A 127,462-nucleotide genomic window follows, 5' to 3' on the forward strand; every position below is an offset into this window, starting at 1 on the left:
TTTCATTCTATGCTTCAGTAACAGTCAAGCAAGTTTGGTACACAGCAAAACTCTCATCTGTGGTGAAAAGAAAACCAAAATTTGAAGATGGTTGAAAGTTGTTGCTGGGGGACCTGTAAACTGTTTCATCACAGGCAGGGGATTGTAAAGAAAGGACAACAGTATGAGAATTTATCCACAAAAAAATTGTTTTGCTTTTGTTTTTTTGCTAACATTGCTAACTTGAGATATGACTATATGTCACTATCACACATCTGCCAGCAACATCTTTTGATCATGTTCAAAATTTGGTTTTCTTTTCAACATAGACGAGCCTAGCACATAGTATATCTAAAGACAGGGAACAGGAAAGGAGAAAGTAGACTGAGGTTCTGCCGGGTATGAAGCTGCTCAACTGTTTCTGGAGCACAGAGCAAAAAGGAGCAAGATTTAAAAAGGGTCATTTCCCAAAACATTCAACTTGACTTCATTTACATAAATTATTTAAAATAAGACAGACAGTTAAGTCTCTGTAGCATCTCTGAGCAATAATTAATCTTTAACATTTAAGCTTTTACTCAGACAGCATCATTTAATATTCTTTTGATTTTAAAGGAATGACTAGAAAGACTGAAGTGGACAAAGAACCCATTGGGTATAATATATGCTGAAGGCTAGCATATTTGTGGTTTTGGGAAAAGAGTGGAAACTTAAACATGAGCCAGCATGATGAGAGACTTATTCCTTTTAACCCTTGACACTCTATATACAAACATGCAAGTTCTTACTCCATCAATAGCAGCATATTTCTGGACAACCTCCACCTCCAAACAGATTCTCCTACCACACGTGGGTAGGACTGGGCAGTGAGTATGGATGGGCAGCCAATGAACTACACTTTTAGTTTAGTTGACTCATTTAGTTTGTTTTTTCGGTGGCCTGGATAATCGCTGGTGCACACAGAACAAGTTGAGCTTTCCTTGCAATGATAAAAGACTGACCAGACACGTGGATGTGACCTGCAGGGGGAATGATGATCATGGTCTCAGACAGACGTGAAACAGACTTGACAAGTTCAGGGTGGATTGCTGGCCAAACAAAAGCCAAAAAAGGAGCCGAGTGCTGTCAATCACGTTCCACACACAAAGCTAAGCCAACTGTACAGCACAGAGAAGACAAGTGACCAGTCTTCAGTGTCCGCTTGCCTGGACAGAGAGGGAACGTCAAGTCTGACGAGCCTGGAGCTAGATAAGGAGAGCGGTGCCCCCTGGGAGTGTGCAAGGTGGGCCTGGGACAGTCGCTTAGAGAGGAGACATCACTTTTTTTATTTTTTACATCACTGCGACAGACCCCAGAGGAGCCCAGGGGTCCCTCTGTCTCCATTTTAGTGTCATCTTTTCATTTAAAAATGTGGAATGAGGCTCAAGTGCAGGCCATTATCGTACGGTCGTTTCAAGTCACAAAAAACAGCGCAGGTTTTAAGAGCAACATCGAGCACAATTCTGAACTGAACGAAAAGAAAGAAACATCTCAAACACCCTATTAAACATTTTTAAACTGATTTCTTGAACATCTTTTGAAACCTACACAAGTCCTGTGAATTCTGCAGGACAATCGCGACCACAGATGTGTGCAGCTCTTAAAGGCGTACAGTGTTGATTCGCAGCGGTTGCACGTTCTTGCCGTTGGCATGGCTCTGGCCCGGGCTGAAGTAGGGGAAGACCTTGGCGGGGAATTTCTCTCGGTAGGTGTAGAGCCAAGACATGTCGTCTGCGTTGTAGAAGATGAGCAGGCCTTTGGGGTAGTCCAGGTACACCCCCACCTTCTCCAGCTTGCTCTTTACGTTGAGGCGGGTCCAGGGCTCGGTGCAGGCGCTGTACTGGTTCCCATCGTGCATAACGATGCAGTAGAAGCCGCGGCTGGGCTGGATTTGGATGCTGCCCTTGCGGCTGACTGTCTCATTGGCGACGCCGATCATCCACTGGGTCTTCTCTGACACCATCACCTCCCAGTAATGGACGCCCGACACAAAGCCCTCAGCGCCCAGAACGGACACTTCTACATCAAAGCGGCGCGGGGAATCCTGCAGGGGTTGCGGATGGAGATTCCCATAGGCCACTATAGTACAGTCATCTGAGAGGATCAGTCTTTGGTGGGCTGTGATGGGGTCGAGGGTCAACGCTGCTGGAACTGAGGGGGAGAAGAAGACAAAGGGACAGTTTTAGCACGAGTCAGCATTTATTTCACTGTGAAGAGGAAACAGTCTGGATAAACCGGCCAGTCATGGATATAAGTAAATAGAAAGAAACAAAACAAACACATCAATATGTTATGACTCAGCTTGGCCAAACAGAACAGCGAGGACTGCAGTGTCATTCTCTGTGCCTCATTTTTCTCTATCATTGCAACTGCTGTGTGAACATTTTCACACTGAGGCAGTAAGTAAATATATCCAGCTGGTCCGGCACTTTACAGGAGAGGTGGTGTCAAGGTTATGAACCGATCTTTGAAATGCTCCCAGACACTGTCTGGTTGGAAAATATATACTCAGTCTGATGTTTTGACTGGGAGGTCACTGAAAATGATAAAAAAAAGATCTGGGGCTTTATATAACGTCTGCTTTCACTTTAAAGGGCAGACCACAAAGAAAGCATTCAACTCATGTCAAGTCAAGTAAGTTCTTTTCATAAAGCCCGACATCATAAATCACAAATTTGCCTCAAGAGGCTTTAGAATCTATGCACCATATAAACCCTCTATCCTCAGATCCTCGATTTGGAAATGGACAAACCTCACATTTCTCAGAGAACAGATACACTCACATTTGATGTATTTAATCAATACGCACTGACTATCGTGGGGAAGAAAATAAACAAATCAATAATAAAAATGATGGTGATTCCTCCTGTATACTCCTTGTGGAGTCCACCTGTTTTTGTCCGGTGAACTCTGCTGTCAGTCAGCTGTCTGGTCGTCTCTCAGCTGACAGGCCAAATGCAGGTAGTGTCAGTAGCACTTACATGCTGCTTGACTCTGGCTGTTAATGTGGAACCCCACTAACACAGCAAAGGTGAATTGTGGTGCTTTAGCATTTTTTTTTTTTTGCATTTTGTCTTTACCTGATAGTTTTGACATTTGAGACAGACAGGAGATGCTGGTAGAGAGTAAGGGGGATGACATGCAATGACAGTTTTCATCCAAGTACTTGAAACTTTTAGTCCTACTTTTCAAAGAACTAACACTGTTGTTTGCATTTCCGTCCATGGTCTAAAGGCTTCCAATAATTAAAAACAAATTACGGCTGTTTTTACATATCATTTTTGTGCACAACTATACAACAATGACAGTACTGGTCCATTTGTTGTATGCTTTCCTCTAAGACTCAATGCACAATGACAAACAAACTGAAAAGCAAACTGGTTCGCACATGCAGATTTTTAAGAGCGGTGACTGACATAAAATAGAGACAGATCACAATTAAGCCGTGCAGCCACTAGAGGGAAAACAGTTCATGACTCCATTAAAATGACTTTTATTATAATCTAATTATTAGCTTTGTATCTTTCCCTAAGCAGTGTCTAATCTGCTTCACTGTGGACAGCGTTCAATGGAAGATTATCTCTATCAAGGAAATATTCACTGTATTATCCAGTATAATGACACTGTTAATGAAAAGAAATGTTGCTGAGTTCCATATAAATTTAATTCAACTTAATTTGGAGTGGTGGCAGAAATGTCAACAGGTAGAACACATATATCTAAACCTGGACCAATAAAACCAGCTCCTCGAGGCTCAGATCTTAATGCCAAGATATGACCAGAGGTACACGAGCGAGAAAATAAGAGTGAACTGACCCTTTAAGACCAACTACCAGGTGGAGATATTACAGTACATATATCACCACAGCCAGAGGTAGAGGAGGTGATCAAAGCAGAGCCCTGTGGTAAAAGATGACTGATGGCTTGTTATTATATGGCGCACCCAACTGCTGCTCGAGTCTTATTTCAGAAAAATGAAACATGGAGCTGTGCAACGAGTGTGACTGCGTGTACACCGTGATACATTTTTTATACTCTGTTTTTTACCTTCATGCATAAAATACAGCCTTCAAAGTCAAGTGCTCGACAGAGTCTGATGGGGAAACTCAATTTGAGCAATATCAGACCACACGAAGAGTGCAAACAATATAGTGAGGCAGTAATTACAGCACAGGGAGGAGCTGCTCCAGCTCGCTCCACAGCTCTGGGCCAGTAGAAGGCTGTTTCTCTATGCAGTTCTGTGGTTTTAGGGAGGGAGAACCTGCACCCATGTCTTATTAGGGTACCATATCAGGCTGAACAATAAAGGCTTGTTCTCTTTGCTCTCTTTCACAAAAGGCAGATGCAGAAATGAGTGGAAAAAGGCATTTTTCCAGATCCTCAATATTTATATCGGCAGGAATAAAAGGAGATGTCTGGCACCCAGCCAGCGGACAGGACAATGTCTTCTCTGGTGAATGACATCTCCAGTGTTTGTTACAATCAAGTCATTAAAATTTCATAACCTGAGAGCCTCTTTGTGTCATAGAGAGCATACACACATCAGCGCAGAAACCATTTTTCCTGCCAAACATGAGAGGAAGAAAAAAAGGAGCACAGCGTCTGGTAGTTATTCCCACTAACCCACCAGTGACGGTGAGGGATGAGGGATGATGGGAGGAATGTCTTTATTTCGTCTCTGGCAACCGCTGGTGATGGATCGTAACCAATTGTTCCATTTGGCAGCCAGTCAAGGGAGGCCAAAAAAAGCAGCCTGGCCTCCCCACAGCCGGCAGTGGGTTGAAATGGGAGAATTGATTGAGGGAGTAAAAAATTCCTCAGCACATTATTTTAAATAATCTCCTGTGAGTGAGTGATGGCTGTAGGGCAGGGGGAGCAGAGCTCCTCTTGGCACCGTCAAACACAGAGGGGCATCACCGCCCTCCAGGTCCGACCACCATTTCTCATCCGAGGAGGAAAGAAAAGCTCAAAGCATCTCACAAAACCTAATGCAGGGCAGGATGAGTCCATGCACTCAGAGTCAAACATTCAGCTACTGAGGCAAATTTGGATTATTAAATTTTTTTTTTTTTAAGGAATAGTTACACTTTTGGAGAAGGCTTATTTCTTCTCTTGCAGAGAGTTAGAGCTGTATGGCTCTCTTCAAAGAAAACAAAATCCTCCTACCAGTATCTCTAAAGCTAGTGAATTAACACATTATATCTCACTTGTATGTAAACAACAATTATATAACAGAATAAACAAAGAGATATAACTTGTTAATTAGTAGGGCTGGGACAATATACTTATCACATTTCTCAGGTGCTGATTAAAATATGTATTGTGATTCTTAGGTATTGTGATTCAATATTACAATTTATTTCATTTTTTTTTTTTTTTTTTAACTCAAGACCACGGGACAAAGTTGAATCATACACTTCTAGAGACTCTATATCATGACTGACATTTCCAAAAACATATGCATATCACATGTCAGTCAGTCTTTCTGAGTTTTACTCAGCTATAGTGCTTATGAAAGGAGCAAATTTAAAGTAAACTAGCTTATGGAGCCCCTGAAAAGTGCACACAGCACAAATAGCCTTAAAATTAACATACTTGACATATGAAACTGAACTTTGAAATTGTTAAGTCTGAGTTTGAGTTCTGACTCTAGAGGTTGCTGTAGCCGGTCAGTGTGGAGTGTTTTAGTCAGAGAAATAGACTGAGTTAGTGCTATGAAGTCAGCAACTGTTAGTTTGTTTCTACAGAGCAGAAGAAATATATGTCTGAAAGTCTGAGCTCACATGTACTTTTATGTTAAGCACGTGAAGTAAAATGGATCTGTTTGTGAAGATAATATTACCATGACAACAATGCTAATTTCCATTAGCACGTCAATGGGAATTCCCATTATGTGTTAGCTTTGAGTTAATGGACTAAGCGCTACTTATTTATTTATGGGAAAAAATCCATTCAGGAGTCATTAGAAAAAAAGAATCACAATACTCGAGAGAATTGCTTTTTTTCTCCCAGCCCTATCAATTACTGAGCTTTAGAGGTGCTGGATTTTGTTTATTTGTGAAAAGAGTTCTGTCACCATGTTGTAATGCATTTAATTGCCCCACAGACACCGCCACCTACAATGCTGCCTCCGCTTTTACCTCTTTCTCGAGACTTATATTATTACAACCTCCTCCAGTGACGCCGTGTTTGTTGTCAGAAACTTTCGACTTTTCTTCTTTGGGGAAACGTTTGACTCTTAGCAGCGCCCTCTAGTGGATGTAAGGCTTAACATGTGTGCCAATGTGAAGGATGCTGACATATCTATTTTTGTACGTAAAAGGGACATAAATGAGTCTTAACCAGACTTTTGAATGTTCACTTCTGTCTGCTGTCGTGACTAACCGGGTCTGTGTGTGAAAGAGAGGCCGTGAGAACAGGCCCCACCCCTCACATACCACAGGATACACAAGGGTCTTTTGGATTGGGAATAGCGAAAATGCATCAATGACAAATGTCTTAATTTCGCCAATACTGACAGCATACTACAGTCTTTAATAATTTAGCCTTGGGTCCCGTAAATACCGGGCTTCAGTGCCCATTCTAAGGCATGAGAGTGGTGTCTATCTTTGAATTTAACTCTGAAAAAGCAGATTAATGTATTTGTTAAACCTTTCCTTTAACAACTCTAGCTGTGTATCTACTAACCAGCATGTTTAAGTTGTCTCATGTTCCAATCATGTTCACATACCTGGCGAGATGTCCTGAAACAGCAACTTCCATATTGTGTATTGTAAGGGCCCCATGTATTTGGATGTCGGGAAGTCTTCGTATGTCAGATTGGTCTCATGTATCTTCCCTTTAATCCTGCAACAGAAAAACAGATCAATAACCGTCTAAATCCAATTTGCTTTTTCCAAATGATCCTGCCTCTTGTTCAACCCACGACGTCGATGCTTCATGTTATTATTCTGCTTTGTGTCTTCGAAATGTGCCATTATTGACATTTAACAGCTGACAAACTGCTTCATGAATCTCCAGCAGCAGAGATGAATGTGTCAGTGAGAGGGAGGCGGCAGTGGGGGCAGTTCTGCTCCAACACCATCACAATATGATTCAATATGAACCTCCACATGAGTCACTCAGTGCACTCCTACATGTAGTGCAGAGTTCAGGCAAGACATTGAGTGGGCTGCTTACCACACTGAAATCCTGAAAATAACAGCTCAGTGTGATGAAAAAGGGACCTCACGCATTCGTGCAGAGGCATCAAGTTAGTTGTTGTGTATTCTCTGACGATAAGAAATGAAAATTATATAATGTGAAATGTTTCTGAAAGTACTATCCATGCGGTGTTCAAACATTTCTGAATGACAGAGTTCTTATGTAACAATTTTTTGTGTGTGACTCAAGGACAAACATACAAACCAAGTTTCTGTATTAATTGTTCAGTTAATCTTGTTGTTGTGGAATTTGCCTCACTTGCCTCACTAGCTCTTAGATTGTTCCCTGAGTCTCTCTTTATATGGGTGACAATGCAGTCGTGAAGGGTCCAGTCATAGGTCATCTAACCTGAACAGGCACACTAGTAGTTGGTCACTCTGCACAACTACAGTCCACAGCTGCACAAGTAGGAGAGTAGTGCATCCCCTAGATACTTTCTCCTGAGGTCCCAAGGTTATCGCTTATCGGGCAGACAGACTGTCTCCACATTCTCTAGCAGGGCACAATACATGAGCAAGGCCGACAGATACAGTGATTTAGAGCAAAGAGGTATGCATAGCTTCTTGTTTTGCACTTATGCCCAATAGCATTTGTGTACACATAGATACACACATCAGGCCCATACATGGTGGCGTGTCAAATTCCAGCGAATGTCAGGGGACAGTTAAATACCTTCACTCGAGAAGTAACCTTCAGAATTGGGTTGGCAGTCACAATATTCTCAGTGTATTGCTAATCTGAATTCTCCTCGATCGAGCTTCATTAAATACTCCTGTGTAAGTCATCTGGGACTCCCGAACTCTTCTTCAGTGTCCGAGTGAACCATTCTTCAGAATTTTCACTACACTTGTTATATATCAAATATACAGTAGATCAAAAAAGATCTTTTTAGTGTTCTTATAGCAAAATACCTCTACTGTCTCTTTGTGTAAAACATCTTGATGACTCGATTTGATTTGGGATCAACTAACTAGCCCCTCCCATCATTAGCTTGCGGGTTATAATAGCTAGCAGAGTGATACTCTGGAAAGTGGCCCCGCATTTTATAAGACATATACAGCGAATTGCTCTAGGGGCTGATGGGATTTCTAAAGTCTGTTTGGTCTTTATTGATATCCTCTTCGACAATCAACAGGATGCCATCAAACTGACACTGACTCATACCAAAGTATGAAGAAAATTTGTTTTAAAAAGTCAGCAAGTCTTTTAAGTATTATTAAGGTGTTGGGTTTCTCCTAAGTCTCATTTTTTTTTTCAAATTTGTGAACTCATATCCTTGTGTTTTTCTTTTTGTTTCCCAGAGCATCATACAGCAATAACAGGTCATTTCTTGCAGACACAGCTGGAACGTGCAATGCATGCTTGGTGCTACTGTTCACATAACATCATTCATGACTGTGGACACTCACATTCTTATTGATATATTTTTTGTTACAGTTATCCTTCTTGGTATGAACAGGCCTTAAGAATCTGACCAGGCACATGGTGTGTGACAGTGTTTGATATCTAAAACTGTAGATGCTATATTTCAAAACTTGAAGTGTTGTGAGTTAACACAAATCCATTCTTAACTCTTGGGACTGGTCTAGCTGAGTGGAATGTACATTAATTTTACCTGCTTATTCATCAAATCTACATTCACATTCTCCATTCTGACTTAAAAGACATTGTGGTATTTTGTAAAAGAGATGAAATCATGTTTGATTCTGTCACTCTCCCTCTCGCTCTACATTCAACCTCATTAATCTGCTTTAAGATATTAAACTGTTCAATTAAATCGTCCTCAAGTACCCCTCCTAGATTAAACATTGCAGCTGGTTTATTTCAGGCCTAATGCACCATCTGTTCAGGGATTAGCTGATGCTGTTGCTCAAATCTGTACTTTCTCCAAAATTTAAGCAACCTTACGTTTCGCACAAGTAGAACACACACGGCATGCTGTGATGTTTTTATCATTATAACAATTATGACAGTAAATATTTGACAGATAAAGTGTTGATACTTCAAGAGTTGATAAAAACCTGCTCCTTCTTGAGGCAAATGTGTTTACAACCACATTTCTGTTCTTATTGGACTGCAGTGACGATACTGGGACTGTTTTAGCAAACTCGGGGCAGGTGAAGCACCTCTCAGATGTGACGGCTACTCCCTCCAGGAAGTCGTGTCGTCCTGTCTCGTTGAGGCGCTCCTGAAGGATCTGGATGCCCTCCTTGACATCTCGCAGCTGCTGACTGTAGCGCTGGATCTTGTGCTCGATGTCGGCCAGTTTACGGGCCGTGTCCATCTCCAGCTCTTCCAGCATGCTCTTCTGACGCTCGCGCAGGAAGCGGTGAAGGCGCTCAAAGGCATCGCCAATGGTGCAGCGCAGGCTCTTGGCTGAGGACTGAAAAAGAGAGGCAACAGGGTTTTTACTTAAAAGAGTAATACTTGACACAGACAACAAGAATTTAAAATGGTACTGCAGGTTAAAACCTGGCCTCTCGGACATAGAACATATGGACTGAGGCTTGAGACACCAAAAAGATTCAATTATTAAAAGCGGGAACCCTGCCGTTGGTATACTAATATAGTGAAATGATAAGACTCCAACACATTAAAAATGTATCTTTGTCTTCCCAACTCAACAAGCCTCTTTATGCATATATATACACTCATGCAACTGTACACATTCACACACATTTCCTTTTTTTATGCTATTTATCTTTATTTTAATTATTTACCTTTGTGTTAATCTAACCATTACAATACCAGGTAGTTACCTATAAACCATATATATAACAAAACTGCAGGAAAAATTGTCAATATGATTGTACTAGTTGTTGAAACTGAAATAAAAACGCCCAATATTATAACCTATGAACCCATCAGTCGACACTGTATTAAAAAGCAAAATGATTGTATAAAGGATATTACTACATGTGCTCGGGAACACTTCAAAAAACTGTTGTTTATTAACACAGTTTGTCGCTGCTGTGGTCTGACAAGCTCACAGTTCAAATTTTGTTTTTGGATTGTCACCAGCACAAAGTTCAAAGCAGCTGTGATGGCATGGGGTCGCGCCAGTGCCCATGGCATCATGGGTAACTGTCACATCTGTGAAGGCTCCATTAATGCTGAAAGGTACATACAGGTTTTGGAGCAACTTAAATTCTGCACATTACAACAGCATGTCTTCAGAGAGTTCCTTCCTGCAATCCAGCACCGTCTCTTTTAAACTGTGGGGTGAATTAAAATACGACAACTGAGTCTGTTGAATACCAGAAGTTGTAAGCTACAGCAAGCAAGGATAGGAAAGAATTTCACTTTGAAAACTTCAATAGGTAGTGTCCACAGTTCCCAAATGCTTATTGAGTGCTAAAAGAAAAGGTGATGTAACACAGTGGTAAACATGCCCCTGCCCTGACTTTTTTAAAACAAGCTGCAGGCATCAAATTCAGAATGAGTGTATATAAAGTTAATCAGTTTGAACATTAAATATCTTGTCCTCGCACAAAGAACAACTTTTGTGGAGTCAGGTTTTGTTAAAAAAAAGTTTACTTTTTCAGTGATCTGATGTCATTTAGGACAATAAAGTTTATTGTCCTAAATATCTTTGTCACAAGAGTTTGCATAAGCACATTTGAGAGATCACTGCAATATCACCATATATCAGATTATTTTTTTTACTTCCAAATATCATTATCAGCACTAGTCGTAAAAATCCAGTATCAGTCACACAATACAAATCTTCCTCAGCTGCTATTTATAGTTGCTATTATGGGAGTGTGAAATAGACTTTGTACTGAAGTTAGTCGGGTTTGTTGAGTGTTTCAGTCACAATAGCCTGACTGTTAATTAGACACGGGTCAGTAATTCAAGAGCTTGCAAAGTGCTCTAAATTGTGTTAATATTACATTAACATTCATTCATTGATTCAGCTTGTACAAGTATTGATTTTAAGTGACTCGACAGTGTTCAGAACAGTGTGTGTGTACAACCTTTCACTGAGAAAATAAAGTAGCTTCTACGTTGTTTTAGTGAGGGGAGACAAACAAGAGGACACTGTCACAGAAAAAAACCCCAAAAAAGATGATTGAGGAGGGGACGGCAAAGGACATCCTGTGTGTGAAGAGACGTGGCTCATTACAGGGCCGGTGGACAGGCAGGGAAGGACTGGGGACAGCAGACAGGGAGCTGAAGAGCAGAAGAAACTGATTTGTAGCTGAAGAGGAAAAATGGGAAGCTGGTCATCAAAGAGAATGAATCATCTGAGTGTTAGCAGTCTGAGTGTCAGAGAGACAGAACAAAGGGGTGTGATGTGAAAAGCCTGTAAAAATCGCACAGAGAGGAGCAGGAGTCTTTCAATTTGGAGCTTCTGAGGAAGAGCAAAGACTGGGCTTCATTCAGACATTTTGTTGAAAGTTCCCCCGTCTGTCCTTGACAATCATCATTTTACTGGAAAAGTTGAACTTGTGTTTGTACACAGATTCAAAATAAATCAAAGCTCATCAAAGAGCAGCTCAGAACAAGAGAAAATTAATGATTACTGACTCAGAGCAAAATTGATCTAAACAAGAATTTCAGATGAAACTTGTTTATTTTCTCAGATGGGAATTCCAACCGCTCGTCTGATCTTTCTGGATTTAGGGACTGTGATCTGAGGTTTAATTACACAGCAGGCCTGCTCCTCTTGTTCTTTCACTAACCGGGGGGATGATATCCTCACTCTGCCCGTGGGAACCTTTTCAGATGACTATTTCAAGCAAGCGTGAGAGCTATGACATTAAGATGAGCTGTATCGCAGCCCTCCTACCTAGTTAGGAATTGAAAACTGATGGCACGGAGGAGGAGGAGGAGGACTGCAGCAGCCCACCTATCAGTCTCTCCATGACGTGTCTGCTGCTCGGGCCCAGCAGGCTGTGATGGCACTGAGAGGGTGTCTGCAGCCCTTGGAGACAGGAGGCTGGCTACCTCTCAGGGAGGCATGTGATTATCAAGCGAATCCCCGGTGGGCATGTGAATAGGACACAATGCCTATCCTTCAGACGGAGACACACGCGAGCCAAGGACTCAAATTGGAGTGCAAGGCAGGCACATTCAGTTAAGATGAGAGCTGGGCTGCTGCAGTGATTCCTTCTCTATCTTAATACAAGAGGAGGAGGAGGCAGAACAGGTCATCCATCAATCAGAACGTTGTGGTTCAATCCCCATCTCTTCCAGTATGCATGCTAGGCAAGATACTGAACCCCAAAATGCTCCCAATGGCTATGGAGAATTTTCATGCAAAATGTGAGAAAATGCTGTTTTTAGCCTCTAAAATATGGAGATTTCCTGTTTTCCTTTATTAATTATGACATTAATCAGATTAACTTTGAACTTTAGACTGATAAAATGAGACATTTAAAGACATGACCTTAGACTAATTTTTCTGTATAACATTTTATAGACATGGCAGCCTTAGATTAAACATAACAATTAACTTAAATCTTTATTGTTATTTGATAACTGCTAACATATAAAACACTTTACACAGGGGAAGGTAAAAATTTCTGCAAAGCAAAATACATTTTAAGGTTAAACCCTGTTGCTGATGATATCATGTTGACCTTTACATCACTAAAATTCAACTTGAATTCTTTGCCATCAGCTGCTTCCACATCATTGTATCATTTAGACCAACTTTTAAAGAAGAATGTGAAAAATGTAAATGACAGTCAGGGCATAAAACCAATGATTTGTTGATCTTTACAAATCAAGCATCGCCGTCAATGCTAAAAATTGAATAAAATCATGACTAAAAACTGCAGTCAAATTGAATCATGGATTTGGAAAATTGTGACACCTGTATTATAAACTGAAAGGGTTTGCTTTGTACAGCACAGTCACAGCACAGAATAGCAGGAGTCAAATTTCTAACGTTAAGGCTGAAGGCTAAACACAGCCTGACATGAGGTTGCTTGACAAGAAGATGAGGCTGTACAGACTGAAATCCACTGGAGGAACAAGTATACAGAGATTAAACATCAGCAAACAGTTGACTGATGATGTCATCGTCGTGAACAGAGCCCTCTACCATCTTAACATGTTGATTTAAAAATGCCTTTGAACTGATGAATATGTACTTTAAAGGAGTGTCAGTCAGAGAGTGCAAAAAAATGAGGGGTGTATTTATTGTAATAGCACCTTGCGTCTGATCTACTAAAAACAGCATGAAGTACTGTCTAATTTGTAATTAATACTCAACAGTGTTTCCTCTATCCTGGTCCTCAGAGCTCACTACCCTGCATGTTTTACATGTTTCCCTGCTTAAATACACCTGATTCAAATGATCAGTTTGTTATCAGGCTTCAGGCTGTCAGGCAGAGGCTTTATGACGACTTGATCATCTGAATCAGGTGTGTTTGAGCAGGGAAACACGTAAAACATGCAGGGCAGGGAGCGCTGAGGACCAGGATAGAGGAAACACTGCTCAGCAATATCAATGAAATCACTGTCCATTGTGATGTTTCACTATGGACATTGCCATATGCTAATATTGCCCAACACTAGAGTGTGCAGACATAAAAGTGATTATTTTGTTGTTCAATTCAATGTAACCATGAAGGTCTTAGCTGGTGCCAGTTTGATAAAACTAAAGCTAATGTGGCTAAACCAAGCTGGCCTTGTGAAGAAGCTAACATTACAACTGGCGTGTACTTAACATTAGCATTAGGCTCCTTTACAGCTTGTCTATGGTCATCAGCTACAGTTGTTGTCAGTGTGGGGAACGATTGATAAACGTGCAAAAACAAATCAACCTTCTAAGCATTTGTTTTGTTTGTTGTGAGGATCTATGGATCAAAGGTATGTTACAAATATTGAGTGTCATCACTCATAGCTTGTCATCGATAGTGACAAGGAAGAAGCATGCATGGAATAAAAAAGACATTAATTTGAATACTTTTTCTTAAAACTGTCCGTCACGAGTCTGAGAATGTTATGGGAGTGTAATGCAAAGTTGGTGGAGTACCCTTAACAAAAATACAGGAAAAATAAGAAGGAAGACAACTTCAGGCAACCTCAAATTTAGCAAGATGAAGAAATGTGGGGAGACGTTTCATTGTCAGCTACCTAAATGCATCAGAGATCAATGAAGTCACAGTGTGGCTCTCTTCCAGGCAGAGCACTCTGTGCAAATGGATGTAAATCTAATGAGATCAGCTCATTTCCAATGAGGAGTGGGGGCGGCTGAAAGGCTAAATCTAGCAGTCAGAGTGAGTCGATGGAGGGGCTGAAATGGACAGGGGCTGGGCTCTCTCTGGCAGCGGAGCATCCTGCGGTGCAGAACTCAGGGAGAAAGATGAGTGACACTGTGACATCGGACAGCAGGTAGAAAAACAGGACGAATGTGCTCCCTAAATGACAAATAATGCTGACGGCTGCGACATTGTCTCTGCCAGAGACCTTTCTCTGGTCAATAGCTTCAATGTCACCACAGGAGGGAGAAGAGATGTGTGTGTGCATCCATCCAAGATGGATGTGTGTGTGGTTGAGGGACTGATATATCGAGTGGATGCTCATGGTTCGCTGATTAAAACAAGGTGTCGAGATTAAACAGCCGCTCAATAAACCAATTTACCTGTCGGAATGTAACTGTCAATCCAAATCAGTTTGCAAGAAAAGACGGATAATCAGTGACCGAAAGACTGCACACGTTAAACAGACCCATCCTTTATTTCCTGACTTTTTTTTTTTTGTAACAACTCGATTTTCTAACTGAGCATTACTGTTGCTGCCATTTGCTGGCTGAAGATACAAACGAGGATGTCTTGTTCGTACAAATACTGTACGGCCCGTTACGACTCACTTCCCATCATGACATTTGTTGGTGTATATTTAATTACTTGTTAAATCAAAATGGAAATTGTAACATTTATTTTATTGTTTCTTGATTAATAGTTCCATCTGTAAAATGTCAGAAAAGTATGAATAATGGTCATCAAGCTCAGAGTGTCCCAAAATTGTTTGTTTGTGACTAAACCAAAGGTTAAAGCTGAAACGAACGAAAGTTAATTAAAATAATAATAATAATTTTTTTTTTTTATTATTATTATTTATCTTGTAAAGGCAGATTAAGTAGGATTTGTAAGTTGCTTTTTGAAAAAGCACCAGAAAGAGCTAATGGTTTCAGCTCTTGACATGAGTGCTGAAACATTTAGTCAAATAATTTAGCAATCATAAGCTGTTTATTCAGTAAAAATGCCTAATGAGTTTTGGTTCCAGCTCCACAAATGTAAATATTTGCTACTTCTCCCTCATATAACTAGTGCAGATTTTTTTAGTGGAATCAGATTTGCAGTGCAGTGCCCAACACTTAATTCCTATATGTGTCTACATGACTGTTTTATACCAGCAAACCTAGCGTTCCAAGGCTTTTCTTTGTCATCTATGATGAAAACATCAGATTGTCACACAGTCAGATGAAGTAAAAATGTGCATCCACCAATAATTCTGTCATAAGCCGCTGTCAGGTGTTACCTGTGCTCTGCGCTCATTCATGTGGTGAATTAAGAATCTATTTCCGCTAAACCAGAGTTGGTAACTGTTTGAACCGTTTGAATGAAGCTGACAATGATGTTTTACAGAAGGAGTCTGGGGACTTCTGTTGAGAACAATAAAAAAAAAGAGCTGCTTCTGGTTAAACAAGACATCTCACAAGGTCACGATCCTTTCTGTCAGGGTCCAAAAACAAGCATAAACAACAAGCTTCACCTGCCCGACGCTTCACCACTGCTGGTGTGCAATGGTTGATTTCTATCACTTGTCTCCACTTCCATCGCAGTTGGTTTTGTGTTTTGTGGTGATTCGGGTTTACAGCCCGTCATGCTGTTGCATTGCTCCGTATACAATAACACAGCTAAAAACAAGAGCTGAAACTTGTTTATAAAGCACTCGTTTCTCTCTCCATCACCATTAAACCACCAGAGTATGTTGTCACAGGGACTTTTTTTAATAAGTGCAAGAACTAAAGTAGACTAAACCATACATATGATTCCCTTCAATTCCTCATTGAAATGTTCTCCCTGTATGTTTTTGTAAGCTTCTATCTGTTTTAACCTCTAACTGTAATGTACACTGACTGACAAAAGGAAAAAAGACGGCTCGACTGGAAGAATCTCAGTCGACTGGGAGGTCTGCAATGAATGATCTGAAGTGTCGACTATCAGGGGGCAGCCCCATTTAAAATGTTAACTGAATATTTTTGCACTATTGGTGGGATAAAACACAACTCCACGTTAGAAAAAAATGGCCATCACAATTTCCCAGAGCCTATTTTTCTACCTTTTTATAAACTACATAGATAGTGAAAACTATATTTAGTTGTAGCTGTAGCACCTGCATGTTTGCTGTCGCTGCGGCTCTAAATATAAGAATTGCTCTTTTTTTAAAGGTGAAATAAAAAAGTTTGGCTCTTTGTTTGTTTTTTTTTTACTTTGATCCTGTATTTGAATGTGAGGTGTATATGTAGATATTATTTTTGTGTGATAATAATGATAAAAAAAAATACTGCATGAGAGAGATTTCAAAAATATGTGATGTTTCTTCACTTTTCCCATTAAAAAATAAATAAATAAATAAATAAGGTGAAATGTTACAGCACCTTGGTCTCAGTAAGTTGTCTTTGGAGGAGCTGCAGGGCCTCAGTGTGTCCTTTCTCACTGTCCTGCAGGGTGGCGAGCTGCTCCTTCATCTCCCTCTGCAACACAGCAAAACAAAAACAAACAACAGGTCAGTAATTAGTTATTGGAAGTCAATATACCACAATACTGTTTGGAGGATTACTTCATGACACTAAAAATTCTCCACTTGTTCTTTTCTCAAATAACGCCTCTGTCAGTTACTTAAAAATAAAGCTAATATATTTGGCTAGCAGATATTTTTGCACATCTAAATTATATTATATTTATTTAAATTGTATTATTTGTGTAACAGCTCTCTTTGCTTCGGGTATGAGGCAGAAAAGATTTAAGCCTCCGCTACAAAACAAGCGAGGCAGATGGAGAGCGAGATATGAAAGAGATAAAATGAAATCTCTGGAGATGTTGGGCTGTGTCAGAGAAAACTGGGTCTCATCTCTAGTCAGGCACATGCTGGCAGAACCTGCACCGCTCAGCCACCTCCAAGTCTCCCCAAGGCAGGAAAGAGGCTCTGCGGGAGCTGGCTGGGACGGCTGCTGTCACGAGTGGCACAGAGTTTTTATGCAGGTCCCATGTTGCCAACAACACCGACATCACGCTCAGATTTAGGTTTCAGGACAGAAGTGGTTCAGCAGACGTGCTCCCTTAAGTACAGACTTGTTTATACAAATGTGCCAAGAACGGTGGCTACAAGAGGACCTGAGGTACAGCTCTGCACTTTGTTAATCAGCATTCGGCCGATGTTTTCATACTGAGTAAATAACAAATGAGATGGGGGGGAAGTTTAAAATTCAGTGCCTCACTCAAAAACTTGAATGCACTGATGGGATTCATGTTGGCTCTTGTGAAAATTACTTTTGGGTTGAACCAAAGTCTTGCTTGAGTTTTCACTGGGGTACATGATGTTTTATAAAAACAAGATGGAATTTGACATTGTGTACTGAAACTAACGGAGTTCCCAATTGGAAATTTCAAATGGAATGCCCCCAGAAGTGGGATTTCCAACTCAAGCAAGTTGGAGGAACCTCACCTCAGCCTCAAAATCCTCTGTATATCAACAGCTGAAAAGGATGTGAAACAGGTGGAGTTGTGACATGAACAAGAGCGCCTCTTTGTCATGTCCTCGCACTCAAACCAAGAAACACACAAAAAAATATCTCAATATTATGGCCTCAGTTTACCATTTTATTCCTTATGCTGACACATTTTGGCAAACAAGCCTACAAAAGAGCTGTGCAAAAGTAATGTTATCCTACTTTTATAGAGAAAGAACAATCATCCCCAGCTATAGGGCTGGGTACCGAACATCGATACTATGATACCAAATTTCCATACCTAAGAAGTTATCAAATTATTACCAAAGCCAAGGTATCAGTACAGATATTTAAATTTTTTTAATGATACTCAGTCCTACCCAGATATGTCAGGAAGTAACTACAATGAACAATAACATAAAAGAGACACTGTTAATCGAAAGGATACAGATACATTGGATCATGGACCTGACTATTAAAGGCAGCCTTTCTGGTGGTAAAATAACATTCTGTAACTATAGAGTCTGAATTTTTCCTCTTTAATAAAGCTGGGAGTTGGCAAACATAAAACTGCACATCAGGGGAATCCTGACATTTCAATCAAATGTAAACAAACAAATGGATCTGAAGTACAAACAATTATACACAACACAGCAGTAAAAATGGCATCATTTCATTTGCTCTGAAAATTGTTATCAAAAGGAAACAACCTGGCACAAGTCTCATTTATTTCAAACCCTCCATCAAGCCACCTCTGCCGCTGGTCTCTGTGCTCATGTAACCTGTGCGTCACCTTCTCTGTGAACCACAAAGTGTCACCTCCTCTGAACGCCAACTGCAGCAAAAAACCCACCAAATGGAACTGTCAGCTTAGCGGGGCAGCGAAAGCAACCATCACTCAGCTGCTGGGCTGAAATAAATGCCAGACTACACCTCCACCGACAGAAAAATACAGAATAATTTAACCATCCAGTCTATAGGGGAAAAAGGTTAATGTACCAGCAGAGAGGAAAAAATAAACCATGCATCAATTTGTGCTACATTAGAAAATCCTTGACCTCGATCATTAGCTGCTAAATTAAAAAGGAGCAAATGTGGGCTGTTGAAGATGAAGCATGTTTCTTCTCAAGGACAGAAACAGTGGAAAAACAATGGCTGGTGCAGAGGGAGAGCGTGACTCTACATGCTAATGATAGGAGTGCGGCAGGCTCAGCGGGCTCTCCGCCTCATCGCTACACGCTTGTCTGCAGCAGGTCAAAGGCCACTCCCACACACAGAGACAGACCAACACTGACAGACTGGCAGAGAAAACATGCTCCTCCACTCTCCTGCTGCACACCGTCTGACTGATGGTCAGAGGAGGGCAACTTTAAGTGTTGCTGCCGCCGTCATGCCAACAGCTGGATATAACAACACGAATCTACACGCCTCTGAAAACCCCAATTAAAAAACAGTTCCTTTAATAAACAAAGTTTTAGCCTCACATTGTCTGGGACAGACAGGGTCTACAGAACTGGATATATAAATCCAGGACTTAAAGGGGCAATTCAGATTATTTGAGGTGGAGTTGTATGAGGTACTTATCCATAGTGTTTTTCCTACAGGAGATGCTGGTTGAGCGTATTTAACAATGAAGCAATCGTCTTTAGTCAAGCGACTGCACATTTTACGTCCTATAAATTCTTCACAATAAAAGTCCGACATTATTTTGTCATCTAAAATTATTATGAAGCATCACAATCAGGACATTTTGTGTTTTACTGAGCAGTAACTTAACACAAGTCATATCAGCTGACAGTGAACATGACATAGCGACACAAAAGACAAACTTCAAACCACAGACTCTGCTTAAGCTGCAAAAGTGCAAAGAGCTGAACACAAAGGCACTTTTAAAATCATCTTTCTCTCTGTTCTCTTGCACACACGAGTTCAGTGTCTGCTTTCCAATGCACATCAGACAAAAGGAAAAGGCAAGCAGGTCTACTGGCAGAGAGAAAATGGTCATTTGTCTATTTTTAGCCTGTTTACCCATGTTTAAAAACCCCACATAAACACGCCAATTTTGATGTAAAAATGGTATTAACTATCTGAATTCTAAATTACAATTTTGCCTTTTTTTCCTCTTTAAACATTAACTGATTAACAAAATAGTTGGTGATGAATTTAATAATCGATTCAACATCAATTAATCATTGTAGCTCTAACTGCTCCTTTCACTGGTACCTCATACAACCCTAAATCTGAACTATCTCTTTTACTTAAGTTGACTTTACATAGCCAAAGCCGCAAAAAAATCTAATAAAAAAAAAATCTACTTTGAAATCATCTTCACACAAACTTCAAGGCCTGAAAACCTCCTCCATAACATGCAATTGCATAACTATCTTTAATCTTCCTTCAAGCAAAAATCGTCCTTTGAGTATCCTACAGATGGAGATTTTCTGTGTTGACATTTCTAGCAGAAACAGAGAAAAAGCCACAGCTGTAGTGTTCCTTTATGACATATGGAGGAAGAAATAAGGATGTGATTCACTGGGAAACTAAAGGAAGAGTGTGCATGACGGCAAGCAAACCATTATTATCTGACAAAACAACAGAACAACAGAAAAATGCAGGTGATGCTGGTGTTGGCAGAGACTCTGACAGGGAAGTTTGTTTGAGCATGCAGTGTGTGCAAGTGTGTATGGAGGCATCTCTCTCCTGTCCGTCTCATCTGGCCAACACCAGTCTGACATGACATTTCCCCAGGACGTCAAGATGAAGGAAATGGGGGTCACGGCTGGGGGATTATAAATCTAAAACTCATTTCATCCTGCTGTCATCCCCTTCTCCCTCCTCCTCTCCTGTCTGGTTAGAAGCTCTGGTGGATATTTAGAAGGAAATAAATGAATAAAATTTTATATAATGTGCATCTTTCTTCAAAAAGGGGCTGAAAAATTCCTCAAACTTTCTTTACAGCTGCGAGCTTGATTACATTCAGCAGCTCGTCCAGGATTTAAGGAGCGTCACTGGCTTCAAACTGCCAGCTTCGATGAAGAGGCGAACAAAACAACATGCAGTGTCACAGCATGAATAATAAAAAGCCTACAGGGTGGAGAACTCTCACACACACAACTAGCTCTCAGTGATTTCACTCACATGCACCGATTATAAGTGAAAAAAAACAAACAGGGAAAACTTGCGACTCATCTCCTTTACGGAACTCAGAGCCAATGTGCTACTTAGACTTATAATTACAGTGCGAGCGCTTTCATCTGTTTATCATTAGACAGAGACAGCAATCCCCAGCAGAGCCCACAATAACTCAATGTAACACGAGTGATTTTCACAAGGACAGTCTGCCATAACCTTCGTCGAGCGGAGGGTGTAATTCTGTCAGGTAGCAGACAGGGTGGGTAAATAGGACGCCAGCCAATGTCAAAGCAGTGAGTACACTGCCGCCGTTACAGTCAGGCAGTAAGCTTTATGGGCTTGTTCTAATCTAACATGGACCGGGTCTGAAATATGTCATCCACACCCAGCTGACGTTTACACCCAGGTACAGAGTCACGGGGGCAGTGGCGTGCTGCAGGTTCAAGGTTATCGGCTGGAATTTAACAAGGGAAGCAGCACAGAAGTATGCACACATACACACAACTTGACCATTTTTCCTTACCACTGAGTATGTTTACACTAATGATGTGCAGACCTGAGATCATCTGAACCTGCATGTATGCATAAATCATCCACCCACCAAAAAAACATACTATTTTCTCCAATTTAGAGACCTGCACCTCTACCCCAAGCCTATAGACTATATTACCTTTCAAATTATGTCGAGCAGCACAATCTTTCCAGGTGATTTCTTTATTGTGTGTTGTATCGACACAAGTGTTTTCTTTAATTATTCGAGAGGCTGCTTTTCAGTTTTAGTAATGTCACTACAGCAAATACTGTCGGACACCCAAGCAGCAAAACTAAAAGCTGTGGTTATAACCTTGACAGGACAGAGGAAACTCTCTAGAGCAGTCATTCCCAAAGTTAAGGATGCCATGGCCAAAATGTGAGTTCTGAAAATCTTCTGGTGCCCACCCAGACGTTTAATTACAACTCAATTTTCATGGAAATTTGTCATTTCATAAACAGAAGTATCCGAGATTGATGTGGGCATACGCTAATGCAGTGCAAATTGATGATCCATCCACATCCACATAACAATTTGTAAACTTGCATATCTTTCCATTTTAACACTTGTCGTGCCCATGATGTATTCCATCAACTATGATTTCCTGCCATTGATACATATGTTTCAGTGTTAATGTTTTAATGCTAAGTTTGAAATTACCATAAAATATCTATAATTAGATATTTGCATTTAATCTGATCATTAATCTAAACTTTATTTTTAATGACCTGTAACGACCACTTTGGCCACCAGGGGGCCACGGCCCACACTTTGGGTATCTAGAATAAACAGAAGTAAAAAATCAATTAATTTGTGCTGCTGTGCCTTGTGCATAAATACACAAAGCATCTTTCTTAATGGTGTGATGCTTCACCCTTTTTCCCCACCCACAACCCATCTCTTACTCAGATTGTTAATTTTTGTGACCTGGCTCTCCTGATCCATAGATCAACCTCAGTGCCTGTGATTGTAACTGTTAACATTACTAATGTGGACCACTCACATTGGGATGCTGTCAAACCTAACCTGTTTGGTTCAGTTCAGTCAAAGTCTGGTGCATCCACCCATTTGATTTGGTTAGTTTGGGCTGGTGTGAAAGCATAATTCTGACTCTGTTGAGCTCTTAAAAAAATGGGCCAGTAGAAAGCGGATTCCAGTGCTGAACAGGCTGTCAATTTTGTGATGGTAGGTTTTAATTCTAGCACAAATTCAAAGGTAAACCACTATTAAATCTATCTGCTATTTGTTAACTTTTAACAGAGTTGCCACCATCTATTGGCGATAAGTGATCTGTAGCCTTCAAGGACCAGAGTGTAGGAGAACCTACAGGGGCAGCGAAAACAAAGTTTGAGTCCTGCCAAACAGTAACGATCCCTCCATTATGGTACGAAATGCCAGTTTCTACCTGTTTCTACCTGTTTTACATGCTCAAAATCATATGTCTTTATGAGCCATTTGTGGGACCAAAGAATAAAAGAAAATTTAAGGTTCAGTACAGTGCAGAATGACTTGCTGTCAATCAGAAGAATCTGATTTCCCCACACAGATCTATCCCATTGGTGTAGGATGACATCACTAAGTCACATGTCAGTCCATATGACTTCATGCTTACAGCTCTTGGTTTGTTTGTAATAACAGAGATGGTTCAGAAAGGACCTGCTGCTAGTCTCCTAAAGGGGCAAAACCCATGTGACACAGATACACAAAATGACTCTGAATGTATTTAAACCAATGAGAGACTTGACTGCGAGCACAAATTACGTCAGATTTTTTCGGCTCTTAGTCACTGAAGTAAATATTGGACCCATTTTTCACAAGCCTGACATCTTCTGAACATTATGACAATAAATATGGCATTTTTTCAAACAGACAAATCAGGAGAAAATTAACTTTGTTTGAAAACTGCCTCTGTCTCAGCGACACATTCTCGTGAGATGTGGCAACACAGGCATCTCTTCCAATGATGCTGTATAGCAATATGAAGCATATTAAGCTAGCAGATCTAAACAAGCAATAAAATAAGCTGTAAACATTAAATTTATACTGCACCTTTGTTATACTGTGCAGACATCACAAGCAATAGTCCATCAGTAATACTTTCATCCACGCACAACATTTACAACACTTCCAACGGCACCCACTTAGGAGACAGGAAGTGTATTCCATTTCATACTGTTAGTGTAGCTTGTAATGCATCATCTTGTCATAGAGCATCTGTTTTAATAAGTAATGGTAAAGATGAACAAAGTATCTTCCACTTTCTTGGTCTGAACTGAATGAACACCAGTGTATAATTTCCTAATATTTATATATATAACAATCTGTTAAATAATAGGGAATTACGTGATTCTTGCAAGAAGAAAACAAATTAGTTAAACGGCAAGAGGAAAGATGAAATGTCAACACTCATGTCATGACTAGACTCAGCTCAAAGTAAACACTGCACAAGCAGGTAGAAACAGAGAGAAACGAAACAGCAACCAAAGGAGAGAGCCAAGATAAGTAATCTGCTAGTGGACCAAAAGTAAGTGGAATTCTACAAAGTGCTGAGTCTCCTAATTAGGATGCAGAAGCCAGGAGTGAGTGAAAATACACAGATAAATCCAACAGTGCACCATGCAGGCCATCTCATCAGCAGGTTGTCCAGATGAAACATGATGACAAGCAACTGGCCTGTGCGTGGTCCTGTCCTCACAGTGTGAGGACCCTCTCACAGCACTCAATGCCAAACTGAGTGCAGCCTGAAGACAGTGACGCAGGCAACAGAGAGCGAGCTAAGAGCAGACCTCCATGAGAAAACAGCAGCTATAGATGTCACAACCACAGAAATACTGACTGTGATGTGAGCTTTCTGTTCTGAAAGTGCAAGATTTTCAAAATATTTTCTCACATCTCTGACGCATTGTTCTCACAAAAACAGCCGTTTAGTGAAAAAATAAAATGCAGACCTATGACCTCTGGGAAAACAGCACAATATGTAAGCACAGCCTTTCAGAATGTTTCTTTATGTGTTATAGAAGTCATCATTTTCATGGTCAAACAGAGGATTTATTTGAGTGAAGTTATGATAGACTGTGGACCAAACAACTTGAAGCCAATCATAAAAATGTTTCACCTGTCTGTCTGGTGTGATGGCCGTCCCCCTCTCCCCCATCTCTGGCCCCCGGGAGACAACCAAAACAAAAACTCGTGAAAAGAAACAAAAAGCAGAACAACAAAAGTGCTGTCTCAGGCTGCAAACTCTGGTGTATTTGTTCCAAGACATCAAATTGAGCTCAAGCTGCGCCTTACATCCTGCATCCTTGTTTCCTCTAGCATCAGCAGAGCCTGCAGCCTCTCCAGGGGGACGAATGCGTCCTTGCAGCCTGAGCTCAGCCAGCAGAACAGGCAGAGGCCAGCTGAGCTGACTGCGCAGGACTGGCTCAGAGAGCTGCAGGACAGAGACACACGATTCACCTCCAACATCTGTCCTAGTGAGACAGAGGCAGGCTGAGACAAGAACAGCCTGTACAGTACGTGGGGACGTTTGTCTCGACTACAGAGGACATGCTGAGGTGCTAAACTTAACTTTTTAAATAGCAAAGAGGTTTCCACTGTGTGCTTCTCGTATGCCAGACCTCCTGCAAAGTCCACTTCTCAGTTACAATGGACGCCTTGTTTGTTTTTTGTTTTTTTGTTTTTTTTTTATTATCTTGAAGCTATCTGTGTCTTTTAATTTAAAGTATATAAAGCTGAAGATGTAGACAGGAAAGGGGTAGATACAGGGAGGACAACATGCACGGAAGGACTAGAGATGCACCAATGCCTATTTTCTTGGCCGATTCAGACTTTGGATTTTTTTTTAAGCACCTGACCTTCTGATAATGATTTTAGCTGATTCCGATTCTCAGTCCAAGAACTATAATTGACAGCATTCACAAACATTTTTTCACAACTTTTCTTGTAAAATTAAATTGGATGTTCATAACAAAACACTGTCTATTAAATATTCATTAAATACTGTTTCACATATTCTCCAAAAGTCCTCCAGGTTACATCCAGGCCTTATTGTATTACCATATTAAGATTATGAACTAGAGGGAACATGATCTCAGCAGACCTCATGGAATCTCACAGGATTTTGCGGGACGCAATTTCAAGTGATCTCATGTGGAAGCAGATGTAAACAAACTGACTAAGACTGACACGGTGCAACAGTTCGCTGTAGTAAACCTTTGCAGTGAGAAAAACAGAATGAAAAGTTAAATGAGTCTGGATGAGAAAATGTTTGAGGAGACACATCAACACAGGTTGTTTATTCTTCAGCCAGAACAGGAGGTGAGATTTTAACTGTCCCTCTGCGAACAGCAGTCTACCAGTTTACGGCTGGTCTGTAACACTGTCAGTTGCTCAGCTGTGTGAGTGGCTGTTTAGTCTATAAAATGTCAGAAAATAATTAATTGATTAATTGACAAAATAACAAATTAATAGATAATAAAAACAAGTTGGTTTAAGCCATAAGTGAATTGTTTTTCAGGCTACAACAAGTTTAAAAGATATGCTGTACAGTCACAATTTCAGACACCAAGGTGATTTTTTTTGTTTTGTTTTGTTTGAAGAGTCCAAAATTGATATGAAGTGATATTAGGGCTAACCCCGACATTACTTAACTAAACCCTATGTTGGTGAGAAGCAGAAGTCAAATTTGTTTCAATTTATCCTTTAGTCCCAGACAAAAAAAAAAAAAATCTCAACTGGAACTGGAACCGAGGGAGCATTGGTGTTTGTTTATGCCGCTAGCAAAGGAGCTTTGGGTTGCCGGGAGGGGGAGATTTTCAGGCCCAGGGTGGTGGGTCCCAGTGGGGAATGCTGGTGGTGAGCACCTCTTAAAATAGGATCAGAACTGGACCGGGCAAACAGGCAAATGAATGAGCCAATTAAGTCACTGGTGCCCTGCTGCTAACTGTGCTGCCATTAGCTAGTAAACTCAGTTAGCGGTGCTATTAGATGGGGACACAGCCTCTGAGACCAACTGAGGTAAATTTGACAAACAAGAATACAACACTGGTGATTCACAGTGGCTCCAACCAGGCCTCTTAATCCGGGGATGATGAAGACAGGGCAGGTTTGGGCGCACTGAGGAGGTTGCAATGAGTAAATTTCTGAGCATACACCATCCATAGTGTTAAATTCTTGTTTTTTTTGTTTTGTTTTTGTGAAGCTGGAAGCTATTTATTCCCATGTTGAGAAAAACGAGACCTGCTTGAGGTGACGCTGTGTTGAAATAAATTCACAAAACGTTTGATCGTGCTCCTTGCTGGTTGTTCTGACACATCATTACACATTTGCTGTTAGCATTTACAGGCTGCTCACATCGTGCCCCAAAAATATATATTTAAATAATTAAATTATTATCATAAACGTGCAATGACTAACTGACTCTTGGCATGAACTAACAACTACAGGTATTTATTAAAGGTGCTGTAACAATAAAACTGAGTTGAGTTGAGTTGCCTGCCAACAAGGAAAATCATTAGTCACAGGAAACCCCGATACATAGTAAATTAGTAAAACTTAAGAAGAAAAGCAACAGATTCTCATATTGGATTAGCTGAAACCAGACAATGTTTTGCATTTTTGAATGACAAATAACTAATAAAGTAATCAATTTATTCAATGGTGATTTTCTGCTGATGGACTAAATGTTTCAGTATTACCTTTTATTTGTAACTGGTACCTTCTAAATTGGTAATTCCCATTTAAATAAACTTAGCTTTAATATGTTAATACAAAAGGATAAATCATCTTCTAGCCTCATTATTGAGAACTCTACTACTGCTGCTACAATTTCAGCACATTTATCCAATATTTGACAGAAATATAAGAACCATTTTTGTGACAGATGAAACAGGTCTGCTGTGACTGATCCTGCTGTGGCCCAGCCTGTGTCTGAACATCAGATCACAAATGACCCCCACGTCTACAACTTCTGTTTCACAGGAAACATTTGGTAAAAGCAGTGGGGATGGAGTAGAAGTGCTGATGCTGGCGGCCCCCTCCAGTCCTCTGAATATAGGGCACGTCATGTAAATGATGAATGCTCAGAGGCTGCTGCTCCACTTCCTGGAGCGAGGAAGGGCACAGAGTATGCAAATGTACTACCGCGAACATGAACAGCTAAGGAAAAACAACAACACAACACTGCATGTCAGTTTCAGTATCTTTTATCTTTAAAATGAAAAAGATTTATGATGTTTGAATTGCTGAAAAAGATCTTAAGTCTGCACACGAAGCGGAGGAAGAGTGTGTGGGGTCAGCAGGGCAGCAGAGCAGTCGGATGTCTGATGGTTTAAAGAAAGACAAACAAGTCTCAAAGCCATCGGTGTTAAGTTTGATCATCTATGTAGTGCAGGACAAGCTCTTTAAGAGGAACAGCGGGTTTGTCTTTGGCACAAGAGTGGAAATCTGAGAAGTGTTGAGTGATAAGAGCGAACCTGCTGCTTGTAAAAGAGTCACCCGCTTCGCAGAAACCGCTCGGTGCTTCACCATCCGTCCTGAGGCTGTTTTCTCCTGACTGCTGAGCAGAACTAGCTTCTGCAGAGCTATTCAAATAAGGAGTCCAAGATATATACACAATTTTCACAGCTGACATGGGAAATTTATTTGACAGACAGCCAGTTTAAACGCTTTGAGGGCTAATATGAATTTTCAGAATATTCTCACTACAGCACCAGTTTCAACCCATCTCTGAAGAGCTATCAATCAATCCTGTCAAGAGAAAGATGCTAATCTTGGAGAGGGCTATACATCATCTCAACAGGCAACTGATGAAAGGAGAAAAAACCCATTAACATCCAAAAATTTACTTCCTTTAGGCCTTTGAGGTTATATAAAATGCAAAACAAGCCAAAAGCTTCTCCCATAAATCACTGACTTCTATATTTAGTGGAAAACAGAGGAATCATTTGTGGAACTGGTTTGAGCAGCTATGTTTGGCAATGCCACCTGGTTTTGCAGCAACCAAACAGAACAAGAATGAAAAACGTCCTTCTGTTCAAGAAGCAGAGAAAACCTCCATTCCATTGACATTTGTAATAACAGACTGCGTTCCTCTCCATACAGCTAGATAAGGAGGCTCAATTAAAAAAAAAAAAAACAGAATATAATTATTCATTATTTCTGTTTTGGCAGTATTTAAAGGGATTTTTCTGACTTTTTGAAGTGGAAATAAATTAAGAACCTTTGTCACTGTATTATCTACAGTAGATGACGGTCTGAACACCCCAGTTTGGAGAGGCAGCAAGTAGGAAGAGTAAGAAGCAAAAGCAAAATATTTTAGCCACCTAAAATAAATAAATTAACATCAGTTTAAGTGTACACTATATTTAAAATATTTTTACCGCTTTGTCTTGTCAACAAACAGCCTTTTCTCATAAGAAACTGCTATTATATAAGCCAAATATCGCTCTCTCCAAACCAACCAAATATCATTGGAAAAAATCTCACAGGACACATGAGTTGCTCATCCATCTTTGCCTCAATAGAATAGTTTGTTTGTGTTATTGTGTGACTTTGTGTTTTCAAGGGTTAGCTCAAACTGGCCAGAGGTCACAAGATAACATTAAAAAACATTAATCTTCAAGGAAACACAGAGGAGCAACCCTGCCCTGCAAAGTAAAATGACTGTTTTTCTCAAAGGAGTCTGGTGACTTTCAAGAAAGAGATATTTGACTTATGTTCCAACTATAGCTTACATTTAAACTAATATTGATTTTTTAGGTGGCTAAAATATGTTTTCCTGCTGACTCTGCCACAGCAGTACATTGTTTAGCCTCTTTCATCCGTACTCTACCCGCTTCTCCAAACTGGGATCGTGTCTACCGCTATCTACTGCAGGCAATACACTGACTATGGAGAAGTATGTCATACAATTCCACTTCAAAAAATCCATACTTCTCTTCAAAGAACAGCATTTCCCATAAACCCTTGGCCATAATAGGTTAAAAGTCACAGCTCAACAGAAGAGGCGAGTCTATGCGTGAGTGTAGGGACTGTGTTGAGTTCAGACATGTCTGTAATAACAGCTGGACAGAGAGGAGCTAACGGTGTAGAACAGTGGTTCTCAAAGACCAAGGACCCTACACTGACACAATTAGCAAATAACCTGTGTACCTGTAACCTGTGGACCCCCATCTGATAAGATTTTTGCTTTTAGATGTTTTATTACAGAAAGTGTACAGTATTTCCTGTGTAATTTTAATATAGCTGCGTTGCTTTGGGCAATAATTCTAGTTTTGTCTCATATCTGTTGCTGTTCAAGTCTTAGTTATGCATAAAACTGAGGTGCTAATGTTAAAAACCTCATTAAATTATCATTACTTCTAAAGCATTTGGACTACACTTAGTTCAGTTGTAGATAACATTAAGGATAAACTACATATTGCAGTGGTGGTGATTTCCTTGCTGTGGTGCACTGCTGCTAAATACAAACAGAGGAAACACTGGTCTATGAAACCAGTGACCAAATACTCATCCATTCTGTCACTGTGTTTCTTATAGATGGAATTACAGTGAAAATAAATTATTCTCAGAACCCCCATTTGAGAACCACTGCTGTAGAAGCTTTTAGAGAGCAGAGTCGACAGGTAAAAAAAAATCAACAAATATTACAGCAGAAGAGAGTTGGTGAATTTTATGAATATGGATAAAACTGTAATGAAATATGATGCTTGTGGCAGCACTCTCTCTGTGTGCGTGGGTGTACCAGGTGCTCCGGTGTCCTCCCACAGTGTGAAGACTGGCAGGTTAGGTTAATTGTCGACTCTAACCTTTTCTAGTTTCCAAAAAGAAAAGGGTCAAAAGCCAGACTGCTACAAGCTCCACCTGGCTATGCAGAAACCAAACACACTCAAACCAAACTCTAATACAGCTCTGTGTTATTATCTCTTTGCTACTGCGCAGTGACTTCAGTCTGTGGTCACACTGGGTAAACACACCCTGAAAATGACCCTTGGATATGTTTGACTGCCAGCAGCTTTTCGCCACAACCAAACACAAGCTTGTGTCATCTTTTAGAAAAAGCTTCTTAGGATTAGTGAAACCTCTAATAGTCAGCATGTTGTTAATATAAAACCATGTCGTACGTGTCAGGCGCATAAATCACCTTGTGAAAAAACACGATGTGGTTGCATGCCAGCCAGCAGGACACGAACACGGCAGGGATAACAAACAGATTTGTTTGCCTCCACTTCGTCTTGGCGGCATGGGTGCAGCTGGAAGCCATTCTGTTGTAGCTGTTGTGTATGCATTACACAGGCAATGACGGCTACAGCTCACCAGCAGCTCTATCTGACCAAATAAAGTGTGCGCCTGGCTCTCTTTCACTCAGTCCCCCGACATCAAATAAATATTTGGGATGTGCGCCTCTTTTGTCAAGTCACACTGTAAAATAACAGTGTGTTTCTGCAGACACTGGCGGTACAGTTTCATGAATCTTAAGTATAGCCTTCAGTCAGGTCTGCATTTCATTAAATCCCCTGATGATTTCTAATAATCTACATATTGTAGCCTGGATCATTATATTAAAAATATAAATTTCAGGCTCAAGCACAAAACAGGAGGAAAAAAAAACTTGTTTACAGTGAATTCATGTTTTGTTTGTACAATATTGACAAGTTTCAACCCACACAGGGCTTCATCAGGCTTCTATAACTTTATATACTGAATATGATTAATATAGTCCTCCAGAACACACTATCTCTGCCTTACTAATTATAGGGAAGTCAAAGCCATAAACAAACAAAGCATTGTGTGCTCTGCAAACAAAATGAAGAAAATAAACCATACAGAGTAAATTATTAATCAATACACTAAAGTAACTGCCACAGTATAGAGAGCCAAAGTCATTCACTTTTTTAAAGTTAGTGTCTGTTTCACCTGCCTCAGCCAGACAATGAAATTTCCCATTGTGGATTATGTTTACTGGGCTCTCGAAAGAGATGCAGCAGCAGACACCAATTTAGCTTAGAATGCGGACAGAAACACAGCTTAGAAACGGACAGACGTACAGCTGCAACTAACCATTATTTTCATTATCAATCCGCTGACCATTATTATTTGGTTGATTAACTGTCAGAAAATTGTGAGAAATGTTACTCAGCATTTCCCAAAGCCCAAGGTGATGTTGACAAATGTCTTGTTTTCTCAAAAACCAGAAGCTATTCAATTTACTGTCACAGATGGATAAAGAAACCAGAAAATAATTACATTTGAGAAGCTGAAATCAGAGACATTTTTTAATCAAAAAAAGACTCAAAATGATAAACCAACTGTCAAAATAGCTGTATATTAATAAAATAAATGGTGATTAATTTAATAGTTAACTAATGTTGTTGCAGCTTTAAACAGAAGATAACCAGAGAGCAGGACAGGACTTACAACGTCTTGAGAAAACCCTCATCTTTTACCATAATAACATGGTTTTAAACTATGCCAGCACTGTGTCAACTAATTTATACGCAAAACACTGATTACGAGTGAAATCAATATTTTTCCGTAGCATCCAGGTTGTTTTTGTAAAGATTTCTGGCCAAATATTTACAGCTGAACAATGTAAAAGGAGCAAATTCTTTTCCACCCTTCAAACAATAAAAGTGGAGCAGACAGCCAAGTTGCTCAGCTCAGTCACCTTTGGTCAGTTTCCTCCTGATCACATATACTGTGTTGTAATGCAGCTGCATTCATGAGTTAGCCATTCTCATTTGCATATTTTTCTTTTGTCAGAGAACTAAACGGCATTGTGATTTGATAGCAGGTCATAAATCCTACTTATTAATCAGAAGAAACAGTAATTCATGTTCCTGTGATTCTGAGCAAATCAGTGTAATCACACAGTTGCCTCATGACAACACCTGTACTGTGCAATCACATAGATTGACATTTAAAATGAAAGTGGATTAGAGACAGCAGACAATTGTCTTCCCTAACTTTAGTGCCACAGAGTTCCCTAACAGGCCCATTTTATTCCCAAATCCACAATATTCTCATAACTATGTAACTTAGAGGACTAATTACATAATATTAAGCATATAAAAAATATTAGAAATCAGTTTCAATCAAAATTTGAAATACTGTCAAATAAGTTTTTCTAACTTTTTTTTTTCTGGTATTAGATTTGAATTGGGCGTACACTTACACTTGACATTTATAACCAAAGATATGCAATTAATACCATGAACCAATCATTAAAAAATCCACGTCAGCTGTCCCACTCAAACAGGTGCAAGAAATCTATGACACTCACACCCTAACCTGCCTTTGAATCGTTTTGATCAAAACATGTGTTGGTATTTGTGGTAAGGGTGCTTATTTCCTATGTATTCATTAATATAAGGGCTGTAAGTAATTAAAGACAGCAAGACTTGTCTAAGAAAGCTAATTGTATACAAGACCCTAAGCACTGTAAGCCAGACAATGTCATGTATTCTTCAAGGACTTCTATCACCAGCTTCTAAAAATGTGTTGTTTTTTCCACTAATAATGTCATATACAGTATACAGCCCAATCCTAACGCATACACAGTGTTGGTATGGATGGTATGAACAGAACAAAAGAATGTGCTGTTTTTTAACTAGGTTTTCAAATAGTTATGGATATTCATTTTCATTCAGATTTGTGCACATGCTTAAGGGGAAACTAAACTTTGATGTCATATATGCATTTTTACTATTTCAAGCCAAATTTCCAGAGGCGTTAATCACTCAAGAGAACATTTCCAAAATGCTGAGCTTTAAGGAGTCGATGGAGTGTGGACAAAAGGACAAAATTAATCATAAAAAGATGCCTTTTCTAATTTCTGAGAATTTCAATCAAGCAAACATCCCCAAACACTTCTGCCTCTTAAGGTGCATTAACAAAACAACACCAAGATGTGTTAGAAAAGGAAAGAAAATGAGCTTTTGATAGAACTTATAAAATAAAAATGAAATGACAGTGCATTTCCAAAGAGGAGTTTTCTTTGTCACTTCAATACATGAGAGTGCTGATCAGACCTCTCCCTGATTAAAACTGCAACACTTTTCACAGCCATTTAAACTGTCTGACATTTCTTACACTTTTAATGCTTGACAAATGCTCACTCGTTTTACAGCTGCACTTATTGTAAGTCACAGTGGAAAACAGATTCTGCTAAATGCCTGAACTGTAAACAGCTGCTGGAGCAGGAAACCTCTGTTAATGTGCAGACTCAGAGCGATGATGAGCAGAGGAACCAGGGTTGAGGACAGACAATACAGCTGGCTGCTTCCCCACTGATTAGCCTGACCTCAGATGCACGCTAAATGCATTATGGGAAATAAACAAGCTCTAAGGATACCTGGCCAGAGAAACTTGAACTGGCCATACATCACATTAACAAGAAATTTCAGAGTCATGGTGGTTGAAACAGCTAATGAGGACATCAATTATTTATACAAGCCAAAGCAGGGCAGTGATGCAAAACTTTCATTCACTTTTATGGAGTGTTCTATATTCGACACATAATCACCAAGTCTGATTACAGGGTTCATACAGCTTTGTAAGAGTAAACCTGAAGCACTTTTCTAGCACTTTTAAGGCACTTAGACCAAAAATCTCCAGACTCTCAAAGCCATATCATATCTAAATTTTTGCTAAAAATGCAACTGGGAGAAAAATATGTGAACAAATTTCCTTCATACTCACAGCAATGAATAGATATTGTCATTTTGTTTGTATTTAACAGCTGTTCATACTAGAGTTGTGATGACACCAGATTTTAAACTTCAGTACAATCAATAAATCTGCTGCAGAAAAAGTCACTGAACACTGATTTAGCTGTAAGCAAAAATCAGCTCATTATGTATGTTTTGTGCACCACTACTGCAGAGTTCATAGCTTCTCACAGTTTGGTTTGATCTGTCTTGTTAATCTATAAGTGACAGTAATTGTGCTGCATTTAATGGTTTTGTTTGACAGAGACATTTACTGAATAAGGACAGGTAGACAAGAGGTTCAAAAATAAATTTCCCATGATTGATGTCAAGCTACAACTGACCCTTCGTTAAACCCCACCTTCAAACAGCAACTGTCCAGTCATAGCTTAGCAACACAACTGGAGCTGTCAAGCTTTCCATTTCTCTACACGTTGAAGTCCGAGTCCCCTGTGCTTCCTTGTCTGATGTTAATGAGTGTATTTCAGTCATCTATCACGTAGACATACCTGCCATTTTTCACCATCTGACCAATGTTTGCTGAGATGTAAGCTAGCTTTAGCCTCAGTCTTGTAGCATTCATGTTATACCATGAATGCAGCTGTTCGGTAACTTTACATCAACACTTTCAGTGTCCTTGTTTTAAACCATGTCGGATAGAAACATTAAAATGTCAGCTGGAGATGGACTTCACGGCCGTCTCAAGGAGTTAGCATTAGCTTACATTAGCCAGCTTTTGAAATCTGCTTATGAGTCATTATTTTAGCCAACAAAATCCACCATCGTCAGCTCAAAATGAGAAGCAGCTTTTATTTATGTCTGTAATGATTCAAAGACCTCATGTTTCAACGATTACCCCCAATTTTCATGTTAAATCACTGCAGTAGAAAGAGTGTGGAAAGTGGAGAGTGGAAAGTTTGTGCTTAACAATGAATCAATTCTTTAAATAAAACTTTAACTGAGAAGGTGGCCAGGTAGAGCATGCACCCCTTGTACTGAGACTATGAGTCCTCTGCAGCAGCCGTGGGTTCGACACCTGCCTACGGCCCTTTGCTGCATGTCATCCACTCACTCTGTCCACCTTTCCTGTCACATCTTCAGCTGTCCTATCAATAAAGTCATGAAAAGGCCAAAAAAACTTAAAAGTGTGAAAAAGATGTGTATTTTGTATCTAAATAATGACTGACTGATTTATTAATCAATAATCAAAATTGATAGTTAACATATTCAACTATCGGTTAAAGCAGTGTTTCTCAATCCTGGTCCTCAGGGACCACTGCTCTGCATGTTTTAGATGTTTCCCTGCTCCAACACACCTGATTCAAACACCTGATTCATTGTTTTACAATGAATTAATGAGGGAATTAAACTTGTCTTTGGTAAAAGGGAGAAAATTGGAATCAGGAGTTGTACAGTTGTATCTTTCTGTTTATTTCTTGACACTTTGTAAGTCTGTTTTGTTTAGAAGGTGGGACAAATACAATGCCAATCCCAGGTTGATGACGATAACCAGTTGGAAAACTTAGATATATCACCAGCCCTAATTCCTAACTTTGAAAACACAAGTTAAAATTAAGCATTTTTCACTTTTTCATGGTTTTGTACAAACTTGCAATATTTAAAAGGCTTTTTTCATCTTGAATGATAATTACAGAAGTGTTTTGCCAAGGAGTGTTGTCGAATTTGATGCCATTTTTCAAATGCCACAGCTAAAACTGGACTGAGGATGTGAGAGCTTTCCCAGCACATGGCTGCCTATCAATCATCTACTGCCCCTCTACACCTGGACTGTGGGCGAGAACCACAGGTTTCTCGGTAAACAGAAATACAGCTAAACTCTCTCATTTCAGACAAACGAGGCAATTAGCAGGTAAACATCTTCAGGCTCCTTCCCAGTGACTAGTTAGCTCAGGGAGGGGGTCAGATCTGGTCGACTGGAGACTGTATGGTAAATGAGGACTCCGAGCAGCACGTCTAATTAAATCATTTGCAGCAAGTCACAGAGACAGGGCATTACAAGAGATTACAGCCCAGTCCGGCCCCGCATAGACCCCCGAGAACAATGGCCAATAATCTGTCTTAATTCCCCAGCTAATCAAGCAACGCAGGGATCAGAGTCTCAAGGCCACAGCGGTGCAGCAGTTCACATCCACCCAAATATCCAACTGACAAAACTAAAAGGCAGAGAAGCCTGAATAATAGCTGCTCTGCAATCGCACACCACTCATGGATTTTTAACATTTACCAAGATCTCAAATTGTCTCTGTCCAAAACCATCTTCCTCAAACTCTCATTTTACATTCACCACTTAAGAAATAGTTTTTTTTTTATCCACTAAAGAAGTTGGAGAATGAAATGGCAATGCCTTAGAGAAGATATCTTACATACTGAGAAATAGACAAAAAGTGTGGAAACTTTCATAACATTCCTTAAAAATTGAAGCATTAGAGATAGAAAACAAATAAATGTAAGAAAGCATCTTATATTTTCTTATAGAATGTCATATATGATAACAAAAACGACACTGGGAGTATTACCTAATAATTTCCACATAATTTCTTTTTTTTTTTGCATTTATTTTGGTGCTGTTGTATTGGAAAGTAGGGTGGAGAGAGGGGTGAATATTGTTTGTCTCTGTCATTCCTATTGATAAAAGAAAACTAATGAAAAACAAAAGAAATGGAGCTGGAGAAAAAGTAACCATTTATACAACATCTTCTTCTTCATTGAACAATACCTTCATAGTGGTGTCACTGGTGTGTTGGCTGCCCTTCCTGCTAATCTGCCTCACATTAGGGAGGCCAGGGCTCAGTATTAAGCCTCTAACTTTAAGCCGCAAAACTTTAAGGACAGCACTTCCCCTTTCATTCACTAAGATGACCAGTAAATCTCTCCACTCCAGCAATCCTTCCTCTCGCTCACTCTGGCTTGCAAGACCAGTTAAAGCATGCACTGCACTCCTGTCACTTCCAGGTTTAACTGGCAAGTCCAACCATTGATGTCAGACAACAGATACAATGCATTCATTTATAATGAATCACAGGGACGGCGTCATGTGTGGGAGTTTCTGCACTTCTATGAAAAACAAATTACACTTCCTGTAGAACACACCTCTTCAGAAGGAGCTATTTTTGAGGTTGTATAATTTATATTGTTGCTGAGCAAATTTGCACTCAGGTGCCAGTTTACTTAGTAGATTTCTAAAATTAATGCAGTTTAACACAACAACTCTGCCATAAAGTCTACCTCCATGAGAGTGCTAAAGCAATATCCATTGATGTGTTCATTCAACTTTATGGTCATTTCAGAAGCTGTAGTTTGGAGGTTGCATTACACTGAGAGGTTCATAATGGACGAAGGAAGCATTGCATGGTTCTGATGCCGATCCAACAATGAGACAGGTTAACTGTTGACTTCCTGATCTTGTTATCTTTTTATACCAAGAGGCTTTTAATATTCTGTCTAGCCCATTTATATGGGGTAAACTAGATATTTGAAACACCTCTCAGTATAATCCAACATAGCTCAATAGCACCACAAACTGTCTTCGAAACAAAAAATCCAAAATTATTTTTCCACTTTTCACAGTTCATATATTGTCTGTGTACAACTACTGTATAAGCGTGTGGCAAAACAACATAAGCACCATGAATAAAGACAACAAAAAAAGGAAAATTTAAAATGGAAGTGGAATTCCAGTCAGAAAAGATTAAAGTAATAATCTTGGAGCTTTTAATTTAGATAAATGTCTGATATGACACTTTGTATTGCTGAATGAAGTAACACAATGCTGACTGAGCCAGAAGCCCACTGATGAAGACCCCTGCATTTGCAGCATCGTGATCTGGATGCTGGTGGCAACATTCCTTTGTGAAATCACAACAAGAGATGCAACGTGCATAAAATGTTGAATAATTGTGAAAAATGCTCATTACAATTTCCCAGAGCCCAAAGAGACATCTTCGAGTTTCCTCTTTTGTCCAACCAACAGTCCAAAATCCAAAAGACTTTTCATCACGAAGGACAGAGAGAAGCAGCAGATTCTTACAATTACAAAGGTGGAACCAGCAAATGTTTACATTTTGTTTGAAAAATGAAAGGATTATCAACTTATCAATTATAAAAATAGTTGCAGATAAATTTTCTTCCAATCAACTGACTTCTTTTCATTTTCATGTGTCCTGGTGATGAGTGATGACCTTGACTTTTTTCTGGTGGTGTGGCCTGGTATACTGCCAACTGACTTCATGACATCACACAGGCGATGCTGTTTGGATCTCTTTGAAAGTGAGGTGCTGAAACACACCTGCACTTAGAGCTTATTGCCATAGGTGCCACCAAAGAGAACGAAACGGAGATGTTTGAGATGGTTACTTTCATGTATTAGACAGGATCATGATAACAACAAAAACTGTCAAAATCAATTGTTGTTTATCAAGTGATTATGATAACTTATAGATGTAACAATAAACAAACAAAAACAATTTCAGTAAAAGATGTAGTTCGATGTTCCTCCTTAGCCATCTATTAGCATGAAGAGAAGAACTCATTAGTATATGATTGTTTCTAAGAATAGCTTAAGTTACAATGGTTTTGGGAAACACCTGTTATGCTTAAGAAAGTTTGCAAAATTAATTTTACAATAATTTTAGCTTTGAGATACTTTTGAGAAACAGGGCTCTGGTCTCTTTGTAGCTGTAAAACGTGTTCCATGTTTCCTGGCCTCTCTTAAAATGTGCCGTTTTCTAGCATTTTTACTTGCTAGAAAACATATGGCAAATTACAAACAGACTCCTCTGTGCAGAAGGCCTACTTAAACAGTTCTAATGCACAACAGATGTACCGTCATCTGACTCACTTAACTTAAGCATGAGCCAAAGTAATCATCTAAACAAGACAAAATGTTCTGTGTGATGGACGTACGGCGCACCAGCTCTACTTTCTCCAATCAATGCAGCTGTTTATCTGCTAATCTAGCAACAGCATGAGCTGAAGTAAACATGCAGCCGCAGCTCTGTCCTGCCTCAAGCATCATCAGTGGTATCAGTGATAAGTGCAGTACAAGCCACTGCTTCTCTCTGGATGAGGATATTATGCCAGCACTCCTCTAATGGAACATGACTGTTCTGTCTTTCCCCATGGCTCCCTTTCCACATGAACGCAGCCTCTCTGCCACACCAAACTGACTGACCGCCAAGCTGGACAGTCTTGCTTGTTTGGGGGTGGTGGGAAATTAGCAGGGTGGGGGATTGGGAATGGTTACCAAACAGGATCAGTGGCATTTAATAAAGCCAAATACCTTAGAAACGAGGAGACTGAGAGAGAAGACGGCGCAGGAGGGGTGAAAAAAAAAAGGGACATAAAGAGAGAGATGGAGCTGCTAGAGGAAAGGAGAGCAGACTGAGGCGAGCCACAGGGGAGATGGCAGCCGTGGGTGCCCTTGAAATTGCCTGACTCATTACTGCAGCAGCACGGCCATGCGTGGTGATGGCAGACTCAGAGAGAGAGAGAGCTCTCGGCTGGGTTCTGACAGTCGGAGAGTGAAAGACAGCCTTGTTTTTAAACCACCAGAGGAACGCTTCAAAAGGATGGCGTGCTCATTCTGCATTTTCAAACACCACCCTGCGTTACAGCGAGGCAGACGACAAACATGCTGATACGATTTGGTAATTAACCCCAATGTTTGTGGCCTGATAAGGAAGAAATGACTGGTTATAAGAAAGGATTAATCAAGGTCAGCACACAGGTGCATCTGGACACTCTGAGTGACAGATCTGTGTGGGTGACTCAACACCACAGTAATCATTTAATTCTTGAGTTGCGTGGGCTTCAGTAAGACCAGCATCACTGCACAGCTGCCTGATGCTATACAATCTACAGTATCTATACTATAGATACTCAACAACAAGAAAAATACATCTTTTCACCTTTCATTTTCAACCAAAACCAAAAGTAGCTTAGATGAATGGCAAAGTTTTTTTCAGTGGCAGGGTGGAAACATCAATGATGCTGTGCTAGAAACAACATTTATTTTAAAAATATAAAATTCTAAGTTATTAAATCCTCCTCCGATATCATCCCTACATTTAACAAGCCCGTGCTTTTATTCTCCTCATTTTGAGACCGTAATCACTACAAAATGTAAATTTTGTGCAGCTCAAAAAATACATATTCTGAGTTTTACTGCACTGTACAACACAGCGCTGTTAAGCTTCCCTATTAAATTCTATTCAAACACAATAGACCTATTCACTCCAGAAAATGTTCCCCAACAGCTCAAACCTCTGTTTTAAATGTCAAATACACAAAGGTGCATTTCTCCATCTGTTCTGGTAATGTTATCAGGTACTTTGGTTAATTCTGTCAGTTAGTGGTAGTTAACGGTTCACATTGTCCAAAATATGGTTCAACAGATAAAACAAAGGAGACAATCTCTTTGATAAGGATACCAAATCTCTGTTAAGTATTCTTTTATTTTTGGCTAGACAGTGTATCTTTCCATGATGTTTGGCTCTACAGGTCACCAAGGATATCACAGAAATCTGCTCCTGCTCCCTCCTGCTCCCCCTGAAGAAGTGGACTAATGATCTCAATAATAAAGTGAACAGACTCTGGCAACTTTGAAAACCCCTTAACTTTTTCAGGAACTCTGACTCGCTTATGCCTGGAAGGCAATGACTGATTGCTTCATCTGTTGCTTTATTTTATACTGCACCTATTTGTTTAGGGCTGGAATTCTTTCTGGTTTTTTTTATAAATTCATTCATTTGTTTTCTGTAACCGCTGTATCCCTGCAAATGAGTACAATTACTGTTGAGCAGATTAAACATTAGTGTTTTGATTATGCTGAACCTTTCGTTGAGATGTAAATTTTTTTAAAATAAATTATAATACATTTAAATATTAGGTAATTTTACATATCATCAGCATTTATTTTTGGCCTGCAGTGCACCATCCAGATTAATTTTTGGCCCTTGGGCACCTGTGATCTACAGTATCTACAGTCTGCAACAAAAGTTAACTCCCTAAATATGTGTGGATAACAAGGAGCTGCAGTCTTATTTTCCCTTCTTATCTGGTCCTACACTGCTGTCAAGTAGAGCGGAAACACGTCCCCAGGGTGAGTAGACAGCAGGAATAGTCTGTCTAGCCCTGCAATACTGTGGTCACACACAGCCAACTGACAGTCTCGATCATCACAATTAAGGCGCAGTGGCTGCTGCGGCCCCCACTTCGTCCTCCGCAGGAGTTGACTGCCAACTTTAGGCCACAGTGGTGTGATAATAAGTGCACAGTTTCGTCCAGCTCCGATCAGGGCTACAGCGATCCAGCCAACCTCTATTTAAAATGGCGCCAGTGCTCCAAGTGTAGCATGACTGAAGGAGGGAACTGTAATCTCATCGCCAGCATTAACCACGTTGCCTAAATTAAAGGGCATTATTTCCCAGAACATAAAGCACATACTTTACAGAGTGAAAGATGTGGCTCAGTTGATAAGAATGTCTGGCTCTCTGGTTATAACCTCATTTAAAGATTTCAAAGTAAGACTGACAGGCCGAAAAAGAAAAATCACAACAAAACAACAGAGGAGATTTAAATGACATGAATCTGGAGATTTCTAGTGCTGATTGTGGCTCCATTTAATGTTTCAGTTCAACAAGTTTGAGATAATTTTGCATTAAGAGTGCTTTCTGCTCTTGTGCATTACATTTAAATTGTGTTTAATGCCGTCTAAAGTGATTGGTGGAATAAAACCCTTCCTAATCAGTATGCATTAGTTCCCTGTGAAATCTCCGCTCCCTGAAGCAAATGGCAGGGCTGCAGACAAATCCTCCTCGATCCTACCTTAATGTCCTTTATGTTGAGAAGAACGTGCGGGCAAGGCAAGCAATTATGTGTTGGGTGAATGTTTGCCAGATGCGTGTGCGTCACAAGGTCTGCATGGGTCGGGTGCTGCATGTGTTTGCGCATTACAGATCTGGCCGCAGGAGCGTTCACGTGGGGGTAAAGGATGCAAAGCAGCAGGAGGTAAAGCTCTCAGCAGAGCAGCAAGACTCACGGCCTGAGGTCAGCACAGTGACATGCCAGGCTAAGGAGATTACAGCCTGCCACAAACCAACCAAGGGCTGTCCTGTCACTGGGCAGCCAAACACACTGTCAACACAGAGTTAAGGCCGTGGCGCCATGACATAACACGAGCATGTTGTTTATCTGAACCCCTTTGGGAATCTAGTCTGTTTGGGAATATCCAACCAAAGGCTTTGAATACTGAATTGTGTTGTAACAGTGAATTAAAGCCATGAATGCAGACACATTGAGAACGTTTACAGTTCAAGTGCTCCAAATTACGTGTCACAAAAATTAGGGTTTATTATTTCAGCAGGTCTCATTAGCTGCATTTACATGGACCCTAATATTGCACAAGTAACCAAAATAACCGCCCAATCAGAATTAAATGCCCCATATAAGCACCTCAGTTGGAAGAGACTGGCCTGATCCTGCTGTATTGGAAGGATTTTTCAGTCGGGTTGAGATGGGTGGTGTAAATCTCTGATCATCTGTTCAATATGGAAATGATAACCATGTAAAGGCTAATTCTGATGATTTCCCTCTGGTCTTTCTTTGCATGTCTGCCTCAGGTGGAGGAACATGATGTCTCACAAGGACAGAAACACGATGGTGGCAAAACAGAAGGGGTCTGTAGTGGATACTACTGCTCTGCTGGAAAACTTAAAAGATTTAAAGACACTACAAATTACCCCCAGAATACAATGTGGGTCCATCTTGAAAACTGACAGAACCACTTCTACATCATGTCAAATGTACGTTATTATGTTAATTGCATTATGCAAAGCTGCATGTAAACTGGAGAAGAAACTATGAAAAGTTCATATCACAATTATAGTGACCAAAGTTATCATTTATCAGTATTATCATGGTACTATTATAATGTGCTGAAAATGTTCAAAAAGTACTGAACCACACACTAACATCAATTCACCAAGTTTCATACTGAAAACCCGTCAACAGTTTGAGATGGCATCACGTTTTTTGCTATGTCAATTTTTTAAATGACGCAAAAACATTTTGTGGTGGTTTATCATGAAACCACTGATCATTTCATTCCTGAGAAAGAACTCACAGAGCCATTCTGGTTGATGACAGGCTCTGTTTTTATGTTCATGAGTTTCATCATGTTGCCCACTGGGGTGGTTCAAGTGTCTGAGTCTCTGCTGTAGATGTTGAAATCTGGTTTTGTTTTGAAGCTCTGCTTGTGAAACACACCAACTGTCAATGTTCTCCTGACTGAAGACAGGTGGATTAACAACAAAAAGGTGAGGGAGGACATGTCTGTGTCATCCCACTCCTCTAGTGAGGGATGAGATGAGAGGATGACGTAATCTAAAAGCAAACACAGCCGGGAAAATGGACAGTAATACCGAGCCATTATTACTCAGACATGAGTAATGAGAAGAAACTCATGAGCCTTCACAGAATATTTGTCAATTCTAAACAGACTGAAAATGTTCTCCTCCCGTTTTGTAATTTCTTCTTTCTTACAGAGGAGTCACATTTCCACAGAACCACACAAATGATGATGAGGAGGAGGCCAAGGAGAGACAGAGCAGCAGAAAAATCCTCAAGGGATAGTTGTGATTATTTGAAGTTGGGTTGTCTGAGATGCTCATCGATAGTCAGTGTATTACTTTCAGTCAGCACACCCTCAGAGAAGCAGAGAGGAGAACCAGCACAGAAGCTAAGCAATGAACTACCATGGACAGAGTCAGCAGCAAAATTTACTTTTAGCTACTTGAAAGGGTCCATCTAAAAAAAAAAAAAAAAACAATATCATTTTCACTGCTTCACTTTGATGTCAGGGAGCCTTTCCTGATGGGGAACCACTGTTATACAATCCAAATATAGCTCTCTCCAAACAGAAGACAAGAGACAGACAAAAGCAAGGGAGCTGTCAACCATTGCTTCGATTTGTTTTGTTTGTTTGTGGTATTGTGTGATTTTGGTGATTCTGAACTATCCTTTAAAAATAACAAAGTCACACAATATCACAAACTAACTAACCTATCAATGCAACTGTAGATCAGTAACTCCCTGTTCTGTGAGGTAAAATTACTGACTTTCCCTGTGGATTTGGCTTGTATAATGGCAGTAAAGGCTGTCTGATGACAAAGTAAGGAGGTGAAAATATTGTAATTATAGTGACAATTTCAACCAAAAATAAAATTTTCTAGGTGGACCCTTTTTTTTAAGTGGCTATGAGCCTGTTTGTTGCTGACCCTCTCTCACTGTTGTGAGATACAGAAGCTCATTGCTCAGCTTTCATTCTAGCACTCCTCTCTGGTTCTCCAAAATGGGGGCGTGCCGTCTGCCATCTACTGTAGTTAACATGCTGATTATCAATAATTACGTCATACAACCCCATGTTAAATAATCCAAACTATCCCTTTAAGCCAATCCCAAATCGCATGTGCCAAAGTGTCAAACAATTCAAGACAAAAAGGCCAAGCTTTGGCTCTCGACCTACCAAATCCTTTCCCCCTCATCTACAAACTTTCCCACCCTACAAAAACTCTTAAGGATCATTTTAAAGGGGGCCACTGAGCTGGCATGGCATGTGCCCCTCTGGCCCAAATAGTCGAGACACTGGAGCTGATTGCGGCTGCACTCTAACACATCCTCACCATGTTGTTTTGGCACTTTAGTTAAGCATTGTTGAGCCTCATGCTAAAAGTGAAGTTTGTGCCTACAGGCACAGCTCTTGCACACACTTGTTTGTATCTGACACACAGCTACTTTCTGCTCAGTGGAGAGAAAAGAGACGTTACAAGTTGAATTAATATCAGCAGTACTTACACAGGACCTGTCCTACAACAAATTAATTCAAAGAATAAAGTTCACAGTGACAGAAGAGACATTCCTAATAAAATTCACTCTGATCTCAAACAAACCTGACACCATCTGCTGACTCGTCTTGATGTTTGTGTTTGTCTTGTAAGGATGGGACGTTAAGTAACAAACCATCCCTCTTGTAGACCTAAAAAGGCAAGCGTGTCAAGCTCATCATGGGACATGGTTTTCCGACGGGGCCTCTGTGTATTCATACTCTCTTTCAGTATTGTCGATCTGGGAAGCCTCCAAAGCTCCTGCCAGAATACAAAATGCCAGATCGCCACCATGAAAAGAGCTCCAAGCAGAGGGACAAGCTGGTATCCAAGAAAAGAGAAACATCTTGTGCTGGGCCTAATTACTTCTGCTCCAAGATTACACAGTTTTGACCTTTCTCAGGCTTCCAGCACAGAGCCTGATTGGAAATTAAGGAGGACAGCATTGATGTTCACAGCACTGTTAATTACATTTAATGCAGAACACAGAAGGCAAAACTGCAGCTCTATACTTCCCCACTAACTCACTATGTTTACATGTAATCTATTAATTGAATTCATTGTGCAGGTCTTTTGTTTCATGTTTTCATCCTTAATTCCCTCCTCACAGCCACTTCAAAGAAGTTAATTGGTTATTATCCAATTAAAACATTAAAACAAATAATATTTAAAAGCACGTGACATCAAGCTTTACAATGAGACTGGATTGGTGGTTTTGATTGGAAGAGGGTTTTTTTTCAGCTAGTACTTAAGAGATTTAAAATCAAAATCAGATTTTATTCACCAAGCACATGCACACAAGGAATCTGTTTTGGTGCAAGTGTCAGAACAGTAATTTAAAAAAAAAAAAAACGATAGCAAGAGAATACAAAATTCAATAAACAAAATTAGATAGCTGAAGATGATAATATACAAATACACAAAGCAATACATTAAAAAAAAGTCACTGTGTAATGTTTTGCTTGATGGGTCATACAGTTTTTACACAATGTGAAAAGATGATAGTAGCTGTGCCAGATAAGTCCAGTGCAATCAGCAATTTAGATAGAAAAGCGGGTAAACTGTTTGTCTTGCAACATAATTTGGCATACAGACAGATAACATCCCTATTACTAATCCAGTGTGCAAAGTTCTGATTGGGTTGGTGGGTTTTCCAGCAGCTGTCAATCAGCACAACATGAAACCTGCTTCAACCTCTGAAAAATCAGAGATGCTTACCAGGCCAGAAGATATCCTAAAATCTACTACACTTTAAAACTTGGGAACCTGTGTAAAACAGTACAAAGACAATATATTTGTTTTTTTTTACATCATCAGCTTAATTTTTGTAAATATATGCATATTCTGAATTTGATGGTTGTTCCAAAAAAGTTGTGGAAAGCTCAAAAAAACAGATGATAGTTTCATTATTGGGTATTAAAGAGACTTCCTCAAAAGGCTCAGTCTTTAACAAGCAAGGATGGGACAAGGTCCACTACTTTGTGAAATACTGTGCGGGAAAACAGTCCAACGGTTTTTGTCAACACACATTTTCATGGAATTTAAGGATATCACCATCTACAATCTACTACATGAGCTACATGGAACACTTTGTAAAACTGCTGCAGATGACTGCGTTCTGTTTTTATTTATGTTTTTAACAGCGTCCCAACATTTTCAGAATCAGGGTTGTAGATCAGCTTACAACCTGTACAGCTGTGCAGACTCATGCACACTTGTCGCCATTTTTGTGGTTCTGGCATTGAAAGATAATGTACCAATTCTTAATCCAGTTTGCAAAGCTCTGAGTGACTTGGTGTTTTTTTTTCTCTCAGCAGCTGTTAATCAGCACAACACCAGACCTACTTCAATCTCTGACAAATCACAGCTGCCTTCAGCTTCTGAGTTCTGCAACCAGGCCAGTAGATGTTAGGGCTGTGTGATATGACATAACATCTAGAACAAGAAATAAAGATGTAACATAGATATAGTTTAACTATATTTACTTAGATAACAATTAAATGTAATGATAACTTTTCTATTAATAAGTGCATGACAGTTCTTTATAAGTTCTGAAATTTCGATAATTACAGTATGACCAATTGACTCAGCTGTTAAATTAACTGAGATTCAGGTTAAATGTCACTGGTTGTTGCAGCACAATACGGTAAAAAAATAAAATAAAGTCATATTGCTATTATTTGGACTTAAATTGCAATATGCAGTACTATAGGTGGGAGTTGTCATTTTTGAACTACAATTTTAATTTTTACTGAAAAAAAATTTAAGTGGTACTGATGTGATATTTCTTGGGGTCTGTACCAAACAAACATGTTTACTTTCATCTGGAGAACAAGATTTTCACTCAAGTACTTCATTATAATGCTGCTTACTCACAAAACATTACAATTTGGTTCTGGTTCTGTGATTTGGATATTGCACTTTGCCATATTGTGATTTCTATAATATGCGATTAGTTGGGCAACCCTAGTCGTAGATATTATTATTTTAAATGTGCGGGATATTGGTCCTCATTCACACCGTCACTGAAAAAAATGAATGACAAAACAAAACATATATTTCTCAATCAGATGATGTTTACATTCAACTACAGTCTGCAAACACTGAACAAAAATGTTAATGCAACACTTGAAATAAAACATCTAAGACTTTTTCTATACACACAACAGGAATTTCTCTCAAATTTTCCTCACAAATTTGTTTAAATTTGTGTTAGTGAACACTTCCCCTTTACCAGGATGACAGGTGTGGTATATCAAGATGCTGATTAAACAGCATGATTATTGCACACGTGTATCATGGACTGGTCATAATACAGAACGATGTATAAATTAGTGTATAAACCGGCTCACTGAGCACTGACAGCAACATGAGCTTGCTAATGTCAAAGATACACTTTCAGAGGAGTGCAAGAGGTCAGTGTCATGAATAGTCAAAGGCTGAGGCCAGCTCATTGATTCAGTGTCTGCATCAAGGAAACAGTCTGCGTGAATAAAGTAACACTCAAAGTTAGAGTCTGTGGCATTTTAAGAATGTAAACATACAGCAAAGATTTGTTGTAATGTTAAACTGAAAGAAGCCAAAACAGTGAAACCAAAAGCACAGATTATGTTGGTGTAACACCCATTGTGGTCTGAGCTGTAAACCCTTCAAAACTACATAACTGAGTGTTAACCATCAACACTTCAGTCTGCCTTTTATCAGAAAGTCGGTCTTGCGGTCTACCAAGAAAACTGGAAACCAAATGTTTTTATGTCACGAAGAGCAGATGTGAATATCTACATCTGTAACAGCAGACATTAAAAATGAGACAGGCAGCCTAACATTAGACTGGATTCACTGGAATGTGTGTCTTTGCATACTGGAGCAAAGAAGGAACAGGATTAGGAGCTTTGTTTCGCAGTTATTGGATTTTGGCTCTGTGGGAATCGAATTATCCAAACACTGAGTGGAAAGCAAACAGTGAACCTCTCCTGTTAATGTGGAAAATATGAGTCAGTGTAAACACACACACGACACATTAACATAAGTTTCATATGGACACTCAGATCTTCAAAGTCACCGTCATGAAAAATATTCTTGATCTAAATTTTTTTCTTTCTCATTTCAATTAAGACTTACGCTTCCCTACTTGCAAAGTCAAAATTTGACTGAAAGAAGCCAAATTGGATCCAAACGGCATCTATTGCATCTGACGCTGGGTTGTTTCATTTTCAATCCTAATTAAATGATAATTTAATTTTAAATTATGTTGCAGAATCCAAATTATTTTTTTTATTTATTTTACTTTGGGTAAGCAAGCCTCTCCATATTGATTTGATTCTATTCAATTTGGGTTTTGATTTTAGTTTTTTTCTTCACTCCATTACAGTTTTCAGTCATCTGTGAAGCACTTTGAACTGCATCAACCTTTATGAAAGTTGCTGCCAAATAAAGTTGATTGTGAGCAATGTAAAGTCTGGTTTGACAGTTGCTTTTATGTACAAAAAACAAAACCTTTTTCTTCAGAAGGAATGACACCCACTTGAACTCACAGATGAGTTAGATAGTGTGGGCATCAGGGAGGCCAAAGTAAATCAGATATATTTCAGTCCTTAGCAGCACCAACTGTACCAAAGAGCTCATGAGCAAAGTACTAAATCCTCAGACTGCTTCAGTGGAGCAGCTCTGTGGCAGCAGAGGACTGAGGCTGCTCTGTCGGGGTCAACGCGTACAACTGCCTGAATGTGGAGCATAGTGCTGATGGGTTTTAAGAAAATGTCAGCCTCACCCTTGCTAATGAGCTGTCACAGCGTGCGTGTGCCACAACTGACCTGTATCTCCTCGTAGGCCTCGTCAATAGTGGTTACTTGGTGCTGCTCGTGCAGCGCCGGCTCGTCGCAGAAGAAGCACACCAGACTTTTGTCAGTGAGGCAGAAGAGCTTGACCTTCTCGTGGTCCTTGCAGGGGTAGGAGCTCCTCTGAGCGTTGAGGATGGCGTCCAGCGGGAAGGCCGAGTAGCGCTCCACAATGTTGGACAACTTGAGACTAGGTGAGAGGAGAGGGTCGGTGAAGGTCCTCCGGCACTCGGGACAGTCCCGCGTTCCGTGAGGCTCCTGCCTGCTCCAGTGCTCAGTGATGCACTTCCTGCAGAAGTAATGCTCGCAGCCAAAGCTGACGGGGTCCTGATAGATGCTGAGGCAGATGGAACAGAGGAGCTCGTCCTTCAGACAGCAAGCCATTTGCAAACACAGACACTGAGTGGCATCTAAGAGGGCAATTCTCTGGAGCTGAGTATAATTGGTTTAATCTTGAAGTGAGTGGTTCACTGCCATGTGGGAGGTCACTGACAAGATCTTCAGGAATCTTGGGATTTCACCTTAATTGTCTCTGTTGAAAAATGACAAATAACAACAATGAGATGCCACAAGCATTTTATTACATACCTGGTGCATGGTCTAATACCTTTACATCAGAAACATCATTAACAGGAGCAGATTCTTTTGGTTACATATTAAAAAAACACACTTCAATGAGAGCTGATTCAACATACAGGCTTATGCATGTCAGGCTGTCACTGTTAACATTGGCTACACCCAGGTTTCAAAGTTTTAACAACTCGTTGTTGAAGCTATAGTTGGCAATAACTTTTTGTCATATTTGCTGAAACGATCATTATATCCTGAAAGTAGTATGATACATAATATGATTAAAAAAAAATGAGGCTACTCCTAGTGCGCCTAATGGCATTTGCAATAATCCACCATACTTGAAACAACCAATCAAAGCCGACTTCCAACCCTAGACATCGGTATTTGATGACCTGGCCAGGAATTTGATTGTTTAAGTCATTTTTACACAACAACACTAAACGATTCACTGATTCTAGCTTCTCAAATCTGAATATTTGTTTTCTAATCCTTTATGATAGTATCTTGAACGCCTCTGGATTCTGGACAGTTAATAATCTTCAAGTTTACATGTGTAACATTTAGAAGCATCTATTGTCAAAAATTGAATATAATATTCATATAATAGTTTTCATTTGTGTAAATTCACCTGAAAATTATAACTGCATTGTTGTTGACTTTGAACAAGACTTTTTAAAAACTTTTTTTGCTTTTTACACTTTTAATTTTTATAGGGCAGCTGAAGATATAAGAGGAAAGTGGGAGAGAGCAGGGAAATGACATGCAGTAGAGGGATGCCGGTGGGAGTCAAACCCATGACCACAGACTCACAGCCTCAGTACATGGTGCATACGCTCCACCAACAGAGCTACCAGGCCACTGAACAAGCTGGTTTTACCTACAAAGACCTGGTCCTGGACCTGGTCTGCCATGCTGCACTGCCATGTTTTACAGTAGACTAGAACAGACAAACTAAACACTGGCTACAGATCTGTTTTAGGGTTGGTTGCTGTTTCACCATTAGATGCCACTAGATCCTACACACTGGTCCTTTAAGATGTCATGTTGGGTTCAGGAAAAAATTTGCTGGGTATTTTTCCACATCTTTTTACATTTCATAGGATAATGAAAATAAGATCAATTATTTGGTTGATCATTTTATCAATAAATTGGTTAGTTTTTTGTGGAGATGCAGCAATTAGTTGATTTATTGATTAGTAGTCCATTAGTTAACCATTAGCCTAAATTAATCACCAACTATTTTGATAATTAATTAATTACTTACCAATTCTCTGATTTCATCTTCTCAAATATGTACTCTCTCTCTCTCTCTCTCTCTCTCTTTATACCATTCCATGACAGCCAAGGAATATCTTTGGTTTGTGGACAAAACAAGACATTTGAGGAGGTCAGGTCATTTTCTGGACTGAACAACTAATCAATCAATCAAGACAATGATCAACAGATTAATCAATATTGAAAATAAACATCTGTTGCAGCCCTAGTTGTTTATGCAACTACCTCAATTTTTTTCCACAACCCAAAGATATTCAGTTTGTGACTACTGAGAGGCTAAAAATCAGATATTTTTTTCTATTACTCAAAATCAATTAATTGATTGTTAAAATAATTGGTGATTACTTTAATCAATCAATTGACCAATCATTGCCGTACCAGTTAGCTTTAGCCCCATTTTAAAGCACTTACTCACATAAGTGCTGTTGATCAAATCAACTTAAAACCCAGCACAACCTAATGATCATATCAGACATAACCTGCAACATGTCCTAGGTTGCTAGTGTAAGTTCTTACTTTCTGAACTATCATTTAAGTCAATTTTAATGCCAATTTACAAGAGGAAAAATGCAATTTAGTTTTACTTTGCCAGCTCGTTACCTGAGGAAACACCTGAATATGCTGATGCATTTATCAGAATACTTCACCTCCACCTTGCTGCATCCCTTTCCCCTCTAATCGTGGAGGATCTGTTGATTTCCACAGCTAACTAACTGTCTGCATCAACCAGCAGGGCAACAGGGAAACACCTGCAGCGGTATTATCTCCGCTACTGCCCTCCTCCTCCTCCTACCCCCGATGTGAAGAAGGAGCTTCCTTTTAAATTCCCACATGAAGAGACGTTCAACAGCCCGGACTGAGCTTTTTATTTCTTACCATCTAACACACACTGTTGAGCCAGCATCTGTGCTGTAGCTTAACATACGTGCTTTTTAACTGGTGCTCTTCCAACCTTGCATGTAAGCTGGATTTGTAAACATAACCGAACAGGACCACGACACCACCAGCAACAGCAGGAGGATGAAAGGGGGGCAGAGACACAAAAAAGGGACGAAACACTCATTTAATAAGGTATATATTAACAAAGGTGGATTCTGGAAGAGCATTTGAGAGGCATGTGTTTCTGAATATGACAATTCATAAACGAAAGAATGGACACAGATAGGGATAAAAAGCCTCAACTCACCAGGCTCTCTGTGGCGACTTCAGCTGCTCCAATGCAAGTGTCTTACAGGAAGGAGAGCAACACACAGCGGCAACAGACGCTACCAACTGTACTGATCGTTGGGGGAGGGTCATCAAAGATAATATTTATAAGCTAACCGCAGTCCGTTGATAAATATATTATGAAAGGGAAGAGATGTGCATGTATGTTTAATTAATTGTTTACGGTTATCCTCCGGTGAATAAGACGCCTAAAATTGGCAATATAAAGTTTTATCTCCCCTCTACTAATGGAGTGGCTCATACTTCCTCTACCTCGTTCTCCCGGGGTTAATTCTAGAAGGGAACCCCAGACCTGTGAAAGATCTCGCGAGAGTGATTATTTTATCCCAAATTATGAGCTTTCCCTAACCTTAACTGAGGATTTTCTAAACTACCTTAGATTTCAACTGTGGTGTTGTCGCATCAAAAAATATGACTAGTTTGTACAAAATGCGCGATGAAGAAACAACAGGTCGACTCTCGCGAGAGCTTCTTAGCCCGAGGGTTCCCTTTTTTTGACACGACCCTCATTTTCCTGGTTAGCATCGCTGCTTAGCTACCTTGATTACAACAAACAAACATACTAAAATACACCAACGCTCAGTGGATTTATGTAAGAAAGTGTTTTACTTTAAACAAAGTAAGTGTAGGAACTGGTGTCGAAATTGAGTGCAAGTGTTCACTGAAACGTTTTTATGAGCCGCGAGAGAGGGGGCTTCCACAGGCTGCAATGTCCGCCTTCAACCAGCAGGGGTCGGCAGCATCCGCAGAAAACACCAGGTTCTTCCCAGTGCAGTAAGCGAGAGTATTACTCATCACTCACACCCATCCCCCGATGGAGGCTCTTTTATATGAGAATTACAGGTCAGTATGCGTTGTAAAACTTGAAAACTTGGCTGGGCTGTTGTATTTTAACTGCCTGTTGTTAGGCCGCCAACTTTATGAAAGTGCTGTACTAAATCGTGTTCCCATAGTTTATGATACAAGTTTAGAATCACTTTTGTACATGTTTTGTAATGAAACTATAATCAGTGGTGTACATTTTCCAAGAACAAATTGCACATACTTAAACATAATTTAGGCTACTTGAGTGTCACACACACACACACACACACACACACACACACACACACACACACAGTCAGGGGCCTTGCTGCTGCCTAATGAGTACTTTTACTTTTGACAAGTATATTTTGCTTTTCTTCCTTTTACACCTGTACTTTTAAATAAAGATCATATTCTAATATCCAATATATTACTGCTTCCTTGATTATCTGCCAGAACCAATTTGATATAGTCTTTTTTTCTCTCTTAAAAAACTAAGCTATTAATAAGACATTTGTATGGATGCACTTTGCTTAACCTGGCCATCTAAAGAACATCATTGCTCAAAGTATTTTCAGTTAAGTATTTTCATGATAGTTTAGGCTAATGGGTTGTATTGAATTGCCAATGATACCAATACAGGGTAGTAGTAGCAGCCCACCCCTTTTTTGTAGTTAAAAGATCTAAATACTTTTCTGCTACCACTGACTCCTATATAGCAGTGTTTCCCAAAGTTTTTCCGGGGGACCCACTTTTTAAAAATGACAAACCATCAAGACCCAATTCACAATCAACTTCATCAACAAATTCTGGGAAAAGTTCATTCGTGCTTAACTGAAAGTGCCTGACTATTTTTTACTGCCATTTCCACATCACCCTATATCATCTTGACACGCCCTTGAAAACATATACATGTTAAAACTTTAGAAGTGAAAAATAAATTAAAAATAAATGGACTCATTTAAAAGGCAGATAAAGACTTTCTTGTTCAGACAGGTGTTTGGGTGACCTATGCACCAGGCCAGCACTTAATGCACTTATTGTGTTTTCTTATTGTGTACTGCATCTCGTTCATCATGTTGTTTAGTCTGTACATTTTAAACAAGTGACTGCAGTGGTCAGTTCATCTTTCTGCTTTTTTTTATTTAAATCACTTCTTGAACCATGTCTGTGAAAGTGCTATATAAATAATTTTCTTCCTCTTCTTCTTCCTCTTCTTCTTCTTTGGTTTTCTAATGCATCCCATATTCTGCTAAAGAGTCATAATAAAGTAGCTGTTGAATATTTTCACATCTTTTCATATCATGTCTGTAATTTATGTGCCAAATTATGGTGAGTAGTATCAATAAGAGTACAAACAATTACTGATATCAGTATGACGACTGCAGAATACATCATAATTTATATTTTTAATTTGCACTTACTTGTACTTGCTCTACATCGCTGATAGAAAAGCAATATTTATATCTTTATTTACAGCATACTATATATACATATAAACATACAAAATGTCAGTTGTTGCTTTGATATGGAAACAGAATGAAAGTTTAAGCTGGTCTTGTTGTCCTTGTAAAAAACAATATTCCCTAAGCGTGCATCTTGTAGCCGATTTTCAATGCTGTATCATGACACAAAGCAAAAACAAATGCATTTATCAGTCTTTCCTGCTGGTGACTCTTCATACACTGTAGCTTTCAGTCTCCTGCACTGACATCAGTGATTGTTTGCCGTCTTCTTGCTGTGGGATGCTAAAAGACTCCTCCTCCTCTCCAAAGCGGAGTTTAGAGTCTACCTGCATCAAGTCTGTGGGCACGACAGACGGCGTCCCGCCAGAGCCGTTTCCTATGTTGAGAATGATGTTTACGTTGACCTGGGGACTAGGAGTCACGGGACTGACGATCTGTGGGCTGGTGGGCTGGGAGGAGGACTGTGTGGGGACACTGGTTTGGGGAGTAACAGGCTCTGTGTTGGACTGTAAAGTCCTGGGCTCTGACAGAGCAGAGTGTGGATTGTCAAGAGGTAAGGTGGATTGCAAAGGACCGATGGACTCACAGCTGCTGCAGCCATCTGTCCGGGTAAAGGTTTCAGAGGTGTTACTGGACTGACTCTGGTCACTGCAGGTTTCCCCGTTCTCCAGCAGACACTGTTGTTCTGGTGCCGTTTCCGTGAATGAAGTCAGCTGGGTTTCTCCCAAATAACACTGATTGGTCTGCAGCAGAAAGACATGAAAAGGTTAATTCTCAATATATTCTGTACCAAGTCATTGTTTTGTAAGTCACAAGGAAGTCTCAAGTCTTTGTGGTCAAGTCCTAAGTCACAAGTGACAAGTCCCAAGTCTTAAACATTGAGTTTGAGTCCTAAACAAATCATAATGCACTCTTCACCAAATGTAATGCCATTGTAAAAACAGAGCCTTGACATACCGTTCTTTGTGCAACTTTCAATGTATAACTAAGTTGGAAGTTGTATCTCTGTCTCTAATTTTCAACCTGTAGTTCTTTTTTGTTGACCACCCTGTAGTTTCTGTACTGAATGAAATTATCTTTGGTATCATTATTTCCAACTGGAAACCTGATTGGATGCTGTCAGATTGGTTCAAGCAAAGTAGATCTGGCATATTAAGTTTACCACTTACTGAGAATGAATAGCATTAATGTTAGTTAAGGAAATGTGAGTGAGTGATTTGTAGCTATGGCTGCAACTAAAAATTAATTTCATTATTGATTGATCTGACAATTTCTCTATTAATTAATTAATTGTGTGGGCCATAAAATGTTGGAAAATAATAAAAAATGTTGCCCAAAGCCCAAAGTGATGTTCTCAAATTTTTGTCCACACCCCAAAGATATTCATTTTACTGTCAAAAATGACTGCAGAAACTAGAAAATACTCACAAATTACAAGCTGAAATCAGAGAATTTGGAATGATTTGATTTGAAAAAATGATTAATTGATTATCAAAATAGTTAGTGTTTAACTGCCAATCAATTGATTTGTTGTAGAGTTTGAGGAACACTTTTTTAAATAGAATACTTTTTAATCTTAAAGCATGTGGGAAGATATTTAGTATTTTCAAGTTAAAAGGCTCAGGTCTGAGTGAAGTTAGTGGTGTTAAAGTCAAAGTCCGAGATGCAAGTCATTTTCTTTCATTTTTCCTTTCATTTTTGTCAAGCTAAGTTTAAAGTCATCAAATATGTGTCTTAAGTCCACCCCTCTGACTACAGCTACATTCAAAGGCACTGAAGAAGAATAGTTAACACAATCAGAATATGGTCTCAATTCAGGAAACAGTTTGGTCTGCAAAAAGCCTTCCTAATGGCACCTTTATTATGTCAAACCATCTCTCCACCCCAGCCAAGTTAGATCATCCCTTTTGACATGGGAAAGGAATTTGAGTTATTCAAGATTTATACCTTGATGGGGTATTGCATCATTCAATCAGTTGGCAGAAACATTTAACCTACCCCACTCCCATTTCTTCTGTTATTTAAAGATAAGATAAAGATTGCACATAAGGGTTACTACCCTTTCCCTGAGATACTGGGGAGATGCTGCCCAGCATTTAAAGCTGCTGAACGAGAAGAGCTCAAAACCGACATCCTATATCACATGGATCAGGGATATTATATTCAAGTCGGATAAAATAAGATTCACCTTGAAAGGGCACAAGGATAAGTCCTTGAAAGTCTTGATGCCTTTTCTGATTTTCTTTGATCTAAACACTGTGATAAACTGGGAAACTTCTTGAATTGAGTCTGGAATGACTCGCACTCTTGTTCAAATTAAAAATGCCAATAAACAGACTAATGAAAAAAAGGTATTGGAGAAGAAAAGCCAAGGAAGACTTACTTTATCACCAGTCTCACAATTTCCATTTGCATCTACTTTGGGAGGAACTTTTTTAACGTCTGGCAAAAAAGCAGAGTGAAAATGCAGTGACGGTAAGTAAGATAGTGATAATGGCCATTATTTGTCAGTATCATATCATTTTATATATTTTAAGTTGAAGATAAATTGAATGACGTTAAAATCAGTTTTTCCTCAAACATGACCAATACACTTTTTTTTTTTTTTTTTTACAGGATACAATACCTTTGTCACCGTTTTTCTTCCAGCAGAACAGCAGGATAAGGATGATGACAAAAATTATAACTCCAGTGACAATGGAAATGGCAATGGCTGCTGCTAAGAATTGTGTGTGAGAGGTAAACACAGACAGAACACAGAGGCAGAAAGAGAGAAACTGATTAGGCCTCACAGTTTTCTCATAATGACTGTTGAGAATCACTCAGTCACTTGCACACTTACCAAGTTTACTGTCAGATACTGTGCTTGGTTGGGGACTTTTTGTTGAGTGGTTGAATACTGCCGCTGAAAGAGACCGGCTGTTGGACAGGGTGGCGTCTGTGATTGCTGGGACCGTGGTCATCGTCGTACTTGCAGTTGTGAACACAATCTCAGGGTGACGCTTTTTTGTTGAGGTTTGAGTCTCAGGTTCACACATGGTGTCTGCGGTAGAGTTGCCTTTTTTAACAACCCTCCCACTGCAGCTGGAGAGACACAAAGAGAAAGAAAAGTCAAAGATCCGACCTCCCAAAACAGCTGTATACAGTTTTGACTGTCCTTCACTCACATTGTGTGAGGCCGACAGCGGTCCGTGTGGGAGACTATATCAGAGAATGTCCCATCGGGGCATCGTTGACACTTCACATTTGAGTTAGCCGTCCCTGTGAACAACACCCAAACATGCTGTCATTTATTAATATTTCACTGTCAGGCATCACATTTCATGTAGGTAACAGACTAATAATTAAGTTTAACAGTATACGAGGTTGATTTAAACCTTAGAGACAATGTTATGATGGCTGTAATGAAATTAGTTTGATTGCATAGTTATAATATTTAAAACCACTGGTAGATTCATAGTCAATGGGAAACGCTTGTGAATTAACCTTTTATGTATTTACATTCATTTATATTGAGGTCCATACTCTTCAAACTGTAACTCTCATACTGTAGCCTTTTCTTGTTTCAGTATCAGCCTGCTATGTAGTTACAATCACGCACATAGCGCGCACATGTCATTCATGATTAGTTACGCACTAAACCGTGATGGCAATAAACCGCAGCCTTACTGTGGAGGAAGTATGGTTGTGGCTGACAACAGTCAACAATAAATCTTCTTATTAGAAATAGCTGCAGCTGAATACAGCAGGCCTATGCTATTGTATTTTTTGTTTGTCATAATAGTGGTACTTGAAGAGCCTAATATGTTCTTAGGTGGTAAGAAGGCTTTCGGAGTAACAGATTACATGCAATGGGATTACATAATCTGGATACATAAAAAGTTAATTGAATGCCATTACAGTTACAGATTAAAAAAAAGACATTCTCAGATAACAGGTATATTTAGTAAAAAAGGGGATTATCGGTAGGAATACAATTTTAAGTCTTGTTCTCTGCAGCATGTTCTCTGGGTGAATCCATGCTCTGACCAGGCGCAGCAGTTGACAATATGCAAATCGCCGTTTCGTAATCGATGGCGTTGACTACATCGACGAATCACTCCAGCCTTAACCTGATGTAATTTATGGTTATTGAGACCAGATTGTAAATCAGAAAAGCATCTTTGAAGGAATGTAACAGCCGAGTTTTCAGCATTCGTAGTAAGAGTACAGCATTATATCATCAGCATAAAGATGTGTATTCTACCAGATACAGAACAAGTAACGTCAGCTAAGAGTGAAGAGGACAGGCCCCGGGATCGAGCCTTGTGGGACACCTTGTGCAATTTGCCCAAATTCGTATTTGAGAAACAACAATATTTAAGAATTACGTGTGATAAACATTCCACTGGTGACTATTGAGAAATAGGCGCCATACCTGACACAAAAACTCCATGGCCAACTTTGCAGGAGTGGTGCTTTTGACATGCTTCGCAGTATGGTTCATCATATCCCATGATGCAAAAAGTCCCAGGCTTGCACCCACACTTGGACCTTGTGGTAGGGGAGCATTTCTGGACATCCACCAGATTTTTGTCTGATTGTATGGAGAAAAAAAATGTACAGGGACAGTCAGGGTTTAAAAAATAAAACAAAGCAATAGATAAATATTTTTTAAGAAACTGCGTTTTTACAGAGATTTATAGTGCAGCTACTGACTTGGTCTGCAGGTGTTACAGGTGAAGCAGGTTGGAGAGTAATTCCAGCTCTCCTTGAACTGGCCTGCTGGACATGGTTCACACTCAGTGTCAGTGTCAGCGGAGCATTCTCGTTTCACTCGCTCTCCTTTTATAACATAGACATGAATGGATCCACATTAATCCACATTAGTCATTTTAATTGCATTTTCTAACAGCACATAGCTATTGTAACTTTAAAATTTCCACTGACGGATGAAAATACAGATCGATTTAATATTATTCCTCTTACTACCAGGATTAATGTATCATTGCATCTTTATGCCTGAAACAGTGTTTCATCACAGTCCATGTAATTTATATCTGGGGAGATTTTTATTCATTGAATGTACTGTCGTTGTATTTTTAACAATGCAATTAGAAGTGTTAATTCTTTGAGTGCAGTAAAATATTGGGACTATGTAATTTCGTACACACATCATTTTAGAGCTAAAAGTCATTCAAATAAATGCTTGGTTCTACTCTGGCTCACTGCATAGTAGAGAAGTGGGATGCAAAACAATTAAGTCTGCACTGAGTGGGAGAGATGAGGTTAGCAGGCACATGAGATCAAATTATTGCTCAAGCACACCAGCACTTTTTATAGCCCGAATCTTTACAAGAAGAGTGGGAAGGTGTGGGGAGGACAGATCTGATTAAAAAAAAAAGCTTCCAAGGAAAATGAGAACATGGTTAGTAATGTGAATATATCTAACAACATGTCTGCATTCCTGCTCTTCATGAGCTGCAACTTTTGAAGCATGCTTCACTGCTGGTCACACCCAAATCTTTCAAGTCATAGTAGGCGCTTTTCAGGGCTTAAACAGTTGTGTTGCAAATGTACAATAATACCATTCATGTCTGCTGGTTATTGATAGAAATAAAACACAGTGGTGGACAGAAATGTAGCCTGAAAATTTTAACATAGAGAGCCATGCAGCAGCAATTTTCAGCCATAGCTGCAATTGTTAGCATGCTTGGCTAATCAGCAAGGTGTACATCATTAACTGCTTACATGAGAACATTGGGTTACAGGTTACATTTAAGAACAAATAAAGCCCTGAGATTAGCATATTATGTGTAGTACAGTGTCTTGGAACCTATTAGGTTGATGTTAGCATCTCTGTCCTGCACTGTATTGGATTTGTGGAAGTTTAAACTTCAGAAACCACAGCAATATTACCCAAGATAGTGTTATTAATTAGTCCTCATCCTAAAGCCTTTTCCCTTGTAAAGTTATAGTAAAATAGGCATACTGTTTGAAAACACAAACAAGTTTGTTAGCTAAGCAGCTTATGTTAGAACAAATTTTCCTTATCACGCTGATACTTGAACTAACAACCTGTACAATACAAGTATTTTAAGCAAGCAGCTAAATAGAGTTATTCTGGAAGAATCATTTCCAAGTTTTCCAGATGATTCATCAAACAGACATTGACATAACACTGGTATAACAACAGTAACCAGGGGGCGGGGTCTAATGAATAGTTTGCTGTGCTGCTTTATAGGCTTATCTCTACTCCTTCTCTACTAACTATGCATTATGCATTACTAATTACTTATAAGCCAGAAATGTTATTCTGAAATAGGCAATTCTGTACAATGAGTACTTGTGTGTTTGTTTTTTTTAAGTATGTCTTGATGCCAGTTTACTTAAGTAAGATTTTGAATGCAGGACTTTTACGTGTAATAAAGCATTGTTACTCTGATATTGTTTTTTTTCAGCCAGTTAATGATCTGAGTATCCTACTTCTTCCACTGCTGGTGCTGTTTGGTAGATAAAGTATCTACTTTGGCATTGCTGTATTGGAATGTCTCAGTACTTATCTGCTTGCATTAGTCAGGCTCTGTTTCAGGGAAATAATTGTCCTTGTCCCTCACAGTATGAAACAAGGAAACAGATAAATATTTTTGGCTGCAGTAAGAGCTGTCTTCATCTTCTTTCACACCTCCACACCCATGCTTTTAGCAACATAATACATGACCAAATAGCTTTTATGTTTTATTGTATACGGAGAAAGCTTTGTATTACAGCGCAGTGTATACCCGAGCATTTGTGTGGGTTTGTGCATTATTTAAGAAATATGCAGTCCTTACTGTGATTGCAGGACAAAACTTACCAGGGCGGCATTTCTTGCAGCACAGGTTATGATCCTCTAACAGGTACTCTGTTGTTTTGTTTCGGCAGTTTCCATCTGAGTCTGCCAGATAGGGCTGAGAGCAGCAGACCTGTGGGAAAGAGAGACGAAACTTAAAAGTAACTCATCTTTGGCTGTTCAGATGAGGATATTGAAGATCACAGAAGTATTTTCTCGTAACCCTCTGACACGCATGAGCTGCATTAAGACTGCTGGGGGGGCTTGAGCTTTAAGGTAGCAATTTTGAAATTACTTAGGTGGAAAATATTAACAGCCCACTTTGTATCAGCCAGACATTTTTCCTTGAAATGCACCTGCTCTGTGGTAAATCACAAGTCTAAACCTTAGTCAACTAATCAGTAAAGATAGTAATTTTAAAATCAACAATTTAGTCATTGGCTGACAGAGAAAATGGACAAGTTGACCAATGACTGATAAAATTCTACACTCTGGTAAACGTGATCTTAAAGTAGCAACAAACCACCCACACCCGTGCCCACCTCTTCCCTTCTGAGCTGTCCCTGAGCTACATACATGGTTAAACATGCAGCCATCGTTCTGAATGTGTACAAGGTGCATTTCACCTCTTCAGTGTCTCTCGTCTCTGTGGAACCCTCCTGAATTTTCAGCATTGAAAATTGCATAATACAAGTTTTTTACAAAAGTATGGCACATAAGTTTTAGAACTGTCAATTGCATCTATAAATAATGCAAAAGCAGAAACATTAGAGACCCTCAAAAGAGCTGTGGAACAAGTAATATCACTGATGTGACCCATGATTGTAGATATGTATGATTTAATATGTTCATGGGTGAATATGCGGGGGAAACACTGAGCATATGGTACAATATTAACATAAACATGGTTATATGAGCTCCAATGACAATGACAACAAACATCCCTTTCTCTTACTTTTTTTTTTCCTTCTTACCTTTTTTCCTTTTTTCTTTTTTTTTTTCCTTTTCTTTTTCCCTTTTTAAATTTCTACAAAATGGCAAGGGGGTGGGAGGGAGGTGTATAGGGGATGCCTACTGGCCCCCTGATAGTCTGTTTGTTTGTTTTTTCTGTTGTCTTTTGTAATTAATTGTGTATAATGTGTGTAACTGTGAATAAAACCAATAAAAAATTGGTCACAAAAAAAAAAGTATGGCACATAAGGCTGAGTGATATACTTAAGGATGTTGCACAGCATCCCTTAATAGGTTTCCTTAGTTAAGGAAAAAATAATTTACTACATTGAAGGAGATTTTACAGCAGTACAATTCTAGTTTCCATGGTGACCGTTGGTTTACACTGTGTGATACCTGTGTTGACCCCCATCTATGAGGTTCAAATAGTTACAACAACTTGTCTGTTCTGACCAAAAAATGGTCACAAATTTCTTAATTTAAAAGAAATTTTTAAAGGAGCAGTATGTAAGACCCTAACATTCAGGACTGAGTGCTCCAGTCCACGTATTGAGGTGGAGCCATAGACTGGATATTAAAGCAGTTTGAAGATTTAAAGTGATAGTTCACCCAAAAATGAAATTTCACTCAATATCAACTCATCCCTGTGCTGATGTGAGGATGGGTGAAGATCTCCAGTTCACAAAACACTGCCAGAGCTTCAGCAGAAAACAGCGTTGCAGCTAAATCCAGTACAATTAAAGTGAATGGTGACCAATTTTAAAATGTAAAAAAGAACACAAAAAACCACAAAATGTCTCCATACTGCTTGTGTGGTGTAATCCAAGTGTCTGTAAGCTGTGGCATTAAAATTTGACCAAAAAACACAAACAAAAAAAACAAACAACATTTACACCATGTTTTTAGCCTAAACGTCAACTGTAGCCTCTCAGACCTGATCTGCGTGCACAGGCTACAGGAAGCGGGTACACAAGCTCTCGCCCAAGTGATGCAGCTGCACCAAAGAAATTATATTCCTCCTCTATGTCAAAGTTCTCAGACATTTTCTTCTGTGTTGAAAGTTTGCAAAGTCAACTCTGCACTTAACAAGTCGCTATTTCTGAGCAGACCTCTCTCTGTTGTCTGAGTAGCTTAGCACGTAAACACAGATGTGAAGGTATCACGAGAGCTTGTATATCTCGTGTTGCGCTGCTTGTGCGAGAACCTGTGTACCTGCTTCAGGCGTGTGCACGCAGCTCCAGTCTGAGAGGCTACAGTTGACATTTAGGCTAAAACCATGGTGTAAATGGCGTCTTTTTGGGTCAAATTTTAATGTTGTGGCTTATGGCCACTTGTATTACACCACATAAGCAGGATGGAGACATTTTGTGGTTTTTTGTGTTCTATTTTTACATTTTAAAACTGGTCACCATTCACTTCAATTGCACTGGATTTGGCTGCAACGCTTTTTTCTACTGATGCTCCAGGAGTGTTTTGTGAACTGGAGATCTTCACACCCATCCTCACATCAGCACAGGGGTGAGTAGATATTGAGTGAAATTTCATTTTTGGGTGAACTATCGCAAGTTATTTCCCTCTCCTTCATCCCAAGACTTGAAGCTCGGACAGGTTGCCTGCAGGCTGCAGGGACAGAAGCAACATGAGCAGAAGAAGAGTGCAACATCTTCTTCGACAACAACATTTTACTTTGACAAGGACGAGTGACAACGAGTCTGACATTGTAAGTTGATCAGCTGTTTATAACCGTCAGTTGTCTGTCAATAAGCTAACCCGTTATCCCGAAAACAAAAGCCCATTACTCTGAAAACACACACTCTGGAGTTTGAGTTCAGTTACTGCCAACCTTACTGCCAGACACTATTAATGTATTGCTTAATTTAGCTCTTATAAACATCCACTTGTTCTAAAAGATTATTCATTATTTATTACGACTCATAAATGATCACTTACTCATTTGATGAACATTCAGCATTAATTTTTACTCTTTTAAACGAGACACAATTTCTGGTTATTCCAGACTGAATAGAAATTTCAAAGGAACATGTTTCCTTAATCTCTTATGACATAGCATGGCTGAGTTTTTCAAATGTATCTTTTGACACTTTTAACACCACAAGCTGAGTGCCATTTCCTCCTATTATATTGGCGAGAAGGCAGACACCTCTATGGCTGATATTTCCAAAACTCTGCAGCTCACACCAAAACCATCTAGATGTATAAATAGCAGTGTGGGTGAGAGAAAAAATATGTATTTTTGATTTTGTGCTTAACTGTCCCTTTAAGGAGAAGACTTTAAATATTTGGGCAACCAATTTTATTTCAAGAAAACCTATTAAACCTATTAACCTATTAAAGCTACCACAAGGAACATTCATATATATATATTTTTCATTTTGGAGACCCTTGCGGACAAACGTGGTGATGTTTGTGCCATAATAAACACAAAATAAAATGTCAATGATTAAATTATCCAAAAAAAAAATCTCCTACTTCATTTAAACTGACTAACATACAAGTCACTGTAACTTTGCCTGTGGAAAATGTAAACACAAGCTTGTTTCATTAAGGCATTAAGAAGAACTATACAGAAACAGCCAATCTTCTCTCTACTGGTCTTGCTAAGTTATGTAGGTCATAAAGAAGCGCTGTGACCCCCCCCCCCCCCCCCCCCACCACCCTTCCTCCCCCCCCCCCCACCCTTCCTCCCCCCAACCACATGTGCAGGTGTTTGAGTTTTGTTATAATGTCTTAACTGTTGCTTTGTGCTGAGGTGTTTTTTTTTTCAGATCCCACACTGTGTCCCTCCTCATCAGGTGCATAGTCTGGGATCTGCCTTTTTTTTCCCTCTTCCTCCCATCCTGTTTTTCATTTGTTTTTCATCTAAGTAAGCGAGGCGTCGCTCAGGGCTGGCTGCATCGTGGTCCTCCTGTCCCTGTCCTCCCATGTCAGTTATTTGTACTGTCTTTTGTGCTTTTGTGTCCTCTGGGACGGGTTGTAACCGAATGGAATTTCCCCGTTGTGGGATCAATAAAGGTTTCATTCATTCAATATTGAATTTAGACTGTTTCACAACCAGTGCAACACTCACTATAGTAGCTTTAACTAATGTGAGTGGATTCATTAAGTATAAGACCAAGATAAGGGCAAAAGCTTTATATATTTAACTAAGCATTTGAAAGAAATCCTAAGGAGAAGAAATGTTTTGTGCAAACAGTTTTATTTTATGGGAACCTTAACTTGGTCATTAAAGAAATTCTTAACTCAAGGTGTTTTATGCAGCCAGTCCCTGGTCATTGGAACACATGCATGCAGTCACTCAGGGACAACTTCTCTCTCACACGTAAGTATATAAATACCACACATACATTTACTAGAACACTCGTTTTGTGGCGCTGTAGTCACACTTGCTGACACACCTGTCGTGTGCAAAGTGCTGAAAGTCTCACCACTGTGCCCTCCAATGACAAGCAAAAGTTAGAATATGCTGACAGCAGCACCTTCTTTCTCGTATTACAGGAAACAGAGGCGGCAACACAGAAGTCCTCGGCTCAGACGCACAGACGTCTTTTTTTTGTGGTGTGACCACCGGTAAAGCTCCAGATGAGGCGATAAAGGTAGAACCTGTGAAGCTTGGCTTTATTATTCACTGACAGTTTGTAGAAAAGAACATTCTGTTTTTTCCTTCTTTTCCTGGCTGCATGCCTAGACTAACCCAACCTCTTCAACTGAAATATGCAGTGGAGGGTAGTAGATAAAGGCTGCTGCATCATTTCATGACCGGATCTCTTAACAATGGGACATTCAGTCTGAAACTGCATCAGATGCCAAACGACCGAAACCAAACATTCATACAGCTTCACCACACGACAACTATGTGTTAATTTTCTAAAGAAACACTTTCTACTGCAATGTAACATAGTCACGCACAGAACAAAACTATTAAGTAGTGACACAGAACGGGAGTTTTAAGAAATGTTTTAAAAGAAATGAGAAGTTCTCCCTTTGTTGGCTTCAAGACAGGTGACAAAGCTAGCCGGACTAGAAACATGTTTAAAAGATAAAATGCATTTACATTCAGAGTTATGACACAAAAGTCATTTTAATCACGAAAGTGTTTAACTTGACACACACAAATAAGAGCTAACATTTCACATTGTGTTTAAGCAGTATTATGGTCATCAGATAAATTCCGACAGTGGCTGGTATTTATCCTGATAAACAGGCAGGACAGACAAAGCCTACCTTGATAGTTTGGGCAGTCAGCAGAATCAGCAGTGCAAGTATGTCCTTCATTGCTCTTAGAGTGGAGAGGACACAGTCACCAGCGTGTGAACTCTACTGATCATCTTACAAAGGCGGGCCAGTAGTCGGTGCAAACAGGAGCAATTTCCTTGAATTGAGCTGAGTGTTTGAAGGAAGGAAACGAGCAGGCTGGCTCTAACCTACATTCAAGTCATTTTACTGTATGTGAAATACCCATTATGAGGTTAGACAGAGTTTAGAGCAGGCTAAACACTGATGCTGTACTTAATCATGTTGATATACAGTACATATATACAGCATGAAAATGCACTGAATTAATCTTTGGTCAACCTACAGATGATTAGAGGAAAGATACTGTGCTTGAAAAAAAAAAAAATTCACACCCACTTGGAAGTTTTCATGCTTTATTATTTTACAAGACTGAATCAAAATAGATTTAATATGACATTTTAGCTGCAACCAGCGGCTCTATAGGTTGTTCTATCGGTCAGTCTAGAGAGAAAGAGCTATTATTGGCCAAAAAAAAAAAAAAGAAAGGTGTAGCGCTGCAGCTATTGAATTCTACATTTTCCTCAGAGATTTTTCTTTTTTGGGGGGATTTGGCATCCATAGCTAGTCGGGGGTGACTCAAGGCTAGGCACCAGCAAACTGCTATTCTCTGATTGTCCCTGCCGACACTGTGGTTATCTAGTCAGTGCTGAAAAACAAAATTAAATCAAAAAGCGAATTGAATCATGACCTTAAAATCAAAAGTCAAACCAAACTGTGACACCTCTACAGAATATTGAAACTTTTTTATTTAGTGTATAGGCTGCGCATTTTCTTACAGTTGGAGAAAGTTGGACTCACTTTAGGTCCACAACAATGAGAAATGAAAATTAAAATGTTAAAAAAAAAAAAGAATTGTTTTTCATGTCCATATATTTTTTTGTCCAAGCCATATGGAGCTACTGGAGACGGGTAAAAGATCCACAGGCGGCTCCGGACCTGCGCATTCATGACCACCGCAGAGTTGGGGTGAAAGCAGACTTATGAAATTCAGTTTGAATGAGGGTAATGCCTTTAGACGGTGGGGGTAGTGGGGCATGGGATGCTAATAAAAAGTTTAAGCAGAGTAAACTTTTGGACAAATGCAGCTCAATGTCACCCTGCGGTGGCCAATCGTGTAAGCCGGGGATCGAACTCTCTCCGCAGCCAGCCTGAAATATCAGGAAACCAAACGATGGTACTCCCCCAGCTTTTTCCTCAACCCAGCTTTGATGACTGGGTCTTGTTGCAGGTTATGCTGCAAAGTAGTGATACGGGAGCTTCCTTTGTTTTGTGTTTGTTTTGTCTGCGAGAGAAAGAGGGCAGCTGTGGTCATGCAAGGTAGAGAGTAAACGAGAAAGCCAATAAATCAGTGAAATAAAACAACATTTCCTATTTATTTCACAGTGGTTATGTTCTAAGCACGAATAAACACGCACTCACCACTGTACAACCCTGCAGCTAATTGCCGCAACTTCTGATAGAATCTGAATGCGGCCTAACTTCTGAAACGATTCACACAAGGTACACACACACTTGCATACAAATACTCTCAACCACAACTCAAAGGTGAAATTCGCCATTAAAGTAAAGTGTACGTGAGGCTCTTTGTGTATGTGTGAATAAATGAATGTGTGGTTGCATGCATGTCTGTGGTCGCAGCTATTGTGAACTCGTGCTTGTTTGACAACAATCTCGACAAAGTAATCTGATTTAATGACCTGTTTGCCTATGTATTCAACACCTTGAACAGGATCCATCTGTATCATCACTGATGTAGCCATTTGGTTTTAGGCCCTGTACACACTTACACCTTTTCTCTGTGTTTTGGTCCTTTGTCCACAAACAAACAGCATTTCAGGTCACTGAAAATGGAGCATTTTGAAAACTCCTGTCAAGGTGAAGATATTTAAAAACTTGTCATGTAGACGGGGAAACCAGGGTTTTGGGGTTGTAACATCAGAAAGTGCGTTGCTGTCTCCCGTGTCTCATGTCACTCTGCACTGTTATCTCTATGGTTGCCCTATTTTTAAGGGCTATTTTGTGCAACAGGGGAATGGTGAGAAAACTTTTCAGTCTTAGCAAAAGACTACGTCTGCCTGTGGAAGTAGCAGCATCAAAAATGAGGGCATCTGTAGGTGCACATTGAATTACCTCTGTGACTCTGAAAAACCATCAATGCATTTGGACTGTCATCATCAAAACGAGCACAGCGCCCAAAGTGAAGGATGTTGTCGTCAACTTCTACCAAACACATGGTTTTGACTACACGTGAAAGTAAAACATCCCTGATCTAAATCCACAGACTACATGGACAGAAAGGAGACAGTTTCTTTGAATGAATAAGTGTTTTGACCATAATGGATTGCTGGTATGTATATGACAGCTTTGGTCAGTCTGCTATTATTGTGTTCATTTTGTATGTATTATTTAGCATAGCCACCAGCTCAATTACTGTGTTTGTGTTCATGTTTAGTGGCACAACTTGTTATAAACGTATTGTAAATTGGTTCCATAATAACGTTATACAATAAAGAGAAATGTTGATTTTGCTGTAAAGGAAATAACAATTCAATAACAATAAAAAGCTTAAAGGAGCAAAGCAGTATCATGCAAAGAACAAGAAGAATTAATACAAAACAGTTTTATGCAGTTAAATCATGACAACATAAAACCACTTTATGAGAGACATAGCACAGAAAGACATTCAACACTAACATATTTTAAAAAGAACAACAACAAAAAACATAGCACAAGCAGACAACAGCACAAGCAATTCAAATATGACAATACAGAATAGAATAGAATAGACATAGATTAAACTATAAGGAAAGCAGACAGACAAAAAGCAGAGTGGATGAAAGCAGGCAGGGTAGGTAGGCAGTGACCAAGGATTGATTAGCTAATGGAGATGAACCTGTGTGTAGTCAAGGGGGTTCGATCTGGAAAAAAAAAAATTAACCTGAATAGTATGAAGGCTGCAGAAAATGAAAAGCGACGATGACTTAATATTCTATGCTGCTTCCTGTGTGATTCATACTATTTGTATGAATTGGTGGGAATATGCAGTACTGAATTTATTAACAAAACAGGAAGTGGACTTGCTTAGATTTTCTCTTCTTGTTTATACACAGACTGGTCCACATGCAGTGCAGTTCCATGAAACCCAGCTTGGTATGCAGCATGTGCTGTAATAACAATTGTTTTAGTTATCGCAGAATGTGAAACAGGATGTTGACGGAATTTTGTGAAAGGGTTTTTCAGAAGAACTGGTCTCTGCCACTGGGTTTCTGTGCTGTGACAGGATATTGCAGCTGAGTTAGATAACAAAGGTGGTGTTGTTACACATTTGTAAAGCGAAAACCCCTCTTGAGCTCTATGTGACTGTTAATATTTGGCATCACTGAGCAAGAAACTAAACCTGACAACATCATCTCCAACTTCACGCTTTGGCCTCCCTGTGGAGATGTGGGAATTAAAGGGATCGCTCACATTATTTGGAGTGCGGTTGAATGAGGTGCTTATCCATAGTCCGTGTGTTATCTGCAGTAGATGGTGAATGCAGTGTCGTCAGTTTGGAGAAGCATTGGGAGTCCTGGCATAGGAAGCTAATCATTGTACTGTTGTGGACAGAGTCAGCAGAAAAATGTATTCTAGCCACCTGAAAAGTCAAAACTGAAGCTGTTTTATCGCTCTCTCCAAAGTCACCAGACTCCTTTGACAAAAACATTAATTTTTCCTCACAGAGCACATGAGTTGGTGGGCTGCCACTGCCTTGATTGGTTTGTTTGTTTGTGTTACTGTGCACTGTGTACGCAATCCAAACTAACCCTTTAAAACAGCAGTCACACAAAAATACAAACTAACAAACTGATCGTGGCAATGGTGGCCAAGCAACTCCCGTGTTCTGTGAGGTAAAATTACTGTTCTTGTCAAAAGAATCTGATGGCTTTGAATTCAAGGAATCAAGGATATTTATTATCATTATATGACACAGGGTTGTACAATGAAAATAGAGTTGTGGTTTAGAATAGAGGTGTGGTTCTTCTGGGGAGAAAAAAGCACTATAACGTTACATTTGTTAACTGATTTCAGTAAGCTGATTTTATATTCAAGGGTTCATGAACTATGTGGAGTAAGTACATCTAGATCATAGATCCTTGATTATAACATGACTTATTGAAATCAGTTGAGAAATGTAACGTTATAGTGCTTTTTATCCAAAAAAAACCCACAGCTTTCCTGTTTACATGTATTTGACATTAACGTATGGCAGCAACGGGCTGAAGCGGTCAATGCAGGGTCTGTGTGCATATGTCTTTGGATATAACAGCTTCAGTTCCCCATCTGAAATGGCTGATAATGGCAAGATAAAACAGTGACAATATTCTATAATGTACCCTTAAACTGATCATTTTGATATTTTTTTAGGTGGCTAAAATACAATTTGCTGCTGACTCTGTGCACAGTACATTGCTTAACTTTCTACACTGGTACGTCTTCTGCTTCTACAAACTGGGGTCATGCTGACTGCCATCTGCTGCACGTAGCACACTCACTATGGACAAGTACCTCATACAGCCCCACTTCAAAAACCCCAAACTATCCCTTTAAGTCAAACAGAGGCGAAACGGTTTACTTCATTGGTGGTTAATAAAAAAAACACTGGTCAGTATCTATGGTCTTAAAATGAATATATTTTATTAAAGTACCAGGCAGCCGAAGTCCCACATCATCGTGTCAGCTTGCCATCTCTTTCTACTAACCTAGTTATATCCCTGAGAACAAGGTCAGAACGAAGGCTGTTGTCTTCTTCTCTTAACACCAGGATCTAGTCAGAACCACATTCGAAGAAGCAACTCTCAAGAACTTGTAGGTCTTCTTATCTTTATGACTATCTTTATGACAGCCTGAAACTTCTGTCACGTCAGTGCACCTTTTTAGTTATTCGACAGATGATTTTACAATGATTCACATATTTTACATTTACATGTCAGTAATTTTCTGCCACTACTGTACTTCACCGACTACTGACTTCTCTATTGTAGGCTAGTTAAAACATGCACTGTACATGCTGATGCCGTGCTCAGATTAATGCCCCTATTTTTTTTGTGTTCCTGTTAGAGACGTTGACATTTCACAACAAAGTTTCCCCTCCCACATCCTCATCATTTCTCTGGTGTTAAAAGTACAGCAGAAGCAGCCCAGCTGCCCATTGTGGTCTTGTTGTGTTTTCTGTGTTATAGTACATTATTTTTATCATGGAACTCTAAAGCGATTTGTAATGTCATACCTTAAAAACGTGAGTAATAGAAGTGAAACCTGTTATAAAGGGCCACAATGGCATTTTTTTTTTTTTTAAATCTTTGGCCTACTTTCAGGTTTTGGTGCTCTGATCTTGGATACTGTACCTTAGTGCTGAGTAATTTCCAAAAGTACAGCATTAGAGTTTCTAAATGACAGACCTGAAACTTGCTTCAGGCAGGTATGAACATACTTTCTGGCTTCATTTTTGCTGAGGTTACTTCCTTAAAGGCGCAATATGCAAGAATTTAAGTTCAAAACGATCAAAATTTAACTGAAAATATCAACAGAATTTGAAGAAATAACAGTTTTGACATTATCTCAAAGACATCTTTGTGTTGCAGAGTTGGCATGCGAACCAGCTAGCCCCGGCCTCATAATTCCACTTGAAACCCTAAACGTTGATAGTGAGTCACTGTAGTGTTCAGTCTGCTGTCAGTTCAACGCCACAGAGCTGGTAGCTGAGGCAGGTTTGGCTCCTGGCACCCTGAGGCTGACCCCGCCATAATCCCCACTCGCAGCTCCAGAGGTGAGTAATGACTGTCTGACGTCCCTATATTCATCGTCCCCATCAAGCTACTGCAAATCATCTTGCTACAGTAATCCCTGTCGTTAAACTCACCTCCATCGGTCTGAAAGGCTGTGTTCAATCAATAAATGGACATATTCTCTGTGACGCCACCCACACACTTCTGTAGAGCCATTTTGAAGCTCACAGTGTGGTGGCTCTGGTTGTCGTCATCTTTGCAATGCCTGACTGTTTAACTCCCGGCTATGGAGGTGAGGCGGCTGAGTGAAGCAGCTACCCTAAATTATGTACTTTAAACTTTAATATAATTTAAATGGGTGAATTACGTAAGAATTCACCATCCAGAACAGTTGGCATCAACAGACAAATTAACTACAGAGACCAAAACCATTTTTTGTTCCACGCTATAAACATGATTATTTCTGATACAAAGCTGGGCGTTTGAATAGAGTGATCTGTGGGGACTGACTCGCTTTTGAGGTCAACCTCAAGTGGCCATTTGAGGAACTGCAGTTTTGGGGACTTAAATGCTGACTTAATTTTTCAGCTTTGGAGGTTAGCACTTATTTCAGTCCTAGTCAAGTTGTTGTTCACTGGGCGGCACATCAGACGAGTTCTCACGTTAGAAATAGTCCGCATGGTTCAGGTGAGGGGTGTGGCGCCTTCAGAGCGAGGAGGAGGAGGAGGACTCATTTGTAATGATGACTGTCTTTGTGTTAATATCAATACAAACCGAGACGGATGATAGATGCGGAGATCAGCTGACTGCAGTATTCTGACTGAACAGTGATGCTTTTTTCCCATGATAGGTTTGATGTTAGAATAGGGCAGGACATTCCTTTGCCGTAGCGGGAAAGAAAATATCACTGCCCTGCAGAAGAAAAAGTTTTTTGTGTGCAGGAAGTCCATAAAAAACAAATCCAGGTGACACCACTCGATGTCGTCAACACATCTGCTCGCTCCAGACACTGAGCTGCTCTATTCACACATGTGGCTCACTCGTACTTATGATGAGGGAGCTGGCAGGGTTAAGTCCGAGCCAAAGAATGGGGACATCCTCTGGGTAGTTTCTAGATAATTACAGAGTTGCAGTACATGTGTCAAAGGGGTTTAGCTAATGGTAGCTAGAGCTAGCAGCCATTAGTGGTTACTCTGGTGATATGCTGCCCCCTATATGTCTGGATTATGAATTCAACATACTCCATATTTTTACATATTGCACCTTTAAAGTTGTTGTTTGGTAATGCAGCTTGTGCTTAAACTACTCTTACCAAGCAAGAACAATATACATCTGAAACAAGAGCAGGCATGATGTTTGCAGTGATGATTTATTGGCCTCAAGCAAGTTTCAAATCCTGTTTTTTTTTTTTTTTAACCATACTGTGAAGGTAGAAAACTGATTTTCCTTTTATAAATACTAATCACCAGGTATCTTTCTGAAAAATATCACTCTGACTTCAGCATCAGATCACTGCAGAGTGTTGAATTAGTTTATCGACAAAGATCTCTTGGTACGATGTTGTAGTGTCAGATCAAGATTGCATCAGGCTAACTGTCCAATGAAAATGAGCAGAGCATGAAAACACACGTACTGTGTGAGGATATGAAGACAGAACGAGCTTCACAGACATCATTTCCCTTAACAACTGCTTGTGGTGAAAGATAGTGTTGTATCTCAAAATCTCATCTTACACAAAGGCTCGCTCTTGTGTCAGAGTTTCCCAGTTCTGAGATAAATATCGACAGACTGCCTGCCAGATAACCAACACACACGACACTTTCCTTTGAACAAGCCGCTACAAAACATCAATGTATTCCAGCTTCAACACACAACAAGAAAGCAGGACCACAAAAAACATCAGATATACTCCTACTGAACCTGAATCACAACAAAATATAAGAATGACACGATATTTTCTTCAGTTTGAGTTCATTCCATCGGTTGTTCTTGTCAATTTCATGAAACAAACCCTGATACATTTTGTGTATTTCATCCAACGTGTTCAAATGCGTTAGCCTGCAAAACATAAACTGGAAAAACTTAAGTGTCATAGGTGGGATTGCTACAGTACTTGACATTCAGTATAGGTGGTTGTGGTTTCCTGCGAGCTGCAGCTTCTGTACAGTACATCGGCCTCAGAGTGCGTCTACACAGTAGTCAGCTCAGCAGTAAGGAAGTATCAAAGGAAGTTAAAAACAGAAGTTTGCGTGAACCTGGGAACAAAACCAAACAGCTGGAAAGGGAAACACTAACTGTTGACCTAAGTGACAGAAATGACTCAAAATGAGTTCCTTAATGTTGCGAAATTGATGAAACAAACTCAAAAAATAACCTCCGCTATGTGTTTTTTAAACAGTTTGCATGTGTTGAAGGTCTTCTGTTTCCGTTGTGGTGTAATGTCAGTGATCTCTTGCTTCACATCCACAAGGTTGCTGACAGTCACATGAGGAGTCTAAATCTGTTCAGACGACGAGAACAAACGCAGAACAAATGAAATACAACTCCTGCCAATGTGATACATGCTGCACTGTGATTTAAATTATGTCCATTTTATTTTTTAAAGGACCAGTGTGTAAGATTCAGTGGCATCTTAGCAGTGAGATTGTAGCACAGTATAGACAGTGCGGTTGCACTGGGGCCAATAGAGTGGGCCCTCCAACAGCATGCTGGAGCGATTCAGATTCACTTCTGTTCAAATTTCTTTTCTTTCTAATTTAACTGGCATTAAATTAGAAATGGTGCCCTTTTCTATCTATGCCTTCAAAAAGCCAACTCCATCTTCAGCATGGTTTTCTTTTTGTCTTTTGTAAAATAGTAGCAATCTATATCAAAATTAGATTCATTATTTCTTCTTTTCTTTGGTATTTTTGTCATAAACAGATATGCAGTGGTGATTACTGGGTAATTTGCATGTTAATGTTGTCCAGTGTCAAGACTGTATTTCATTATGTGACAAGACGATACATAAATAGTAGTTATTTTATGTGCAGAATCTGTCAAGACTGACAAGCTGAGCACACGGACGATGGCCCTCTAGCGACCTGTGTGTGTGTGTGTGTGTGTGTGTGTGTGTGTGTGTCTGTGCTTCAACTAGTGACTAGCACACACCAGGGCCAAACATAATTACCTTTTCCCACTGTATTGATAATTGCAACCAAATGAATACCCTTCACCTCATCCTCCCCTTCCAAGCATGTAGGAGACAGCGTTGGGCAAGTTACTCATTAAGTGTAACAACTTACTTTTTACTCGTTGCTCCTATGAAAAGTAATCATATTACCCTTCTCATTACTTGATATCAAAAGTCATTAGTTACATTACTTTTGTACTTTGTTGACAGCCTTGTTGTTGAACAACTGATCCAGTGGACTATAAAACACGCAGAAAACTTTTGTTGTTAGCTGTCCTGATGTTGGCTGTGGTAGAAACAAAGCAGCCAAACAAACTCAAAGTACAAACAACACTTCCACCTGTCAACGTATGCATCTCCTCCGTCTTTTGTCCAGTTTTTTGAGTAGCAGCTGACAACCTGCCCTGACCTGGCACACGTACGCGTAATATTTAGAGATCAAACAGTAACTCGGTAAGTCACAGTTGCTTGGATTAGTGAGTGTAATATTATTACTGTTTTTAAAAGTGTAATCCTTTACACTACATATTACTGGGTAAAATAATACTGGGTAATATTACTACCCAACATTGGTAGGAGAGCCTGTGGTGGCAGGCGAAACTCGTGAAGAAATGAAAGTAATGACTTTGCAAAAGACATGATGCCGTTTCAAGTGCTTTTGGAACATTTTCAGCACATTTAAACAATGCGATACAACACAATAACTGATAATTGTGCTAATTTTGTTCACTATAATCGTGATATGAATGTTTCTTACTGTGTCATCTCTATTTTACACAAATGAAAAAAAATGTTTTGGGCATATTATATTCTATTTCTATGAATAGATCCACCTAGATTTTTTTTACATTGGACCTTTAAGCTAGCACATTATATATAAACAAACAGACAGAATAGACAGAAAAAGACCTAAAAGGCCTTTTATTATTTATGTCATTACATTCTTGAAAACATTGATCACATGTTTCAAATGCATCTATTTAAGATCAGGCACTTACAGAAATGCCAATGCAGTTCTGGAATTCTCTACTGAGATCATCGTTTGTTGTTTCATATTGAAAAATCAACTTTTACAGTGTAGTGAAGCTTCAGCATACACATTTAGGTGAGAAAAACATTAATGGAAGAAAAACATTTATAAAAATATACAATACAGACTTGTATTTACAGAGTTAAAAACATGAGCAAAAAACAAAGGAAATCACTTTGGGTGTTGTCAGATGGCTTACGGGAACTGCTAATCACTTAAAAATAGATGTTCATACTTTGTCAGTGCAAAGGGTAAGATGTGCTTCCTTGTTTCCATTTAGGAGAGAAGTGCTGGAAGTTGTGACGAGCCAAGCGAGACACATTAGAGGTCTGGTCAGGGTTACAGGTCGCTTTGGGTGTGGGGAGACCCTGAAAAATAATTGTGCCGTGTAATTCCTCACATGATTAAACAATCAAACTAGTCTTTGCCATTGTTTTCACATATACAGTCACATTTCAGACAGACATTAAATACAGGAAAATCATTTGTTCACCACAGACCCTTTGCACAGGAAACATTTTGAATGCTACACAGTAGAAAAAGTAAAGGGGTAACTAATTACAATAATAACAACTTTATTCGATTAGATAAGCTAATAACAGGGATTTCCAGCTCCAGGGAATGTAGCATTGTTAAAGTTATTACTTCCAACTGTGTTTTTATGATATCCTGTGAAAATGTTTTCTGTGAAAATGTTCTCGAATATTTAAACTAGAGAAAGTAGGAAGCTTGCAGTCTCACCTCCAGTTCCTTGTTTTGTGACTCAGTGGAGCTCTTCAGACTGCTCCTCAGATCGAGGCTGCTGGGTGGCTGCAGCGCGCACTGTCCTTTGTTTGACCAGCCCGAGAGACAATGCTAGACAAGACCAGGACCGTGAAGATGAAATTGATAAAACTTGCTATGTTAATGTAAAATCGCAGGGGAGAAAACCACAGCTTAAGTATTATAAGTCATAAACTGTCTCCTTAATTCAAAAACTTACTCACCGACGGTAACCCTAAACTATCAGAGGGGTCAAAACTGCCTCGGCGATGAGCTTTGTACTTGTAGGATGGCAGCAGGGCAGAGCGAGGAATGCTGACCCTTAAAAATATAACAAAAATGAATGAGACAATATACATGCTGTTACAGTGGTGAAACACGACAATTTAAACATAACTAAAGCTTGAATATGGACTGTAAGAGTTATCTCTTAAAAACACGAGAAGAAAATTTAGTGAAAGACTTTTCATTGCTTTTAAAACCATAACTAATTTCATACAGCAGGAATTCTCAAACATGAATAGGACTGAACAATTTTGAAAAAATATATCATTTCAAATATGATATGTGACAGAGGGAATAATATTTTTTTTCATTATTCTCATTTCCATTGAAAAACATATTAACATGTTTATGGTGCAGTTTCTGTAACAAACAAAGATGTTATCTTAAGTCTGTAGAATATGATGTATAGGCCAGGATATCTCTGCAGCATGAAAATACTGAAATTACAAACAGTACGTCGGGTGGTCTGGTAACTCAGCTGGCAGTGCGATCACCCCACGCACTGAGACTGTGAGTCTTCTGCAGTGGCTGAAGGTTCACCTCCCACCTTCAGCACTTTGGCATGTGTCATTCTCCCACTCTCTCTCCCCCTTTCCTGTCACATCTTTCACTGATCTCTCATTTAATGTTGCATGTTGAGAAATGTTTACACAAGGGCTGATAATGCATTAGTCAGTCTTTAAAGGCGTACATTAGACTATTATTAGTACTTAACTATTATTACCAAACTTTTATTCTTTGTAGTGGTGACTCCTGGGAGTCTCTGACGAAGACAGAACCCGCTGCCTTAAAGTCAGGAACAGGACTTGTTTCAGACTATAATAAAAGATCACAGTATAAAGGTCTCAGCTGCACCCTGGGGGCTCCATCACCACCTTTGGTGCAACTATGGTGTGTTTTCACCGCAAAGACCAGGGACTATGTAAACATTATTTTATCTACCAAAAAGTCCCTACTCAAGGGGTAGTACTTTCCAAAAGTACAGGAACTTTGAGGGTGAGGCTTGCAGTGCTTTACGTTCCTGAGCGGTTGAGACCGCGCAGCATTTTATTTCAGCCACCGTTTTTAAAAATCTGCAGTCACAAACCTGTTTGTTTTTTGTTCATAGTGTTTTGACACATAAAGAGGAGAAAGCATAGGACAGATGAGTGGACATGAGTCAAGCTGTCATGCCAGCAAACTACTTGATCTTATCTTTGTTGATCTTTAGACTGTGATGTAGACATAAACAACAAGAGGCTGAAGGAACCTTTTAGTTCCTTGAAAAGTAGTTCCTGAGTGTAGAAGTTCTGGGTACTTTGGGTGGAAACACAGCTAAAGTATATTTAATTAATATGTCTTTCAGCTTGTTCCAAATATTAAGTTCTCTGTTGTTTTTAAGTGGTCGTAAAAGTCAGTCAGAGTGCACATCATCTTTACCTGATGTGCGCTGGTTCAGCAGCAGTGTGAGGGTGGGAGGACTTGTGCTTTTTGCACACTGGGCAGCACTCTTGAGAGTGAAGTGGGACGGGGAACAATCGGCTGTTAATCCTGTAAGAGAATGTACCTGAGCAAAAGGTGAGCAAGCAGACGTGAGAATTACTCCGGCTGTCATGATGAGAAAAATTAGAGTAGCCAATAAATAAATAACCGCTCTTACACTGATGAGTGTCCATGTTGACCTCTGGACCGTCCTTGTCTGTTAGCAGCGGCAGGACTGAATGGTTCGCCTCAGAAAATCTATGAGGAGAGCCAATGAGTGAGTAGTAATTTAGTGTAGCCTTCATCAATCACAGGAAAACTTGGCTCACGTAATCAGTAACAAGTGCAATCAAGCGTGAAGCACTCACTCTGCTTGTGGGCTGTGGACGCACTCGTCTTTATTGAGAGATCGAAACATGCGCAGGTCATTGAAGAACTCGTCAGAGCGTTCTGTCAACAAGTCCTCAGCATCCAGGACTCCTTAGAGGGAACAAACATAATCTATTAGAGCTCCATCAGATGATTATATTGAAGAAAGCAGCAGGCAAATAGAGAGACCAATAAGACGTACCTGCTATCCAGTCATACCCAAGTAAAGGCTGCAAATGATGCCTGTCTGAGGACAATATCTCATCACAGTTATCAGGCTGAAAGGTGACTCGACTCTGCATGTCCCTCTATAAAGACAAAACAAGTGGTGCAGAGTATTAGTGGTCAGCTTGTTCTTCTTTACTTTTAAGCAAATCTAAATCTAAAGTAAAAACCATCTCACAGTCAGATCCTGTGGGTTTCCACCAACATGGGGTGGGACAAGTACCCTTTCACTTTTGGATGAGTTATTCTTTAAGGCCAACCAATGCAGACAATGCTGCTTACTTTATGAGATAACGGAGATACGGGGGACAAGATCAGCATAGTACTGATGTTATACTTGACACTGTATAGCTAACCTGAATAGACTGTCCTCTGTTCTTTTTTCTTACCTGTTCCTTGCTGCGATTTACTAGACAGGACTTTGTGGTGGCTGGCCTTGTATCCTGCAGACTGTTGTGGACATTGGGATTACCGCTGCCGTCTTTGGTGGTGGTGCTCTGGATGCCTGTTTGTCCCTCACATGGATCTGATGGGGACACAGTGATCAGTGATTGCAACATGTTTTTTGTAAAAGTGATAAACAATACAAAACAACTAAAACTAAATGTATAACATTCAAAAATTAAAAAACAACAGTTGTTGTTCTTAAAATGCATGTTAGGCAGTTAAACTTGAGTATGAAACATGACATTAGACAAAACTTGAACAAAATATTAAGGTCACATCTATGACAGCAATACTGAATTTGTGGCCTGCAGGTGATAGGGTGCCTGACAAGAGAAAATAACTTACTAGTGTTTTTACCAGAAGGATTGGACAGACATGCCAGTTTTGTATGCTGGGATAAATGAGGCTGTTACAGAGAAAATTTTAAGAGGTTCTAGCTGTTTGTTATATAAACTCTCCCAAATGTTTCTCAAGTATTTATAACCAAAATACTGTTGCAGTTATTAAATGCAGTAAAATATCTGATTCATCTGCCAAACTCTGACCTAAGTTAATTTAGCTAATAAGTCAATAAGTAATTCAGTTTGGAAATAAAGAATTCCAAAGAAGGGTGAGTTATGGGCAGTTAAATGATTATTCAATTTATCTGATAAATAACATTATTATTAATGTTTATTTATTAACTGTTGTTAACTTATGGCATTTTTCAACAGTGGTCCCTGGACAAAGCAGTTGAGCATCTCCATATATAGGAACCCCAGGTTTGAGAAACTCTCGCGAAATTAGAAGGCGCCGTTTTTCTCTAAGGTAAACTTTGTTGATTTCACACTGGGGAAATTCACTCGTGACAACAGCTCACTTACGCAGATATAAGGATAACTGCACACTTTGGGCACATTGTGCAAACTAATCAGCCTATGTTTTATAATATGACGACACTGTGGCTGAGGTCTGTTTAAGTTTAGAGACAAAAACACTTATGCAGAGGGCTGGGAAAGGATCTCGGCCTAGGTTAAAATGATCACTCTCGAGAGATCGCTCGCCGGTCTGGGGTTCCTATCTAGACACGAAATATTAGTTTTGTGTTTCCTGTGATTTATTGTCTGGGTCAAGCCCAAACATAACAAAGTGGTTTTTATCTACTGACTTTGGCGCAGAGAGTTAATCTTGGGCTTACGGACACGGCCTGAAACAACACCTTTATCTGAGAGCTAACTTTGCTAGCTAGCTCTAATATCACGTGTCTCTGGTCTCACGTAGACATTACCCGCAAATCTCACGGTAGGTTTGGCGAGGGCAGCCCGGGCAGGACCTCTGTCTCCATCGGTCAGAGTGAGGACCTCTGCAGCAGGGTCTGTGCTCCTGTCCTCAGCCTCGTCCTCTCTCTCCCTCTTGCGGCTCTGATTGTCGCCGATCAGCAGCTCCAGCTCCTCTCTGTGCTGCTTCAGCTGCTTCAATAAATCTTTGTAACGCTCCCGTAAAACGTCCAGACGGTCCAACGAGGACATTTTTAAAATTTACACCACATTAAAATCACTTTTATCTAAGTGAGGCTGATTGAAATAGCTTAAGTTTCAGATTCTTTTGTGATTTAAACCAGTCTCCACCGGCTCCATAACAACGCGTTGACAACAATGATCTGATTGGCTACGAGCCTTCTACCCATCAGGCCTTGCGAGGTTTTTCTTAAAGTGACAGAGACACATTTGATTACATCCACAGGACGTGATGTTAAACAACAGGGGGCGATGTTTACTTAAATAGTGACACTGGATACGGTCGATGATGGTCACTACAGCTAATGTAGATTAATGGTTTGGGACTGAGCGTCTCAGACAGAGACACAGACTGAATACATGTTGGTTTTGGTCTTTTAATGGAATCTGTTGACAATAACAAAACAGCATTAGTATTGTACGCTTATCTTTTAATACTGCAACTGAAGTCCTGCATACAAACGAATACCAAAATCTTACTATGTGTATATACTTTGTGTAATATTACTATTTGCATAAACTGAAAGAAAAGGGGCACTTTTGCAAAATGAGGCCAGGGACCAGTAAATAATCAAACACTGATATAACCTCAGTAATCAGATAAAATAAATAAACATTAAACGGCCCATAATTCATCTTTACTTTGAGATTCTGTATTTTCAAATCACTGACTTATTAACATATTAACTAAATTAATTTGGTGCAGAGATTGACAGAAAAATCTGATAATTTACTGCATTTTGTAACAGTAAATGCATTTATTTGTATCAAACAAAGATCCTCCTCAGTTACTAACAGCCTAATTTATCCCATTATATAAAATCTTCATGGGAAAAATAGTGTGAATCAATTTATTTTAATTTTAAATCAGAAAACGGTTGGAGGGCCACCTGGCACCCTATCAGGGGCCAGATTTGTATCACTAGTACCCATTTAATATGCAAGGCTGGATGAGATTTCTTTGAAATGTAGTCAGTTACTCTCTTGAAGTTTTTGTAATCAGTAACTTGATCCATTGGATTACACACACAAAAAGTCATCTAATATTTTAAGATTATTTTTTAATTACTTCAAAATAAAATATTGAAAATTTTGCACCATATACATCTTATCATAAACATTTTCAATGCAAATAAAATGCATTTTTGCAAAGGGTTCTGTTCTTTTCTCCTGCTGGGTTTGCTACAAAGTAGAGCACTTGTTTATGGAACCCTGTATGTGAGACACCCTTTATAAAGCATTGGTTTTCATGAAAAAAAGTTTCATAATTTTAAAATTGCAAAGGCGTAATCAAAACTGTAATCAAATACTCTTTGACAATGGAGCTATGATACAATTACACTTTTTAAAAAAAACATAATCCAGGCTGATAATAGTTTTATAATATGAATATGTAGCCCCAATTACATTTTATCTGTTACTACCTAACCCTGCTGTTATGTTATACTGACGTTTTATTATTACCAATGTGTCAGTGTGTTGCATTTGAAATGTATCAGCTGATCAGGGTGGAGTAAATTTGATTAACTTATATACTGTTGTATAGTTTAATTTATGACCATACATCATGTTGTATCAGATCTAAATCTGCAGAGTGAACTACAGCTGTTATTGAAATGTAGTGGAATAAAACGTTGGCTTTAAGATTTTCCTCTGAAATGTAGTTGAGTAGAAAGAAACAAGCACCTCAAAATTCTTCTTAAATTTGGAACAGTTTGACAGGATTAAATTGTGAGTGAAGGAATAGCATTCAGACCAGACAGCTCAAAAAAGAAACTCCTGCAGCTGCAAGAGGTGCCAGGACAACATAATGAGTCCAAGAGCAACATGAAAGTATGAGTAGATATCTAGTCAACAAGATTTACAACAATAACCTTTATATATTCACATTCACTTCATGATCAACAAGTATCTTAAACAGGGCTGGGCTGGACAGTTATTTTTCATCAGGGGCACATGAGAAATAGATCAGGCTGCTGTGGGCCGGACACAAATGTGATGTAAGGTCTTAATAATGGCCAAATCTCTATTAATGGAATTGTCAGAAGTGTTGTAAATAGGGCACACCAACATATAGATGTCTATGAGCTAATAGCTGCCTAACACAGTACTGCACTTGTACTGCTGGTCACCCTTCCATGGATCTGGGACCTAATTATAAAACTTGATTTTTTACAGCATGCATGAAAGATACAGGTTGCAATGATAGTAACAGCAACAGTAGAAGAACAGCGATGTAAACAACATGGATGTATAGCATTGAGTGAATAAAGTTACAGTTTTTTGTAAAAGATACACTTCATTGTTATTACCAAGGAAAGCAGCATTGATCTCTTAGAATAAAGGCCTGATAATGGTTTAACATTAAGCAAAATGATATTGACTGTCTTTGTTGGATTCTAATTGCAATAATTCCAAGGACCTGTGACAGGCTTGCAGGTCAAATGACAAATGCACATTACCAGGAAGCTACTAAAAATCCACTCCGGGGTCTGATAACCTCCTTCTCAAAAGGGAGTACCAAGGTCACATGAGAAAGAACTCAAACTTGAAAATCTTGAAATGTCAGATGAAGAGTTCACCAATCCCATATGCATAAACCTTTAAATGACCGCAATTGACATTTTAACTTTTGTCAGTGCAGACTTTTGAATTTTACTCTCAGTGAGTGGCCAGTTTTTCAGGTGTACCTCTAAAGTCTGATGTGATCCAACACAACAGCTTTGCCATAAATTCTACCTTTATGAAGATAATAATGTTTGATTTGATTGACACTGTCTGTGAAGGACTGATTTAACCATATGTTTATTATTGAGAGTGTAGTTTGCAGTGATGTTGAAGTGGACTGCATAATACTCAGAGAAATTTCTAATGTTCTGGTTCTCCATGAACGACTGCTTCAACATTACACATTTGATCCCCTGCAAAAAATATTGATTAGAGGAGCTATAAAAAGTAAGTAGGGTTATAAATAGAAACTGAAAATCAATAACCAAGGCACCAGTTGGCTCTGATGACCATATCTACAACAGTAGCCTCTTTAAAATGTGTGGAATATACGTTTACACACCTATTTAAATTTTATTTCAACATTTTTGAGTTTGTTTCATCAGAAATCAACACAGAGGCTCAGCTTGGGGTCATCATTTGCAACTGTTCTTCTAGCACAAGGCTGCCCAAAATGGGGCCCATGGGGCAAAGTTAGCCTGCTATATTATTAATTTCATTATTAATCATTTTTCTTAATGATGGATAGTGACACTTTGAGCAAGAAGCCAGTCAATTAAGGGATCTTGGGATCCTACTAGCATTTCTCATTTTAACAATAGAATACAATAGTTGTATGCTTTTGGCCTCAGGCCCACCATATTCAGGGGCAGTTTTGGCTCTCTAAATTAAAAAGTTCAGACACCATTACTTGAGGACTACAGCACCATCATCATGTTGCACATTGGCAGACAAACTGCATCCAACTAATATGTTAATCACTCTTTATAATCTACCTGTGTTTTAGTATATTTATGTGAATGTGTAGCATACATATTTCTGATACTCTGCACACACGGTAGCTACCTTCATCTATGATGTAACAACAAACAACACAAACAACTCTGTATGTGACATCTCCATCTGGACGATTTGGTTGTAATGCTTTTCATGCATATTATCAAATCTGTGCATTCTGCATATGTTGCTGCTGTAAACTGACTGTATTTAATCAGACGCCTGCATGCAGAAATAATAGCTGATCCAGGTAAAACTCACAATTTCTTGCTGATTTCTGATGTTAAATATATGTTGAGTGACAGCTGATGGATCAACATGTTGATCTTCTCTTCACTGCACCGCTTGCTTTCATCCTCTGCTGGGTAGCTTGATGACATTAGCTTATTTACATTAAACCTGTCCATCCGTGGTGGCTGTAATGATGGTGTTGCAGGTGGTGCAGGGTCACAGCCATAATCATATGCCTGATCCCCCGTGGAGTGAATGGTGTGGAACTGCGTGGGCGAGCTGCTGTTCAGTATTCCTGTCACGGCTCGTTGCATTGAGAGCCGTCCAGGCCAGTCCAGTATGATTAGTTGACCACAGTAGTGTGGAGTTGCACCCCATTATCATTAAACGGTGCCAGTCATGAAGTCATATACTCCTCCCTGTCTTTCTAATTACACCCCCACTGTTGGGCTCCAAGCAATTACTGCCTGCCGCCAGAACGCTTCATCGTTCATTAGGCACGGATAACGGACACATCAACAACAAAAACAGAAGAAGAAGCAGAATAACTCATATTTCAGCTAAACAACATAATATCACCTTAGAAAAGTTATTTTGATGTCAGTATATTGAGAAAACCAAAGATGAAAGGAGGGAAAATGAGTCACAAGACACCACAGACACCTGCAGCAGTTTACCCCAAAATCAAAAATACATGTTTTTCCCCAGACCTGTAGTGCTATTTATCCATCTAGACTATTTTGTGTGAGATGCAGGGTTTTGGTGATATCGACAATAGAGATGTATGCCTACTCTCCAACAGGAGAGAACAGGAGAGAACAGGAGACAGGAGAAAAGGACCTAAATGCAGACTTCTGTCAGGAAGGAAAATCCAAAATCCACAGACCAAAGCAGAGTTCAAAAGTATACAGGAACAACACAAAGCAAAAATCCACAAGAAAAACACTGGGAGCTCAGACAAACCTATGAAGATGAACTAGAAACTAAGGAGGTAAAAACACAGGATTAAATAGACTAGGGGGGAAGGATAACAAGACACAGGTGAAGGCAATCAAGAACAGGTGAAAATACTCAGTGATCAAAAAGAGCGGGAAACCAGACAAAGACAGGAAGCAAAAACAACACAAATATACCAAAATAAAAGAGGAAGTGACTGACAAAAACCCAAACCATGACATCTGGAAAATTCAAACCCAGTAGTTCCTACATGAACCTGCCCACAAGGAGGTCTGTGGATTATCTTGAGAAACCAGGTCCTGATTTTTGGAAAATGTGTATCACTCAGTGGTTAAGTGTGTAACATTTTGGAGGATCCATGTGGCACAATAGGACGGCAAAGTCATGTCCCACCTTACTCTGTCTCTCATTGACTTACTCTGATATTCTTACCCTAACCCTGTCACACCCGCCACACCCAACCCTAACCCTAAACTACCCAATCCAAAAGACCCAAAACAACAAAGACAACAGAAATGGAATATAATATTCATAAGCATGTTTTCATTAGTGTATAATCTCCTGAAAATAAGAATAGCTGTGTTTTAGTTACCTTATATTGAGCCATTTCTATCTACATAGACGGTGGGTTCTCTGAGTCCATAACGTTGCACCATCACGTTTCTACAGTAGCCCAGTACAGACAAACTAAACACTCACTCTAGTTATGTCTTTTTGCGTTTGGCTAACTGTCGTGGCCACAGTAGCTTCTACATGCAGTCGAGTTGGCTGCAGTCTGCTTTTTCACTGCTAGATGACACTAAATCCAGCATACTGGTCCTTTAAAGTGGAACTAGTCAATAGTTTTTGCTTCAACTTATTATTATGAAACAAATGTTGATTGCACACTGTAATGCAAAAATCTGTCTGCCACTGGTCATGATTTTCTCAGGTAAATCATGTCTCCATTATACAGTAATTAAATGAATAAATTCACAAATTCAAGTTTTTTCTTCTTTAAACATTGAACCACCCTCCTCCAGCCCCTGCAGCAGTTCACTTGTTGGTGCAAAGTAAAAGCTAACATTACTTAAATTATTACCAAAGTTTTACTATGCAATGCATAGTTATACATTTCAAGTAGCTTTCAGTTTTCCTCTTCAGTGAACATGCTTCTTTCTTTTCTCTTATTTCTAAAGTGGAGTTGATCAGATTTCCACAGAGCTAGGCTCCGATTCTAAATAAACTGTTCTGGTGTGGTCGTCTTTGTGATCACAGCACAAACAGTAATACCTCCTGGAAACACTAAGGGGAGAGTTGAAAAGTTGTCCTGTTTCCACTTAAATCAGTGAAAAACTCTGATCTGCTTCATCGGGACTGTGGGGGCGTAATTCAGAATTGATTAACTGTGACCTGACGACAAAAATCTAAGCAAGCAGCTCCACAGCTGTCATCAGATTTTAACCCAATGTTGCTAAATTCAGATTGGTGCATAAACATACATGACATCACCTTTTCCCCACAGAATTCCATATACTGCAAACCAGTGAGAATATCTCATATCTTATGTAACTTTGGCAGAACATTTTGTTTTCATGGAGGACCCCATTACTCACAGTGAGAACCTTTAACTGAACTATACTATTTAATTATCTATAATTAAATCTCAGCGTGGATCCTGTCCTGTGTACTTATAGATCATGGGAACAGAAATAATGCAGCTAACAAGAAGAGGGACACAAGACCTCGGTGCATAAGATCATTCATCAAAATGTTTATTTCATTATCAGGTCTCCCATATATTAACATTTAGGAGATTGTTCTCGGTATATTGTATATGCCAGGAAACAAAATGTTCTAAATGTCGGATATGTGATTTGTTATTATTTCAATAAGCTGTTATATGTAATGACAAATGGTGATCAACAGGAAATTGTATTCATGCTCTCAGATGACACACTGTTTTGTCAGACTGCAACAATTTTAGCAAGTCTGCTGTCTGACTGTTGGGGAAAAAAAACAATGAGTTTCATTTTCAAGCTTGCAGTGTTGTCATGATACCAGAACATTTAAACACTGATACAATACTGCTATAAAAAAAATACTCAATACAATTGCAAAAAGAAAAACGACTCCTCTTTTTGTCAATCAGCTGCACACAGTTGGTACACAGAATGACACTGAACACTGTCTGGTTTTGCTGCAAGCCAAATTTTCAGGCAGGACAATAAATACTGAACAAAACTGAGGCTTTGTAGCTTCAGTGTTTTCAATACAATCAATCAAAAAACAATAAAGAGACAAACACGTGGTATTGAAGAAGTATGGAAATGTCGATACTTTTGGCAACTTTAACACTTGGGGCAATTCATATACTAAACTATGAATGAAGAAACTCTTCCGTTAAAATTTGTTTGCCCTGAATGCAGGTAGTTTAACAGCTCATGAATAGTGCAGTAAAATCGAAAAATTGCACTTGGCTGTTTTGCCTTTTTCCCCCTCGTTTTTCGATACAGTGATGTTGACCAATATCAAGCCAATACTGATACAAAGTATTGGATTGGCGCATCCTTATTAAACTTGGCACAATATTTTTGTATCCCAGGTTTTTCTGGTAGACAATGAAAGTGATGCCTTCTTAGCTCAGCTATCACCAGGTTGCAGAGACTGGCAAATAGAGACGAAGAGAGAGAAAACACACTGGGAATTATAAGACAAAGCAGTGAAATTGGTCTTTAAGCTGAGCTATTGGTTTTATTTACCTCAAAGTGAACCAACTGCCAGAGACAATCAGTCAGGATCCATCTGAGTAAATACTGGCGTAAAACAAAGCACACTGAGTTTCATTGTATAAATGGTAGAAAAATAAAGTTTGTCCTGACTTTGAGAAGCATGCCTGTTAAAACATAATCTCTACGCTTAGCTTGAGTTGAGCAATTGTCCAGGGAGGGCTTGAGTTTGTGGTTATACAAACCGCACTGTGTGAGGGCTCTGGAAAGAAAACTTGGTGTTACCACATGGTCCTCTGAATGCAGCTATCTCTGCTCTTTTATCCGATCTGAAAAGTCTCTCGTGACTCCCTTGTTGCAGAGTGGCCATTGTCACAGTGGGAATATGAGAAGGAAAGGGAAAATCACCCGCGGCCAAGGTACACATCCACTCTGTGTGCAGTTTGTGAGTGTGTGTTCGTGTGTGTGAGCTGGTGGTTCAGTCAAAAACATGGGCCATTCGTCATTTTCAACAACAGCAACGTCTTCTGACAAGCTCTTTATATTTTCCTGGAAATACTAGTTAGGTGAGGTGGTGACAGAGCACAGCGAGATGAGGTAATATCAGGGATCAAAAGACTAACTGAGGAGCCTGATCAAGAGAAAGAGGAGGAGGAGGAGGAGGGAAGGGTCTGGCAGGCGGGGGTGACCAACAGCATTGGTTGAGGGGAAGTGGTTTTTGCTGATAAAGAAAGGGAAAGGGTCGATTGCCCCACCACTCCAGCGATAGTGGTGGATGCCATTAAGATAAGGCGGATTAGACCTGCCACATCGCTGTCCTGGCTGCTGCAACCTGAGGGACAGGTGGAGAGTAAAAGACCCCATCCTGGAGGGTCTGTTGTTACTTTGCCTGTCGGTGACCAGAGGGATTCATGTGGAGGTGATGTTTAAGGACATCGTTTGGATGAAGAGGAATCCAAGCAGCATTTGTCACCACAAGCAACTCGAGCTTTAAAAAAAAATAAATATAGTGGAGTAAAACTTCAAAATTATGGATAAAGCAAGGAATCTAAAGTACAAGTACCTCAAATTTATAAATGGAGTGGGCAAAAAACACCTCTAAATATAAAAGTTTTTTGTATAGTGTAATGTTTGTTTTATTTAAGATGCATAGAATAGTGTAATAATATTGTAACTGAGAATCCGGGGCTCACCTAGCTGTATAATTCTGATAAAGAAACAATAAACAGGACAATAAGACTTCTTGATTTAAAGATTCTGTTATTTAGAACATTTAATGTAACCAGGTGGCTTTACAACAATATGAAATATATAGAAATCTACATTTTTGGAGAAACTCACAAAACCTGAAATTTTAATTTAACACGATGATGGGCAGATCCTGTATGTCCTAGTGAAGTTGTGGATATCAAGAATGTTTTGGCGTAGAGCTGAATTGATCCCCCAGCAGTAATTGAATTTAATTCCAACAAACAACCACTACCATGTTCAGTTTCCCAGGTTTATAACAGAGCAAATTTCATGAAAACCAGTTAAGAATAATCAGACATTTTGTAGTGAGGTCCGCATCTTTCATTTCTTAATTGTGGACCTTGAACACTCCAATGTCCAGACACATAACAGAGGTGGCAGAGAAGTTTACAGTTTAGGATATTTTCATCTCACATCATGCCGATCAGTATGAAATTCATCTGCAGAGTCTCCGATTAAAGATGAAGCAAAAATTTTCAATGGATGTCAGTTTTTGAGCCACAACAAAGGCCAAACTGTGGACTGCAACAGATCATGTAAGCCTTGTTTTTAGCCTAGCAGTTGTTGATGACTTGCAACCACACCGGCTGTTTAAAGCCGCAGTCAGTATAAAAAAAGAGCAGTCAATAAAATTGGTTTTTTCAAGGTTTTTCAAAAATTGTGATTCATCACAACCAAGAGAGGTCCTTGAGCAAACTGTCATAAATGTGCACAAAAAATATCAGTCTGATAGGTCCAGTAACACGTTAGATTAGCTGCAGACAGTAGTTCCAGCCCTGTTGGTCACACACACACACACACACACACACACACACACACACACACACACACACACACACACACACACACACACACGCACACACGGATACAGATACTGATAAACATAAATTAATGCTTCTCTGAAAGTGTCAATCAAAACTGAACATTTTTATCTTCACACATGTAGAATTTTTTCCTGATCTATTGGATTGGATCGCATTAGGTTTTACAGTTGTACCTAATAAAGTAGTACACTTGAGTAAATGTCCTTAAGTTAGATTCCACAACTGATGAGACTGATTCAGGATTCATAACACTGTCGGAATTTTTGCATTAGTGCTGCTTATTCTAAACCAGAAAAAAGGATGTCATTCTGCTCTCCCTGCCCTCCCTTTTGTTATTATTTTCCCATTATTTCTGTCATCTGTTTTACAAGACACCACAAGTAATATTCATAAATGGAGACCAGACTTTGGAAAAAAGCTTTTTTAAAAAGCTCAAATCAGGCTATTTTACATCTACATTTTGATTTTTGTACCACTGCAACAGCATCACGTTAATTGAAAGTAGTGAGCACAACACATACGCACATAACAAACATGCTCTGAAAGAAAAACTGACATTAATACACACTTAACATTTTCTCTATAGCAGGACCTGGCATAAGTAGATTACTCTGGTTTTAAATGGCCTGTTTTTACTTCTTTTACAGAGAATTATGCTCAACCACGCTTGAGTTTTGCCTGACTGAGAGTAAGGAGCAAAGACGCCAGTGAAAATGTCCACGCTGACCCCAGCAATCACGCCGCAGTTGCCTGTATTTCAGCTTGGTATTACACCTGGAAACGGTGATCTAATGGACGCTGATTTATGAGACAAGGACAGAGACCATGAGGTTTGCTGCAGGTTAGTCAGCAGTGGGACCTCATATTGGGGCTTTTATGTCACTGCTGTGCTTAATGACCTGTGTGCTGCATCTCTGAGGCCTATTAAACACATGCAGTAAATCAACAGGAGCAGGAACATACCAGTTAATCACAGCCTTTTGTTTCCCGGCCGAGGGAACACAATGAATCTAAGTGGCAGAGAGTGTGTAAGGACAACTAATGCTGTCATGTCAGGCAGACAAATGTGTCAAACAACAATCAATGCCGCTATTTCATCCCGTCTCTTCTGCTGTCAGCAAAGCATCCTTATATAACCAAGACTATCGCTACTATTGTTAGTATTTGTAAGACGGGATGAGATAGTATCACCTCATCACAAAGTCACAATAAATAAGCCTCCTGCAAGAAAATGGCTTTAAGCATTGCAATTAAAAACTCAAATATTCTGCTCTGGTTAAGCCTAATCCGTCAGTATTTAACATGGGACGTAATTAACAGGCAGAGTAGAATGTAAAGCAGTGATTACTACTATTGTGGAGCTGTAAGCTCAAAAATAGAGATTTCAGGCAAAACCAAAAACTGGAAGAAATAAAAACCGATATGCTGATTAATGAATCTGGCTCCAAATTAGATAAATAAGAACATTTTCATATCTACGTCTGTTGGAACCAAAGAAAAGAACATTACCATGTACTTCCACATTATGCAACCTGCAATTTGATATCATTTTTAGTCATCAGACTTTTTCATTTTTATTTTATTTTTTTTTACCAGAACACATAAACCTAACCTGAGACATAATTAACAGGGAAAGGACAGTGTAAAGCAGTGATTACTACTATTATTGTTGAGCTATTATCTCAAAAATAGAGATTTCAGGCAAAACTGAAAACAGAATAAATGAAAAATGCTATGCTGATTAACTAGAGGAGGTCACCTGGTAGAGTGCAGATCTCCGCCAGACAACTTGAAAAGAAGTTGTAATCACCAATATTTTGATTAGTGACTGTAACAGATTACAATTGCATTTATTTTGTTATTTGCTTACATTTCCTTTCCAGCACTTGTGTGAACATTTGTCCTAATACTTATGGGCAAAAACATGTTTTGTCATGTAACAGTGTCTTTGACCCTTGACCATGAAAATCTTATATTGTGTTTTCAAAAGAGGGGAGGGATGTGAGGTTACAGTAACCTTTGACCACCAAAATCTAAGTAGTTCATCCTTGTGTCCAAACCTGTTTTTAAATATGTACTCCAAACTATATCCTAGAGAATTCTGTCCAAACTGTGTCAGACGTGTCCACACATGCTGAAAATACTCAAATAAAATAATACACTCATCTGTAATGATGACTGTTTTTGCATTGCAAAATTAACAAACGGATGATGGAAGAGGAGAAGAGTGATACATGCAGGTTTTGTTTTTTTTGCAGGATGATGAAGGCATGTCCTGACATCCTGGCAAAAAGAAACATATTGTTGCCCAGCAGGAGAAACACTTTGTGGTACACTCTTTTAATATGCGTTCATATATACAGGTCCTTTGGAGAATTCCTAAATAATTGTAGAGCTGCAGTGCACCTGTGAAGTGGGTCAAGTGGACATTTGTGCCAAGTTTGAAGACACACCCTAAAGACGTTCTTGAGCTGTCGTGTTCACAGGAATGGAATGGACATGAGGTTACAGTGACCTTGATCTTTTCCCATCAGATCAGTTCATTCTTAAGTCCAAGTGGTCGTTTGTACTAACTTTGAAGAAATTCCTTTGAGGCATGCTTGAGATATTGCGTTCACAAAAATGGGATGAAAAACAAAATGCCTGTAGATACGGCTGTCACCACCAGGAGCCATAACAAATGTTTTTTAAAGGTTTTTCAAACATTCTGTATCACAGATGTCCTTCAATGTAAAGCCATGAATATGCACAAAAATAGGCAGATTGATCCAGTAGAATTTGAGATTAGCTGCGGACAAGCTTCAGGTCCGTCGGTCACACACTCACACAAGAAATTGCATGACCCCCTCCAGGCTTATGGAGAGATAATAAATCTAGCTCAAAATAAGAACATTTTCTGATCTACGTCTGTTGGAAGCAAAGAAATGAATATTACCATGTGCCTCCATATTATGCAATCTGTAATGTGATATCATTTTTAGTTATCAGACATTCCTTTTTTCTTTCAGAATATATAAACTGTTGTCCTCCTCCAACAACAACAACCCTCTCCCCTCTTTTTACTCTACTCTGAGCACACTTTTCATTTTCTGCCACAGGCTTTTAGCAAAGTTGAGCAGCCTTCTCCATCAAATACGTACAGTAGCATTCATCAACAATAGCTTAATTAAAAAGCTTTCAAGCTTGTTTTTCAGATCCACTAATCACTGAGACAGTCCAGTATGTCTTCATGGTCTGTGTGAGAACAAACATACACTGCCTTACAGCAAATAAGTCTCCCAATAATGGAATTTGAGGTTCCCTACTTAAACATAATTACACTTACTCCTGCAAAACCACAAATATTTTCTGCACTCAAGTATGCAACATGCAATATTCTGGCTTAAAACTGCAGCAAAAGTAAAGATTTGATGTTTGGTTGAAGTTATGTAATGATCAGGACAAAATGAAACAACACATTAACTGACAGCGCTGCAACAACACAGATCAGGATGCACAAACACAGCTGGCAGAAAGCAAAAAAGGTTGTGACTCCTGGAAATGTAAGAAAAATCTGAGCTGCACAACATCAGTCTGAAAGGAAAGAGGGGAAGAAAGAAAACCAAAAGCAACCAACCCTTTAAAAGCACTGATGTTCATTTAGTTTGGATGAAAGCTCAAATTAGCAGAAATACATTAGTCAGAGCAGATGCTCTTCTGCAAGCAGTGACTAAGATAAAGCAGCGTTCTTTTAGAATATTCACAAGCATAAATTTTACTTTAATTTCATGGCTCTTTGGAACAGTCACATGGGTTGATGTATGAGTCTCCTGTTTGCAGTGCACCTACCACCACCATGCTGGATGACTTCATAGTTCAGAGGGACAGAAAGAAGAAACACTTTTATGCCTGATTACATGTTCTCCCTTGGCCTTTTCTGTTTTCTGTGAGTAAGAAGTACGGCTCCATACTTCGCTGCAGGAATAACATTTAGACCTCAACCAGTCATCGGAGACACTACTCAGATGTGACCAATATGCCTTACTGCAGAAGATTAATAGGCCAAAATCATGAGGAGTGAGGAATACGATGCACTACTGAGTAATTAGATTTACTGTGGTAATTTTTGTTAGCTGCAGGATTATTAAATCTTGTAAAATGGTGATCCTTTTTTGACAAAATAGGGCTTGTCCCTTACCAAATTGCTAAATGTATTTTCTTTTATTTTTCTGCATAATGTGTTCAAGTTGTTTTAGGCATGAACTTTAAAAAATGGCTAAAAACTAAACTAAGCAACATTTTTGGTTATTTTAGAGGGATAGTTCACATTATTTGAAGTATATCTGTATGTGGTAGGTTACTTATCCATAGTAGGTGTTTTACTTACAATAGATGAAAGTCAGCACACCCCTAGTTTGTGGAAGCAGCAGGAGGATAAGTGAAGGAAGCTCAGTAATACACTGCTGTGGACAGGGTCAGCAAAAAAAGGCCCACCTAAAAAAACCTGTAACACTATCTATGGCGTGTTATGGGGGCATTCATAATGAATTATTAAGCACTTAGAATGCTTCATAATCACACATAGTGCTTATGGAATTTGACAAAATGTGTTTTGTCTTTTTCTTACTTTCAGTAATGTTTCTTTATGATAAGACACATTTTATTTGTAATTCTCTACCTTTTGGCATCTTAAATGATAATTTCACTTATGATGCAGCATAAATTCTTTTAAATGCACCTAAATGCATTACACTTTACTCACCAATAACAATGTAATGTTGTAATGACAGATGTATTATTATAGATGCATCAATTCACTTTGCTTACCATACTTATGCTATATTTAGAATATTGTCACTGTTTTACCTTGCCAATAATAAGCCAATAAATAGGCCAAATATTACTCTTTCCAAAGCAACAGAACATTGGCAAAATCAGTCATTTTACCTGACAGAACATGGGAGTTGCTGGTCTACCACTGCCTCAGTTAGTTAGTTGGTTTGTGTTATTGTGTGAGTTCAGTGGTTTAAATGGAGAGTTCAGATTCACCTCATACAACCCCACTTAAAAAAAAAAAATCCAAAGCACACCTTTAATTTGTGCAGTCTTTACTCATCCACCTGGATATTTACTCTAATTATAAACCTTAAAGAGGTGTAATTAACCTCTGTGTCTGTGACCCTGAATATCAAATTCAAAACTCGGGAAATAAATAATAAATCAAGAATGCAACTTAATGCAAAATACTTAACACAGCGACTATATGAGAGGAAACATTCTCTCTTCTAAATAAAATCTATGAATAAATTATTAACTCAGTTGCAAACCTCGACTCCCCACTGTGTTGCACTCCATCAGTCATGTTGTTGTTAAATGACTGCAAGCTTCTTCATTTCTCTTCTTCAGCAAATGTAAATGATGCAGCATGTGAGCAATAAAAACGATCTTTAACGTATAAATGCATCTTAAATGCATCCTCTATTTTGGGTTTGATCCACTTAATTTGTTTAGTCTCATCTTGTCTTCTGGGCAGAAACAGCACCTGAGCAACTGGGTGTCTACAGGCAGCAGCAAAATATACTACGGGCCCCACTTTCTTTTTATTAGCAGCTAATTACTGTGGTTAATCAGGCCAATAATGAGCGTGAGTACCATGCCATTTCAGGCTGACACCAGGCCAGGGTTCAGATCCCCACCAAGCACACCATGCGCATCTGAGATCTTCCTAAAGATGAGTGTTTCCTGGACATGAGAGAGAGGAGAGGGATGACAAGGGCATCAGTAATGAGTGGTGTTTGTTTTGATGGTACCAGGAGGACATAAATCCACACTTTTATGGCTGCAGGGAAGATAAAACAACTGTCTGTGTCTATTTTGTATCTGAGTACAAATAGGCACATGGCAGCAATTCAGCTCTTCCCCTTTAGCTGTAAAGAGCGACATATTCAGTGTTGATAGGAGGTTGTGGTGGATGTATAGTTTGAGTGCAAAGCTTTCCTGCAGGAGTGTAGGGATTGAATCCCTCCTGGGAGAGTTGATTGCAGTGTAAACTTATATGTCAGTGGTGGTACCTGTTAATTACAGTTTTTTTTTATTATTATTTCATGGTTCACACTAAGTTGGTTAGGTTTGGGCAACAAAACTACTTGGTTAGGGTATGAAAAAAAATGTGGTAATGTTTAGGCAGCCAATTTGCTGACACAGTTTAGGAGTCAAGAACAGGAGAAAGGACCCAAATGCAGACAGCAGCAGGAGTGGTTGACTTCAGAAGTTTAATGAAAATATAAAACACAAAAGAAACTTATGGTGATGGCAAAAAGTGAAACAAAGGCAACCCAAACAATCCAACAGATGAAACAAAAAATCAAAGTCCAGGAAAATCCAAATTCAAAAACCACGCAAGGAAAAAACACAAAGCAAAAAGTCTACAAGAAAACACTGGGAGTACAGACAAACAGACAAGGACAAATGGTAACTGAGGAGATGAAGACACAGGATTAAATACACTAGTGAGAGGGAGGATAACAAGTAATCAAGAATAGGTGAAAATAATCAGTGATTAAAAAGCAGGAAAACAGTAAAAGACAGGAAGTAAAAACCATGAAAGTTCAGATTTAGGCATCAAAAGCACCCAAAGTACTTGGTATTTGGTTAGGTTTAGGAAACATACTTGGTCATGTTTAGACAACAAAACTATTTGGTTAGGTAACAAAAGTAGTAGTGTGGCGCAGGTTTAAATAGCCACATTGGATATTTACAAGAGAAACTCCAGCTACTTACACCTCAGGTGCAGCTAGCATTGTTGGCTATGGACACCTGGGTGTTTGTCTCTGCCATGCTAGGCTATAAACACTTGAGTGTAAATAGTCATATGGCTAGTCCAACCCAGGTGCAAATAGCATCTGTCAAAAAAGCAGCTAACAGTGTCAGCAGCTAGCAGTGTGTTTGTCTTATCACTCTGCAAGCTTTTCAGATTTTTATGCCCTTTTCTGCTCAGCAGCTGGGGACCCTCCACAGTGAGGAAAAGAAATTGATCCTGTTGACCCCTCAGGTAGACACATATCACAATAACCCACCTCAACCTCTTATTACACACACGCCCCTCACATTTTTTCTTATCACAGCACTTTAATCGAAAACAATCCAGTCCTATCACCTCCCATCTGCCACCTCTCCCTCTTCTCCCTCCCTCCCTCCCTCCCTCCCTCTGTCTCATGCTCTCCCTCTCTCTCTGCTGCCTCACTCATTCCCTGAGCAGCAGACTGAACTGGATAACGTCTCCTTCAACCCGCAGCACAGACTCATTTCTCTACACACCAGCTCTGAGTGGATGCTCAGCAGGGGTGTTTGAGATATTAGCCCGCTGTGGGGGGAACGGCTCAGGGACTTCTACCATCCACACACAAAGGTAAGCCTCTGGATCCTTTAGATTAGATTCCCTGTTTGTTGTCAAGTACCAAAGTGGAGGTGATTAAAGTTAAAGCCACCTGAACCTGCAGCATTTAAGGTATCACTCAGATTGTCAGCAGTCCCAAGACAGATTTTTTTAAAGCCTAAAAGCTGCATGAAGACATATGTAGCTGTTTCTAACCTATTTGTACATGTCGGTGTGGTTTCTGCCTTTGACATTATAGACTTGAAGGTACATAGACAGTGGCTAAAGAGAATAACACTGAACTTGTGCAGATTGTTGGCAGCCTGACCTGTGAGTTAATCCTTGTTTTGTTTGGAAAACTTAGTTCAGAGAAGCACAGTACCAGTCACTGCACACGGCCGCATGTAATCTTAATGTGCTTAAAACAAGGAGACCTGAAAACATTTAGTACAGATTAGTCTCACTTTCAGAGAAAGGATTTTATTTCTGACACACTGAACCTCTGACCTGTTAGATTAAATCACGTCACACTGGCATGTGAACTCTTTGTTTCATGCGTCGCATAATATGCTTACTTGTCTTGTTCACGTCAAAGCTGCGGGAGAAAGAGAATGGTTATTTGAGGTCACTCATTCGGTCACTCTAGAGGTGTTCGGTACCATGAATGAACACATTTTTAATCCTCGAGCTGTTCTGAATCCTCTGTGTCACTGACCTGATCAATAGCTTTTTGCATTCACGCTCCTCTCACTGACGACTAAGAGCGACAGTGTGTTGTCTGTATGAACTGGGTTCAGGGGTGGATGTAGAAGTGAAGCATGGGGTGGCAGCTGCCGCTAAACTGTCACCCCAGTTTCAAAATATACGTATGAAAAGTTGTAGCTGGTCTGAAATTTACAAGACCAAAAGTGCAAGTGAATGCAGCAAGAGATGAAACTCTAACACATGTAATATAATGATCTGTGCTGGCCACATCTGAGGCTAATTGATGGGCTTATTTGCAATAAAACACGTGTATTTGGAAAACAATGTCTGAAGATTTGGAAATGAAACAATTCAATGATTTCTAATGCCACCTTTAGATTCTATCCAATGCTTTACTTATGCGTCATAATATTTCTGAGTTCAAATATTTTCATTTATTTGCAAATATTGATATATGTGATAGTTTGTGATTACCACCCTTAAAGTCTCCATGTCACCATCTTCCTACACAAATATTTCTTTAGCTCTGCCTCTGCTCAGGTTGGTTCCTTCTCACCTGTGTACATACAGTACATATGTAGAAATCAAAACCTGTCCTGCTTGCGTTCTCACAATCTCCTACAGGTGTTGGTTCCCCAAGTTAGGATGGACCTGAGCCAAAAAGCTTTCAAATACGCTGTCCATTTCTCATGAAACACAGACGGACCTGAAATTGTCAGACCTTCTGCTGGAAAATAGTACTTATGGTCAATTTGTTCACTTTTAAATTTACTGTTGCTTTATTTTACATGGTTTTGTAAAATACTGGTTTATGCAATTTCAAGATAGAATCAGTAGGACTTGTCCACGCTGTTCATAAATGCACCACAAATGTAGTTGATTATTGAGTTTCATTCCTAGGAAATCAAATACAGATGTTTTGGGTTAATAAAGCGTCTTGAGCAACCTCCACCACACACTTTAAGGTCAGGAAAAAGTTATATATTATGCCTTTAATTGGATATTGTCTGTACTGTGTTTTGCATGTGACGGTTACCTTAGTCTACTTATGTATTTTGCATTTATTCTTGTAACAGTGTTTTACTACTGTCCTCTTAGCCAGTGGCTGGTTGCATAAACCACCTTAAGTTTCAAACTTAAGTTTCTTAAGCAAAATATTTCCCTGAGCTAAAGGGTTGACTTAGGAGTGCTGCATAAAACCTCTTAGGTTGTCTAGTTGCCTAAGTATTTTAGACTTGCCTTTAGCTTTCACAGCAGTTACAGTCATAATACAGCACATGCGCACTTCAGTTACCATGGTTGCGCTTTACACACATCATTCTAATATTGGTTAGCTTCTCCAAAATGGACACCAAAGAGAAAACTAGAAAAAAAAGACGATAATAATGATTTCCTTGAAGAATATGGAAAGCACAAGCCCATAATCCAAAGTAAATTTAACCCAGCCATAACAAATACTCACAAGCAGATATGGCAAGACGTGACTGACAAAATCAATGAGAGAAATCTGCTGTGAAATGAACTGTCGATGAAGTAATGAAGAAATGTGAAAATAATACTGTGACAGCAAGAAAGAAGACAGAAAAACATTGACAGGGGTCAACAAACACTGCCCTTCAGTAAAACGATATAGCCAACATAAATATGACACAGAGTAGCGTTTGCTTTTGGCTTGCTACAGAGTTTCTAGTGCTAAAATCAATTATATTCTCTCCAACAAGTTTTCCCACCGCTCACATCGCTCATAGTGTCAGTTGAGTTTTTTCTGTCCTGAAAAATGTGCCTTGGTCTCTCCTCCTCCTCTTCAGTCACCATAAATTCAGACATCGTCTTATGTTCCACAAATTATTTCACTTTTAAGGGACTGTTATGGTCTCTTTCAGAGTTTCAGAGGAAAATGGTCGCTAAGGTGCTTCTAGCAACACATATGGGAATACTTAAATAGCTAAGGGCAAGCACTTAAGACATTAAAGGGTTTTCCCTCAAACATTCTTATAAATCCTCATGGTGATTTTATGCAACTCATTTATCCCCAAGGCATACTTAGGTGAAAATTCAAGAGAAACTTTAGCCTTAGTGTTTTCACGGAGCAGGCACAGACTTTTACCTGGATGAAGCCCGTGTCACACTGTGGTGCACAAACATAAAGCTGAGGCACATGTTCTCTGTCAGTGCAGCTTCTTATTCTGTTGTCGGCTGTCTGTCTTGGTTTGTATGAATGTTGATACACTCATCTGGTTGACTGTTACCTTTAGCTCATAGCTGTGAGTAGCAGTGAGATGTGTTTTTGGCCCAGGGTATTGTCTGTCAGGCTGAGAGGAAGCTGTTCAAACCATCTGGCTGGTGGATCTCTGCAGGGTAACCTGTAAACATTAGGGGAAAAGTACCACTACCAACACGATTTTATGAGATAAATAAGTATACATAAATTTATTTGTATGAAGCAAGTTAAAACAAATTCCAAATAATTTGTAACAGAATCCTAAACTACTGTGTATAATTGATGCTTTCATTTGTGTTGCCTCCAGCAAACCTTACTGTAAAGCAAACAGTTTACTTCATCCTCGATTTGTTCAGTGGTGTTGAATCCAAAATATTTCATTGCATTACTCTGTGGATTTTGTGTGGTTTCGCGGTGTGATTGTCTCCAAGGCACGTCCCACTACTTTCACTACTTTTTTTTTTCCATTTTGCATTACCATAGAGAAAAACAACAGCCTCATTTATGGAAAGGGTGTCAGCACACGCAAAGAGTTTAACTGTCATTTTCACCCAAATTTGAATTGTATTTCAAATTTCAAATACCCAATGTGTAATCACAATAAAGTAACAACACTTCAAAGCTATATAAGTTATTAATAATGTTAAGAATAAACTTTACATTGCATGAATTAAAACAAGGTTACAAAGGCAATAATAATCCAATGAATTTAAACACAGAGCATTATCAGGTTAAAAAAGGTAGTAAAGAACATTGCTAAAGAAACAGGAATTGATTTTTGGTGACAAGCTATATTTTATTTGTATTCTGTATTTGTTGGCATGTTCAACTAAACAAAACATGATCAGTAGGTTTAGTACATTGATAATGCTCAAATCTTTTATTAAAACTTCTAAGACTGTCATTATTTCTGTTAGATATGATGACCAGTGTCATCGTAATGGTAGAAATACTATAAATGCAGGAAATTACATCAACATAGACATGCTTCATGCTCTTTGATGATTTCAGTTTTGGTCATGATAAAAGCTGCTTCTCTGCACTCTACACACTTTTAGTCAGATTCTGATTAGTTTTACTTTAAAAAAAAATTCCAGTATGTTTAAAAACTATGAAGAGGCAGAGCAGGGACAAAAATGTAGGGGAACGGTTGCAACATGCAACACTGCAACTTTTTTCTTGTAACATGGACGTGAGGAACATGCCGCAAAGTTACAGGAGAAAACTGTTTTTTTCACTTTTAAGGTTAAAAAACCCAAAACAAAACAAAATGGAAGTGTTTTCTCTGTTTCAGATAATGTTTCTTTTTTCTAAATTGTAAATATACATATATATATATCATCTGTTATACCTATCTGTAGGCTTAGTATCAGTGAAGGTTTAATTCAGTCATACTTGCCTTTATTTTTGTTGCTAGGGTAAAGTTGATGGAGATGGGGAGGGATGAAAGTAGCATCAGGTTTTTTTTGTCCTGCTATTATTAAAGATTCTTTTCCCATAATGTTTGCTGGAAATGACCAGAATTAGTGTGAAGAAGACCAGCAGAGTTTTCGTCAGTGCAGATGTGTGTGCACACACAGTCAGTCAGTGGGCAGTCAGTAAGAGGTGATTATACACTTAGTTGGACCCACCGGAGAAATTTTATAGAAATGCAACATTTAAATAAACTGATTTGAGAATAACATGCTCGTTTGCTTGAATGGCTAACTAAAACATTAATGAACATTATGAGCCAGTAATAGTTAATGCTTACTTGCTTTGTGGGCAATTTATTCAACTTTCATCCCAACAGAGAAGGGCAAAAGTAACAATGTGCTATGTAAATTTTCAGTATGTCCAAAATTTTGAAAAATGGCTAGTATTGGTAGATGACATGTCTGTTGTTCACAATGAAATATGTTTACTCTAAATAAATGCATCTTTGTGCAAAGAAGAAAATACAAAAAAGTTATACTTTTTGCAAAATGCAATCTAATGTTTCAGATCTAGCGTTTACCAGCGGCTGGTGAGTATGATTACTTGCTCTGATTAGGAAGAAAAACATTTTATAAAGCCATTTCACCAAGGCTTAAATATTAAGATATTGTTTTTTAACTTGTTGGTCTTTTTTTTTCCATTTTGCTGAATTGAAATGGAAATGAGCCACTGATTTAATATGCATGGGTTTTGAGGTTGTTAAGAAATACAATTAGAAATCCCTGTTAGTAACTAACTGCTAATATTCTGCCTGTGTCCTGTCCTGAGAACAAGGAGAAATTAAACAGAAATGCTGCCCGGCCATCTGAGGACATTTAAAGATGTAAATAACTTCTCCTATTGGACGACAAATCTTGTAATGGCACAGTCGTCTGCACATTATTGCACAGTTTTCCATAAAGTACAGCCCATCTTTAATGCAGTATAACAGGATTTTGCCTCAGAGACAGTTTCTGTGCAGTCTGATGCCGAGGATGTCGGTGCAGTTCTAACAAGCCCCTGCCTGCTCTTCATCACTGTAGTGCCAGATATGTGCCCATGAGTATTCATCAGGAAGGGCTAATGGGGCTGAGCAGTGTGAACCTCTGATTTACTGCGCGTCCCCTGTCAGGCCTAATGATAGGGCAATGGGGCTGGTTATGGAGAAACAGGTGCTGCAGAGTGAATAGATGCGAAGCAATGCCGCTGAAAGCCACGGGTGATTGTCGTTTTGTCCCCTGCACAAATGCTCATTTGCAATATTGTGTTCACACATACATAATTATTGTGCATAGAAATTAGCTCTCTGGAAGAAGGCTTACGGCTAGAGTTCTGGTGTGTGCGTGCATGTGTGTGCGTCAAATATTTCAAACACAAATGGTTAGTGAAAGTAAGTTTAATGATTAATTTAGTTTGGGCCAAATTGTTTCCGGAATAAATGTCACATTCAATCTACACGACAACTTTCTGTCCTGAAAAACAGATGGAGCTCAATAATAAAGTGAGAAATGGTGGAGTGTCCCAAATGAACAAAATGTATTAAATATGGTCAAGTTATTAAAACAGGTGGGCTGAACCCTGGAGAACCATCAATATTATAATAAACTAATCAGTTTAACCACCCAAGGCATCATGTGGCATTAGAGATGGGCCATATGGACAAAACGAAATATTAGTTTTTATATGTGAGAGCTTTTTCTGATGTCTGTATAGACTTATATCCATTTCAAATACAGAATGGAAAAATGCCATAATGGAGAGTTGCAGCTACACATACGTATATTGTTAACTCAACAAAAAAAAAAAGTATAACAATACATGGATATGATATAAAAACAGTCACCAAATTATTTTTTACAAATTGGACAATGCATTATATTTATATTGGACTACACCACACGTTTCCTTGCAGTTTGCAGAAAGCTGCTTTTGCTAATACTGTGCAGTCTGGTGGTGGCCCTGAAAACTATTTTGTGAGGCCCCCAAACATGACATGACCTGCATTCTCTTTAATAGCCTGCAGGGGGCAACTCTATGGCTGCTAAAAAAAAGTGTTATTGTATGGAAGTCTATGAAAAAATGACCCCACTTCATACTTGATTTATGACCTCCGTAAACAGTTTCCTAATGAGTCCATAGTCTCAACCACTAGTTTCAAGTCTTCTTCAATACAGCATGATGTTCATTTTGTAAATTATGATCCCATTTAGAGTGAAACGGATGATAAAATGCAGGGATAACTTGTGATTAAGTCCAGTGCAACACACAGGGCTCACAAAATTGAGATCAAACTTACAAACCACATTGTTGATCAAATATGGAGCACCTACGATCCTTCCTTGGACAACTTGTCACTGCTAGGTACCTACCACTGCGTATTGGGAACAACCGACAAGACCCGCAGTCCTTTTGGAGATGCTCTGATCCGGTCATCTAGCCATGACAATTTTTTAAAGTCACTCAGATCCTTATGTTTGCCCATTTTTCCTTGTTTCAACACATCAACTGGAAGAACTGACTGATCACTTACTGCCTACTTTATCCCACCCATAGACAGGTACCACTGAAGGAGATGTTATTCACTTCGCCTGTCAGTTGTTCTAATGTTGTGGCTGATCAGTGTATGTAAAAGCAGCTACCAATTTACCTTTACAAAATGGACAGTAGATTCCATTAATTGATACTGGCCTATGACAGGTCTCCTTGCAGTTAGCAGGAAAGTTTTTGGCTTTTAAACACGTGGTGAGATAAGACTCATGTCTCTTGCTCAAACATCTTAGCATAAAACATAGATGTAGGGCTTTCATGATTATTGTATTCATAAAAAACAAATACAAATGAGCGTTGATCTGCTAGGACTAAACCTCCAGCAAGCGCCTCTGACCTAGAGATACTGTTTGACTGCAGCAACAAGAAGAGATAGCAGGAGCATTTCTTTCTCTAAATACCGTCAATTGTGTTTATTTATGGCTGACCACAGATGAACGGTTGGTCTACAATGAGGCCCAGTATTGACTAGAAGTTTTGTCGGCTAGTTGACTATTCTGTGAAACCCCTACAATGATGTGCGCCTTGTATCTGTGATTCCAAACTGTTTTGACTTGTGTTCATTAAAATAAAGTAATGTCTACTGGTGATCCCTCAGCTTGACAGGACATGTGAGCAGCTCAAGCAAACATCTCATTATCCTGCTTATGTTGTTTCTTTTAAAGAACTTTCACATCACAAAGGCTTATTTTTGTTTATTATCTTTTTTCTTCTGATCTCGTGACATTTTGTGAGCCTTCAAAATTACCTTTTTGGGGAGGGCCCAAGTATTTTGTTCTTAAAGGGACATTTCAGCTTTTTCTTTTTCTCTCCTACTAAATCACCTAAATCATTTTGGCTTTTGACCTGGAGATATCATTAATGATAAATAAATAGATCAGAGAGACTACAGAGGGTCCACTAGCTACAACTACTTGCTAGTTTTTATAAAGGCATGATCATAATTTTTATAGATGTGAAAAAAATCCAAAAGGCTCATAGATACAGTGATATAAAGGCTATAAAGATTAAACTCAGGCTGAATTTTTTTTCATCACTTGAGAGATGAACAACATGCGGTGTGACAAACTGTTTTCCTGCAACGAGACAGCAACAGTTTCACAACTCCTGTCAGTGAAGTTGTTGTAGGTGTTCAGCAGTTGAGGCTCACTCACTGCAGGTCAGCTGGCACAGTTTACCGATGGATCACTGCACAGCCCACACACACATACACACACTCCATCACATAAACACACACACTGGTAGCTCTCTGCCTGGACCATCCCACACTCCAACGGTGTCTTTCCCACAGAGCCGGCAGTCAGGAGGAATATGGGCAAATCCGAAAGCCAGATGGATATCATGGAGAAATCAAGTAAACCTGGGAAGCGTCGTTGGACTGTTGCGGAGATTGGTCTGTCCGTGTTGCTGCTATTGGTCAGCTGTGCCTTGGCTGGGCTGGTAGTCCTCTACACATCGGTTGTGAAAGGTAATGGCTCTGTCAGGCTCACTGTGGAAAGATCCAGATATTACAGATGGCAGCAGTAATGACAAGTGTCTCCCTTGCAAATTATCCTGACCATAGAAAACGCTCTCAAATGTGACAATGACATGCTTTATGCAATACTGATGGACATATGTCATTGGCTGACCTTTTTAGAGATTTCCAAAGGTTACCAAACAAGCAAATTAAGGCTTTTGCCTGACAGTATAATATATGCACCACACACACACAGGCCGAACCTTTGAGCTGAGGACTGCAACTTTGGGCTCTTTTTGGGAGTTTTCGTTTGGACAGATAAACCTTTTGTGCAATGCATGGATGTTGATTGTATCTCCTCTAACCTATAGTGCAGTTTATCTTTCTCAATTGTTTTGTCGTGTGTTGCAGAGTTTTGGACATATTGGCCTTAGAGATATCTGCCTTCACTTGAATATAATGTAACTGAATGGCACTCAGCTTGTGGTGCTCAAAGAACTAAAAAATATAAATATGAAAAACTCAACAGCAGCATCTCTTTCCAGAAGTCATGACCAGGTTACTCAAGATATGGCAACAGCTGTAGATGTAGATGCTGTGGCTGGTTGCTTCTCCAAATTTTGCCACTTTTCTCCTTTAATCTGTTATTTTTTCAGCTGTATTGCTAAAACACATTAGGAAAGGATTTTGATTAAAGAACAGTGGACCCTGGGACGATCAAACAACGCAGTCAGTATATTTCAAGAGCCAGCCAGACCAGCAGAACGCTGTGCAGTGAACCACCCCAGGAGGGGAGTAGGAAAGTGGGGATGAGAGCCATTCTAAGCCAGCTCGGACTTAAGGCTGCCTCTGGCTAGTGTTCGGTCACGAAAAGGAAATGGACAAAATGGGACAAGTTAGAGGAAACCAGAGATTTTGTGCTCACATCTTACGGAGACCTCCTTCACCAGAACATGTCCGATCAGTTTCAAGGAGGCAACACTGGAGGCAACACACGAGAGTCCAGCAGGACGAGGGGAGGGGGACTCTGTGTTTACATGCTTTGTCCACAAACCTCTTATGTGAAGCTGTCAACCATATTATCATCACCATCTTGTTGCTGCCATTTACATTAACCTGATGCAAATTCAAACAATGCACTATAGAATTAATTCCTGTGTGTACTGTATATAACTGTAGATATTACTTTATTTAATACTATTTTGTTTTGTTTTATATCTTTATCCTTCTATTCTTAATTGAATTAATCTCTGCTGCATGTGTGCGTGGAAGGAAGGAATGATAACTCTCATTTGATTATGCAGCTCTGTGTTATATGATGAGAATAAATTATTTTGATACCTTGATAATCCACAGACTTTGTGTGAGCAGTTTCATGTAGAGACTATTTTTCTTCCACCCAAATACACCCGCTAACTGTATCTGATAGCTAGCTCAGTTGTGCTCATGTTACAGCTCAGACAAAAAGGACGCCAATAACGTTTGCATCCCACCTTGTCTCAAGCACAAGCCTCTCATCCATGAATAGATGCATCCTTCTGTGTGGTGATATGTTTGGCAGAAAATAGTTTCTACATGAAACCACTCACAACAAGGTCTATGGATTATCTTGAGTACACCAGGTCATGATTTCTGGAAAGAGACATTGTTGTTAAGTTTTTCAAATGTATGTTTTGCGAGGCGAGCAACATCTAGTTGTATTATATTTGAGAGAAGGCAGACATATCTACCGCCACGATGTCTCACACCAAAACAATCTAGATGGATAAATAACGCTACAGGTAAGAGGAAAAATATTTTTTTGATTTGGTCTGTCCCTTTAAATATAACTAGTCTATAAAAACAATTGCAATCATCGTTAGAATTAGATTAAAGTTCTCTTTATTGTGTCTAATATTGTCTAAAATCTGTTTCTTTAGAACAATCTAACAGGACAAGTGTGTCCAGGAGCTCAACAGGTGAGTGTCGGTGGCTTTAAGCCTGTAAACTGAACAGAGGACACACTGTGGGATAAGTGGCCATGTGTCATTTTGTTGCCTGCACCTCTGATAGTCACTGTAATACTGTAATTCCCTTTACTGCCTGATCAGCAGTGCCACACAAAAGTGAAATAACAGAGTCGCTGCTGACATAGACATTGCCCGTCACACACACACACAAACACAGAGAATATACCATAGATCCAGGCTATCAGCCTTATACTTCACACAACATCCTCCTTTTCTCAGCAGGGGTGCAATCTGTCAAATTCTGCACATACTTTTTCATTAATGTTGACACTGATCTTTCCAGGCCAGCTGTTTCGCTCCAGCCTCAACAGTGTGTGCACAACAGCGGACTGTGTTACTGCAGGTGAGGGAGGCTGTCTTCTCTTTGCTCTCCCGCTGTTTCATTTTGCAAACAAAGTCACCCCCCTGCAAAAACCACATGTGAATCTTCTTCATCCTGTCCCTCTTGTCTCTGTGATGCCTTAAAGCTGCGCGGCTCTTGCAGAACATGGATAAGTCTGTGAAGCCTTGTGATAATTTCTACCAATACGCCTGCGGGGGCTGGCTGGAGCGCCATGTAATCCCAGAGACGAGCTCCCGCCACAGCGTCTTTGACATTCTGAGGGACAAGCTGGAGATTGTCCTCAAAGGTCAGTGGGTGGCCAGTGGGCTGCAGCATGCGGAGCCATGCGTGGGGTTCATTCATTCGGTCAGAGGAAATGTCTGCATGTGTTTTGTTGTTGCAGGTGTTCTTGAGATGGAAAGTGAACAAGACAGAGATGCCATCAGGAAGGCAAAGATCCTCTACAGCTCCTGCATGAATGAGAGTAAGGCTCTTTTCTTTACAACGTATTAAGTCTGTAAGAAAATATAAAGCACATGGACAAAAACAGTTTGTTTGTTAGTCTTCAAAACACTGCTGGAGTTTCACAGGAAAACAGTATTGCAGAATCTCCCAAACAGTGTAAGTGACATGCCGTTTGCACACCATCACACCACACACATTCTGTTCAGGTGGTGTGCATGTGTATGTGAGCGTATCTCCAAGCTAAGGATCTACAGTGAAGATTTAGTCTACAAACATGGCGTAAATGACATTTTTTTAAAAAGTCAACTTGACATGTTGGGCCTTCAGGAGATTTTTGGGTGAAGTAGCCCTTTAAGCAGTCATAAAATACAATTTAATATATATTTCATGATCATACTGTCCAAAGTATGGCAAAGTAAGTATGAGTTAGGAAGTATAATAAACCAGGATGGTACCAAGTTGGTGTTTTGCAAGTCACAAGTAAGTCTCAAGTTTTTGCACTCATGTTTCAAGTCAAGTCCCAACTTTAAAGTTTCAAGTCCTAAGTCATAATGTTCTCTTCAGCAAATGTAATGCCATTTTAACAACAGAGCCTCGACTTGCTGTTCTTTGTGTAACCATCTCTGCCTCTAATTTTCAGCCAGCATGTTTTGCAGACTGAAATTTGTTTTTTGTTGAGCATCAAATAGTTTTCATATGAGAACAAAGCTGTCTTCTGTCTTCTATCATTTTCTTGAAATTGAGCTCAGTAACAAAACATAAATTCTTCATGGTTCTCTCCTGCAACTTGACTGGGTACTGTTGGATCAGTTCAAACAAAGCTGATCTGGGGAATTAAGTATTGACTTGCTGGGAATGAACAGCATTACCACGAGTTGATTCATGACATGAAGGGAAATTAATTCAATCATGGCACAATTTTTGACTCACACACTTTTTAATCTTTGGTCTTCGGGGAAGGTATCGAGTATATCAAAGTCAAAATGCTCAAGTCCAAGTGAAGTCACAAGTCATTGGTGTTAAAGTTCAGTTAATTTAGTCTTTCTTATTAAATCACATTTTTTGAGTACTCAGCAGCAGTACATAACAATAATTTCTAATTACATAATTAATTTAATTACTGGGCCCAGGAGGCAATTACAATTTTATTTACCTCCTGGACTTAGAAAACCCTAACCCTGGCAGCGATATGTTAAATCAGCCTCGTGTGAACTCATTTGGCAAGGGCTTGAATCTAATGCACGCTCATTTACATGTAAAAATCCATCACTCCAGCTTTAAAGTTCATCCTTGTGGTGAGACTGTTTTTGTCAACTGCTGTTTCAAAGATAAAAAATTTAACCTTTAATCTCAGTGAGGCACATTGTCTAACAGAATGAATAGTAGACAGACTATACCGTTGTTATGAGTTGTGGTATTTCACCTGCAGGCCTCATAGAGCAGCGTGACTCGCAGCCCCTTCTGAAGCTCATTGACAGTATCGGGGACTGGCCTGTGGCGTCAGATGACTGGAACACCACTACAGGTAGAGATAACCCTGAACCACACTCTGAATAGTGTTTACAGTTTGTTCTGTACAAATGAATGTGCATATGCAATGCATCCACACCAACAAGCACTCGTGTTCCTACTCAAGTACATGTGCTCACACACAGCGCGTGGAGCTATATTTACTCTCAGTGAATTGCTGAGTACGAGCTTTGTTGGCGGGATCAAGAGGCCGGCCGAGGCTCTTCAGCTGAGCAGTCAGGTGTGGAGTTTGGGAGCGTGATGAGTGGGCAGAGGAGCAGTCCTCACTCAGGACTGTGAAGGATGCTTTAAATAGTCTACTCTGCTCTTCCCTGAGCTCCTGGCTCCTGCCACTTTAATTAAATGTAATCATGGACAGTGGTTCAAACAGAATTAACCACACATAGCTGCATCTGCACATACAGATTTACACAGAGAGTCCAGTTCAGTGAGCAACAGAGGCAGAGAAGAGGCTGGATACTTGCAGCCTGTTTTATTAATTACTTCTTTACAGGAAGACAACTGTATATACGCAGTATGTATGGTCATTAGGTGTCATTATTTTCCTATTAATGCAGAGGAAGCATGGAGCCTCGAAGACACACTGGCAACGCTTACCGCTCGTTTCCACAAGAAGGTTCTGTTGGACATGTATGTGTGGACGGATGACCGTGACTCTCGACGCCATATCATATATGTAAGATCACTGTCTATATGAGCACAAATAACAGATTACAGCCATTATGTCATCATAGAGTCATTATAGATAAAGCTGGTGTTATTCTATATTTGTATTATTGTCACCAAATCTCATTAGAAGACCAACTTTAGAGTATCTTGTTAGCCAAATGGTGCATGTGCTCCACATCACCAGTTCGGTTCCAGCTGGCAGCCTTTGTTGCCTGTCATACCCTCTCTCTCTCCAATTTCCTGTCTGCTTTGCTGTCTAATAGCGGGAAAAAGGAAAAAAGGAAAAGACCAAATTTTCTGTCTGTGGCTCTCAGCCTAAGCCCATTTGTTTCTACTGAAGATGTCAATCTTTAAAAACAGGCACAAATATGCTGCTTCATTTCCATAAATGGCTGAATACTTTCCAATTAACTGGAGCAGTTTTCAGCAAATATTAATCAAATAAGAGTGAACTGTGTATTTGTTGGTGACCATTTTCAGTGACTAATTTCCCTTTCGATTAAAAGGAAATTTACTTTTATACTAGTCAGCCAGCCTAAAAGTAAGAAAACGGTCATCTTGGTTTGCCAAGTAACTGTGGCTAATGTTAGCAGTGCTAGCACCAGGCGTCTGTTCTCATTGCAGGTTAACGTCCACATGCCTGTGCTGAATATGGTTTCACATTGCTCCAGTCAAATAACTATACACGAGTTTATTCTGACACAGACAGCTTACAACCTTATTTTCATTTTCTCAATCAAAATACTGACAAACTGCTCTGGATGTAAGAGATGTCATGTTTGTCCCACTTTCCATGGTTGTGTCTAGAAAAGAACCCTTGATTTGCAAAACTCTCACAAAATTTGTATGTGTTGTTTCTTCATTGCGCAACTTATACCAACTAATTATGTAACGCTGTGGTGAAGTCTGCTTAAGGTTTGGGACAGAAAAGACTTAGGGTTACGGTTAGGAAAACATAATTAATTTGGGTAAACATAAATAATTTGGGTTAATATGATCACTCTTGCAAGATCTTTCCTGGGTGTGGGGTTCCCCTCTGGACACAACCACTTTGAACCACACATTATTGCGAGGAGAAACATGTCACTAGTGAAACAGTGTAGCTCATTGATGTGTTTTAATAGTCTTTGAACAACAGCGGAGGAAAAAACAAATAACCCTTAGCTATATAGACTTTAATACTTTAGGATCAGTTCAGTGTATTTAGTCTTTTAATAAGATTTGTTGACAAAAAATATAGAATAATTCCAGCCATATCCTTTAATCACACTAATAAAATCACACCAAAACATAAATATAAAAATGATTATTTTGCATGCAAAAATACTGAATTGCTCTTTTTTGCTATTCTGGTTAGATTGACCAGCCAGGACTTGGAATGCCATCAAGAGATTATTACTTCAATGATGGAAACTACAAACGGGTGAGAATCACTTCATCTAAATCACACATGCAAAACATGTTTTCTGACTTCACTCTCATGGGTATCTAATCAAGCCGATCGTTTTGGTTTTATTTGTCAAGAATTGAAGGTGAATGGGATTTTGTTTGTGGTGTTAACAACATTTAAAAACGATACTTGAAAAACTCAACTGAAATCAACACGTCTTTACAGAGAGGGCATCACTATTACTGCTGAATCAGATCAACTTCTTCTTCTTCTATCAAGAAATTGTCCATATGAATTTGTTTCTTGAAAACTTGGATGTTGACTTTTCTAGTCATTTTCCAGTCATTTTATTTGAGTGGTACACATATAATTCCATTCACCTCCATTGATCTGACACCTTAATTCTGTTAAGGAATCAAAAAGGTTTATAGCTTGTGATTGCACCGCAGGTTCGCGAGGCCTACCTCCATTTCATGGTTACTATTGCAAAGATAACCCGAGAGGACAGGAACTTGACTCAGGATGACGACCGTGTGTGGGAGGAAATGATGCAAGTGCTGGAGCTGGAGACAGACATTGCCAACGTGAGTGCCAGCCACAACAGGAAATGGAATTGTGGGACGAACGCAAAGGAAAATTAATAATGACAAGATGAAAAATGAGTCCCTCCTCTCTGCTTCCAGTAAATGAGAGAACCAGGCTACATTTAGTGTAGATATAGCAGATCAGCCAAGCTTTTAACCTGTTTTTTTTTTTAATGCCTGTCAAAAATGTGACGAATGAGACTTTGCTGATGAAAGCAGAGCAAAATGTGAATATATATAACCAGGCATCAGTTTATAGAAGGCTCTTTCCTTCCTGTTGCTGGACAGGCCACATCACCAGCAGAGGAGCGCCAAGATGTCACTGTTCTCTACAATAAGATGACACTTGGAGAGCTGCAGAGCACATTCAGCTTCAATGTAAGTGTCATTTCACAGCTTTCTTGTGTATCAGACAAGGTGTAAGCAGGTCGCTGGTTCAGATAACTTAACTACTGTATCTTTAACCTTGTCTTTAACACCTTGCACATTCTTGCACAAAACAGTATAGCCCTTTCATGAAAATAACATATTCTGTGTATCATTATAATAATATTTTCCCATATCTTATTGTCAATTTTCCATTTTCTTTTTGTGCCTCTTGACTTGCAGTACTTTCTTTTAATCATTCTTTATATTTTTCTACTGCACAAAAATCATCAAGGCAAATTCCTCATATGTACAAGGAATAAACCTGATTCTGTAATACACTTATCTTCACTTTCTTGCCATGAGTTAGATAAAAAAAAGACACTTTCATGTCTGTAAAGTAAATTTGAAGCTATTGGGTTAGCTTAGCATACTATACCTCTCTTTGTTTGTTTACTCCATCCAAAAACTGAAACGTGAAAATGATACATACTTGTATTTTTACATCTTTGAAAGAGAAGTGGATCCTTGGTTGCTATGCGGAATAAACATATACTGTATCTTGTTTAATGAATTGTTATATTTACCATTTTAATTAGTGAGCTTTAGTGCTGTCGGTAAATGTATTTTGGCACCTTTGGACAGAGCCAGGCTAGCTGTTTTCCCTGATTTCCAGCCTTTATGCTAAGCTAAACAAACCAGTTGCAGACTTCAGCTAAATAGTTAATGCAGAGATGTGAATGATATCAATGTTTGCATCTAACTCTGGGCAGGAAAGCAACTAAATGTATTTCCCCAAAACTTGAACTGTCCCTTTAAAACAGTACAACAGAAACCTTACACATAGTTCAAGCTAACAGCTAACACGGTCTATAAGACTACTGGTAACCATGGTTCTGCCTTGTCTGTTATTTTTGTACATAATGACACTTTGTGTATTATTATTTACTTCTTACAAGTGGCAATTTAGGGTTCTTCTTTTACAGTTTACTAGTTTTTAATAAGACAGAAACAGGCATTCAATGTAATTTTAACCACGTGTACAATGAACACATCTTCTATGAAGCAGACATAGACATAGAAATCTCCTGTTTTGTTTTCCAGGGTTTTAACTGGACACGATTTATTCAAGGTGTGCTGTCCAGTGTGTCCATTGAAGTCCAGCTAGAGGAGGAGGTGGTGGTGTACAGCTCTCCCTACCTTGAGAAGATGAATGACGTTCTCTCCAAACACAGCGTCAGGTCAGTCCAACAGTGTCAGGCCAGGTGTAAATTATTACAGAATATCTGCGTTTCAGCGCAGCAGTCTAATCTAAACCGTGTTTGTTTGCAGAACTATGCAGAACTACCTCACCTGGCAGCTCATTATTGACAGAGTCAATAGCCTGAGCCGCCGTTTCAAAGATGCCAGAGCCCGATATAGGAAGGTGTGACAAACACAATGCAACAGAACAGCACATATTAACATGACTTATTCAAAAACTAAATTACGGTGTATGTCTGTGCCTGGTTAGACTCTCTATGGGACCACTGTGGAGGACGCTTGGTGGCGAGAATGTGTCCGTTATGTGCAGAGCAGCATGGAGAATGCAGTTGGCGCTCTGTATGTGCATGAGACATTTGCTGGAGAAAGCAAACAAATGGTGAGTTCTGGTCCATAAACTCCCTTAACTTTAGAGAAATAATATGAAATCATGTTCTCAGCATGGAAACCAGTTACTACCAATAGTAGTGGTGCCCAGGGCAAAAAACAAAAAAACAAAAAAGCAAAACAAGGTTAGTCATTATGCAGCACAATACTGGAACAAACTGTCTGAGAGCTTTAGGAATCCCCCCAACCATTGCAGCTTTTAAATCCAGACAACAAAATATTATTATTTTCAAGTGCTTTTACTTGAATATTTTAAAAACCTAAGGTCTTATTACTATAATACAATTATTTTAAATCTTTGTTTTGTTTTCTTTCACCCTTTTATCTCATTTCCAACAGAGTTATCTTCTATTTTGCTCTTTATAATTGTGTTTTTAACTTTGAGTTGGGCTGTTTTACCTTCTCTGTACAGCACCTTGAATCTACCTCCATGTGCTTTATAAACATAGCTGCCTTGCCTAGTTTCCATCAGACAATAAATGCAAACAGTAACGGTCACATGCTGCATTGTCATTGAATGGTATGCTAAAAGTGTAGAGAGCCTCAGATGCAGCCACTCATGAGGGGATTACCCAACAGGCTTGACAAGCCTGGGGGCCCAAGGGCTCAGGGGGCCCTGAAGCCTGAGCCTCTGCGTGAGGTCGCTGTTATTAACTTTGCATTATTTGTTAAATAGTAGGGCATATAGGGTTTAGTGACTGATTTCAATAACAGAGCCCCAAAAGTCCTACTGAAAAACTGAAGGAATAGCCAAAACAATCACTTTGAAGATATCACATGAAAAAAATCATCACGATACACTCAAAGTGAGTGTTTCATCCTCTCAGTGTATCTGTGGGGCTTTAGAGAGACTGCAATATGGGCCCCAGTAAGATAATAAGATGTCGATGAAGGTAGTTCTTAGTTAATATGCTGTTGGCATAAATTGTGTGGATTATTGTGTTGCTGGCTGGATGTCAGTGCACCTGCCCTGTCGAGGGGAGGGACGTTTTATAAATCCTTGCCCAGGGGCCCAGTGTCTCATGATCTGCCTATTGTACCACTAAATCAAGACAATAAATCTAGAATAATTCTCCCTGCTTAACACTCTTTTGTGACACTGTTGTGATGAAATTTTATCACAAAGACAACAAGTGAAACACAATCAGTTCACTTTCATTTTCTTCGTCTGTGCACTTTATGTGCCTACAATATTCTTTATGTGCCATGTGCAAAATCTTTTTTTATACACAAAATGCAGCATGTGTTACCCGGGGCTCCATCCTTTTGAAGGCTTGTTTTTTTGTGTGTGATTATGATTACACTGTGCACAGGTCAGTGACCTCATCAGTAAGATCCAGAAGGCGTACGTGGAAACGCTGGAGGAGTTAAGCTGGATGGACGCTCCCTCAAAGGAGAAGGCAAGAGAGAAGGTAAAAGTACAAGTGGCCGCGATTAGAAAATAAGGGTGTACATTCAATTATATGTTAGGTGTAATCACACTGATCTGTTCTGCGTCTCATGTAGGCCATGGCCATCAAGGAGCATATCGGCTACCCAGATCATATTCTGCAGGAGAGCAACGAGAAGCTGGACCAGGAGTACTCTCATGTAAGTAAGAACTGGATCTATTTCCAGGACACTCTGTAAATAACTGACAGATGCACTGATCTCTGATTTGTCCTGATTCTCCTCCCAGCTTAATTTTAGTCAACAGCACTACTTTGAGAACATCCTGGAGAACCTCAAGTCTGAAGCACACAAGAGCCTGAAGAAGCTCAGAGAGCCAGTCGACCCGGACCTGTAAGCTGTTCATACATCTGACAGTATAAGCTGCCCTTTTTACTAAAACACGAGCTCTTGTTCTCAGGTGTTGCGCAGCATAAAACATTAGGTTGATTACATGAAAATCAGTCATACTGAAAATAGAAAACAAAAAAAGTAAAAAACAGTTAACCCAAGAAACATACGATGCAAACATTTTCTTCCTTTAAAATAACAATGACAACATGGACAGACAAAAAAAACAAACATTTGCACTTCAAGTTGTATTAAACAATAAAACGATTTAAAAAAAAGTGAAATCTGCTTCAAAGTATGTGAGGATATAAAATAAAATTAGGTGCAGATTAAAGTAAAAAAGCAATAAAGTTTTGATCATCACGTTTGAGTGGAGGTAATGTGGTGACCGCTGTCATCTGGCAGAGGGTAATTAGGTCATCTTGAACACCTGTGGCGTCTGATGTTTTCCAGGACATTTAAGTCCCGCCTGGCAGCTAACCTCCTCTCTCTGCTGCTCCCCTCATCCCTGCTTTGTGTGTGTCATTTTAGTTATCCTTTTGTTTTGTTTTGCACTGTGCAACACCCACCACTTTACACTCACACCACACACCACTGATTCCCACACCCCATAAAATTATTTAATTTGACATTTTAATTTGATTTCATCTGATACGCAAAATATCTTCCATTCAAATTTCAACATGGTGTGTCTCCCTCTTGTTGTGGCCAATTTGAGCAAAGTCACAACACCTGTGGGCTCGTCCAGGATTGTTTGCGTATAAAGGCCCCCAAAATCTTCCTAAACATTGTGGATCTTTTCCGTACATCATATAAGATCTCTTCAGAGTACGGTATGATTTTAAACCATTAATCCAGTATCTTTAATAGGGAGGAGTTTTCAGGATGTACTAGCAAGTAAAATGAAGTGAGTTATTTATTTTGCAGTGGGTTCAAGTATTTTGGGATCCAGACATCAGGATCCTTCAGAGAGATTGATTATCTGGTATCGTAAGACTACTGGAATGTTCTTTTCTATGATTTATGAGGTATTTTTACTGATATATTTACAAAACTCTGCAATCACTGGGCTCATAGCTTTTAATCAAGACCATTAATGTATCTCCAAAATGTCAGCTTGTCATAAGAAATGGGAGAATTGTTTCAACTCATAAAGGAGCACTCCCTCCATCAGTTTTATTTTTAAAAAATCAAAATCACCAAATTTGGGGATAAGTGGTTTTCACGGGACAGCAACAGTAAATTTACATTCCTGGTAAACAAGCAGTTTTACCTTTTTGCTCCTTCTGTTAAACAGGGTTGTGCTCTGCCAAAATGCAACACAAAAGATTTTCTAAAATGGTGCGTTGAATGTCCTGCTGCACATTTAGAGACGAGAGAAAGATGCTGCGGGTTCTCATCATGTAATCCCCGAAGAACATTAAAAATGAAGGTTTAAAATATTTTGTTTCGTGATGCAAAGATGCTCTGTGTATGGATTTTACCGTATTGTATGTTCAACAACTATAAACCCTTCACCAATCACTCCTCAGGTGGATCATCGGTGCTGCTGTGGTGAATGCATTCTACTCCCCGAACAGAAACCAGATAGGTAAGAGCTTTTACGACAACCGGCATGGCCGCTGGGAGCCTCTGTGACAAACACAACATGTTTTTCTCATGCTTACTTGTCATTGTAATCCTGTTTACCTATTGTGTTTTCGCCGCTGTTGTTTTTGTCTGTGCAGTGTTTCCAGCAGGAATCCTGCAGCCGCCGTTCTTTAGCAAACAGCAGCACCAGGCCCTCAACTTCGGCGGGATAGGAATGGTTATTGGACATGAGATCACACATGGATTTGATGACAATGGTGAGAGATGAGTGACTCATTGTGGATATTTTGGAAAGTCCAAATAATACAAAGCAAATAACAACAATTTATTTTGAGTTTGCTGTTTGCAACATTTGACCCTGATAGGCTACGTGCACTGTGTTTGATAAACACTACTTTCCATAATACATTGTGTTTCCTTTGCAGGGCGTAATTTTGACAAGGATGGTAATATGCTAAACTGGTGGAGTAATTACTCTGCAGAGCATTTTAAGGAGCAGTCACAGTGCATGGTGCAACAGTATGGCAACTTCAACTGGAAGCTTGCAGGGGGACAAAACGTAAGCAGCAGTCAGTGGCACGTATGAAATGAGACGTTTTGTCTCGGCTGTAATCCCCGACACTGTTAACCGTATATTATTAAGTGACCACCAGAATGAGTGTTTTCATGCTGGTGTGTGTTCATGGTTTTGTCTGTGTGGCTGCAGGTCAGTGGAATCAGCACTTTGGGGGAGAACATTGCAGACAATGGAGGAGTTCGTCAAGCATATAAGGTTTGTATTTATTTATTGATTTATTTAACGGGGGCAGTACTTACTAATAAACATTGCACTAAATGTGCAAGAGGCTATTTTTCATCTGTAGTCCCTGGACAGATGTTGAAAAGTCACCATAAAAACTATGTAACAACACCATAAAGTCAAGGTATAGTAATACAATGATATATAATCCATGACACAACATTTTTTTGCAATATTAAAATACAAAGAAAAAGGAAGACTTGAAAAAATGTCCTGGGGAAATTTTGTGGGCCGATCGATAGACTGACGGAGTGAATTTTAGAGTTGCTGGTCGCAGCTGAAAAGAGAATATTAATGTTACTGGAAATGTTACAGAAACCCTCATATTGCATTGTTAGGTGCTATCTAAAACAGAAAACACGCAGGCTGATAATGCAAGACATGCAAAACAAATAAAATGTTAATAGAAATGAAAACTAAATAAGACAACATTGTGCTGCATTGTTAGACATTATCTTAAAGACAAGCAAGACAGAAGCACATACTAAAGTACGCACACTAAACTGGAGATAAAAAAGATAGCGCCAGGTGGGAGCAAGAGACGATCAGCACAGACAGACTGAGGACAGTAATGTGTAACTGTCTTTTAGTGCTGATAGAGCTGAGTACTAATTAGCCATGAGCTCTAAATAAACTCTAGGAGTCCAGGGGCCGCATTATAGAAACTTCATAATTTGCAGGTCCTATCTTAACTGTTTGGAAAAAAGCCATCACAAATGAGTAGTTTTTAAGTTAATGTTCCTATCCTAACTTAATATAGGAAATGTCTATTACAGAATCATCTGAACTTACTAAAATTTTTAAATAAACTCTCCCAACTTTAAGATAACTCTTAACCTGTCCTTATTTTCACTTTTCCCTGTGTAGTAGTAGCTAATTTATCAACTAGCTAATGGTAGTGTTTGCTAAAGCTGTAAGTAATTATTATTTTCATTGTTGATTAATCTGTAGATTATTTTCTCAATTAATTGATTAGTTGTTTTTGTCAATAAAATATTAGCAAATGGTCAGAAATGTTGATCACTGTTACCTAAAGCTCACGATGGTGTCCTCAAGTGCTGTATTTTGCCCACAACCCAAAGATATTCAGTATAGATATAGATATTCAGAAATGTGTGAATTTCTTGACAGATGTCACCAAAACTTCTAACTCATCTGTCTTGGAGTTACGAGCTCATTGTTGTTTTTGCTCCATTTTTTTGTTTTAACATATGTTACAGTATGTTTGAATATTAAAAACCAAAAGTTACAAAGTTGTTTAGCTCTGAGAGATGAGAAAAGTAGTGTTGGTTGCTAGGTAACAAAGATAAAACTTGACAAACAATGTTAGATTGAGTATTTAAGATTTCCAAGCCTGAGATAAGACAGGATGAAGCAAGATGAGATCAGATTTTCTTATTAAGACTTAAGAGGAGAAGTTTCTGTCATATGGCCTCAGTTTTCTAATAGCTGCTTGGATGGAGTTTTATTCTAGTGGGGTTAAAACAGAGAACGCAGACTGACTGAAAACACTTCCTGAGTGAGTCAGTGCATTGTTCTTATGTTGATAAACTGTTGGAGTGGAGGAGAAGTCAAGCCATATATTGTACATAAGATAAACATCTACATATTTAGCAGATGTTAGTTGCAAAAGTACAAAACCATATGTCACTATTTCAGCAGCAATGACAAACACAAAAATGCTTATTATAAACATCTGAAACACATCTGAAATCTTTTTTATGTATGCTTGCATGTGCATGTGTGTGTGTGTGTGTCTGTGTGTGTTACAGGCTTATTTAAAGTGGGTGGAGATGGAGGGTGAAGAACCTCGTCTACCTGGTCTAGACATGGATCACAAGCAACTTTTCTTTCTTAACTTTGCCCAAGTGAGTGAGAACAATGAGGACGCATGTTTGTTATGTCTGAGTGTATTATTTCAGGGGACAGAGGGCAGACTACCATTTCTCCATCTGCAGTCAAGAGCCAAAGCTCAGAAGGTGCATTTTTCAGTGGCTGAGAAGTAAACACTGGGACAAAGACCAGGGTCAGGGGGTGAGATGCTGAAGCAATCCCAGAACAAATGAGTGTTCAGCTCCACACATAGGGGAGGAGACGAGCTGCCAAAGTAAAGAGCATCTCGGGGCCAGGGAATGTAAAGCATAAGTCAATCTGTCATCAAGAATAAAACAGGCCAAACACCCGTAACGAATCTCAACATTTCTTAAAACAACTTGCACCAAACTTGCACATATTAAAACTGGGCATTAGTAGAGTTATTAGATACAAAGTGCTTTAAATATGTAGAATAAACAGACGTTATATTTGAGGTGAAATTTTAACTCTTAATGACTGCTTTTAAAACTAGTTTACTTTCTGTTCATCTAATCATTTTTTCTCCAGGTGTGGTGTGGTGCTTATCGGCCTGAGTACGCCAGCCAGTCCATCAAGACTGACTCACACAGTCCCTTAGAATACAGGTAAGGAGCTGTGATGTGCTCAGATTGAAACCAATAACAATATTATAATGCATAGGTAGTCTGATGGATTTTAATCAATGACTGAACTACCATTCTATTGATGAGTACAATAGGATCTGGAATCTACTGTTGTAAATACATTTTTGTTGAAAAAAGTTTCACAGTAAGATCCAAATTGAGAGATGTGCTGAGTTCATTATTTTGCATGCAAAATAAGTCCACCCAAGCAGCAGATAAAAAATTCATCCATGGCAACACTTCAATAGCAGCCCAATTCTGCAGAAAAAATGTGAACCTGGCAAAAACCTGCACCTCCAACATGTAAGCCTGGTAACTCTAACTGACAGCTGCTCTCACTGTTTGTTGCTGTTTGCAGACTCAGGCCACGGGCAGCATAACATCAGATCACTGTTGTTCACAGAATGATGGAAAAAGGCCAATTATTGCCTGACTTCTTTATCAAAATGTTAGTTTTAATTAGTTTGTTTTGCTGCCTCCCAGAAATCTGTGACCTGTATGATTAAATCACATCTGCTGTTACCACCACTAACTATGGGTGTTGCCAAATCATCCAGGGCTGAAATGTCCTAGATTGCCAGAAAGTCTGTAATTAATATTTTCAAATTAATAATAGATCCCAGACTAATTCTGTGTAAAAAGTATCGCTCATTGTGAAGAATCCACAGAGAATTATCACCCACAATTCCCCTGCACTCTGTGGAGCGTTTTACTGTCTTTCAGCTCATTGTTTTGGTTTTCTATTCTTATCTATTCTTTCCAGTCTTACTGCTCTGATATCTTTGCTTTTGGGCAGCAGGCAGCTATTTTTTAAAGCAAAAAATGCTCCAAAAACCTACCATATACACTACCTGCGAAGCAAACAATGCCAGCCAAAATTAGCAACTAGCAGGTGAACATAGTGGAGCGTAGCAGCTAACGAACCGTATATTTTTGTTACAAGACAGTGGAGACCAAAACCAGAGCTAAAAAAAGAGTGAATACTTACATTCGCCTGGTGGCCAGAAACACTCCACATGAATAATAATGTTGCGCCGAAACTGCTGGATGTATAAAAAAGCAGCAGCTGCTGACAAGTGTGCCGTATGACCTTAAAGGTGTTGACGTCAACATGCCCAAAGAAAAATCAGTTATCGTAGTTTTAAGTATGGTCTTTTCCTACAGTCACGATCAAGTCAAATTTTACTGATGTTACTCTCTCAGTGGATGGTTCCTCCAGTCTCTGTACAGCCATACACCTCTGCAGACTCAGCTGGCACTTTGTCTCATTAAATTTACAGATTCACCACACTGTAAATATAATAATAACCTAATGCTCCCACTGGAAAAAGCATTTTGTCATGGCAAAGCACAACTCATTTGGGTGTTGGTTCAGTGCAGCTCCATTCACTGAGCCTAATATGAGGACTTAGACGCTGGTCTCACACTTCGCAGTGCTTCTCTGGCATTCGTAACATATTTGAGATTTTTATCACCCTGATAATGTTTTGTTTTTCTTTTGTCTTCAGGGTGCTTGGATCTCTCCAGAATTTTGAAGCGTTCTCAGAAGCTTTCCAGTGCCAAAAAGGCAGTCCAATGAACCCCGAGCTGAAGTGCCGTGTCTGGTAGAGAAATTTTACCCCTTAGATATTTATTTCTTGACACGGGCAACTCAAATCAAAAGAACAAGTTGTACATCTTAAACCCACAGAGACATCCTGCTTATTCCAATTTAATTGGGGCAGAGTGATGATGACACAGATATTTTGCATATACTGTAGATGTATTTTAAGTGGATGACAGCCTACTTTGAAAACTTGCAGCAAGTATATATTATAAAAAAGAAACTTGCTTGAGTATCGTCTCAAGTTTGAAGTCTTTGGACGAGTAGGTCACTTGTTCTTTTTTTTGCTGTGTCTCACGATAGTAACAAGTGGGTACATGAATAAAAAGGCTACGTAGAAAACCTTGTGAAAAGGTAAAAGTATACATGGCTAGCTTTAAATGCTTTGCCAGCCCTTATTGAATTAATTCTTTAAAAAAAAATCTCTTGTGCAGATCTTTGTGATTTATCCATTAACATTTGGCACTGAGTTGCCTTGGTGTCTTTCCTCTGTTGTATTGTTTTCAAGACATTGTGCCACTTCAGAAGAAACAATAGTGAACAAATCTAAGTCTGACTGAAGAGTAGGAAACAAATGGAAGCTCTGGGCTTTGCTGAAGTAAAGCTACAAGAGAATTAGTCACACTCTGAGAGTTTGTTCATTCACTGTTACATGAAACAAATTATCTAAAGACTTTAAGACTGTTAAATCTTTGCAGCTTTAACCTTAAATTAACATTCTGAGAGAGCCGCGGCTCTCAATGTTTTTACACTTGCAGAGTGGATAAATATTTAAAATTTACAAAGCTATTTAGTACTTTTTTGGAGGATTTTTTTTTTTAAGTTTCTTTATCATGTTCTGCCAATGATTGTTGCTCAATACTCACAGCAGAAATGTATATGTATGTCATGCTGAACCATATCGCAGATGTTTTGAAAAATATTGGTGGCCTACTACTTTTTAGATAGTGAGAAAAACACCTGTTGGAGAGTGCTTATGATGAAAAACCACTGTATATCACTTTATTGCATTTGTTACTGCCAAGTTTAGATACAGGTTTGGAGATGCAGTCGTTTGCTGACATATTCCACCTTTTACATGATTTCTGGGCTGATACATAGATATAAATACTAACATGTGCCACTGGACGGCACTTAACTACATTTATTTCCAATTATAATGTCTCTAATGTCGTATCATATCTGTAAGTTTACATTCAACTCGACATGCTGATTGACTTGTCAAACTGTTATTTCCTTCGCCACATAAATGATCTCATGAGAGGAGACGTGAACACACAACGATTACAAGACTTTTAGCCTCTGGTTATAGCCAATTACATGCTAAGGAGAAGGGTGCAGAAACCCTCTCAGATGCACTCACACATGGACAGGCAGCAGATGAAGTGGTTTCCCCCCCCCCTGATCTCGCATTGATCAGCGTTGTGTAAGATGAAAGGATGAAGTGCGGTGTGCTGAAGCGTGGTGACCGCTGTAGCCGAAACCACGAGCCCGCGAGGCAGACGCACCGAAGAATGGAACTTGTCATTAAAGAGATGGCCAGGGCCAGGACTGTTATTTTCTACCTTTATTAACAAGTAATGACAGCAGAATCAAAGCAGAGAGGATGGAGGCAGTGGCTGCAGGTAGCTACCGTGTTTGTGCTGAATAGAGCTTTCAAACCAGCAGCAGAAAAAAAAAAATAAACAAACACATACAGCTGGTTTTGAATGTTTGCTTGTCATTGGTCACATTGAGGATGCCTTGGTAACATGAACACGACTTTTAGGGTCTCAGCAGAGGCTGCTGAATTGAATGTGCATATTTGAAGCTTTACACACTCGGCCTGTTTCTCAGTCTTCACATGTTGGCAGATACTGTTGTGTTTAGCAGAAGGAGGGGACTCGTTAATGAAAGACTGTTTTATTCAGAATGTAAGTGCAGATAGTGTGCTGCTATTTTAAAGCAGAAGTTTGACATTTTGTGAAATACAGTTATTCACTTTTTCTGGCAGAGTTAGATGAGAAAAGTGATAGCACTCTCATGTTAGTCCTTTAAATATAAGCAACAGCTTGCAGCTGGTTAGCTTAGCTTGGCATTACAACTGGAATAAGGAAGAAACAGGAAGTCTGGCTCTCTTCTCTTCTCTTAAAATCTGCCTTACAGCACCTTTATATGTTAATTTCCTCCAATAAATAAAAAGAACCTGTCATTATAATAATAGATAATAAATCATGAACTGGTATCTCAAAATAAAGAAAAACTATTTGTAAAATAATTACTAATAAAGTTTCTCATTATTTTGAGATGCTGACTCGTCATTTTGATAAAGTTTCTCATTGTTTGGAGATGCTACCTCATCACTTTGAGATGCTTACCCATTATTTTGACATACATACTGACCAACATGCTGAATCTCAGTTGTTTAATCTGTTCAAAACCCAACATGTAAAATCAATAATTTGCCATTTTACAGGGTATTTTTATGCTGGACTAACTCTTGGATAGGACTAGTAACTCCTAGTTTTTACACTTTTACACAGTTTTTGTACAGGTTAATTTTACTGCCTTTCTACAGAGTCAGACCAGCTGTTTCCCTACTGCTTCCAGTGTTTGTGCTAAGCTAAGCTAAGCTAACTGTCTGCTGGCTACAGCCTTACATTTAACATAAGAGTGTTTCTTCTAATCTCTGGCTCCCCGAGAAAGTGATTAAGCGTATTTTCCCCAATGTCAATCTATTCCTAAGAATGAAGAAAAATAACGTCTGGTTCAAACAATGCTGGAGGAGAAATCATTGTAAGCTACGGTGCAAAATTGGACTGCCGTTTGAAGGGCAACAGCTTTGACTCTATACTTTTGTCTGGTTTTCCTCAAAATGAGTAAAACAGTTCATCACTGTTGAACATAAAGGGTACATAATATATTTACTGTAGATACTCGATGTTCTATACTGCAGTATTTACATATAAAGGATTAAAATCAGGTAAGAAAGAGAGCATACATTTCTTACCTTAGTTCTAGCTTCACATTTACTTATATGGTGAAATTGTGTCGTTTTGAAATTTCAAGCCAAGTACA

General features: G+C 39.3%; 4 protein-coding genes across 5 annotated transcripts; 1 reads left to right on the forward strand and 3 right to left on the reverse strand.

Annotated features, from left to right (window-relative positions):
• Positions 1–785: 785 nt before the first annotated feature.
• trim62.1 (tripartite motif containing 62, tandem duplicate 1) lies at positions 786–52,664 on the reverse strand. 2 transcript variants are annotated; one of them, XM_084736514.1, is made up of 6 exons: positions 52,555–52,664; positions 49,497–50,052; positions 16,841–16,936; positions 9,348–9,604; positions 6,749–6,864; positions 786–2,169 (listed from the first exon to the last, which is right to left on the reverse strand). In XM_084736514.1, exons 2-6 carry the CDS (start codon positions 49,902–49,904, stop codon positions 1,619–1,621), a joined length of 1,428 nt encoding a protein of 475 aa, XP_084592640.1. In that variant the 5' UTR covers positions 49,905–50,052; positions 52,555–52,664; the 3' UTR covers positions 786–1,618. The 2 variants fall into 2 exon arrangements, with proteins under 2 accessions (XP_084592640.1, XP_084592634.1); XM_084736508.1 differs by having other exon boundaries at positions 9,243–9,604.
• Positions 52,665–54,691: 2,027 nt separating this feature from the next.
• Positions 54,692–67,017, reverse strand: tnfrsf1b (tumor necrosis factor receptor superfamily, member 1B). Its single transcript, XM_084736525.1, has 9 exons — positions 66,870–67,017; positions 61,701–61,809; positions 59,564–59,689; positions 59,283–59,441; positions 58,033–58,126; positions 57,708–57,949; positions 57,492–57,584; positions 57,249–57,307; positions 54,692–55,608 (listed from the first exon to the last, which is right to left on the reverse strand). The coding sequence occupies exons 1-9, from the start codon at positions 66,918–66,920 to the stop codon at positions 55,078–55,080; spliced, it is 1,464 nt and encodes a 487-aa protein (XP_084592651.1). The 5' UTR covers positions 66,921–67,017; the 3' UTR covers positions 54,692–55,077.
• Positions 67,018–77,027: 10,010 nt separating this feature from the next.
• miip (migration and invasion inhibitory protein) lies at positions 77,028–82,081 on the reverse strand. The gene is made up of 9 exons (XM_084745296.1): positions 81,728–82,081; positions 80,403–80,539; positions 79,991–80,096; positions 79,788–79,899; positions 79,598–79,677; positions 79,378–79,504; positions 77,898–77,994; positions 77,653–77,766; positions 77,028–77,279 (listed from the first exon to the last, which is right to left on the reverse strand). The coding sequence occupies exons 1-9, from the start codon at positions 81,966–81,968 to the stop codon at positions 77,151–77,153; spliced, it is 1,143 nt and encodes a 380-aa protein (XP_084601422.1). The 5' UTR covers positions 81,969–82,081; the 3' UTR covers positions 77,028–77,150.
• A 16,591-nt stretch (positions 82,082–98,672) lies between these two features.
• On the forward strand, positions 98,673–124,637 carry mmel1 (membrane metalloendopeptidase like 1). The gene is made up of 24 exons (XM_084736536.1): positions 98,673–98,818; positions 107,005–107,181; positions 109,092–109,130; positions 109,465–109,524; positions 109,649–109,810; positions 109,907–109,987; positions 111,398–111,493; positions 112,056–112,174; positions 113,525–113,590; positions 114,007–114,141; positions 114,430–114,519; positions 115,612–115,748; positions 115,840–115,933; positions 116,021–116,149; positions 117,471–117,569; positions 117,664–117,747; positions 117,836–117,939; positions 119,469–119,527; positions 119,664–119,783; positions 119,952–120,085; positions 120,233–120,298; positions 122,098–122,193; positions 122,708–122,784; positions 124,311–124,637. Exons 2-24 carry the CDS (start codon positions 107,025–107,027, stop codon positions 124,408–124,410), a joined length of 2,304 nt encoding a protein of 767 aa, XP_084592662.1. The 5' UTR covers positions 98,673–98,818; positions 107,005–107,024; the 3' UTR covers positions 124,411–124,637.
• The last annotated feature ends 2,825 nt before the right edge of the window (positions 124,638–127,462 follow it).

Source organism: Lutjanus erythropterus, chromosome 2 (genome assembly GCF_056507025.1).
Source record: "Lutjanus erythropterus isolate fLutEry1 chromosome 2, fLutEry1.hap2, whole genome shotgun sequence".
Lineage (NCBI taxonomy): Eukaryota > Metazoa > Chordata > Actinopteri > Lutjaniformes > Lutjanidae > Lutjanus > Lutjanus erythropterus.

Excerpts from the sequence above, each read along its gene's own strand:
- trim62.1 (XM_084736508.1), bottom strand. The coding sequence starts at position 49,904 with ATGGCTTGCTGTCTGAAGGACGAGCTCCTCTGTTCCATCTGCCTCAGC. Across the intron at positions 16,937-49,496 it reads AGGCCTACGAGGAGATACAG|AGGGAGATGAAGGAGCAGCT; the intron begins GTCAGTTGTGGC and ends GCTGTGTTGCAG. Across the intron at positions 2,170-6,748 it reads GTTTCAGGACATCTCGCCAG|TTCCAGCAGCGTTGACCCTC; the intron begins GTATGTGAACAT and ends TCTCCCCCTCAG.
- tnfrsf1b (XM_084736525.1), bottom strand. The coding sequence starts at position 66,920 with ATGAAGGACATACTTGCACTGCTGATTCTGCTGACTGCCCAAACTATC. Across the intron at positions 59,690-61,700 it reads CTGCAAGAAATGCCGCCCTG|GAGAGCGAGTGAAACGAGAA; the intron begins GTAAGTTTTGTC and ends ATGTTATAAAAG. Across the intron at positions 59,442-59,563 it reads CTGTAACACCTGCAGACCAA|ACAAAAATCTGGTGGATGTC; the intron begins GTCAGTAGCTGC and ends CCATACAATCAG.
- miip (XM_084745296.1), bottom strand. The coding sequence starts at position 81,968 with ATGTCCTCGTTGGACCGTCTGGACGTTTTACGGGAGCGTTACAAAGAT. Across the intron at positions 79,678-79,787 it reads GTCCACAGCCCACAAGCAGA|ATTTTCTGAGGCGAACCATT; the intron begins GTGAGTGCTTCA and ends CTCTCCTCATAG. Across the intron at positions 79,505-79,597 it reads CAACATGGACACTCATCAGT|GTACATTCTCTTACAGGATT; the intron begins GTAAGAGCGGTT and ends CCTTTTGCTCAG.
- mmel1 (XM_084736536.1), top strand. The coding sequence starts at position 107,025 with ATGGGCAAATCCGAAAGCCAGATGGATATCATGGAGAAATCAAGTAAA. Across the intron at positions 109,988-111,397 it reads CAGCTCCTGCATGAATGAGA|GCCTCATAGAGCAGCGTGAC; the intron begins GTAAGGCTCTTT and ends TTTCACCTGCAG. Across the intron at positions 114,520-115,611 it reads AGAGCACATTCAGCTTCAAT|GGTTTTAACTGGACACGATT; the intron begins GTAAGTGTCATT and ends TTTGTTTTCCAG.